The sequence below is a fragment of the Ochotona curzoniae genome, unplaced genomic scaffold (assembly GCF_017591425.1).
Source record: "Ochotona curzoniae isolate NIBS_2020 unplaced genomic scaffold, NIBS_Ocur_1.0 contig_2210, whole genome shotgun sequence".
NCBI classification, from domain to species: domain Eukaryota; kingdom Metazoa; phylum Chordata; class Mammalia; order Lagomorpha; family Ochotonidae; genus Ochotona; species Ochotona curzoniae.
This window is the reverse complement of record NW_024465369.1, coordinates 27,776,741-27,920,919: the sequence shown is the minus strand read 5'-3', so window position 1 is coordinate 27,920,919 and position 144,179 is coordinate 27,776,741. Positions and strand designations below refer to the sequence as shown.

At 36.2% G+C, this 144,179-nt stretch overlaps 1 protein-coding gene across 8 annotated transcripts; it reads right to left on the bottom strand.

Annotated features, from left to right (window-relative positions):
- Positions 1 to 27,327: 27,327 nt before the first annotated feature.
- On the bottom strand, positions 27,328 to 113,676 carry LOC121150878 (sodium channel protein type 2 subunit alpha). 8 transcript variants are annotated; one of them, XM_040972064.1, is made up of 27 exons: positions 113,596 to 113,676; positions 111,645 to 111,962; positions 110,629 to 110,747; positions 99,065 to 99,154; positions 98,312 to 98,440; positions 97,635 to 97,726; positions 96,483 to 96,755; positions 90,527 to 90,590; positions 88,652 to 88,793; positions 88,223 to 88,429; positions 86,680 to 86,967; positions 82,404 to 82,751; positions 78,902 to 79,034; positions 74,498 to 74,736; positions 67,740 to 67,913; positions 64,698 to 65,054; positions 58,612 to 59,091; positions 49,888 to 50,008; positions 47,830 to 47,984; positions 46,186 to 46,359; positions 42,179 to 42,301; positions 40,582 to 40,863; positions 38,401 to 38,454; positions 35,745 to 35,882; positions 35,283 to 35,387; positions 32,685 to 32,955; positions 27,328 to 30,991 (listed from the first exon to the last, which is right to left on the bottom strand). In XM_040972064.1, exons 2-27 carry the CDS (start codon positions 111,909 to 111,911, stop codon positions 29,796 to 29,798), a joined length of 6,021 nt encoding a protein of 2,006 aa, XP_040827998.1. In that variant the 5' UTR covers positions 111,912 to 111,962; positions 113,596 to 113,676; the 3' UTR covers positions 27,328 to 29,795. The 8 variants fall into 8 exon arrangements, with proteins under 8 accessions (XP_040827998.1, XP_040828000.1, XP_040827999.1 ...); XM_040972066.1 differs by lacking the exons at positions 97,635 to 97,726; positions 113,596 to 113,676 and adding an exon at positions 97,822 to 97,913 and having other exon boundaries at positions 111,645 to 111,964; XM_040972065.1 differs by lacking the exon at positions 113,596 to 113,676 and having other exon boundaries at positions 111,645 to 111,964.
- Positions 113,677 to 144,179: the final 30,503 nt, after the last annotated feature.

Here is a 144,179-nt window from a genome sequence, read left to right as displayed (position 1 = left end):
TCTTTATACAAGGAAGGAAAATGTGACTGGGCATGGAAGGGTGAAAAATGGTTTTCCAAATACTAGTGTGGGTCAGAATTAGCAAGACAGCCTGAGGAAATGTACAAATCCGCTCTTCTCTACATTCCTGATCCCATGAGATTTCAGAAAATGTTGAAGCTCTTGGTAGAGCAAGCAGACTGGGAGGGTCATTACCTGCTGTGCTTGAGGGAAGTGTTACTACATTGGAGACTGTAATGGATTCTGACAACTAGCCATAGTGAGCCAAGTTTTACAAATGGGGCCACCGTATTCAACCAGATTGAGCTTGCTTTAAATACTAGTTGTAAATGTGGAAGTTTCCAGATCATTCGTTATTTTGACCTTCTATCTAAAGTCTATTCCCCAGGGTGGGGGTGTTTCCTATTGTTCCTTCAATTACTTACTAAAGCAAAGCACAGAACAGAGAAAATACTACATTTAGGGTTATAGCATTTTCATTTTATTTCTTCCTTTTTTTAAACATAAAAACTGCAAATAGTGCTAGCCAAAGGGAGTGAGTGACACACAGGGTAAAATCTGGGAGAATCCGAAATATGAAGGATCCATTCCCCTCTCCCTGTGGACACAGGACAGTCACCATTGCATCACCTCAACATGGGACAACACACGCACCTGTTCTTTGTGTGCACGACATTATTGCAGTATCACTATATGCCCATGGTTAATTGAGTTGTTGGTTGTGAGTGAGCTGTATCTCCAACCCCTGTGTACTCCTCAGTTGTTGAGGTAGTATTTTGTGCCTTTGTAGTTTTGCCAGCACTCACTATGCGTCATTGCATTAGTGTAAACTCTCAGGGTCCTCCAGGAATACCCAGAGTATTCCTCTCATAAAGGAAATTCCAAGGACTTCAAAACTACTTTCCAAAAACTGGGGCAAACCAGCAGCCAATTCTTTGTTATACCACAGAGACCAAGCACATTGGCACTAAAACAGAGACATAAATATGTGGTTTTGCATGAGTAATCTGTGTGTCTTGACTTCTAGATATTTCAAAATGAAAAACCTAGAAAAACAGCTTGGGGGCATTTTTGAGACACCCTTGAAAATGGCTTATGTACTTTACCCTTTTCCTAAGAATGAATATCTGTAACTATATATATATATCTATATATATAAAACCTGAATTACATTACATTTTTTTTACTTGAATTACATGTATTACAGCATTTCAAAAGATTTTAGAAAAGACAATGGGCTTAGCCCACATTTCTAAAAATCTCATGTTTATAAATTGCTTTCAAAGAAGTTATCTTTACTGTGGACAATACTAGGAGATGCGCCTTGTATCTTTCTCAGGCAGCCCTCTGGTCCACTCAGGATGTTTATTTCTCTGTGTAGAGTGTGAGTGCATTCCCTTGCTTTTAAGAAATACTGTTTCTATTTGTGCACACTGAATTGTTTCCATACTGACTAACACTTTAAGACAAGTAGTGAAAGCTTTTTTATGTTCCTGTACAAGTTAGTGTCTGAATTTCCAGGGCTGATAGTCTGTGTAGCCCCATGCCTGGACCAGAAACTGTTCCTTGTCTTTTTTAGTTAGCTATCCACTTTGTTTTTGACAGGTTTTTCTCTCTGGAATTCCATATTTGTGCTCTTCCTAGGAGTAATTTTCTGTATCTCAATTTATCAATGCTCACACTGACCTCTTAAGCTGCCAATATATTACTTCCCACAATTTCATTCTAGCCAGATGCCTAATTATATATTCTCATTATCAAGTTGATCATGCCAGGAGGAGAAATTACCAGATCTTAAACATTGCATCATTTCCCTGTGGTCTTAGTTTTTCATACACAAGGATTCTTTCATTCTATTACAACTTCCAGCTCCTAGTCACACACAGTGATTTCTGCCCTTTGCTTACTGCATGGATATGACAAGATACACAGTGCAAGATGGACACACTAGTTCAGCTACACTGTTCCCATACCTGTTACTTTGGTTTACTGAGTGATGGTGGTACTGGTTGATTGCATTGGAAAGAAACATAGGTGTTTTGAACTGTGAGATACACTGATCTTGCTCACATGAAATTCTGAACATGGCTGAAGTGTTAGGAGCTAAGCAATTAGTGGAAACAAACACAAGAAATACTGTTCTCATAAAATTTACATTAGGTAACTTGCAACTTGTTTGATTATAAACACTATTAGAAATCTGTAACACATCTCTACTTGAACATATCTATGAAATAATTATTAATCTATTGATATATTTTTATATGGTATCTTTTAGAATATATTTATAAACCTGGGATCCAGGGTTATCACTGGCTATTAAATCTTCTCTTAACTTTTTCATTTTTTCTTGCTTCAAACAACCGTTTTCTTCCTTAACTTTTATTTACTTAAGAGATGGACTGAAAGACAGAGGGTGGCCATTCAGTGATTCACTCACTGAATGCCTCCCAACAGCCAAGGTTGAGCCAGACCAAAGTAGCAAGCCAGGAATTTTATCCAGATCTCCTATGTAGGTGACATGTACCCAACTGCTTGAGCCATTGCGGCTGTCTCTCACAGTCTACATTAGCAAGAAACGAGGATCGGGAATAGAGTTTAGATATGAACCAGCTCATGCCACTGTGGGATGCAAGCATCTTAATGTTTGGCCAAATGTCTACATGTATCCTTTTCTTTTAATAAAACTCTACACTTTTCTGTGAACAGTTGCAGCACATTAGGTAGTAGTAGTATCATTTTTTTAAACAGAACTGTACTGAGGAACATAGGTTATTTTACAGTTAATTACTCTTACAAATAATGTAGCAGCAACATTTTTCTTGCATTTTATTATATTTATATGAACATGCTTATGGTATATGTTTTTAGTAATGGGCTCGATAATAGAAAGGGACATGCTAATTAAAATCTTAAATATTATAAAATTGCCATCCCAAAATGTTTCAGTTTATAAGATTCTGGTTAAAAAAATAACGCAGGTATAGAGGTAGACCTTTTCTGCAGCAGGTAAGATGCCCCTTGGGATGTTTGTGTCCCTACTTGAGTGCCTGGATTGAAGTTGGCTCTGTTTCTGATTCCAGCTTCCTGCTAATGTGTGGAAGGCAGCAGTTATGGGTAACAGCTTGGGTCTCTACCATCAATATGGGAAACCCAGTGATCTCTGGGGCGTGCCACAAACCAGGCCACTACACTCATGGGGAAAAGAAGCAGCTTAAACTGGGGGCATGTCTGATTTAGGCCAAGGCTCCTACTCACATGGGAGAGCTGGGCTGGAATATGTAACATCACCTGTTACCTGCCAGTGAATGCAAAAACTGGGGCTGTGAGGCATGCCCGGCAGCACTAGGCTGCAATATTGCTATTGAGTGTCAGGCAGTGAGTGGGCCACATCAAACTTGTTTGGGAGTAGGCTGTAGTACCCAGAAGCATACATGTGAGTTGAATCTGAAGGTAGGCCACACTGGTCCAGTCCTTAGCACCTATTGGCACGTGCAAGAACCAGGATGGAGTACAGGTCAGGCCAGGTTGGACTACAACATCTTCCAGTTCATCTATGGGTCAGAACTGGAGATGGGCCAGGCTAGGCAAGGCTAGGCTGCAGCACCCTCCAATGAATGATAAGACTGTTGGCGGGTCATGCCAGACTGGGATTGCCACACTGGCTGGTATGTGCAAGACCTGAGGCTAGGAATGAGCCTGGTAGAACTTTGGGGACTCCCCTGTCAGGCTGCTACTTCCACTTGTGAGTGTGAGAGCTGAGACGGGTGACCTGAGCCAGTTAGGGCTTCAGCACCCATTGACTGGCATGTGGGCTGGGTCTAGAGGTGGGTCAGGCTGGGGAAGGCCACCACGCCTGATGGCATTCATGAGAGACAGAATGGTTTTCAAGTAACATCCTCATAACATTCTTACCCATATCAGGGTCTTTAAGAGTCATCAGATGACTGCCCCTCGTCCACAGGGTCTGCTATCATTTGACAGCAAGGAATGGTACCAGTCCTTTCCCTTACTGTGGACACAGGATGAAGAAAAACTGGAAGATTTATTCACTCCCCTTCCTCCACAACTTAATCCTTCCCACTGTAACAGAGGCCCTGTTAACTGTGTAAACAATATTAAAATTAAAATTAAAAACTAAGAACAATTTATACTCTATTTTTCATGTGCATTTGTTCATGATATCCTGCTATGCTTTTAAAATATTTGCATATAATCAAGAAGATAAGTCATTTGCATTGGACTTTGGGGCCTTTGTTAACTTAGAAAGTAATTTTCTGCTAAGATAATATCAACAGGGGCTGGAGTTGTAGCATTGTGGAGAAAGCCTCCTTCTGTAATGACAACATCACATAATGGCACCAGTTTGAGTCCTGGTTGTTCTGCTTCCCAATAAGCTTCCTGCTGAAGATTTGGGAAATGCAGCACAAGGTAGTCCAAGCACTTGGGCCCCTGTAATTCCCATCAGACAGCCAGAAGAACCTCATTGATCATGGCTTCTACCTGGCCCAGCCCTAAATATTGTGTCCATCTGGCCAGTGGACCAAAGGATAGAATAGTTTTCTCTCTCTCTTTGTCTCTCTTCTTCTCTCTCTGTGTCATACTGACTTTCAAATAACTAAATAAAAATCTTTAAAAAATTATACCAACAATATTAACATTGTCTCATATATTTTTGTTTTTATTTTAAAGATTTGAGTGATGGCATACCTTTAATTTATTCTAAGAAAGGAAATTTAGATTGTCTTCTTTCCCAGTATATTGATACAGCTGCCCAACAACACACACTAAATAGTTGGTCTTACCCAACTTGCATGATATATCATGCCTTTCATATCCCAAATCCCTAGTTGGATCTCTTTCTGAATTAGCGCAGGCATAATTGTATTAATATATCTTGCCTGCGCCAGTATAAGCTATGGGACTTCCCACAGCTTTAAAAATGATTCAACATCTTGGACTCATCCTCTCCCAATGGTAATTTGAAAATAAGTATAAAGATTATAAAACTGAAAGCAATATTTGGCCAGTAAATCTACTTCTATGGTTTAATTTAAAACAATTAAAATCGTATATTACCCAAATGTATGTGATTCAAAAATTTTCAGATCTAATACAAATATAGCATAAATTAAAGAATTACAGATAGAATGACCAATCCTTTGCCTAAGAATAAAGAATATGTGACTTTCGGTGCTAAAACCAGGAAAGTCTCATGCAACCACATGGTTGATTATCTCAGCTTCCATGGGCTTTTGAGTTCTTGGTCCTTTGGTTCATTCATGGTTTCTGTGCTTGGAAATCTTTCTTCCCACAAATATCCAGGGCAATGCTAGCTTTCATGGGTGTATACTCAACAACAGCTTATAGCTACTCTCACTAGCATTTCTGTGGTTCCATGTGAATCTTTGTTGTGTGACCGTGGTTTCACTGAATTCACCGTTGATACACATGGATGTCACCCTGAAGCCAAGCACCTGACATCCAAAGTAAAAAGACCAGATTTTCAATCCTGAGAAAGTCCTTCTTTTATATGGAAGTCGCAGGGGCAAACGACTGACAGCTGCCCATCCCGGTTCTTTGATGTACTCGAAACTCCAAGCAACTGAGTCCTCAAGCCTTCCTTCAGTAAGGAACTGTCAGAAGTCTGTTTTATAAACAAATGATTATCTTTTATTTTTTCTTGACTACTCTGTTGATGTCAGTGAATTCTCAAGCATGTACCTTTGGGTTACCACCTCTCATTTTTTTGCATGTTTTTTTTGCTAGAAGAAAGCTAGATACTCTTAGAGCAGAAACAAAACAACTGCTGGTGAAGATTTATATAGATTAGGTTGATTGTTATTAATTTTGCATCCTTTCATATGGATGAAAGAAGAGAATAACAGAAATTTATGAATGTACTTCAGTTATTTATAATAAACTTATATTACCTATATCATTTTAGTATCTCCTGACATTTAAGTGTCTCTTTGTAAATTTAACTTATTACATTTATGTGGATTTCTAAAAGCAGTAATAATCCTTATTTATCTGCCAAACCTTTGATAGATAGACACATCAGTAGATAAATAGACAGGTAGAATTTTCACTTGGATATTACCTTGTTACTGAGAATTTCTCAGGAATTAATTCTATTTCCTTGTGTTAATAAAATAAATAAATATTTAAATTACCCTGCAGTCCTACAGTAAATATAGGTCCCATGTTATGTACAAAATACTGATTTAAAGCATGTCTGCAATTGCTGTCTTTATAGTAGCCTGATTGCTAGGTTGGGCCTGGGCTGGAATCTGAGGATTGAGGTACACTGATACATAACTTTCCCAAAATAATCAGTAGCTCATTGTGGTTAGAATATTTTCATAGATCATGTGTTTTATGTTGAATACCTGCTTTCATTCTGGGAGTCTAAATCTCCATATAATAATATGTGGTAAAAAAAAAAAAAAAGGTAATGTGAAAAAAAAAAAGCATGAGAGTTCTCGCTCCCTTGCCCCTTCTCTACCCTTGAATAAGTAAATTCTTAAAATATAAAAAAAAGGAGAGAAAAAGAAAAAAAAATGATGTGGAATGCTGTGAATTCTTTCAGTGAATCTCCAGAACTGGGGTATACTTGAAATATCACACTTTCCCTAACCAGAGATTTAGCACTACCTATTCCAAGGTTACAGGAATACTTTAGGGGAAACAATATAAATGACAGAACTCTAGATTCATTGAGTTCCTGTGGGCATAATGACTGTAGTGATACAGGTGACACCAGCTAAAATAATTCTCCCATTGCCTTCCTGGAAGGATATCTTTAAACCATCTATCCAGTTACAATAGTTCAGTCACAATTTCAATGTCAAATTTTACTGATTAGAAAAAAATGTTTCCATGTAAGAATTTTTCAAATCATGCATGTTTTTCCCTTACATTATATTTGATATTTTGTGTTATTAATTGTTGAGTGAAACTATTTTCTCAAATTTTCCTACTAAATAAAACTTTAGCAGTTTGTATGTTTACCCAGATGGGGCACTTTTAAGACACTTGTTATGTCAATTTACGCCCTGAAAGACTGACACGATTTGGTTACACTGGGAGCTCCATGGATTGTATTTCTCTCCTTTTCTTTTTATTTCTTCTTTATTTTGGTTTATCTTCATTTCATGCCATCTTGAGTAAACTCCATCCTTATTGGTTGATGTGATGTTCCTGTCTTATATCACCAGAGAAATACATTTGTATGTCTGACATACTTCTATCCAAGATTAAACATTTCAACCTCAAAATCTTCTCAGCTAGGACCACAAAAATAACACATTTATTTATTATTCCGATGGTGTCAATGGAAGTTTTGCTATTATATTTTCTTTCTGTTTACTTCTTTTAAAAAAGAGATTTAGTTATTTGTTTGAAATGCAGAATTATGAAGAGAGAGACATAGATATATAAAAAGATCTTTCAGATGCTCCTTTTCTCTCACATGTCCAGAATGACTAAGGTTGGGCTGGGCTGGGCCAGGCCAAGACCAGGAGCCAGGAGCATCTTCCAAGTCCCCAGTAAAGGTACATGAGCCCAAGAACCTGGGATCTCTTGTGCTGGTGTCTCAGGCACATTAACAGGTTGGGAAATTGAGCAGCTGGACTTAAACAGGCACCCATATGGGATGCTGGCATTGTGTGTGGCAGCTTTATCTGCTATATCCCAATGCTGTTCCATTTTTTAAAACTGATTTAAAGGAAAATTGCAAGCTTTTTATATTAAAAAATAGTTGAGAGGAAATGACCAAAAAAGGAGGGGGTGGAGAGAAAGAGAGAGAACACTCCCATCCACTTTTATAAAGCTTTAGTGTCCCTGGACAGAGTTGAGAGCAAAGCAGAGATCTGGGAACTCAATCCAGGTGTTCCAGTGCAGGTGACAGGAACACAGCCATCTGAGTGGGAAGATGGAGTCAGGAGCCAGCACTGGATGCTGAACCCAGGTACTTTGACACCAGAAGCAGATGTGTCTACCACTGCTTCCCATTCTCCCCTACTTCCAAGAAACCAAACCAGTGGCACCAGAGTGACATTTTAAAAAGATTTATTTATTTTTTATTTGAAAGGCAGATTAACAGAAAGAGGAGGGGAGAGGGAGAAAGAGAAAAAGAGAGAGAGAGAGAGATTCCGTCTGCTGGTTCACTCTTCAAATGGCTTTAATGGCTGGAGCTGGGCCAGTTTGAAGCCAAGAGCTGAAGTGTGTTCCAGCTCTCCCATTTGGGTTCTGGAGCCAAGGATTTGGGCCAACCTCCACTGCTTTCCCAACCCGTAAACAGGGACATGGATCAGAAGTGGAGCAGCCAGGAATTGAATCGATGCCAATATGGGATGCTGGCATTGCAAGTGGAAGCGTAATCTACTACTCCATGGCACAAATCCCTGTAGATAAATGTCTTGATATTCTGTTTTATAAAAGTTATTTCTTTTTTATTTGTCCTCTACCACAGCCAGAGCGGAAGCATCAGAATTTCTCTGGTGACATCTCTCCACTTCACTCCTAGCCTGTAGACTTTTGCCCTCTTATGTAAAACATTCTTTAAAGATGTGCTAACCAAGGAGGCATCAGGAGACTGCTATTCAGAATTGCCAGAGGCCCAAGTGTGTTGCACAAACAGAATGGAACCTGGCAGAGTTCGTATTCAATGATAGGTAAGCCTTTTGAACTAAGCCATTAACAGAGGAAGCTAGGATCTGAAGGATTTCAGATCAACCTCACCACACACCAATTAATAGAGTTTAGAACACTAAAATAGCAAATGAGAGCCATTTGACATATGTGTATGAGATTGCAATCAAACAATAGCAGAGTGTCCCTGGGAACTCTTATAAAATCAACGGAGCTCACGTAATTAGAGTCATTGTCACAATCTTCAGTTACGGTTTTGTAAGCAAGTTTCTTACTATGAGCACGTGTTTGTTCTCACCTTAGTGTGCTTCATGTGATACCAAGAGACAATTAGCGTAAATTAACTCAGGGGCTGGAAGGATTCGTGTGAGATTCCTGGTTCTGCATTTTCAAGAAGTGAACTCTGTGGAGATATGGTCTTCAAATAGTGCCATGCTATATAATTTTTATCATATATTAAAGATTGCTCTTTAAATAGTGTTACCATAGTATAAATGAAAACCCCATGTTTAACCATACCAATTAAGATAATTAGGCAGGAAAAAAGCTCTGGAATAAATTCCCAAACAATCCTTTTATTTTTAGTTTATATTAAAAAAAAAAACTTTCAGATTGGTTACTTGCAACTTTCATTAGAAGCTGAGTCTGGAGCTGTTAAGCTGGATTACAGAGGTCTGGCCCTGGGACAACATTCAAAAAGTTACTAAAATTTTAACAAAGTGAATGCTGAAACACTTCTACTTAAAGTTACCATCCACTTATTTATGCTTATCCACCATTATAGTAAAAGCAATAATATCTGTTTTGGATAAAATTTCTTTTCCAGAGAGGGTTGTATGCTGAAAAATAAAAATTTTAAAAATTCCATCTGAATCAGAAAAAATGAAATGAGGTAATGTAAAAGGAAAAGGGGCCTGGGGAACATTTCCAACCAAGTCCACTTGGGATGAACTAACAGGAGCATAATGCCAAAATTTGCAAATCTTCACTGTTGAGTTTATAGCTGCAATCACAAACAAAAGTTGTGTAGGCTGACCAGACCTATACACATGATACCCACAGTCACTGACATTCAAGAGTCATAAGAGGCTTCTGCAATTAGAGGGGCAGTTTCCTGTCTCCACTTCAGCAGTTTTACCAGTTACCCAATGATTACTCTTTACAATAAGAGCAACTTCTTTTTTTCTGAAAAATATGAACACTAAATTTTAATTATAATTTCTTAATTTCTTTTGAACAAAGTCAGGACATGGTGTTACTCTCAGCCTGTAATTGATTGCTTACCAGAATGTTTTGTCATCATTTTCAGGGAGAGAAAACTAATGTTGATGGTGCTCTGAATAGAACTATTTGTAGTTGGGGCTTATTCTGTGGCCTAGCACACCAATCATCCACCTGCAGTGCTGGCATCATATATGGGTGCAGGTTCATGCCTTGTCTGTTCCACTTCTCACCCAGCTTATGATCTGGGAAAGCACCAGAGGATGGCTCAGTCCCTGGGCTGTTATGAGAAACCTAGAAAGAAGTCCCTGACTCCCAGCTTCAGATGGGCTCAGCTCCACCCATTGCAGCCATATGGGGAGTAAATCAGCAAATAGAAGATTCCCCTTTATATTTGTCTTCTTCCTCTATAAAATCTACCATTCATCTAAATAAGTAAATATTTTATGTGACATTTGTTTTTTATGGTAATTATTATTTTTTGATGATTTTTTAAAAAGCTGTATTTTTATTACAAAGTCAGATATACAGAGAGGAGGAGAGACAGAGAGGAAGACCCTCTGTCCAATGGTTCACTCCCCAAGTAGCCACAACGGCTGGAGTTGAGCCAATTCAAAGCCAGGAGCCAGGAGCTCTTCCAGGTCTCCCATGTGGGTGCAGGGTTCCAAAGCTTTGGTCCATCCTTGACTGCTTTCCCAGGCCACAAGCAGGGAGCTGAGTGGAAAGTAGAGCTGCTGGGATTAGAACCAGCGCCCATATGGGATCCTGGCACATTCAAGGCGAGGACTTTAGCTGCTAGGCCACGGCGCCAGGCCCCAGATCAATTTTCAGTTGACTTCCATAGTGGCCACACCAGTTTACACTGTCATCAACAAGGAAGAGGGGTGGATACCTTTTCCCCCTACATTGATGCCAGTAAGTGTTGTGAATATATTTCCAAAGGCAATTCAATCCCACTGAAGTTAGGTAGAACCTTAATTTGGCTTTATTTGTATTTCCCTAATAGCTAGGAGAACAAGACATTTTAGCGTAAGTCTATTAGCCATTTGAATTTGTTCTTTTGAAAAATGCCTGCTATTTCCTTTGCCCATTTCTTCTTAGGGCTATTTGTTTTGATATTTTCAGTTTTTAAAGCTGTTTATAAATCCTGGATATTAGTCCCCTATCTGTTGTGTAGTGCACAAAGGTTTTTTTTTCCCATTCTGCTGGTTGCTTCTTTGCGTTGTTGATCATTTCCTTTGCTATAGAGAAGCTTAGTTTGATGTACTCCCATCTGACTGCCTGTGCTTTTGGTGACTTTTCTGAGAAGTCTCTCCCAAGCCCTATATCTAGGAGAGTGTTTCACATTTTCCTCTAATATTTTGATGATTTCTGGGTGTAGAACCCAGATGCCTATTGACTAAGATACGGTTAAATAAACTGTGGTACATCTGTTTCACTGGATACCACTTAGCCATTAAAAAGGAATGAAATTCTAAAAAAAAAAAAAAAATCCTACTATTTTGCAACAAAATGGTTCCAACTGGAGACAATCATGTTCAGTGAAATAAGTCAATTCCAAAAGGACAAATATCATGGTTTCTCTGACATAAAGCAAGCTTCATGCAAAGTATAGGATCAACACATACACACACACACACATAGGTAGAGGAACTGTATAATGGAGACTAACATAACGAGAAGTGAAGATGCATTGCAGTATGCATCTCTACTCCAGAATAAAAGGAGAACTCTCAACAAAGCTGTTAACTCTAGCTTGACAATAGGATAGTAGATTTTCTACCATTGCTATACTTACAATGTCAGAATACACTTAAATATCAGAATGTTAAACTTTTGGCTATTTTTGAAGGCCTAACTCTTGTAACAATAAGGGAGAAAACTTGGGGGCGGGGCATGAAGAAGAAGCAAGGGGAGGTGGAGAATCTCTCTACCTACAAAACCCTATCATGAAAAATAAGGCAGCTGTACAGAGGGATATTACTTAAGAGGAAGTCAAACACAAGATTTCTTACATCTCATGTTCACAGAGTGTTTCAGTTTATGTTGCCAGTTTTCTTTCCTAGAAAACAAAAATCCATTCAAAATACCCCACCACTGTAGAAATAGAAGAGCTGCCAGGGCAGGCAAGATCGGCATTTCCCTTTATTGCTGGTGCTGAGGCTTTATTGATGACCACGCTAACCCTATGGCTTTGATCTTGTTTGCCTCTGAGGAAGCATCTTACACCTGCTGTGACTAGACTGCTCCATGAGCATCCTTCTTAGTACACAAACCTGACCACAAAGATCTACTTTCCTGTGGAGAAAAGGCTTAGATTACTAACCTGGACAGTCTTCTCTTAGCCGACTTGTGGAATCCTGGTGGAATTTGTGTGTTTTCCCCATGTATGCATTATGAACTATTTTAAGTGTTGTCAATCGTATAGCTTCTAAAACATTTCTTGTGTTTGCATCCTTGTGTGATCATGTATTTTCTACTTGCTTAGAGAAACATCTATACTAGAGACTCTAGAAATCACATGAGGTTTAGAGGCAGGCAAGTCCAAATGAAAGAGGAACTGGCATGCTGGTACTATCCATCCACCTAGACTACAAGGCAAGTGCTCACGAAGATATTTGCTCAGGGCCCAGCATGGTAGCCTAGTGGCTAAAGTCCTCACCTTGCATGCACCAGAATCCCAAATGGGCACTAGTTATAATCCTGGAAGGCTTGCTTCCCGCTCAGTTCCCTGCTTGTGGCCTGGGAAAGCAGTCAAAGACTGTCCAATGTCTTGGGACTCTGTACTGGTGTGGGAGACCCGGAAGAGGCCCTGGGCACTTGACTTCGGATTGTCTCAGCTATGGCCCTTGTGGCTGCTTTAGGAGTGAATTATTGGACAGAAGATCTTTCTCTCCTCCTCTCTGTATATCTGACTTTCTAATAAAATAAAATCTTTAAAATAATATTTGATGACAGAATTAGTGAATGAACCCTGAAGCAAACCTCTGTTACAGCATCTGTTCAACTCAGCTTCTGATTCTCAAGTGCTTATGAAAGTTAACTTTTTAAATGGACACTTGATAAAGCAACATTCCCCTCCCTCGCAAGCATTCCCTCCACCTGATAGAGTTCAACTGAAGGGGAATATTGGCTGTTAGCACTGTTACAGAGTGAAAACTGTCTGAGGAGTATTTTTGCCTGTTGATAGGACAAAGATATTGAGTTAAGGAATCAGGTAGATTAAAGAGAACTGAGTCAGATTCAAAGATGAGGCATATTTCAGAAAGTAACCTGGGTCATACTGCATAGGTACATATTACTGATCTTTGTGACATTGAGTGAGTTATCCAATCTCATTGTTCCTAGTTTCTATATGTGGATTGTCACAAAATTTTTACTTATTTATATTTATACGATATTAATTCTTTATTGAAAGGCAGAGAAAGAGAGAGAGCGAGGAGAGAGAGATACACAGGAATCCTCCACAATGACCTGGGACCTGGGACCCAAGGGACCACAATGACCTGAACTTAGCAAGGCTGAAACCAAGAGCCTGGAACTCCATCTGAGTCTCCCAGGTGAGTGGCATAGTCCTGAGTCCTTGGGTCATCTTTCACATTTTCAGGGCACTGGATTTATAGGGGAAACATCCAGAACTTAAACCTGTACTCATGGAATGTGCTGGCATGGCAGGCAGTGGCTTAATGATGGTCCCCATTATGTTTTGATGAAAGAGAGAAACGAGACAATTTACATACATTGCTTAGAGTGTCTGATAGGCGAAATTAAGGTCAGCAGTAATAATAATAAATGTAACACAAATATTATTCTATTATCTTTAATAATAGAATTTGATATTTCAGAATATTTTCTTCATTATGGGTCTTACTGGGTGTGGGACATAAATTATTGTGAAAGAAAAATCTCTGAGTGTGGTAGGTGTATTGCTCATAAAGAATTTGTGTGAGATCTTACTTTGGTAACTAGTGATTATTCTGAGGAATGCAATTCCAATTTCTTTCCCTTGGTGATAAAAGTTATTCTGTATTTCTCTTTTCTCCAACCCTTTTCTTACCAGTATACATCATTACCCATCACAAGCCTATTTCTCTCCTCTTTTTTAACTTAGCTTTTAAACTACAAACATACAGAGTCACCAAGATTTCCCTGTATGTATCAAATGAAATGTTTATGGCAGGAGGATCATGTGGTTTGAAAAACCTAGCAGAAGGAGATCAGCGTTGGGAAAGCTAACTCTTGAGGAGTCATGAGGCAAGGGGACATATGGAATGAACTAGAAGGGTTGATGTTTTAAGGAAATGAGATAATAGAAAGGTTATACCATGTGAGATCCAGATTGTTTAGGGGACAGTGTGTTTCCATTATGCTCTGTGTTACTTAATTGGACGAGTTAGCCTCACCTATTCATAGCAGGAAGTCAAACTTCACCACAGGCCCCTGCCTACTCAGCCTTTAAGCTGCCGGGTGAGCACCATCTGTGTACCCAGATGATTATTCAACAGCGACAAGAATTCAGCCTCACATGTGGGCTTATTGCCAGTATGCATCCATGGACGTATATGCTGTCACCTTCACTACTGAGTTTGACATATGAGAGGTGACAAAAGATTCGAAGCATTCCTCAGTGTGAGTTAATATGTGGTCAAAAAAGAAGGTGTAGGATTTTATTGAGCAATAACCTACAGAGTGCTACAGTAACACCAAGAACAAAGTAGTAGCAGGAAGGTCCCCTCCCCTGAGCAGTATAGAAGGTAGAAGAGGTGATTCTTTCATGTTAGGAATTGTTACTTAACAAGAACAGTAAATACTCAATGCATGAATACATAAAACTGTGTGACTTTAATGGTCTGTAGCACTTATGAATTATATGTTTACTCAAGGAGGAAAAAAAAATTAGTGGTGTACCATTAGTGGAGCACCATTAGTGTGCTCTCTAAAGCTGATGAATCTCATCATAGGTTATGCTTAAAAAAATGTGTCTTGGTATGGGGGAAATTTGAGATACTGGTCAAATTAACTCGTAGAATGCTAATATCTCACATTGAACAGTTGAGCTCAAATCCTTTCTCTGGTCCTGCTAATGAGGACCCTAGAAAACAGCTGGTGACGGTGCAAGCTACTGGTCCTTACAATTGACATGGGGACCATAAAGGACCTTGACTCCTGGCATCACTGTGGCATAGTCATGGCCCTTGTAGACATTTGAAGTGTTGGCCAGCAGATGGAACATCCTTCTCTGCACGTTTCTAGCTTTCCTTGTTTTTTTTTCAAATATAAATAAATAAATTCTAAATGTATCTTGAATTAGATTCTGATTTCAGTGGAAAATATAATAAAATATCAAGAAAAAAAAGAATAGTAGGTGTTTAAGGAAATTAAAAATAATACTAGTTGGGGCCAGCATGGTGACTGAGCATGCTGATTCTCCTCCTGAGGTTCTGGCATCTTAGATGACAGCCAGTTCAAGTCCTGGCTGCACCATTTCCCCATCCAGCTCTAATGCAGAAGAGAATGGCTAAAGTCCTTGGGCCTTTGTACCCATGTGGGAAACCTGGCGGAAGTTTCTGGCTCTTATCTTCAGAACAGCTCAGCTCTGGCTCTCTCTCTCTCAAAAAGATTTGTTTATTTTTATTGGAAAGGCACATATATAGAGAGGAGAAACAGAGAGGAAGATCTTCCATCCGATGATTCACTCCCCAAGTGACCACAACGGCCGGTTCTGTGCCGACTCAAAGCCAGGAGCCAGGAATCTCCTCCAGGTCTCCTGCGTGGGTACAGGGTCCCAAATCTTTGGGCCAACCCCCACTGCTTTCTCAGGTCACAAACAGGGAGCTGGATGGGAAGTGAGACTGCCAGGATTAGAACCAGCGCCCATATGGAATCCTGGTGCGTTCAAGGCGAGGACTTCAGTCACTAGGCCACTGGGCCAAGCCCAGAATCACTTTCTCGTGATCTTTCCTTCTCTCTCTGTAAATCTGCCTCTTAATAATAAGAATGATAATAATAATTGGCAATTATATTATTTAGCAAAAGGCATAAAAATAATGTATAAACTTGACTTTTTATGATGCTAGCATTCTGTGACTGAAAAATCAGTAAAAGATTAAAGGGAATATTTACTTATGTTTCATTAAATCTATGAAAATGTTCACTTAATGTTATATGTGTTGGAATGAACAAGTCAATTCATAAATTTGTGATTTGTTAATAAAAAGTTGCTTTTGGATGTTCAGCAGAGGCACTCAGTGCTGGATCTTTGCCCAATCTTCACACTTTGTGCTTCACTTTTCTTATGATCAATTATTTCTGCTGAGAATTATATGCTTACATGTGTTTGCATTTATTCCTAGATGGGGAGTTGTTGTGAGTGGTTCAGATGAATTTATACAGCAACATCAACCAGAAAATAAAGTTATTTGGGGTTAAATTTGCTGCATTCCTAGAGATTGCAACGTGAGGGTGTGGAAGGAAGTCGTGATGTACTCTCCAAAGCTTTAAGTTGGATTTGCTCAAAGCTTAAAGTGTTTGAGTTTGTAAGAGTGAGAAAATAAGTTGACTCATCTGGAATTTTCTCTTGTTTCTTCCTTGGTCACCAACACATTCCAAAAGTGTTAGTACCTTTGTGTGAAAAATAATGTCATCTTTAGAGTAGACCAAGTTAAAAAACAAAATGAAAGATAATTTACTGAATAGCTAGTTCATGGAATGTAATGAAATATTGAAGAACCTGGTCTTGTGAAGAATTCAGGTCTTACCAGCTCTGCTGTTAAACAGTTCCTCTAGCAATCCCAAGACTGTACTTCAGTTCAGATTTGTAATAGACACGACCTGACCAACCCGGTTTGTGTGAAGTATTCTTTCCTCATTCAGCTAACTTTGGCCGGCAGGATAAGGTAACACAAAGGAAGAATGTCTACTGATATCTATTAGATGCGTTGCATGTACACGGGGAGGTGTGTTCTTTCATAGAGTGCTACACATTCAAGCAGCCCCCAAACTCTTTGGAAAATCTCTTGTTACCACCCCTTCTACTTTGCAATGATATTTGGTGAATACGGTCAGCCTTAATTTCCCTCCATATCCAGATTCCACCTGAAAATTCAACCCAGTGCACATGGAAACCACTTGGAAAAATAATGGAACATTTACCAACTGTTTTCTTGTTACTATTTCTATACGAATGCAATATCACAACTATTTGCATTGTATTAAACATGAGAAATAACTTGAAAATATTTTTAAATATATAGGAGGATATGCAAAGGTTTTATAAAAATTCTGTCATTTTATTTATTTTAAAATTTTTATTTTTATTGGAAAGGCAGATATACAGAAATAGGGAGATATAAATAGGAAGATCTTCTGTCCAATGATTTACTCCCCAAATTGCCACAATGGCCAGTGCTGAGCTGATCCGAAGGCAAGAGCCAGAAGCTTCTTCCAGGTCTCCCATGTAGACACAAAGTCCCAAGGCCTTGCGCTGTCCTCAACTGCTTTCCCAGACCACAAGCAGAGAGCTGAATGGGAAGTGAAGAAATTAGGATTAGATCTGCTGCCCATATGGGATCCCGGCATGTGAAAAGTGAGATTTTAGCCACTAGGCCACTGAGCCTGGTCCTCTATGTCATTTTAAAAAAAGAACTTGAAAACGTATCGGTTTTGTTATCAGTGTGGGTACTGGACTCAATTTCTGTGAGTTCTAAGGGATGACTACACGTTCTATACAACTGAAACTGTTGAGTGAATGTGAGAACTGACATAACACCCTGGCATAGTCTATAATTTTTCCTAAGCAACTGACACTAAATGTTTCCAAGAAGCCCAGAAGCATCTGTGCTCAGGAATCATCCCAATGGAGATCAGCTTAAATTCCGTTAATTCCTTGCATAAAGACAAAAATGCAAATTTCCTTCTTGACAATGTATTTTGGACAACTCGTTATGCTATAAGATAATGGAGATTGGCTTTTCGTTAGTGTTTAGGCCCCCTTAATGTCCTGAGCTCTTCATTATCACATGTAGATTCACGCCTTATTCAACTCTCGCACACAATCCTGGCACCTCAGCAGACATGTAAGAAACCAAAGCAATCACTTCCTGATTGATCAGCTTGCCTGTTTCATTTTATTAGCATCTGATTAAATTAGGACTCAATTAAAATGGTTCTTAAGTAAGAATTAGACTTCAGTTTTAGATGATAATTCTCATTGGCACACATCATTCTTTAACACATTTTGCAAGATCCTGCCAATAGCATTTAAAATCTCTCTGCAAATGTACTACTCTGCAAACTTGCTCAAGCACCAGTGTCTTTCTGGGATACGTACTGCCTCGCAGAAGTCTTTCCAAGCGCAACATTATTTCACAATATTGTTGTATCTGTTTTCTCCTGTCACTGTGTTTGAGTATGTGTTTTCCAGCTTGTGGCTGCATGAAACAATAATTTATTGTCACAATTGCAGAATTATGAGGCTGCTTGTTCATTTATGTTTTACTTTAAGGGAAAAAAAAATCCAATGCTTAGGTAAGTGATATTAAAATGAACTGAGTGTGCACTTTTCTAGGTTGGTAAAACTGCATATGCACAAAATTCCTAGGGATTCCTCACATCTTCAATAACAAAGCCAAGTAAAAACAATGGCTAGGTGACTTCTCCATGATGCTCTTCCTAGTGTGCTGGGGGAAAACTAACTTCATTTTTATTTTATTATTTATTACTTATTATTTTTTTAAAAAAAGGTTTATGTATTTGAAAATCAGAATTGCACAGACACACATACACACACACACACACAGAAGGAGAGAGAGAGAGAGAGAAGGGTCTTCTATCCATTGACTTATTTCCCTCTTGGCAGCAAATGACCAGAGCTGGGGGTCAAAGGAGTCAGGAGTCAGGGTCTTCTTTTAGGTCTCCTGCATGGGTGGCAGGGACCCCTAAATTTGGGCCATCTTCAGCTGCCTTTCCAGGCATGTTAACCGGGAGCTAGGTAAGAAGCAGAACAGGGTTAACTCAAAATGACACTCCCATATGGGATGCCAGATTTCTTTAATGGTAATGCGACATGACTTTAAACTCCCTATTGATATGGATACTTGGATATTTTTCTAATTCAGATTTACTCATATCTTTAAAATGTTTTCCATTAGTAATTTCTTTAGTTTATAATTTGTTTAGTTTAATACTCAAGGAAATAATTTTTTTCTAAATACAGCTGGTTCACATCATTTCTTTATGAACAAACATAACGCCTTGTTTTACAATAATGTTTATGAAGTGTACATTTTCTTCTATTGTTTTACATCTAAGATAGAAGTAAAATAAGAAAAAAGAGTTTGTAAGGCTAACCGCCTAGACCCCCTTGCCTATCAGGGAAAAAGCAAAAGAAAAAAGCTAACCATGTTTCTTCATGGAGGTAGCGCCCCCTAGTGGGTACGGTCACAAAATGTTTTCTAATTCTTTTTTCTCATGAATTTTCACTGATCCAGTGCATATAACACTGTGTCACATAATGCAATGCAATTAATAATAAAAAATCTTAACTAACATAACATAATAATAATTTTGAAGTTTGAAATTCAGTGATGCTTGCAATGTCGTACATCCACCAGCTATCCTTAGTTTAAAATTTTGTCAACTCTTTAAAATATAACTGGGGAACAATTACTTCCAATCTGCTTTCCTTCTGGTAACATTTAATCTGCCTTTTTTCTTGGGGTAAAGTCAAGGTCAGTAGCTTCTTCACAGCAAAACAATTAACAATACAACCAAGAGTAGGAGGAAATATTTGAGAAGTCCCATTACTGGAACTATGTTCAAAGAACAGGAAATCAGCATCCAGAGGAGATGGCTGTTCTCCCACTTCTAGAACAGTTCAATTCAAAATGGTCAACACATAGAATCAACCTAGATTTCTACCACTTCAAAATTTGATGAAGAAAATGTGGCAGGAATACACAATAACATAATACTCAATCATAAAAAGTATCAAATCCTGCAGTTGCAAAATATTGATGACCTTAGGTATCAGTATTTAAATATTTATAAATGTTCTAAATAAATTATAAAAATCTAAATAAATATTCTAAATGAAATAACCCAGACCCAGAAAAGCAAATTTCATGCTTTGCATTATTTGTGGAATTTCATATAGAGTATAAACATTGTGTATATGTTGTAGCATTTGATGTATAGTTATAAATGCTGCTTCACAGAATCATACCATGTGCATGATAATATGTCTATTTTCCCCATGTTATGGTCATTGTGGTACATATGTGTAGGTGCACAATGTTTACATTTGAAATCCATGTGACAAAACGTCTAAAACTTGCTGTGTTTTAATGAAAAGAAGTAAAATTACAATGATCGGGCGGATACGGTGTCCTGTATTGCTAGCATCCCATTTGGCTGCTGGTTCCAGTCCCAACTGCTTTGCTTCAAATCCAACTCCTTGCCAGTGGCCTGAGAAGGCAGCAGCAGATAACCCAGGGTTTTAGGTTCCTGTGACCACCAGAAGATCCTGGCTCCCAGAATCAGACTTCACCAGATCTGGAAGATGAACCAGCAGGTGGAAGTGATACCTACCATCTCTCTCTCTCTCTCTCTCTCTCTCTCTCTCTCTCTCTGTAACTCTAAATGTCAAGTAAAGTAAATAATCTTAAAAATGACATATATTGAAAAGGGATCATACAATATATGATTTTTTGTGTGACTTGCTTCTTTCTTTGTGTGATGTTTTTGGGGTTTATTTAACCTGACGTGTTTTTAAAGTTAATTCAGCTTTAATGTATGGATATGCAAAATGTACTTATCTATTCATTTATAAGTAAGAAGTTGGATTGTTTTCACCTTGTAAATAAATTAATTTATGAAAATTGAATTGTTTTGCTTATTTGAGAAGTAGGAAGACACTTGATCACACACACAAATAGCAGTCACTACAATGTATGGCTTCACTCCCCTGATGCCTGCAGCAGCCAGGACAGGTCCAGGTTGAATCCAACAGCCAGGAGACAAAACCACTTCAGCCTTTGCATAGTGCTCATGAACAGGGTGCTAAAAGAGGGAGTGAAGCTGGGGTGCGAACTGCATGCAGAATACAACTTTCCAAGTGGATTTTAACTGCTGTGACAAATACTAGCCTCCTTATTATTATTATTTTTCTTTTTTTTCACAAATTCTGAACATTTATATAGAAGTTTTTAAATGGGTATATTTTCCTGCTTTTCTTGGGTATATATTTAGAAGTGGAGCTTTTGAATTATATGATCATTTTGTGTTTAAATATTTTGGAATTTGTCAAAAATTCTAACCAAGGCATATCAGAATATATGTTTCTACTATATAGACAGAATACTGAATGCCTACTATTATGGGAAAAGAATGGCAACAGTTACAAAGCTCAATCATACTTGCTTCAAGTAATAGGAACATTGTGTAGGAAGCCTTTCTAGATCTGGGCATGGCATGATAACGCCTCTTACCTTCCTAAAAACTATCTCCATTAATACGCTATAAGATTTAGCAAGTCAAAAATGGAGGATACAGTTCTATATATTAAGTCAGTGTTGAACTTAACCCTATGAGGACTTTCTCTTTTAGGAAATTCTTCATAATAAAGACCACGAGGCTTTTTAATTCAAAAACAGGAATTCAGAGGCCAACGGGATCAACAAGGAAAAAAATCACCTTCAAATTTGACCTTTTCAACTTTGTAGGAATAGTCGGTTTTGCACGCTAAGACCTAAAGTTCAGATAACAGATCATAGCATAGATTTCAGAATAAGGACAATGTTTTATATAAGAGATGGTTCCTTACCCCCCAGGACAGGAAAAAGCACTTCCTGTTGCTGGTCTGAATCATCGAAAAGAATGAGCGATGACTGACTCAGTTGCTCTCCCTCACAGGTAAAACTACATTGTGAAGATGGAAGTAAACTTTATTTTTTTTAAAGATTTATTTTATTATTTTTATTGGAAAGGCGGATATACAGAGAGGAGAGACAGAGAGGAAGATCCTCCGTCTATGCCGATCCGAAGCCAGGAGCCTCCTCCGGGTCTCCCACGCGGGTGCAGGGTCCCAAAGCCTTGGGCCGTCCTCGACTGCTTTCCCGGGCCACAGGCAGGGAGCTGGAAGGGAAGCGGGGCTGCCGGGATTAGAACTGACGCCCATATGGGATCCCGAGGGTGCAAAGCGAGGACCTTAACCACTGTGCCATTGCGCCGGGCCCGGAAGTAAACTTTAAAAAAATACATTTCAAAGACTCCTAGAGGGCACAAGACCAGGAGAAATACAAGGAGCAGAGCTCTGGAGGACTTTGGATTAGTCATACAGGTGCAGGGGGAATCCGAGGTGAAGGCTGCAAAGCCACACAGTCTCCTGCCAGCAGGCAGGAGGATCCGGAACTCCTCTGGGGCTCTGGCACAGCGAGAAGCAGGGGATTAGGTGGAAAAATGCCAATGGACAGAGACATCTGGACGCAACACTTAAAGAAAAAGCAATTACAGCAAACACATCTGGGGACTGCAGAGCCTTGATTTTTGTGAAGTCCTTCAGTGGCTACCAATTAACTCCTTTATGTGGCATAGTAAGTGGCAGGCGATCAGGGTTTTATTTGGTCTAATTCCTTGATTCATTGGATTACCCCATTAACTAGTGAAATCTCAAACTCTGATATCTGTTCATTTTTTTATTTGTAAAATCGTCTTGGGCTTAATATTTTTTTGTCGTTTTACCCAGGACAGTGAATGTTAACCTATAATGATAAAATAGAGAAAAATTATCTCCATATTTCATATTTACAAAAAATCCTTCAAACTGGAGAGAGAAAATTTTGGGCAAAGTAAACTTGGGAATTTCAGTAAGAGGAGATCCACACCAAAGCAATTACAAGAAGTAGTGTTTTTTTTTTTTTTTTTGTTTTTTGTTTTTTTTTTGTCAGCAAGAAGAAAAATGACCCACAGCTAAGAAAATACAGGGAAGAATAAAAAATACTTTCAGGTAAATATGAAAGAATATTCCTTTAGCCTGATACCAATAGCTATTACTATGGATAGTCTTTTACATTATAATAAAAGTCAAAGAAAAAAAGGAATATTTCAGAAACTTAAATAGGCATTGACTGTAAAAGAGTGGCAACAAAATGTTTTCCAGAGCTTAAATTACAGGTATAATAAAAACACATGCTAATCATAACATGAATAATGAAGAGGGAGAGAAGGAATAAAAGTATTCACATATTCTAGCAATGTGCATGGAGTGGTAAAGCACAAATTTATTTTGGAATTCAGTAAGTTATGTAAGCACGTGACAATTGCTGGGGCATCCGCAAACAATATGGGAACACAATATAATTCTGAATAATACAATCAAAGAGCAGTCATAAATTTAAATACAAATATGGTATGTGTATGTGTGTGTGAAAGACTTCCAGGCTAGATACAAAACAAAGCTTGTCAATGTTCATTACTGATTATGAGGTTAAAGATGTGCTGTGCGAAACCATCCAAAGCCACAATTAGTTTAATACCATCAGACCAAACAGCTTAAGACTCGAAGTGCTTGAAATGATGAGATCTAGTTCATAAAGATAGCAGGGCTAATCTGCTGTGGAAACATAGCAGTTATAAAGAGTAATAGGCATCAAATGATGACAGAAGAAACAGGGGAAATCAAAGTAATCCACAATCACATTGGAATATGTCCATTTGTCACATTGTAAATTATAGACAAAAATAATCAAAATAAACTGATAAATTTGCTTTGAATAATGAACAAACTTCATCTGGTTAACAGCTGAAAACATCACAAGTATAAGCTGAACAATTAAATTTATTGTCAACGGAACAAGAAACATATGTCACATCTGAGCCATGCTAAGTTATAGAACAATTCCTCCCAAATGTTAAACAACAAAAACACTGTAAAGCAATGACCTGAACAAGAAATTAAATTAGCAACAGAAGCAAATATGTCTAGAAAATTGTTCAACTATCTGGGCATTAAGCAGTGCTGTTCAAAATTTCCAGTGCAATGAGAGACATGAAAAAATTAAAATATATTTTAAGCTTGTGGTAAAAAATAAACAAAAATCTATAGGATGTTGCTAAAACTATGTTTACCAAGAAATTTGAAGCCAAAAGTACTTTTATTTTAAACAAATAATAAAAGCTGAAAATCAAAGTCTCCAATAGTCATTAGAAAACAGTGCTATAGTAAACGCAAAGAAATAGAAGGACGATCATGACAAATATGAAAATGAACAGGTAATAATAAAATAGAAAAAGAATATACAATAAAGAATACCTGAAAATTAAAAGTTGGTTCTTTGAAATATTAGATAAGTAAATACAAAAAAAGAATCAGTAATCAGAAAGGGGATCATTACTTCAGTTTTAAAAGATGACATAAATAAGCTTACATGCGTGAACTTGCAATATCAGCAAGTTACACAAACAAAAAGAAATGAAAATTAGTAGAATCCTCCCCATTGAAGAACATACACAATTTAAAAAGTGTGCAGAGAAACAGCTCAGTCTCAGAAAGTTTTACTAGCTATTTATCCAAATAACTAAAGAAGATATGAGATCCATCATAGCATCTATTGAAAATTTAAAAAGAATTCCAATTTTTTTAAGATTCTTTAAATCATTTGAAACTCATGGTAATAGGGAGAAGGAAGAGCTGAAGGAATTTTTCCATGTGATGGTCCATTCCCCAGATGCTCATACTTGTTAGAGCCGGACCAGGCTCAAAACAGCCTGAAACTCCACCTGGCTCACTCATGGAGGTGACAGGAACTCTGGGGCCTGGGTTGTAATCTACTGCCTTCCCAGGTTACCTGGAAGCTGAATCAGATGTATAGTGGCTGGGACTTGAACAAATCATTCTGACATGTGTTGTGGATATCTTAAGTGATGTTGTAACCCCCTGTGCTAGCATAACCTTGATATTAGAACCCTTACAAGGAGGCATAACCTCCTTGACAAAGATATAGGAGTAGGAAGCAGAGTATTGGAAAACCAGATACAATAGCATTTGAAATTGGTATCTAAACAGTATTTGAATTTGGTGTCTAATTGACAAAATCGGATTATTTAGGCATTAACATTATAGCATCAATGTCTTATTTGTCAGAATACTAGAATACAGAAGGAAAGCAAGATTGAATAAAACACAGACAAAAATTTATATAATTCAATACTTAGCAATAATAAGTGATATTCTTAAAAGTAGAAACTGAAGGAATCCTCTTTAAGATGATAGTGAGTGTCTCTCAAAAAATAAAACGCTCTACCCAAGGGTATACATCACAAATTATTATAAAGCAATTTATTCCATAACTCATATAGGAAACAGAGTAAAGCTAGTATTATCATCATGACTTTTCAATGCCATTTGGATGGCCAGTAAATACAGTAAAAAAAAAAAAAAACCCTGAAATTGATGATAATAAGATTAGAACTGATAGTGACAGAAACCTGAACACTACAAAGAAATTGTTGAGTATGTTAATAAAATTTCAGAATTCCTAGAATAATCAATACATACATGAACATATAGTTTTTGATATCAGAAGTGAAGGGAGAAGAGTGTAGATTTGGTATAACAAGTAAGGTGCTTGAGAAATCCACATCATGTGTTAGAATGCCTGGGTTTGAGTCGTGGCTCTGCTTCCAATTCATTTCCTGTTCACATCCACCCAGAGGTAATAGCTGTTGCTCCAGTGCTTGTGTCCTTGCCTCCCAAATGGGACACTCAGATAGGTTCTTTGCACCTGGCTTGAGTTGGCCCCATGTCAGATTGTTTCAGGAATTTGGGGCAAAAGATCTAGCAAACGGAAGATCTGATAGCTAAGCAACTTTTCTTTTCCTTACTCCTCTCTCTTTTCACTTCCCCCGTCATTGCTGCAGTTAACAAGCAGAGCCATTTCAGAAAATAATTTATGAAGCATATCTTTCCATTTCATATGTCATCTCCTACTTCTATTTTGCCTTTTGTATTTTTGCACCCTCCCTTCTGTCTTCCTTTCTGTTTGTACATTCATTGGCAATATACAGAGTTCAGAAAAAGAATTAATTACGTCAGCTTACCCAAGAATGCAGAAGACTGGAATACTTTCTTGTCTAGTGAGCTAACACCAGCAAACCTATGTGTACTTTTTACAGCTGACCGGTGAAAGCTGTCTCTGAATTTTCGAAGTTAGTATTTTGAGTTTCATACATTGTCATTACACCTAGAAAAGCACAACTTGTCGGAAGATATACACAAATACACACAAACCTTCAATCTATGTTTGTCAGAGAAACTGATATCTTTAGTCAAAATCTCTTGTATGAAAGATGCTCAAGATCCTGGTTTCACTTATAAATTCTGTCAACAGTTGAGAGATGACTTCACTTTAAAAAATTATTTAAGGAGTGATTGCTTCCTGAACTGAAAAAGGCCCACATTGATTGTTATCACACAATAGGGCATGATTCACCTGTCGGGTCTTTCATGAATTCATATTATTTCTTAGACCATCCCCATATTCTTCTGATCTAACTTACACTAAAAGAGGGGATGCGATACTGTGTGTGTGTGTGTGTGTGTGTGTGTGTGTGTGTATGCACGTATGTGTGTAAGATGGAAAAAAATCATCAAACTCTTCTCACAGAATCCCTTTTACACCACAATCCTAACAAGCAAACCCAGGTATGTATTAATCAATGTCAGTTCATCACAACATGGGACAAATACTCTAAAAGCCAACAAAGCTCAAGCCTCATTCATGAATAGTGTAATGAGGCCCTGGAAACGAGTCTATATTCTGTGAAACATCTTTTCCTAATGGGCAAGGATATGCTTATAAGTTGTTTCTCAGCTTTCAGAATGAATGAACAGAACAATGAGGATCCTTACAAACATTGCATGCTTCAGTCTTCCCAGAAATGTAAGTCCAACTGCTCTAGTCCTCACACACACAATAGTGTGTGTGAATGCATATCCATATATGTATTTACCTATAAATATAAATGTGTGTTTAAACTGCTCAGATAACTCTAATGTGTAATTGGAGTTGAAAATCTTCTAAAATGCTAACGATTATGTGGAAAAACCAAGTCTTGTCATTTATGAATTCTGTTTGTGAGTGTTCATTATGAAGAGTTGATGTCTAATCTTTCCTAGAGTTTTTCCAAGGAAATTAAAAAAAAAATGAGATAGAGGCACTATTGTGTACTTGGCAGTAAACTGTGAGGGGCCCACTATAAACCATGAATTCCTATAGAGTAGAACAAATATGATTTGATGAATAGAAAGGAAAGTAGAAGAATATCCTGAATGAAAAATATTAACCCAAAGGAGAAATGGAAAAGTTTATGAAAAATAAAACAATAATAGATACAAAAGAAACCAAGAAACTGACAACAAAACTAGGTAGACAAAAGGAGAAAGGGATACACAACTTAAAATGTTAATCAATTTTTTATTAATTTTAATAACTTTCCACTACTCTGATGCCATTTCTGAGGTTTTGGCCAATATTCAAACTAGATATCCAGTACACTCACCTCAATTGATTTCCATTCCATGAAAACAATTTAAGATGAGTTATTATACTTTATGTGTATTCTTTACATTTACCTTTTTCTGAGATCATTTTTACATGACAGAAATTTAACTTTAAGTGGCATTTCAAAGATAGAAACAAAGACAGAACAATTAAATACTAAAGCAGAAACAAAACCTTTATTCTTTTGGCTTGATTGTAATGTGGTTTTACCGTTCTTTATGGTAATAGCATTTTCCTGCATGCATTTCACCAACACACTACAAGTCAATAGCTTTAGTATAAAGAATCTACATTTAATGCTGCTTGTGAAACACAAAATATTTTGCTGTAACTGGTGAAATAGTCTCACTACTTGGTTCTGTGAGGGGGGAAAAGCTTGAATCCTGTATCATCTAGATACTAGAACTTGCAGAGTTCTAGTGCCATATGGGTTGGTGTGATTAGATTTATTGATGTGAACAAACACTGGAAAAGATTGCTGATTACTGAATAAAAAGACCAAGTAGAAACACAAAATTCAAGCAATGCTAAGACTCAGTTGATCTTTCCCTAAGCCTCTCTCGATAATAAAGGTATCACTATTTGAAAGCAAATACCAGGACTCAGCTTGAGATTTGTTTCACAATGAAATGTGTGCAAATTTACAAGATTCATAAAAAAAGCAGAAACCTCTACTGTGTCTTAGTGCTTACTTCTTATTTTGTGAAGTGCTTTAATTCAAAAGTGCTAAGAACAAAAACTAACAATGGTGACTGTGACATCAACCTGAAGATACTTTTAATTCTCATTTAATGTACAAAAGGCTGAAAAATAAAATAAAATGAACTTTGTACAGTATTTATATTTTCTTAGAAAACTCTAACCATATATTTTCAACAGATTTAAGCAGCTTGCAACGTGTTTGTACAGTCAGGCTTTTCACCGCAGAGGACTCAGTCATGATTGGCAGAATAAAAAGCAAGTAGCTCTTCACGGTTTGCTGCGATCTATTGCTTCACAACATGAAGAATGAGGTCTTGATAGAACAACACACTTCAATCTACCACTGACATATGGCTTCCCATATCAGACTTTGGAACAGTAGAAGGAATAAGATACAGCAGCATTGGCAAGATAAACATGCAGCAGAGACAGCCTCAAACTATAATGGAACCAATTACATCGTATTATCTGTTGAAAGCTTGCAAACTATACTTACGGTGGTACATATTTGATGCAATAAATACTGTGCTTAAGTCATCATTTTTGTTTGCTCAAACATGCACCACTGGGTAAAATTACTATTTACAAAGCAGACTTTCATTTTAAAATTGAGATATGTCAACCTTACCAAGAGCAGAAGATGGCTAAACAATACTGCAGGAAAAAGTAGAATCAACTTTATAAAGTGGTGGTGGGGATGCTTTTTGGTCAATTCAGATTTCATAGAAAGAACTGACAGGATATTTTAATTTTATGCCAAAGGACACTTATAAAAAATGTGTAGTCATGCTGGGACTCAACTCTGAATGACTATGTAATGGTACCTATGTGTGTGTGAGTTTGTGCATGTGTGTACAACATACCTATATACATATATACACGTACATATAATGGAGTATGTAAAAATAAAACAACTCTCAAATGTTTGAGTTCTACGGAACATTTACAGGCACATTAAAATCTTTTGTGGATGAAACATCTCAAAAATATGAATAGCTATTTAAGCACCTCAAAATCTAAAAACATCCTGAAACAAGACATAAACTCTTTCATTGAGTGATGTGATATTTTTTTTCATGTGCGAATGAGAATTATAACATGCCATGATTGAAAATGCACCCAGTTATACAATAAAGATATGGAGGATTCACTCCCTCGACTCCCTCTCCTCAAACATAAACCCGTTTACAAAAATAGTCACATGTAATAGTAAACAACCTGTGGATTTAAAAAAAAAAAGGTGATAAAATCACAGCACACAATTTGTAAAAATATGACAGGGTTGGCAGTTAAAACATAAGCAGTGGTGACAATTACGTATTATCAAGTGTCACGCATTGAATTTACATAAAAATTTAACTTCCCTCCCCTTTGAAATTGGTTCCTATAGTCTGAGTAGCCATTAGGTCTCTGCTCTTCAGCAGTGTCAGCTGGTTGTGAAAACAGAAACCTCCTGTTGACGCTGTTTCTCGAGTTTATTGAGTCTCCATTTGCTGACCAGAGGTCGCTGTCTTGTTATAGGCACTGACCTTAAGTACACATTTATGAAAACACAGTCAGTTTGGCATAGACTTCCTGTGGGAGTCCTGTGGACACAAATAAATCACCAACACAGGCTGTAAACAATTGATCACAAAATGGAATACGCTTTGCTTCTTTTCACTTTTTACTTTCCCTGATATCTTTTCCTTTGTCTTCCTTTTCTGATTTGTCTTTTTCAAATTTTTCCTTTTCTGGTTTTGTCACACTATCGTATGACGGCGGAGAAGTGGTGGATGGTGTCACGTCGGTTTTCTCTGGAGTTGAATTCTCATTTAGTTTGTCAATGAGGATCTCTTCTTTAATAGGTGTCCCATCACCTTCCTTGCTTTTGTCTTTCTTATATATGGATGAAACCTTTTTAACCTTTTGCTTCAAGAGGTAGCGTCTGTAAGCCCTCTGGATAACGATAGCAGACACCTCCTCTTGCTTGCGTTTCAGAGTGGTTGTGATGGGCTCATAAGAGACCTTGGAAGGATTTGAGGCCATGAATCGTTCTTCCATCTGTATTCTAAGGGCGTCCATCTCTCCACTCTCACCTAAAACACGCTTTGTAAAAGCAAACAAAATGTCCAGGCAGTGGATCCGGTCGCCACTGACCATGGGCAGGTCCATGGCAATGAGCTGTACTTTGTTTGGTTTTGCTATGAGAAGAGGAGGGTCGAGGGCAGCGGCAAAATCAGAGAGCTTGGAGAACTCTATAAACTGGGTGGCATCTGGGTCAAACTTCTCCCAAACCTCGTAGAACATCTCAAAGTCATCCTCACTCAGGGGCTCTGCACTTTCCTCGGTAGCAACACTGAAGTTCTCCAGGATGACAGCAATGTACATGTTCACCACCACCAGGAAGGATATGATGATGTAACTGACAAAAAAGAAGATTCCAACAGATGGGTTCCCGCAGTCTCCCTTAACTGAGCTCCCAGGGTGATCTTTCTCAGGGTCACAGTCGGGTGGGCCACTATTGAGGATAGGTGCTAGCAGTCCATCCCAGCCAGCAGAGGTGGTTATCTGGAACAGGCAGATCATGCTATTGCCAAAAGTCTCAAAGTTGAACATGTCATCAATCCCTACTTCTCTCTTAACATAGGCAAAGTTGGACATCCCGAAGATGGCATAGATGAACATGACCAGGAAGAGCAGGAGGCCGATGTTAAACAATGCAGGAAGGGACATCATCAAAGCAAAGAGCAGGGTACGGATCCCCTTTGCTCCTTTGATCAGACGTAGGATTCGGCCAATCCTGGCCAGTCGGATCACTCGGAACAGGGTAGGTGACACAAAATATTTCTCTATCAGCTCAGCGAGAAACATACCTGTGAAAAACCAACAGGCAACAAAAATAGTGTGAATATTATGAAACAAAAATCTGTAAGGGAAAAACTCTCTAGTAGTAAACATCTTTAGTTGACAATTACATATTCAAGCACATATCTATTTATATGTATATAAAATTTGAGAATGTTTGTTTAGTAAAATAAAACTGGCCTGTTTTGGTAACAACATTAACATCTGTGCTAAATAAAGATGGTAATGGTCAGACTTACTTCAAGATAAGCACTTACTGAGAGAGTGTATACTAGCAAAAGAATGACCTAATCATTGAGTGACTCAATCACTCAATGATCAGAGACATCACAAGTGCTTAACAGCCAAGTACAGAAATGGATTACTATTTATAAGATACCAGTCTTGTACTTCCATAAGGATGAGGGATAAATCCTGTGATTTTTGATCAGGAATATAGAAGTTCTTATGCTTCTGAAATAGCTGTAATACAGATTTGTTTGGGAGGGGGGATGTGATATAAAGAGAGAAATAAAGCCTTTGTAGATAGGCACACTTGCAACAAAATCCTGGCCCTTGTTTTGTGCATCACTATATGCTGAAAATGGCAAAATTTTTGTTTTTATTGTTCTAATTAGACCTAACAGTTACTGAGTCCTTTCTTTGTTCTAGGCACAATGCTAAGCGCATTCATGTAAACACACTACAGACATTGAGACTACAGATACACTCCTTGGAAAATGAGGGGCTGGAAGGCTGAGGTAAATTGTCCCAGGTCATAGAGTTGGTATACAGTGAAATATGAATAATCCCTATAGATACACACGAGTCATCTCCTAAGAACTACATCGTGGCATGATTGGAAGGAGCCAATGGAATGGTACACAGGTAAAATGCCCTATAATATGAGCACATGCAGATTGAATACTGGTATATTATTTTCTTCCCCATGTTCACAAGGGTATGTAATTTGAAGTTCACAGCATACTAAAAGAGAAACTTATCTTGGTATAAAATTCTTCATGAAGTTCATGGAAAATAAACATTATGAAAAAATGGAAGCTTTGTTTTAAAATGTCTGCACCAAGATAAAATGTATCTTTTATTTCAATTATTTTGAGGAAGTTTTGCATGTATATTTGGATATTCCCTTTCCTCAAACTGGCAGAATCATGTCTTGATTTGCCCACTGCCATCACCTTATTTCATATCCTTCACATAAACAGTTAGCACATATTGGAGATAATGAATTTGTTTTGGGTTTTTGAATAAGATGTCATCTTCTGAAAATCAGTATTACATTCCATAGAAAACTGTTTGGGCACAAAGATAATACGAAAGTTCTATTGTGTTATTATGTATAGCCCTATACTCTACTCTGTCATTATCCATACCCATATATACTTTGAATTATCAAAGAAATGATATTTATATGGATGGCTTTATGCCACAGGAGTATGCCTGAGCACAAGAGGTTTATGCAAAGTTGAATCGTCTTTTGAAACAAGGCTAAAATAAGAAATGGCAGGTGAAAATGTAAATTTTTTCTAGTACTTCATTTCATGCACAATGTGAGAATAGAGAAATGACTGAAGGATAAGTATTTGAATTTTATTTGGAGTTTCAGGATGAAAGGAAAGATTAGTGAAAACACATCTAAAGTTTTAAAATACAACCTTTTACTCCTAAATTTCTTAATTGAGTAAAAGCACCTCGTCTTACCTACAATGGAGAGAATGACCACAACAAAATCAAAAATATTCCATCCAATTGTGAAATAATAGTAGCGAAGGGAAATTAGCTTTAGCACACATTCTCCAGTGAACAGCACAATAAACACCAGATTAATCCAGTACAGAATATTTGTCATTTCTTGACTCTGGTCGTCTGTTTCCACCATCATGGTGACCATGTTGAGGCAGATGAGAATCATGATGCTGATGTCAAAGATTTGCTTGGTGACAAAATCGAAGACCATGCCTTGGAATTTGTTCTGCAACAAGTAATATATAATAGTGCATTTAGAAACTGGAAATCTGACATTAATCTAGAGCTATAAAAATACAGCTTTTATAAAACTTATCACACTTATTTTATACTCGGGATACAATTTTGTATATCAGAAAATCTAACTCTTTCAAGTGTATTCATATTATTTATGAAGCAAGACTTTATAAATTGACTCCTAACAGCTGTCTATGCTGTCCTTAGTGCCGAGAACATCAACATATTGGGATGGATTGTCAGCACTATAGCAAACCTCTTTAATCAGTGTGTTGGTGGTATATATTAAAACTGATCTTAATGAAGTAATGAACGCTCCTGCAGATTTTTTTCCCCTTTATTTCACTCATCAGTACCACAATATCTTAAACTCATCTGAAATTTCAGCCGAGAAATATTTTCAAAATGGTAATTGAGTTTTGGGAGGCAGCATGTGATGCGTTTCTCTCTGGCTTTCAAATGCATCAGACAGTAGTTTAAGAAAAATTACATTAATGAAAAACTAGTAAAATCCAATTAACTTGTGTGATTGAATGATATTTTATCAAGTTTAACTTCTTGGTTTTAATAATCAGTTATGGTTATTTATGAGGTTAAAATAAGTTTACAAAATAGTTAACATAGCTGTATAAACATTATATGATCTACTCATCTGAAGTGATAAAATTATTACTTAAAAAGTTACAGCTCACAGTTATATTCAAATTTTGTTTTCCTGGATCTTGATACTAATATTGTTCTCAATATTTCATACTGGTGCTATGTTTCTTTTGGCATAGGGAGCTTTCATTATTTCCATTTGAAATTATTTAGCATCAAGCATCATCTGTGCTACGTTCCTCTTGATAAAATTTGGGCCTGACAGCTGGATGTTTATTAGAGGTTTCCAAAAGCTAATATAAAACACATGTTATGAAAAAATTACATTGATTTACATTTTTGCACCAAAGCATACTTTTCTTTCAACTTCACTTTCCATAGAAGTTTGGAATTGTCATTCATGCATCAACTGAATCTGTCCTCACAGTACCCCCTTCAGCTTCGCACACGTGTCTAATTCCAATCTCCTTGTTTCTAACTTCCAGCTATCCCCTATCGTCCACTCTCACTAAAATATACCACCTCTTCTCTATGATTTTATCTGTTTATCACTCTGTTTAAACAACCTTCCCTACTGTTTCTATCTGGTGAATCCTAGCTCAATTTTAAGAAAGCGTTTTGTGCTCTCAGAAAGCTTATTTCTTTTCATCAATCATAAAAAATATGACTATATTACAAATGTTTTGGTTTTTTCATTTTATTATTTTTTTTCCATTCCACTTGCTTGGAAGTTCCTGAAGAGAATGGCAATGTCATTTTCCTCAAAGATGAAGCACCTGAGATTCCTTTGGTTCAAAATGCCTTAAACGAAGGAATTCGGTCTTAATTTTTATGTCATCACAATCAACAAGATTCAGTGCACATGTAGTATATGTTTTCATACACCATTAAAAATTCTTTAGAATACTCTAACTCTGACCGCATCACTCTTATTCTTCATTCACTTTCTATGCAACTTAGTCACATACTTTTTCCTTCTCTCTTCAATTTCTTTCCCTACAGAACTCCCTTCAGTGGACCTCAACCGAATCTCCCAATCTGGAGAACTTTGATCACTTCTTCTAAATATTAACCGTTTCTCTTCAGCCTTCCTGTGTTTGGCTTTGGGTGACAGACCTCAAGGGCCCTGCTGGCAATTTCTTGCATTAGCCCAAACAGAATAAGCAACCACAATATGCAATTGGAAGAACTGTAATCATAAAAAGCATGGTATTATTCCATGTAGGCAGTAGTAGAAGAAAACAGAAGGTTTAGTTATCTATCCAACTAGAAAAAGCATTCATGTGATCCATTGCATTAATAATTCCATGCAGTCTCCAGTGGGAAATAGTTGCATCTGAACTATACCAAGCATGTCAGTCAGTCCTATGCTGAGTATATTCAATATTTCCACATTACATAGGATGTGTATATATTTTTTTATCCATATCATCATAAACTGTTTAACAATGTCAATTTTGTGTGCTACTCTAGGCATTTAAGCCTGAATTTTAAATTTATGCAATGCTTACATTCAGATACAAGATTTATCTATAATAAAATCCATAATGTTATGTATATTTAAAATACACTTATTCAGGCTATTTAGCCTAGCTAGTTACACCATAAAGCTAAAACTTTCTGTTGCAAGTCGACGAAACGCTACTTTCCAGCAATTTTAATTTAAAAACAATGGAAAAGATAGCTTTAACTGGGAGGAAAGGATGGTATCCTTACAGCAGGTCGAGGTATGGGTTTTTGTGGTTTCTTCGAACCAAGTTTTTTCATTGCATTGTAATATTTCTTCTGTTCTTCTGTCATAAAAATGTCCTGACCTCCAAAGTAAAGAAATGAATACAAACTTGTTAAAACCAAGTTCTTTGCTGGGTATATAATCCAACTTACTAATCATGTTTAAAAATTGGCTCCCACAGTGTTGTACAACGTTAACAACATCTATATTTATGGAAATGCATATATCACACACATAAATTATGGTGTATTTGTTATATTTCCAGACTAGAAATACATAAATCCACAACCTAAATTACCAATTAAATGTTGTACCTTCTCAAATATATCAAAGTAATTTCTGAATTTTATATTGTTTTCTTTTGCTGATAAAATTTTGGAACATACAGGATTCAAAGTAACATATGTTCACACTTTAGAACAGCGACAAAGATTTAATATACTTATCTTCTTTTTCTGTTGGTTGAAGTTATCTATGATGACACCAATGAAAAGATTCAAGGTAAAAAATGAACCAAAAATGATGAAGATGACAAAATAAAGATACATATACAGATTGTCTTCATACTTGGGTTGCAATTCTACCTACAAAATATAAAGAATAATAATCATTGATTTTTTTTTCATAAAAGCATCTTGGTGAATTCAATTCTTAAAGCATGCCTCAATCATTATATGAGAAAAAGCTAAGCATTAAACTGATTTGATGATCATTCACATTTTGTAGAGTCACAGGTAGCTATTTGTTAATTTGAGAAAATAAAATATTTCATAGATAAGGGTGATAAAAACTTTCACTCACTAAATGCTTATGAATGCATTTTTGGTTATAAATGAAGATCTCATTGCAGCATACAAATTAATGTTTTTTAATCTTATAGAAGTGTTCAAGTCACACAATTCTATTGTAAAATTTTTAACATGTATTTTATCTGCCTTGTTTCCCTCAACTGCAAAATACATACAATAGAATCTGATCCTCATAGGACCACTGCAAAACTTAAATATATTAATATAGGAAACATGCTTAGAAAAGCGCCTGTATAGTAGTAATTGCTACGTACAAGTGTTTAATGTAAGTGCATAATTCCTGAAAAGGAATAGGGTCACTATTGTACATTTTAGGCAGTTGGAACTGTTTCAGTAACAGTTATTGTTTTATCCAATTCCCCTGTTTAAGAAGAGACAGTATAGTTGGTTTGAATTTTGGCTGTCACTAATTTTAACAGCTTCAGCTCTCACATTGCTTTCACACACTGAGTTAACTAGTCATTGATAACAAATACAAGTTTTGATTCATTATTTTGTAAAATCAATTTAGAAGGTCATTATCAACATAAAGTTCCCTAATAATATAGTAAATAACAGAATACTCTAAAGTTACCTGTTTGGTGAGATTTCAATTTTATTTGTATGTATGTGTGTGAAGTAATATAAAATGTTATTTGAAAATGTTTTACAATTGAACACAATACACATTCAAGAAAACCTATGATAATAAATGCAATATATGAAATGCATTTCTGGAAAGTGAAATCCACAGCCCAGGACATTTTTATAAGTCTAGAAATTTTAAGTTTATTCTTTTCAGACACAAACCGTAGCAACCCTGTGAGAGGTAAATCATTATTCTAGCACATATGGTAATTTTTATTTACTTGATTTTTTTAAAAATGTTTCACACTGTTTTACTATTTCCTTTTATAATTTTACAATTGAAAAATACCATCTTCACCATTTCTAAAATGTTTATTTACTTGAAAGAGTGATGAAGAGATAGGAAGGGAGGGAGAGAAGAGAAGCAAGAGAGAAATAGTGTGGGGGGTATCCCTTATGATTTTCTCTCAGAGATCTCATGCAAATGCCAGGAGCCAAGCATTCACTGGGCCTGGGAAGTAGTGAAGAGAGTGGAGATGAGTCCATTTCTTGTGATCAGAGTTCAAGCACATGTTCTACATTTAAGGTGTGAAGCCTCTTTCTTCAATGATAAAATAAGATTGATATCATCTGTATGATAAAGTTGGTAATTGAGATCAAATAAGCTAATTTAAGAAAGTCCTTAGCATAGTGAGCAATCATAAAAAAGTTATTATGATTCAGAGAGCATCCACAACTGGGATTCATTGACCGCACTAACAGAGGTGTTTAGTTTTTCCTTCTAGTTCAGCTTTTATAAGGTAGAAAAAAATTTAGGAATTCATCATTTGGTAAGTTAGCTGCACGGTTGACACTTTGGCAGCCCATTATCCCATGCTGGACTGTTGGTTCAATTTCTGGTCGCTCTGCTTCCTACCTAGCTTACTACTAAGCTACCTGGGAAAGCAGCAGATGTTGGCTCAATAGCTGGGTTCCTGCCACACATGTAAGAGACCTCACAATTCTCCTGGCATTAACCTTGCCCAGACTTTGCTGTTTTTATTTGAGGAGTAAATTCGTAGATGGAAGAGCTCACTTTTTCTGTGTCCCTCTGTTCTCCCTGACACTTTGCCTTTCAACCAACCAACTGATCAAATATATTGAATTTCTTTAAAAAGAAAGCTAGTTCCTGGTGCCAAAGAAAGAGAATTTTGAACTAACTGCCATGCTCTTGCAAACTAAAATGTGATTTCTCCCTTGTTAAACAGTGAAAACTGCAAAAAAAAAAAAAGTTGCAAAGTACTGATACATATGACATAAATCTGAAAATTTCTGATTTCTATCATATAAACACACTTTCAGAAAGAAATAAAGCTTCTAAATTCCTCTTGGTTGCTATTTTCCCCCAGCCATTAGACATATATTTACTATTATAAGGAAAATAAATTGCTGCAGCAAATGTATAAGGGATGAAAGAAGTTGCCTATTAGGGTTTCTAGTACATAAATCATTGGGATGACCAGGGCTAAAACCCAATACTCTCAATTTGTAAATATAATGAATAATTGTTAAAATATTCAAAGTGAATCAATAAAAACATACTAGTAGGATTGAAAGAAATACTCTATATTCAGTTTGTATATATAGATCAATTTTTACAGTACATATATGTTGGAAACCTCACTAAATTACAGTGCTGTGGAAATGGTTACTTGACTGAGTCAAACTTTCTTCTAAACAATCTTACATTTCGTGAGTCGACAGCGGCATACATGATATCCATCCATCCTTTAAATGTGGCCTGTAAAAAGATCACATCATTTATTTTTTCTAAATTATAATTGTAGAAAATATGTTTAAAATCCTAGTTGATTCAAATTGTTTCAAGTACAGACATATAAAACAGTTTGAAGTTAATATATAAACTTTTGATAATTTTTAAAACAGGCATTGAAAACATCTCAAATTCATATTTTCATATTTGTATGTATAAGTTAACATCTAATTATATCATGTTTTGCCAATTATATCCTATCATGAAAGTGGCATCTGCATTTTTTACTCCCATACGATTATAAGAATGTCACATGAAATTTGATGATAAAATTTCACTTACATCAGAATGAGATAAATCCAAAAAGATGCTGAATTGTATGATTTTAAAGTTTTGCTTCTGTTTATTATTCTAAATGATATTATCAAGAAGCATTAGGTATTTTTATTGAGTATTTTAAGGTAATTTTTAACAACCTCCTAATATGAAAAAAAAACATACTCAACCACAGTTTGGCATTTTAAATATTTATTTACTGATGCATGTGCAGAGGATTTTGAAAGCAAGAGTCTTGCACGTTTTTGCAGTCCCTTAGTGCCCTGGGCTCTGTCTTTTGCCTGTTTATGTCTAGTGTTTGATGAGCTCAGGGAGCAGATGGAGAGGGGACACTGTTCAGCTGATGAATTCATTCATTCTGAATGAATTCTTATGAACATACAGCAGACATAATCTTGATAGGACACATTTCATTTGAAGGAGAGTAGATGTTCAGCCAGCAGGCAGGAATATGGAAACAAGTACAGAATCTGAGCATGGGTGTGAAAGTAGATTTGGTTATAATATTGGTGGTATTTGAGTGGGTGGTGATTTGATATTAGCATACACTATCTGCTCTAAAAAAGGGCAAAGAAATCTCTTTTCCCTTTCTCCAGAGAGAAAAAAATATCCTCCCAAGCTCTTGGGGACAAGCATATCTACTTTGCTCAGAGTTGGGATGGGAGAAAAACAATGGGAACCTAAACAGAAATCTCACAAGTAAGAGAGATGAATGGGGCTATTCAATTCTTAATCTGAGAAACTTCTGTGGAACTGTTTTGTTTTCCATCTGATGAGGAGAAAAAAACAGATTAACAATTACTGAGGGAAGAACTAGGGAAACAACCTTAGAAAGATTTTGCAAATGCTGGGTAAAAAGAATTTAAATCCCATTTACATTTCATATATTTATGCAGTTTATTATAGTTACATATAATCTATCTGCCTTTTAATTTTAGTTCTTTTACATTTCTTTTAAAGTGGCAAATAACAATTATATATGCTGCCCAATATTATATTTTGAAATACACATACATTGCTGAATAGTTAACTCAATCTAAGTAGCATATGCATTACTTCATTTATTTTTTTGTGGTGAGAACATTGAAACTCAACTCTCTTCATGATTTTTGAGTATTTAAAGCATTATTTACTAAAATCATCATGCTATACATTAGATTCCCAGAATTCATTTCTCTCATTAAATTGAAAAGTTGTACTTATTGATGAACTTTCTTCCTATATCCAACTCCCAGGAACCTCTTTTTGCTCTCTGCTTCTTTTTAGATTTCATATGTAAATGAGATCATGTGGTATTGGTCCTTCTGTTCATGACTTATTTCATTTAATGTAATGACCACAGATTCATCCATGTTGTCAATGTAGTTTTCTTTCTCATTAAAGCAGAAGTATTCAGTTGTGTTTGTGTGTGCACATATACACACTACTCATTATCCATTCATTCATTGACACATGTTTATGTTGATTCTGTATTTTGACTTGTGATGATGGTGCTGGATATAAAAATGTTTAGGCATCTGTTTTGGAGACAGTGATTTCATTTTCTTTGGACGTATGCCCAGAAGTGGGAAAGCTGGTCATAGGTCTTCTTATTCTTAACTTTTGAGGAACCTTCCTACAGCTGTCAACAACAACTGTGTTGATCTGCTCTTCAACCAACATGTCTGCAAGGATTCCCTTTTCTCCACATAGCTGTCCACACTCACCTTTCTTCTTTTTTGATAATATTCATTCTAGGTGTCAGGCACTATTTCATTGTGGAGAAGTTAAGACTCCTTTTAATTGCATATAACAAAGATCAATAAAGTGATTACTTACTACTTGGAGCAGGGAAAGATACCCAAGTCCCACATTGTCAAAGTTCACTTTCACGTTTTTCCACCTTGCTGTTTGATTGCTTTCTATGAGGGCTTGACATTCACTGTAGTTGTTGACTACGCTTACATCAAACATCTCTCCTGTGGTGAAGTTAATGCAGTGGTAAAACTTGCCAGCGAAAAGATTCACTCCCATGATACTGAATATTAGCCAAAAGATCAGACAGACCAGTAGGACATTCATTATGGATGGGATGGCTCCTAAAAGAGCATTTACAACCACCTGGCACAGAGGATAAGGAAAAAGATAAAAATTCAATTACAAATCTTCACTATTATCTATTATCACATAGGATAAAAAATAATGAGGGTCAAATGTTAGAAAAATATCTGTTCTTTCAGTTCTTATTGAGTAGAAATTAGGTTCTGGTAGGTCTAAGAATTTTAAAATTATAGTTTGGAGGAGCAGAAGATAATTATTTTATGGTAGAATGCTTTTTTCAAGATGTAAGGGTACACTTGTAATAATGTTTTCCCAAAGTGTAGTTGTGAAAGCAAAAATAAGTGCAAATAGTGACCTGAGATAGAAACATGATTATCATCTTAATATCACAATTTTTAAAATATTTTAAAAAATATTAAAAAATCATGTCAACTATGCAATTTGTTATCCAGAATTTGAGAGAAAAGGAAAAATGCTTGTGTAAAATTCCATATGAAAAATATAAAAATTGTTTTTGTGCTGACAGATATCCCTTGTTTGTTAAACTTACTATTGCAAAAACAACTTATTTCAAACTGATAAAATGAAAAAAACGGCAATTCCTCTCCATGTAATTCTATACACACAAGTACACACACACACTACTCCCACAGAGACACGTACCTCTTTGCATGTCATTCATTTCTGGTTGTGTTTGCAGCAGAAAGAAGTCTAAGTAATCACTTGAAAATATCACAAAGTACCCATTTTCTAACAGTTTCTTTTGCATAGTTAGAACCACTAAGACACAGCATCATTGTTCACTGGAGAGTAAAGGCATGTGGTCTGTGGTCTTAGGTTGTGTGTCCCAGGCGATGACAAATTTCGGCACCCATTCCCCCTGCTTTCATTGTGGCACCTTTCTAAATGAATAATTTGTTTTCCACAGTTGACCTACTTTTTAACCATCTCAGCCTGTGTTTAAAACTGACAGATCATATTTCAGCTAAAAATACATTATTAGAACAGTGAAGAAATGATGAGTAAAGATTCACAACTATCCAAATCCAGTGAGTAGAAATTCCTGTACATATATAAATGGAATGGATATAACTAGTCATAATTTAAATCAGTAGCTTGCAAAAACATGGTATAAATTTCCCATAGGACAAAAATCTAGTCAATTAGAAACAAGCACTGGGATGTCACATTTCATTATTGTCTCTAGTGGTGGTAAGTACTGTGGATATCTGATAAATGTGGTTATTGATTATTTCAGTACATCAGTGTTTATGTAGAGAGCACAACTTATCCATAGACTTGCCATCTGCAAGGTGAAAACTATCAATCCGTTTTCCTTTGTGGCTTTCAGGAATTCTAAAGCATTTTGTCTTACCCTCATTCCTTCAAAGCGGGATAAGGCCCTCAATGGTCTCAGAGCTCTTAGTGTTCTGAGGGATTTGATGGCACCAAGTTCTGAATAACCCAAAGCATTGGCAGTTAAGCTAACCAATGAAACCTAAACAGAAAAAGGAACACAGTCATCTTAAATACAGACAAAGATATCTATTCAATTGAACCTTGCTTTGTGGAATAAATGTCACCCAGAATGTTTATCAAAGATACCAACATCTAGCAGAGTTTTATTTAGTAGGTTTGGGATTTATAACTGAGTACATTTCTACAAGTTCTGAGGAGACGCTAACAATTTAAGCCTGTAAATTGCACTTAACAGAAGAAATTGGGGCTAGACTTTGTGACACAAACTAAGTTGCTGTCTGCAACACTAGCATCCCATACGGGAGCTGGTTCAAGCCCAGCTGTTTCACTTCTGACCCAGCCCTCTGATAATGCAAGATATGCTCCAAGTACTTGGGTTTCTGTCACCCACATAGGATATCTGGAAGGAATTCAGGCTGTTGGCTTCAGCTTCACCCAGCCTAGGAGAGTCCTAGCCCATCTGGAGAGTGAACAACTGGATGGAAGTTCTCTCTGATCCTTCCTCTCTTTTTGTAATTCTGCCTTCCAAATGAATAAATACTGCCATCCAAAAGACCTATACTTTTCAATATTTTTCACATAGAATATGCTTACCTAAGATTTATATATCTTAAAATCAGAGTTACAGATAGAGAGAGAGCTAAGAAAGGAGGTATGGATGTTGTAAGAAGGAGAGAGAGATAATCTGTTGGCAGGGGTGGGTCAGGCTGAAGCCAAGAGCAAGGACCTTCATCAGGGTCTCTCAAACAGAGCCCAAGCATTTGGTCCATTTTTCACTGCTTTTCCCAGGTCATTATCAGGGACAAGGTTTAGAAGTGAATCAGTTGAGACACAAACTTACACCCATTTAGAATGCTGGCATTGCAGATGGTGGCTTTACCCAACACATCCTAACAGTGTCTCCATCAGATAATGTTTTTAAAAAATAAAGCAAAAAGAAGAAAAAAGTACTATGAGCTTCATGTACAAGTCTATAAAATCATATTATTTTGAAGACCTGAAAGGGAAATTAAAGCTTGTTAAATAAGTAAACTGCAAATCACTGGTGCAAATGAAGATACATACATTCGCATAAAACCAGATCTCAAAATAGTACCTGTGTTCTTTTGGCAAATTTCAGTGCAAAGGGCACAAAACAATTTAGTTAATGAAATACAATTAGTGAATTAAAAAGGTGAAACGTTAAGATTTTATTATAATCAGATACTGCAGGAATGATGTTTTGTTGAGTTATTCATGCTGATAACTAATGTAGTTAAGAAAAGCTCTAAAATCCCAAGTTAAAAAAAAAACTCTCATAAGTGGCTCAGAAATGTCTGATTTCTGCTGGAAAAATATATAGAAACTCATTAAACTTATGCAAACTAAAGAATGAATTTTGTAATGTAGTTCTCTTGAATTTCAAAATTAGATCCACAAAAGTAAAAGTTTAGCATTCCTTTTAAGAATATGTTGTTAATAAATATATTTCTTAAGAAACACAGTGAAGTTTTTAAAATGATAACCTGTTTATTTAAACTGATTTTATATTCCAGCCTGAAAGTGCTATATATATAAATTTAGGAAAAAAACCTGGGCTATAAATTTAATCTTCAATAGTCTGTGTGGTTTTCCTAAAACCTAATTTTGTAAGTTGTTAAATTATACAAAATTGTGGAAAAGGTCTGCAATGCGATACAATTACCTTCTCTGAAGACAAAGCGAAAAGAAACAGACGTAAGTAAAAATATTAAAGATAAAAAGTTCAATGTAAAGACATACTCTGAAAAGGGGCAATACTTATCAACTTGCTAAGACAGGTGACAAATCATCCATTGTGTGTGTGTGTGTGTGTGTGTGTGTGTGTGTGTGTGTGTGTGTGTGTGTGAATGTGCGTGTATGTGTAACTGCCTTGTGTAGCTCAGTGTGCAAAGGAGATATAGTTAGTTTTTTTTTTTGGGGGGGGGGGACATGATAGCAATCATGTAATCGGTCTTTTGGTCTCTAAATAACACCATTTCGATTCCATCATTCACTCTTCCAGCAAAGTTGTTTCATTAAGGGAACAAATTTGTTTTGTGGTACCCTGTAGGCAATTCTTCACAGCTTGCTTCCTTGTTACCAAATTGTAAATCCAAAATTTTTTGGATGGCATTATTTTTTTGAGCTGTTCTCCAACTTACCTTTCTTACCTTATCACTTAATTGTAAATCTTTTCCTCCATTTCCGGGCATCCTGTGTGTGTCCGCAGTGACTTCTTTTTTGAACCAGCCCTGAATGTTATGTCAGTGTTCTGATTCTGTGGAGTCTTTTCCCTTACATACTAACATCCTCATTCTTCAAATTCCAGCTCAACTCCACCTTTCTCATGAGACTACTCCTCAAGTGACACCAATGATATTTTGACTACAGGTGTCAAGTTGTCATAGGATACATTTCTGTTTTCACTATTCAACTAAGATTTCACAAAAATTTAAAAAAAACATTTATTCTATTTGTACCTTCTAAAACATAATAGATAAACAATAAGCATTGGAATTAAAGCAGTGTTGATCAGCTTGTTATGCCAAAATCGTTTTCATAAACCAAGAAAAGTAAATATCAAAGTAAATTAGGTAATTTGAGCTCTGTCTGCAGGACAACAAGATATCTCTTAAGAACACCCTCACAAGATACCATGCAATATGCAGCCCCACTTCCAAATCAAAGATGGACTCCCAATGAAACTGTTGGACATATCTAGACAATGGGACACTGGACTGTCTGACATTGCCTGTACCAGCAATGTTGGGGTACACTTAAGTAAGAAACTGATGAAAGTACAACTTGTTATGAAGGACTATGCTTTTGTAGCAATATCGGGAAAATCAGTGAGGATGTGGGTGGGAATTTGAGGGAGTGGAATCCCAGAACCTACCTAATTGTGCCATAAAATTCAAACTTAAAAAAATTATTACATTTAAAAAAGGAATACCTTCACGGCCAAGTAATGTTGACTTATTGTCTTTATCATTATGTAGATATAGTAAATATTAGATACTTCATATGTCTGCCAGCCTATCATAACTATATGCAAAAAGTAGAGAAAGAATGAATACTTGTAGTATATTGCATAATTGCATCACACAAATTAAAGATTTCTGCATTTGTGCCTTTTCCATCATTTTTAATGTCCAGGCATATATGCATGATTTTAAATAGTTCTTGTTTTATTGCTAGAAAAAACTTTCCTACAATTTGATACTCCATCTTTATTTCAATACTACTGAAATTTAATGAAACCTTCAGATAATTGGTTAATAACAAGTCTGTTTCTACCAACAGAAAAATCAAGTAGTGTTGCCTGCTTTTTGGACTTTAAATTTCCTTATAATTGCTATTCCAGCTGTGTGACAACCCCATCTCAACAGGCTTTTATGTTGACAAAGATATCACATCCAAAGATGCCTGAGAATAATTTAAAGTTATTTTGTGATGTATAAGAAAGAAAAAAGTGAAATTTCTAAATTACTGTATGATCTTGAATAACTTGTGATTTAAAATACAACTCTTACATTAAATTAACAAATATGTGGGTATTTCAACCCATTTATGGAAAATATAATTAAATATACATTTACTTCAGTGTCAATTTTTAAGAGTCAATGTACTATTTCTCCATAGCATGCATTGTCTATAAATTTTGTTGAGTCTTAGAATAAGATGATATTTCACTGTTCCTGGCTCTCTGAAGACACATGTATTCAAATTGGCAAAATCTTTTGGGAAGACACATGTATTCAAATTGGCAAAATCTTTTGGGATATCCTCTTCCTGGGAAACAAGAAATCTCATGTGTATTAGAGTGCAGTATGGACCAGGAACCATTGACATGAGTAAACAGCAATGAATGAAAGAGGAAATAGAAAACTGCATGATACTCACATCAACAATAAGGAAGTCTAACCAGCACCAGGCATTGGTAAAATACATTTGAAAACCATACGCAACCCACTTTAAAAGCATCTCTAGGATGAATATATACGTGAACACCTTGTCAGCATATTCTAACATGGTCTTAATGGTTTTTCGCTGTTCAATGTAAATATCTTCAAAGGCCTGTAAGTGAACAAAAAAGCTATTGAATTTATTACCATAAACAGTCTCTCGGCTGTCTTGGCAGAGCAAATGATGCAAGTCTTCTGGTCGGGGCTTCAGGCTGCATGGCTTCATATTTCTCAAGACTGAATTTTACTTAAGTATTATTAACTGATTATTAACTGATTTTTATTAAGCATTATTAACTGATACCTGGGTATTTCAGTCAACCAAAGAATTCTAAAGGTTCATGGATTTTGTTATCAGCATATACCAAAAGATTGTGAAAATTTTGAGAGCTTGTCCACTAATTTTCTCTAATAGAACAAGAGGTAAAAAGTCATCTGAGATTCAATATTCTTTGCTCAACACAAGTACTAGGATGTGCTCCTCTTTGTACTGCAAATATAAAGTAATGAGGTCCCGCAGCTTGAGGGAAATGGAAAGGATTCTCATCTCACACACACACACACACCCCTCCCAAGCTGGGCGTGTGCACGTAGGTTTCCAAACTTCCACTCTCATATAGAGCTTTTGGGAAAGTACAGGAAACACATTGATGTGGACATCTGGATCTTTAGGAGTAAAAACACCACTTAAATTGAACTGAAGCCTCTTACAAGAAAAATGAGCAGGTAAGATTGGTGGCCTCAGTTAAAAACAGTGGAAATAATTCACTTTTAAAGAATAGTGGTATCCAGGTTTAAGACCATAGTTCAATGCAAACAGCTACAGGCTTTTGGGCCCAGCTTACAGCTGAAACGGGAATCTTCCTCAAGAATCAGATACTCCTCAGTCATGTTTGTGTGTCTTGGTGAACTTTCATGGGATACTAAGAACCAAAACCTGTTACAGGAAGCTCACTTATTATCCTGCAGAATTCCCTCTTTAATGGCAAGCGGACCCTCTGGGAATTAAGTGGCATGATGGAAGATTCGTTGTCAAACCAAAAGAGGGCTTACTGTCTTTCACACACAATGCAGTAGTTCTTTTAAAGGGACCAATTCACCACGCTCTCCAATAATTTAAAGGAGAAATTTAAAGAAGTACAGCCACATGTGAAAGTGAGTTGTGCCATTTTTTTTTACCACGTTTTTAAGTATTTTTGGTTGGTTATGGTGAACCAGTGTGAACAAGCCAAAATCTCTTGCAGCATGGAATTTATGTTCAACTGTTTGATATCTAACTGGCAATCCTTCATCATATCTGCATAGCCATTCTTTAAGAATTGTCTCTGGTGACCAAAAGTCAGCGAATTCCTCTTTTACATATTGCAAGAAATCATGCCATTCTCAGCTTGATTCCATCTAAGGAACATGCCAGGCAGTAATAAAAGGTGCTAGTTACCAATCTTCTCATTCTGCGGTGAATGCATCATACATACTGTCTCTCATTTTCATAAGCACTGTATCTCGAAACAGGGTAAAGTTTCTGGCAGGAAAGGGAGGGGTTTCAGGTGGAAGAGGAAGGAGCGTATCTCAGGTCACCTACCAGAGCCCCACTGCTGAGCAGAATCATGAAGACAATGAAGGTTTCAAACCAATTGTGCTCCACTATCTTATAGCAAGTTTTTCTCAGGTTCCACCAGAGTTTCCCTTTGCCTTCTTCTATGCTTATTTGACAGCACTTGAACTTCCGTACACAGTCTACGATATAGAGGAGTAAATAAAGAAAAAAAAGCCACTCAGTATGTGTGTGTATCCACGTATGTTGGTGAGAGAATCGGCTACATTATAAGATTATGACACATTCTGGATCACAGCTTTAAATTACAGCTACCACTTATAGGAATCAAGATTACCTGCTTTTTTTTTTTTTACATTATTTGTTTAATATTTATTTTTGGTAGGTTGAACTAATATAATTATTCTGTTATAATAACAAAAATATGAAGATAGAAAAATAGAGAAAATAAAAATTAACCAAGGCTGATATTTGTATCAGTACAGTATAATTATACTATGATTATTCTTCATGGACCCTACATGTATATTTGAATTCTAATTAGTCCAACTAATAACATTACATAAACATTTTCTGCATTATTACCAATAAATAAATGTATAAAATGTTTCACAATAGAAAAATGGGAAAATAAACCAAAAAATTCCTTAATTCTGTAAACAAGATTACTAAACTCCATTCCACTACTATTGAACATTTAAGTCGCTTCAGTTCCAGGCATCATCAGCCCAATGTAATAGGCAGCCTGCGGAATTCATGGACTGCTAGATAAGATGTTTTTCAGTCAGTATTAACTACTTGCTGTATTTGAAGGACTGTGCTGCACAAATTGCAACACTACAATGTGCAAGGTAAGACTTTTCCCCAAAAGAATGTACATTTTAAGTACAGATGATTTGCAACTTTAGTGATAGAAAAGGAAAAAAAATCACTAAATAAAGTATTGTAAACATGCATTATTCAAGTTTAATTTTTGAACTTTGTAGAAGACTATTTGGTGATGGGTATTGAAGATGTACAAACATCACATCCTGTGGGAAAGCATGTGGCAGTTAAGATGTCACTTTCTGATACAGAACATCAGAGTGTCTGGGTTTAAGTCCTTGTTCCATTCCTGATTACAGCTTCTTGACAAGGAACACCACAGGAGGCAGGAGGTGACAGCTGAAATACTGAATCCTGGATTTCTGGCTTTGGCCTGGACTGTTCCTAATCATTGAAGGTATTTGGATAATGTATTGATGGATGGAACATCTTTCTTTTCTTATGAAATAAAATCAAGATAAATAAAATTTCTTAAATTTTAAAAAAGTAATCACATGTAGAATATGAAGCTGTAAGAAAAATAACACAAGCAAAACCTAGTGGTTGGAAAAATTTATCAGTTGAGCAGAAAGAATTAGAAAAAAAGAGTAAAAATGTTGCCTAAATCCTGTGGTTTCAGATGGCTTGAAACATGACATTTTTATTACAATAGGCAATTGATCCATACCTCAGTACAGTCCTAACTTTCTTTAGATGATCATTTTGAGATTACCCCAATGACATGTTGTCCCACATAAAGCAACCCACAGTAAATTTTGACATTTTATTGTTTATTATCTGTTCAGAAATAACAGAAGACTTTGACCTTGAGCAATAGGAGCTGCTTCTGAAGGGCAGATTAAGTTTACACTTAACATTTCCTATAAAATGACAAAACAGTAAGTAATAAATGATTTTTTTCACTCATAAAATTTTAATTTCCATGTATTAAACATAAACAGTGATTTGAATGATTGGACCTTCTCTCCTGTTAGATATATTCTGGAAGGCTAGAGAACAGCTTGCTAGTTCCATGTCACAAAGTTGAACACGAGCCAAGAAAATAATACCTACTTACAAAAATTATGCCTAACCTTTTTTTTAAAGTCTGTTTAATTTTGATATAGAAAAGCAAACATCAGCAAGTAAATGCAAGTTTTTAGATGGTTAGCTTCAGCTGATTATGGATAGATGGGTCATTGGTACAGACAGAGGCTAGCTTGTGGATAATGCAGATGCATGGGTAAGAGGAACAGTCATGCACATCTGTGTGTTACCTACCTTCTGTAAAGCAGGCTTCAGGTTCAAGGGATTCTTCAGGTTCAGCTTCAGGTTGTTCTCCCTCGGCGGGAGCTCCAATATCCACAGTGCTGCCTTCTGATGAACTAGTTGCATTTAGCTTCTGAAAATCAACCCCACAGGAAAATGCTTAAATATTTTCCATAATGTAAATATAAGAATACATTAGAAGTGCCCCCTGTCTTCGGTATGCATTTTCTTCTTCTGTAATGTAAAAGTGACTTAAACATAAGGCCAGTCTGCTTTGGTAGAGGCGGGGGTCACAAGATTAGATACAGAAACAACACCATTTTGTTTTTTTTACCATATCATGCAAACAAGTGGAATCATTTTTATGTAAACCCATGTATAGAGATTCTAAAATAAAGGACCACAAAATTTTTGTTAGCTTCCAGAAACAGAGGATCTGGTGAGGTCAGATTATGATTCAGTTTGCAAACAGAATAAACAATTTTTTTCCTCTAAAATTGTGACCCAACCAAAGAAAGCTGCACAAGTGCATTTTCATGTCAAATGCAGAAAAGATTTGTTCAAATGCACATAAGAAGCAATAATCTAAATTAATCCACTTTTCATTGACATGAAAATGTTTTCCACCGGTTGTTATTAAATATATGCTAGAATTTTCTAATTCCAGAGAGAGCAGCCCATTGTTAGCTACATAGCAAGAGCTGATAAAACTTCGCATTCTCTTTGGCCAATGCACCCCTGTGCTGTATTGTGCATTAGGAAACTACTTGTTACTCTGGCACTCTTACCTGTCCTGAGAATATGACAGAAATTAGTCTTTCTACCATTTTATTTGTTTTCCTTTAGGTTAAATAAATTATCACCGAAAGAAACACACATTAGAAAGAAATCTCAAATCTTAAAAATCAATGAAGCTTAGCCAGGCCCTTCTTGGGATTAGCACAAATGGAGGTAACAGCCAAGCTTAAATTTGGTTTTTAAAGGACGCAACAATGATGTAGGGCCAGGTGTGAGTGCCGCATGGAATCAGAGTAGTTTGGGCCAGAGCATTCTCGAACCTGTCACAATGTTATTACCATTATTGTATAACATTAAGAAATGGCTGAGCTGACAAGAGGAAGGTTATAACCGCAATGAGGTAAGCACATGGCAAAAATGCACACGGAAGTATGTTAAACTGGAATAAAATGGATGCTGTTGTCAGTACTGGAAATATTCTATTCATTTGTAGGCTAAGGATTATATGAATTTTTTACTTGGAAGATGGTTTGTTTTATGAAAATAATTTTCACTCTATAAAATATTTACATCATTGAGTAGCACCAATAAACTGAAACCATTTATATTAGGTAACATATTTATGAGAATGAAAATGCTTTTGTCCCAGATAATCTAATAATATTATGTTAGAAACATAAACAATAGATATTTCTGCCTTAGTAATATTAATTTGGGGATTAATTTGTAATTTAGTCAATAGTTAACTCAAATACTGTATACAAGTTTCCCGAAGGTAGTTGGCTTTTTCTCTTCCTCAGGGTTTTCATAATCCTAGACAAATAGACAAATCCTAGACAAATAGTCATGTCTTTGTCAATAAATTTGAACATACTTTGCTATAAGATTAAACGTTAGAGTGAGAGATTTATTATAAAATTCAAATTTTTAGAATTTGCTATCGCTTATCTTTGGGAAAACTCTTAGACAATTACATATCTAATTATATATCTAAGTAATTGTCTGAGAAATTATTAAATATCCCTTCATTTCAATCTATCTAATTCATGAGAAGCTGCTACACATTGAGACTGGCCATATTGGTCTTCCCATTTGCAGGATGTTGAAACATAACACAGGTACATAGATGCATTAATGTTTGGTTGCATATGATTGCCTTATAGAGACCAGAGCTTGCACTCTCTTTTCAATAACTAACTACTTCTAATACCTCTATCTAACTTTTGATATAAGTGATATTCTCTGTATTTTAGGGCACCACAAATCCTCAAAGGTTCTGATTGTATAAGGAATCTTCATCTAAATGAGGCTGCAGATTATTCATGAGACTATGAGATAAACATAAGTTTAACTCTGAAAGCAGGGAGACTATTCTGGAATCATTCTAACATATTTAGTCTTTCTGCTTTGCATACAGGTATCCATAGTTTGAGTAGTAAATGGAACCTCTTTAAGGATAATCAGTCTCATCCTTCTTCATCTTGTTTAGGACCTGTGACATATGTAAAAGGTCTTCAAAATGTTCACATACATGAATAATATGGAAAACAGTGGATGGAGCTCAGCTTTTTGCATCAAAATAGACCTAACATTTTAATTTCAACATTTCATGTGTCTACTTTGCAGTATCCTCATACTACTCGAATATTGTTAATCATCTGGTACTTAAGATATAAGAATCTAAGTTGCCCTATCAACACATCAAGTTTCCATTTAGGGAAGGCTATTCAAGTCGAATCATCTATCAGTGATAGATGCATCAGTGAATCAGTAGTGAATCATAAGGAATCAGTGTTGGACTCTCGACCTTCTGCACCTCATATCTGCCACAATTCTCTAGAAGGTTTCTTTGATGATTCACAAGCAATCTCAAGTTTTATTAATATGAAGTTTTGTGGACTAGGCAAATATCACAAGGCATGTAATATTGTTCATTGACAAGTTTTATATTCATGAACTTTAGTATTTACTCAAGCTATTTTCATGATGCTCAGCTATTTTAATGTAATGGTAAATTCATGTTAGAATTATGTATTAACAAAGTTTACTTCAAATAATAATCCTGAGAAGTAGATAATAAGTACTCATTTAGAAAATTTTTCTTAATAACCTCAATTCAATGATTTTCTTTAAAGCACTTGAGAGAAAAATGTCATAACATTATGAAATGTGTCCCTAAAACAACTAAAATGTGTAAAAAGCCCATAAAAAGCACATGAAACAAGTCAAGGATATAAAAACCTTTAACTTCAGATAAGTTCATAGTTACAATCAACATAGTGGCAGGGAAATTCACAAATTAGAGTTTTCAAACGCATGTCATTATATAGCTCTATTAGCAATTCACACACTTACTGAGGAAGCTTCAAAGAAAATCCCAAACTGGGCCTCAATAACTATAAAGTGCTACATAAATAACATTTTGTACATAAATAGGAGAACAAAATGTAAACTGGCTATAAGTGGTTTAATAACCTTTAACTTTCCCTTTGGTAAATTGGAATGTTCAAGTTGTCTTTCCATTACCCGTACTTATTCATCTGGAAACATATACTAAAAATATTAGTTTAACATTTTTGCTGGAAACTTCTTCACATGGTAGATACTCTTTAATATGCTGAATTCCAAGTGGGAGGTAATCCCATTCACATGAAGTAAGCAGGAATGAATCACATGCTACCTAATAGTCTAATAAACTTCAAGATGCAATATTCCATTTTGTATTTTTTTAATACTGCACTTCAGATTTTACTCCATGTCGTGATGAATCAATACTAAACATTAATAGTACTTCCTTCAGGACCCTGGGCACTAGCCTAGCAGCTAAAATCCCCGCCTTAAATGTGCCAGGATCCCATATGGGCACCAGTTCTAATCCTGGCAGCCTCGCTTCCCATCCAGCTCCCTGCTTGTGGCCTGGGAAAGCAGTCAAGGACGGCCCAAAGCCTTGGGACCCTGCACCCATGTGGGAGACCTGGAAGAAGCTCTGGGCTCCTGGCTTTGGATTGGCTCAGCTGTGGCCATCGTGGTCACATTCGTGAGTGAACCATCAGACGCTAGATCTTTCTCTCTGTCTCACCTCCTCTCTGTATATCTGACATTCCGATAAAAAAAATAATAATAAAATAAATCTTTTAAAAAAAAGCACTAAAAAAAATAGCACTTCCTTCAGAAAGTAAACTAGGTATACAAAGGTAAATTATTTTTAAATATTCATAATAAAAAAGGAAAGTCTGATTTCCTATTAAGTTTTTCACAGGAACACTTGTTTCTCATGAATTTAAGACATTTTAAAACAAAACATGATTAGTGGGTCTGTTGGCGTGGCCTAGAGGCTGAAGTCCTCGCCTTGAATACCCCAGGATCCCATATGGGCGCCAGTTCTAATCCCGGCAGCCCCACTTCCCTTCCAGCTCCCTGCTTGTGGCCTGGGAAAGCAGTTGAGGACGGCCCAAAGCTTTGGGACCCTGCACCCATGTGGGGTACCCGAAGGAAGTTCCTGGATCCTGGCTTCGGAATGGCATAGTATCGGCCGTTGCGGCTCACTTGGGGAGTGAATCACTGGATGGAAGATCTTCCTCTCTCTCTCTCCTCCTCTCTATATATCTGACTTTGCAATAAAAAAAATCTTTATTAAAAAACATAATTAGTAAATGACATACAAAATTTAGAACAATATCTTTATTCCAAGCATAAATACTAAGAAATTGGGAATTTAATTTAAATAACTTTAGAAGGTAGATTAACCCAAATCTGCTCTGACAAGTCAGTCATTTTACATGAAAAATCGAGAAAAATTTCCTATAAGTACTACATTTTAATCAAAATAAAACTTTAGATTCAGGCATTCTGGCCCTTCCCGCTCCCCTTATCTTGGAAGTCAGCCTATCCATTTAGAGAGTGGACATTTTGTGACAATTTCTCAAAGAAATTTGAAATTTCAGTAGTTCGAAAGTTCAGAATAATGTGACCACACTGATTCCTCTTCAGTCTGTGTTTTTCCACTCTCCAGACAAATTTCCTGTAGTGGTGGATAGATAACTTACTGATTGTAATTTTGTCTCCTTTATCTTTCTACACACAAACTTGCAAAAATATTATGCTCAGATAAAAATAAAAGTAACTTTTGCTCTTTCCAAGGAACTTGGAAAATAAGCGATTATATTTTGATGAGTTACTTCAAACTAGGAAAAAAAAAAACACATTTTGTTCCTGTTTATACGTGTGCATCTGTAGTTAAGACTGAGCAAATATTGATTTTGAATTCCATTTATTTGAATCTATTCCTCAAAAATATAAAGCATTATGTTTCCTGAAAAAAATAGGACCTCTAACTGAATATTTTTTTCAATAGTATAAAGGAACATTCCAGGAACACCATAAGGATTGCTATTTTCAAAGAAGCGAAAAAAACAATTTGTCTCTCTCTCTATATATAAGTATATATAATTTGATTCACAGTTTTAATGGAAGAAGAGAGGAATTGTTATATAAATTACAACATACTTAATATTCTTTCTTTTTAGAAAGGATTAAATTTTCCCAAACCAACTGAATATTTGTGCATAAAGCTCTGATTTCAATACCAGAATATGCATGGAGCCCTAACTGGAGTCCTTAGCAGGACTGCTGTGAGTCAGAGGATAAGCAGTCTCCTTGTTTGAAATACAGTAATGCAGCAAGAGTTCTCCAGTTTCGTCCCTTACAGGTGTGAAGCGTGTGTGGTTAGACCTACTGAAGCAATATTATTCAGGAGAAAGTTTTTCAGTAGGTCTAGATGAAATTGAGTGTGAAACCCCATCAAGGACAAAGGATAAATTAGATGAAGAAGGTTGACTTGAAGAATGAGCACACCCTTTTCCTCTCCCTCTGTGTGAACAGAAGACAATTATTTTTTTCAGTCTAGGAGTTTTAAGGATAAATATAAGATAAATCTCCAAGGGAATCATATTCTAAATTCAAACTATTTTTGGCCAATTGCTAAATAAAGCAATATCATTTTTTCTCTAAAATGAAGCAGATAAAAATTATACTCACGCAGCTAGCAGCCAAGACAAACACGGCAATTCATTTACATATAGCACATTAAAACATCATTTAGGAATTTTACACATGAATAAGGGATTGCTTTAATCTGTGAATTTTTCTTCAGAAAATGATAGAATGGCATTAACCAGAAAAATTACCAGCAAGTACTTTCATTTGTGCTGTACTAAAAACGTAAAGGTAGGAGCAAGAAAACTTCTCTGAGAAAAATTTTTGTAATATCCCTGTTACTCCTTTGAGCCTTTAGCATTTTTCAAAATTTTGAAACACTACATGGAATTAAATAAATAATAAAGCCATGCACTTTTACTTTTCATTGAATACGACTTCTATTAAAATCTATGTAAGAAAATCAGCCGCTAAATCTTAAAAAGAAAAAAAAAAAAGAAAAGAAAGAAAGAAAGAAACTTAGGGTTGTCAAACTTGCCTGACCATGCTTCCTATGACTCAGCATAAGAGCAGCTGTGCATGTTCTTATTTTACTGCCAATGGATGGGCAAGGAACATAGCTGAGTAACATGCAGGCCAGTCAAAAGTCATTTAGAAATTGATTATATTGATATATGCACAACTTGCTTGGGTAACCTGGATAAAAGTGGTGGCACGAGCCTCTGACTTGTTAAAAAACACCAGAGCTGTATTCTTGATGGCTCCAGCTTGATTTTACCCCTGTGAGAAGTAAGAATGGTAAGCAGTGAAGGTCACCATTATTGCACTATTCAATTTTACTTCGAAAAATAATTATTCAAGCATGGTTTCAATATTAATAAAAACTCTAAAAGTGAAATCAGTCATAATTATGCTAAGTATAGTCAAAATAACATAAAAGAGTTAAAGCATATAGTGTTATGACATGAATCTTAAATGATACACTGTAGATAATATATAGAAAGATACAAAAAAAATCACACAGACATAGGAAAACACCAGCAAACCTGAGTCCACTCAGCTAAAATGCCTCATAAAACAAGAAATGCACTTAAATATTGCAAAATAGAAACTGAATAATTTTCTCTTTAACAGTAAAAATCACATAAAGGAATAGTAATAAGACTCATTTTCTTTCTTGCTTACTAATTCAATATTTTACACTCAACCCATCTAGCAAAATCCCATCCAACCAATCAAAAAATGGTCAAACAAAAATTAACAGAAGGCAAATACTGAAAAACATATTTTTCAAGGGGAGAGTTTTAAATTCTTGGAAAGTTATTTTGATTCTGGTTTATTTTATAGTGTAAAGTCACAAAATAAAACTCTACAAAATTAAAATCTAAAAATTTTCTTGATCAGCCAGTTAACACAATCCTTTCTTTGTTTACAAATTTATATCTAGAAAGTTTGCTATAATGCCATTAAATTAATCATTTTCCAAGTATCAACTTTAACATCAAGGTAGCTAATTGACTCTAGCATTTGATTCTTTATAATTATAATTCTTAGTTTATATAGCACACTAAATATTCTATATGGGAAAAATCTACATTTAGATACAATGCCAAAAGACTAAGAAGACAATACATATTAAAATTCTATTTTCTAAATGCTGACTTTAGCTATTTAAGTATAATAGAGGAAATCAGATCCAATCTTTTCATCATTATATTCTTTTAAAATTTTATTGTCAAGTTTGCCACATTATTATTACACCTTTAAAAAAATGCTAGTTCAGTTAATAAAAATGTGAGTTCAACTAACTTCAGTAATTCTTTTCTCCAAGCTATGGTCTACTATTTCATCACTGAATGTCTTCAATTATGTGTTAAACTAGTATCTCTTATCCTTTCACTTATATTTTAATATTTAGCACCAGTGTTTAAGCAGTTTTAATTTAATGTTAAATATCTATCTATATAACAACTTATAAAGAGCAAGTTTACCCCAAAACAAAGATAGAATGCAGATTATTCTTGAATAATGTTTTGAAGTACATAAAATCATACTGTCTGAAAGATCCAGAGTGCTCTTCTTAAAAATATGCTATCCTTGAAATTATAATTTACCTGAAATTCTCATGAGAACAGATTAAAAATTATGCCAAATTACTTAAGTTTTGTACTACTCTGTACCAAATTGCCACATCATCTGTCTTAATGTAAGAACAGTCATGAAGAGCTTCGTCTTCCTGCCAAGCATTTCCAATGAAAAGGGGCAAACCTTTGCTGTGAACGTCTATCTTTGTTAATGTAAGAATTTGTTACTAAGCATCTTAATTTCATTTTTATAGAGTTAAAAATCCCCACGGTAAGATATTTAATTCACCTCTCTCTGTTGTAACTCAGCACCTACTAATCTACAGGTTAATACAAACAAGACAAACCACAAACATTGTCTAGCTCACATTCTGTAAAACAAAGGATACCTTATGTTACCAGAATATGGCTGTCTATTGACCTGATGAATACAGAATTTTGCATCCTTCAATGTATTGAAGTTTTCTTTTTGTTTAAACAGCATGCTTATTAGGATAAAAATATTTGTAACATGATTTTTTGTCACTACTTCTATTCCTTAAAAAATTGCTTCAGTAAACAGAACACTGCACATAGATATCAAGCCAACACCCCAATCAGATTTCCATAAGTTATTATGCCTGTGCAAGCTAAATAACATAATGCTTTATTAAACATTTCATAAAAGACAAAAATGTACAAGCAAGGCATTTTTGCAAATCTAAAATCATTTTAATGTATTTGGGAAATTTCACATTAGTCTACGCTATTATCAAGGATACCAAGCAATGAATATTTGAAAAAATAAGACACATCTTATATTTGCATATATTTTAATCTGTCATCAATGTACTAATTTACTACTTTGCCACTGAAAAGATGCCAATAGATATTTTCTTAATCTTCTGGAAAGGAAGCATACAACTTAAGAGCATCTAATAATTTTAAAGTAATAGAAGTGTAGAATTGCAAAAATACCTCCTTATTTTAAAATTCCTACCTCTTTGCTTTCTTCCATATCTGATTCACTGCTGAATTCTTCAGTATTCAAGTTTTCAAAGTCAGATTCCCCAACAGCAATTGGTACTGTCACCGTGAGGCTGGGGTTGTTTATAAATGACATGTAATCACTTTCGTCCACGACATACTTCTCCACGCTGCTGCCTATGCCACTGGTAGTGCCATTTCCGTCTTTGAGATAGTTAAGATCCTTGCCTATTTCTATGGTGGTATGGTTGGAAATGCAGCTGTCTTTTTTGTTATTTAGATCTTCAAGAGGTTTAATTTCATCTAGAGCTTTCTGCTTTCTAACAAAAGCTTTCTGAATAAATTCACGTATTTTTCTTTTAACAAAATCAATTCCTTTCTGCATCCTTCCCACAGCAATCTGGAGGTTGTTCATTTCATTATCATCATCAGTGGCAGCAAGGTTGTCAGAGCTGAAGGAACTTAAGAGCAAGGCCAGAAACAGGTTCAGAACCTAAAAGAGAGTACGAACAGGCAATCACAGACTCTGTCATTTGAATCGTTCTAACTGAATCTCCTAAAGCATTCCTACAACTTACTGTATGTTAAGGATTTTTTTTTCTAGTTAATGATGAACAGTCCTCAAAAATGAAAGAATTTAAAAATACCTGATCAATATATCAGATCTTGTCATTGCAAAATCCTGAGGCCATCATTGCATAGAATCGATATTGATCAGGTATTTTTAGTACCATGAATAGGACCACAAATTTTTCTGTAAACTGGGCTTCCACAAATTGGTCTTAGTGATATGAGTGAAAGGTTTGGTGATGAGAAATCATTGTGAGAATTCAGAAGGAGGTAATTTTCTAAAGAGTCAGTCATTCCCAGGGATACAGGATTAAGTCATATATTTTTTCAGGATTTGACAGATAGTATTCATGATTCCCTGGTTATTGAAGCACACAGAATAAAAGAAGGTTACTAACAGGAAAGTTGGGCAAACGCATATAAACAGAACAGAGGTATCAAAGAATCCTGGGGAAAAAATTAAGTAAAATTCCAATAGAAACGATGCTGCATTCTGCTCTATTGATATCTTTCTATTAAGCTACTGACGCTTAACTTTTCCTTTGTGTGAAAGTAGTAGGTTAGGTTAAACAATGGTGATTAAATAAACAAAAGTAAGAAAAGGGCAGAGATCCAGAGCAGTGATTTAGATGATGCTTGAAATGTCTGTATTCTATATCAGAGTTCTTGAATTTAAGTCCTGGCTTTGTTTCAGATTCCAGCTTCCTGCTCAAATTATGCCACCCATGTCAGATTAACACTGGCATCCAGACATCTGTTTTCAGCCTGACCCAGTAACAACTGCTGTGAACAATGGAGGAGTGAATCAGCAATTGAAAAATCTATGTCTGTATCTTTATCTTTCTTTTTTTTTTTTAAGATTTATTTATTACTTTTATCAGAAAGGCAGATATACAGAGAGGAGGACAGACAGAGAGGAAGATCTTCCTTCCGATGGTTCACTCCCCAAGCGGCCGCAACGGCTAGAGCTGAGCCAATCCAAAGCCAGGAGCCTGGAACTTCTTCCAGGTCTCCCACATGGGTGCAGGGTCCCAAGGCTTTGGGCCATCCTTGACTGTTTTCCCAGGCCACAAGCAGGGAGCTGGATGGGCAGTGAGGCTGTCAGGATTAGAACTGGCAGCCATATGGGATCCGGGCACATGCAAGGCGAGGACTTTAGCCACTAAGCTATTGCGCCAGGCCCTGTATATTTACTTTTTAAATAAATAATTGCAAATAAATTAACATTTACAAATGATAAAAATATATAAAATTCAACAAGGACTGCAAATACTTTTGAAAGATTTTAGTGACCCATCCAAGAATCCCTATGTGATAGCACCTGATTATACTAAGTCATCATTTACTTCTGCAAGTTTTTTTTTTCCAGGATAAAATTATTTTATTTTGATTTACCTTTGTGTAGATGAAAGAGATAAAAGAAGGAAAATAAAATTAAATATTACATTTCATTTTTATATATAATGAAATAAATTTTTGCTCTTGAGTACTTCCTTGATTTATTTCCCTAAAATGTATTCATGTTAATTAAAGTTTGTTAATTAATCCTTATTTATTAAGTGAATTTTTCCTGTTATCTGTCAGTCAGAACTCCTAGTATGAGATCTAGTCACTATTGCTTTAATGTACTGGGCAAGTCACTCTACTTATAAAGTAATTTATTCTTCTGTTTATTTGGCTTGTTCCCCTTTCTCATCCTGTCTTTGCTAATTCCTTCACTCTCATCTCTATCACATTGTATTAGATTCTTTTTGCTGATAGAGTGGAAGCTTTTTAGGTCAGAAACATGCTTTAAAGAGTCATATCCTAAAGCAATATTGATAATTAAAGAAAGAATGAAAGTAGCTCTTTGTGAGCATCTGGTTTATGCTAACATTTTACAAGATTCAGATGACTTAAAACTTACAGCAGTTTCACAAAGCAGGACTTATTATTTATAGGTAAGAAGACTGGAGATTCTGTAAGGCTTTACTTGTTTAAGATCACACTTAATCACTAGGAAAGGTGGGCCAGCATTGTGGTGCAGCAAGTACAGCCCAACCTGAGACCATTTGGTCTCAGCTGTTCTTTCTCCCCAGCTTCCTGCTAATGGCCTGCAAAAAGTAGAAAAAGATGGCCAAGTGCTTGGGTCTCTCCCAGCCATGTGAGAGACCTGGATGAAGTTCCTGGCTCTGGGCTTTGGCCTGACCCAGCTACAGCTATTGCAGATACCTTGGAAGTGAACCAACGAATGGAAGATCTCTGTCTCTCCCTCATTTGCTGTAACTTCTTCAAATAAATAGAATATAAAAAATTAGAGAAGCTGTGTCATTTTGATAATACGATTTTGTGATGTTTGTTCTTGTTATGGTTACAGGATGAATAAGGAAACAGTCTTTCATTTCCACCTTGTTTGATGATTGTTTTCTGTTAGTATTGTCAGTGTCATTACGGTTATTTTTCATTTTTACTGCTCATATAATATATCATGAATTGATAACTTACTACTTACTCCACTGTTCTCCCCTTGTCAGGAAAAAATATTCAATGAAAATGACCTTTTTATGCCATCAATACACATGTGTGATTTTTTTAAGAGATAAGAGTTACAGCACAATAAGCTAAGCTGTTGCTTGCAACACCCACATCTCATTTGAGTGGTGGTTTGAGTCCTGGTCCCTCAGCTCTCTATTTCGTTTTTTCTGGTGGCACTTTGGAAGACAGTAGAGGATGGCATAGTGCTTGGGTTCCTGTTAGTCTTGTGGAAGACCAGGATGAAATTCTTGGCTCCAGACTTCAGCCTTTCTCAGATTTTGCTCTTGTATACATTTGAATGTGAGTCAGTAGACATAAGATGGATCTCTCAATCTCTCTCTCCAACCCCTCTTCTCCACTTCATTTTTTAAATGAGTAAATAGATAAAACTTTTCTTAAAATAACTGTTAGAAACTAATTTCTATCAGGGTATTTATTATATATATATATTTCTTTCTTTTTTTTGAAAAATGAGGAACATATTTCAAGGTTAATGGGCAGGCTAAAAATCAAGTTTCTAATACTCATTAATCATATGATTCTAGATAAATAGCACAACTAATATGAGCCTCTGTCTCTTTGTTTGTAAAACAAACATGGTAATTTTACCAGAGACAGCTGACATGTCTGGTTTAGGGAATCAGTGAAAGAATCTGCATGGTTCCCAGCACAGTTCTCAGACCATGATGAACCTAGTGGTTTTCATTATCCTTCATTCCATCCAACCTATCTTGTGCTCCACCATCTCCCTATTCACATTATTTTTCTAGATACCTCTGTGTGTGTAGACTAAGCTAATCTTCACTTAGGCTTCTTTTGACACTACAGGGTATCTGTATAACCTCTTGCCCAGGCGCTGGTGGTATCCATGGCAAATTAAGAACACAGAGTTCAGGAGGAGGTGTTTGGCCTCGCAGTTGAGATGTTGGTTAGGATGCTGACTTGTTTTCTACGCGAGAGACCAGGGGATCAATACCTGCTTTGGCTTCTGAACAACTTCCTCCTAATCCATCCCTTGGTGATAGTGGTGACAGCTGAACTAATTAATTGGGTTCTTGCCACATATGTGGAGACCTGGATTGAGCCTCTGGGTGATGCAGTCAGCCAGGCCCAGGACTGGCCACTGCAGACATTTGGGGGAGTAATTAAGTGAATAAGACTCTTTCTCTCTCTCATTCTCTGATATACATACCTGATAGCTTTGAAAGTTTCTTTTAATTTGAATTTTATATACTGTAGTATATCAGAGAGATGTGCTTTACTTCAGCAAACTAACAGACAATATGGGGTAGGTTGGTGTTTTTCCTCTTTAAATATCTGCACATTGGGGCCCGGCGCGATGGCACAGTGATTAAGGTCCTTGCCTTGCACGCCCCCAGGATCTCATATGGGCGCCAGTTCTAATCCCGGCAGCCCCGCTTTCCTTCCAGCTCCCTGCCTGTGGCCCAGGAAAGCAGTCGAGGACGGCCCAAAGCTTTGAGACCCTGCACCTGCGCGGGAGACCCGGAAGAGGCTCCTGGCTTCGGATGGGCATAGTATCGGCCATTGCGCTCACTTGGGGAGTGAATCATCGGATGGAAGATCTTCCTCTCTGTCTCTCCTCTCTGTATATCCGCCTTTCCAATAAAAAAATAATAAAAATAAGTCTTTAAAAAAAATATCTGCACATTGTCCTGCTCCCTAAATTTTATCAAAATATCTGTTTCTAATTATCAATTCCTGATCAAAATCCATTTGCAAGTTTGAATTGCCTTAGTTATGCTTTGACTTAATTATGCATGGCCAGCCTTTTCACAAATTAGTCCCTTCAAAGTCCAGCCCCAAACTTCATGTTTTGCTTTTCTCCCAGAACTGCCTCTTGCTGTCTGCTCGCTCACTGGGGGTGAAGGATATTTTTCTCTGCCTTCTCTTCTTCAAATATGTCCCCAACAAGTGTAAGCTGTGAAATCAAACCCAGAATATACGCTTATGATTGTCTGTTTCTGTTCTATGCAATTCTTGTCTTCTGAAAACAAGAATTCTAAAGTTTTATTGTAGGTTGTAGTTTAAAAACATATAAAAGAACAGCCATGAACATGGTGTAACTGGTATCACTTTTATACAATATATCTACGTATTTTTAATGTATATCAAGTAGTGGGATTGCTGGATTATATGGCAATTCTATTTCTAGAGATTTTTAAAATTATTAACTTGAAAGGCAAAGGGGAGAGAGATTTCCAGTTCTCGGATTCAGTTCCCAGACATGCTGATCACAACACCTGGGGTGAGGTTTGTTCCAAGCCAGAAGCCAAAACTTTCATCTGTGCCTCCTTTGTCAGTGCCAAGAATCCAAGTAATTGGAACATCATCCATTGTCTTCTCAGGTATGTTGGTAAGGAACTGGATTGGAACAATTTTATCTGGGACTTGAATCAATATGGGAAAAGCACTTTCAAAGCTGTGATTCAACTCACTATGCCATTTTACTTGCCACTAATTTTAGGTTTTAAAGGAATCTCTACACTGTTTTCTGTAGTGGCCGTATTAATTTAGATGGCAGCATTATTCACGATAGGAAAAGATGTGAAATCAAGCACATTGTGTTACTGACCCAACAAAACAATTTGTAGACACCAATACTCCATGTGCTTTTAACAAGCTTTTTAACTCAAATATACAAGAAAAACAATTTTCAAATATTTTCAAGTGATACTATTGTTAGTTTTACGAAGGAGTCACTATTCTTATTATACATCTCAACGTTAGTGTAAGAACTAAATGTAATCTAGAAGTTCTATTTTCCATAGAATAACAAAGAGCATGATCGAAAAGTACAAATTGGATTCTGAAGGTATCTTGTGTTTGTCTTAATCATCTAAACCATTTCTGCCTCTGTCAATATGAATTGTGAAGAATTAGAAATAGACTGGAAAGAAAACTATAAACAACATATAACACCTTCAGTTAAACATCCTTTGTCATGGTTACATTATCTATCATTGAAAAACGAAGAAAATATTTTTTACTACATACCACTAGGTTTCCGATCACCATGACCATCATGAAGACAGTAAGGCACATGGTTTGACCAGCGACCTCCATACAGTCCCACATGGTCTCTATCCACTCTCCACACAGCACACGGAACACGATCAGGAAGGAGTGAAAGAAGTCATGCATGTGCCAGCGGGGAAGTTCACAATCACTGGAGATCTTGCAGACACATTCTTTGTAGCTCTTACCAAAGAGCTGCATGCCGACCACGGCAAAAATGAAGACAATGATGGCCAACACCAAGGTGAGATTTCCCAGAGCCCCCACGGAATTGCCAATGATCTTAATCAGCATATTTAGTGTGGGCCAGGACTTTGCCAACTTGAAAACTCTGAGCTGAAAACAGAAACAAGATGACTATTAATGTCTTGCATTTCTGAAGAATCTACTCTTTTATAGGGAAAATTTGTAGTATTAATAATCTCAGGGGTAGACTAAGAAGAGGTTGTTTATATGCCAAACTACTAGCAAATGCAGCAGTTACCTGAACCTCATAGAGTATTTAAATCCATAAACAGCTTTACTATAAATGTAATAAATTATAGTATACAAGTTTTTAAATGCCAAAGTTTCTAGAATCCTGCAGATACATTTGCCTTATCTTTTTTTTCTTCAAAGGACTGGGGAATTTGAGATTACTTGTGGTTAATTAGCACCTATTCTATTACACAAAAGTTGAGGTATTCATTTATTTATTATTTAAACATTTTATTTATGAGGCTGGCATTGTTACATAGCCAGTAAAACCTGCAATTCCAGCATCCAAAATGAAAACTGACTACGTTCCTGGCTGCTCTATTTCCTATTCAACTCCCTGCTATAGGCCTGGGAAAAGCAGTAGCAGATAGCCCAGGTGTTTGAACCCCCACCACCCACATGGGAGACCCAGATGAATCTCCTGGCTGCTGGCTTCAGCCTGTGGCCAACTGTGCAGTTAGTCAATAGACGATTTCTCACTCTGTCTATCTCTCTGTCTCTGAAATTCTGAGTTTCAAAATAAATAAATCTGCAATAAGTAAGTTAAATTTTTATTTATTTATTTAAAATACAGGGTGACTCTTGAACACAGATCACTTCTTAAATGTGTTTAATAACGTGGCTTGGGGTTGATTAAGGCCATAAACCGGAGTTCAATCCAGTCCTCTCACATGAGAGGAAGCAATTCCATTACTTGTACGATCAACCCTCCCAGGGTCTGCATTAGAATTTCTCATATTCAATTTCAAAATATTTTTTTTCCTGTGTAGTTGAAATTCATGCTAAATGCCACACGTGCAAATAATATCAACACTTAAATTATGTGAGTGTAAGAAGAAAAACAAACTTCTCTAAGTCTTCTAATTACTGTAACTATATCTTTTAATTTGCTGTAATGCTAGACTATTTTTAAAAGATCTATTATGTTTGCAGAAGAAACACTTCAACTTCAGTAAAAAGTTGCACATTTTCAATATTTATGTGACTTAATTAATATACTCATTATGCTGTGTAAATGGCCTTCTGCCACCGTGTTTGATACATTGGCTGTAATATTATAAAGGCCTCCCAAGTGCCATTGGTATTTAAACAGCAGCAGCACTTTATTTCTGATGTTTCAGTAAATGTCAAGCCGAGAGTAGCACATTGTTTAATGGCCTCTAAGTGACCCAAAGCAGCAAATATAAGATTCAATGTGTTTCATTTATTCCCAGGGAAAAATTTATGCAAAGAACCCTCAAACACTATGTAAAAACTAAATACATGCTTCCTTTTTCCCCAAACATACTTCACATAACCACGAACATTTGCTAAACATTTTAAAAAATGGTTGCCAATGCATTTCGTATAATCATTTTTCATTTTTGTTGCAGTTCATGCATCCTTATAGTTTTACATTAGATATATGCTATCCTTGAAGTAAAAAGATCATAATTACTTAAAATTCATCTTTCAACTTTCAAAGTTGTAGGAGAAATTTTAAATTTCACAAAAAATCTGGTGAGTTCTCAACATTAAGATAAATCACATAGTAATTTGTGTTTGGTAATCATAATCAGCCTCTTCTTTAAAAATTGCAAAAAGTTATAGCCAATTTATGATACAATGAAATGTACCAAATTGCAGTGGACATATGCCAAATGAAATTTTGTACCTTAGCTTTGAAACACCTCAAAATTTACAAAACACAAAGATTAATGAAATATATTTACTTAAAAAGTGACAAAATACATTATTGGTAACTATTCACAGAGCAGGTTTGGTGACTTTTCAGTTTGATTGAAGGAGCAGATGTATGTGGAGTTCTGTTTGTTTATCCTCCCCTCAACTGAAATCTTTTCCTGAGCCCCTACCAGAAAGAGGGAGCCCATATTGGCTCCTGATGAAGCCTTGGGCATAATGTCACAAAGCAAACATAACTGACTGGCAGCTGTGGTATCCTTAGTTGTGAATTGTCTGTGACTTCCTGTTACTTCCTTTCCATTGTACCTATCAATTAATAAGGAGAAAATTATTCACTGCTCATTTGACTAAATTTAACATGTTTATTAAAGTTACAGTGTAGAAGAGCATTTAGTCCTAGCACTTAAGCCACTGTCTAGGATACCTGTGTTCTACATCAGTGTTCCTGGGTTTGAACCAAGGCCTAGCCCAAAATTCCAGTTTCCTACAAAAGTGCACCCTTGCAGCAGCAGATGGCTCAAGTGTCTGGGTCTCTGGAACCCATATGGGAGATTTGGATTGAACTTGTGATCCCTGGCTTTTACACCCCAAATTAAAGCTGCAGGCATTCTGACAATGAACAAGTAGAGAATGTCTCTCACACACATTCCTTTCTCTCTTTCTTCCTCCCTAACTCCCATCCTTTCTCTGTCTCTCTGACTCTCCAAAGAAGAAGAAGAAGAAAAAGACTATCAGGTGCAACAACAGATTTGCTTAAAAATGAATTCAAATAAAATTGTAATTGTGTGAAATTTTGTTATAAAATATGAAGACTAAATAAATAACTCGTGACAATACATCAGACATTTCCAGTTACTTTACCAGACGAAATGATCGAAGAACGGACAACCCTTCCACATTGGCTAAACCGAGTTCCATTAAACTAAGGCTCACAATAAAACCATCAAAAATATTCCAGCCTTCTTGAAAGTAATAATATGGGTCCATGGCAATGATCTTGAGAAACATTTCTGCAGTGAAGATCCCAGTGAAGACCTAAACAAGAAATGTATTTTATTGGATGAGTGAATAACATTGAAATGTAAATTACTACTGAGTAACTTAATATATTCCCAGAAAGCCAAAATGAAATATTGCTTTTAAAGACTGGTGTGTGATCAATGAATTGGTGTTCTCAAGTTCTTTGTATTCAAGTAAGTATTTAATATTTGATCATGTTAATCAATTAACAAAGAACACATGAATCAACGCAATAAAATTTAACAGCTATATTCTCATATGAAACAGGCATCTGACTTTTTGTGTGAGACTGCCTGGGGCTGTTTGTGATATCCCTAGCCCTCCAAACACTTACGAAATGAACAGTTAGCAATTTAGACTTCAGTCATCGAGCACAGTGGATTGGTCCCCTCTGGTGACTGTGCAGAGGGTCACTAGGATGCTCATGGAGCCTGAAATTCACATTGTTACCACTAGCCTTACCAATGATAAGATTGTTTTAAGTTTTTTTATTTTTCCAGCCAAAGGGAGGCAGCTTTTTCCATCACAACAAACTTTTCCAAACTCTCTGTGTCATCCTAGCCTCAACTTTTTTTTTTTTTCCTACTGCACTCTGCTTCAACACTCTTGCCTTTCACAGGTAATGGAACTCAGCCAGTCTGGGATATTTCCTTTTATTCACTGACCTTGTATAGCTCTTTCTATATCTAGATTTTCCCTCCTTGTTAAAATGAAAGAAGTGCTCCTGTTTTGAGCTAATCTCTCTCCAATTGTGTTATGCATCTCCCTCGGACTTCACAAGAAATACATCATTTCATTTGATCTGTAGTTTCAACCTGTTCCTCCTACTGGTTGTTAGACGGAAGCATTGGATCCGCAATCCTTTCTCCACCTTAAAAATGCCAGTTACTGTCATCACAGAAACTCTTCTTATTTTCCACACCCACATCCCTTTCTCTTTGCCACAATCCTTGCACCAAAACTCTGTAGGCAACTGTACTTTTCTATTTTCACTAGTTCCATTTTCTACAACTTCACAGTATTAGTCAATATAAACCACTTTAACTAACTTCACCAACATGGCTAACCCTCAGTCGATGTAATAGAAATTTGTGATAGTTATCTTACTTTTTCACATTGTTTTCTATTCCTTGTTCCAAGAAATATTTTCTGTCTTTCCCTTCTGTGATCCATTCAGCCTTGTTGGTTCCCAATTCCTCTAACAAATATTCCAATTTCTTTGAAACTCTGTCTAGGATCTTTGCACTCTAATGTTTTGTTTATGGCAAGTTAAGATTTTTATAACCCTTTGGCCTTTCGAGGTCTTTTTTTCAAGGATACCTCCTGAATTCCAGAATTACCTACTTACATGGTGATGCAGTGCTTCATTCAGATGGTTATTTCATGGGTTGCTAAAGCGCAACAAGTACAAAACTTACCTTCCCACTTTCTCTTTCATACTCGTAAGCTCAGAAAAATGACATTTCTCTACCTAGATGTCTGAGTTAGAAATCAGAGAAGCTTAGGGGCATCTTAAACACTTGACATTGAGGTTCATCCATGCGCACAGTATTCATTGTTTTTGTTGTTGAATAACTATAAATATCTTTCATATCTTTTCTAAGAAATCTTTGCCTGGTCAAAGGTGTTTCACTTTATCTTTTAATGGTTAATTTCACCGCTTGTAGAATAATGGACTAAATTTCTCTCTCTCTCTTCCTGTCTTGCCCTCTGAAACCAGGCCACTTTGTTCTGAGCTGAATTGTTTCAATGTGTGTAGGTTCCAGGCCACAAGTAGGGTAGCTACAAGGGAAGTGGATCAGCTGGGACATGAACCTGTGTCCATTTAGAATCCAGGTGCTTGCAAGGGCAGGATTAGTCAGTTGAGTTATTGTGCTGGATCTTCCCTGTATTGTTTGTGTTTGGTTTTGGTATAAAGGTAATTACTAGTAAAATGGATTAGGAAGTATCTCCTTCTCTTCCATTTTTTTGGAACATTTTGTTAGGAACTTCATTAAACATTTGGCAAATTTACCAGGGAAATTGTGTGGGCTTGTCTTTTCAGTTTGTATGTGTTGCGTGTTCAGTTTTTTCATAATCATTAATTCTGCACTTACTGTTTATTTCACGTCTATTCAGGTTTTCCATTTTTACTTTAGTAAATTTCATAGCTTGTCACGTCTAAGGAATTTCTTTTCTTTTTTTTTTTTTTTTTTTTTTTTTTTTATCTTAGGAAGTTTATTTCAGCGGGGCAGGAATAGGGGAAAGGGGGAGGAGGGGGAGAGCAAGGAAGAAGAGAGAGAACCGAGTGGGGCAGGAACAAGGGAAGGGGAGGGAAGGGAGGTAAGAAGGAGGAGAGAGAGGAAGAGCAGGGGAGAGGAACCAAGAAGAGAGAGCAAGAGCCAGGAATTTCTTTTCTTTCACCTAATTTGTTGGCATACATTTGTTTTTAGTATGGTTTATGTTCCATTTTTACTTATATTAATACTATGGTGATAGACCCTATTCATTCTTTTTTTTTTTTTTTTATTGTTGCTTACACTGTATTATGTAGTACAGTTTTATAGGCGCTGGGGATTCCCCCCACCCCTCCCCATACCCCTCCCCCCATGGTGGATTCCTCCACCTTGCTGCATAACCATAGTTCAAGTTCAGTTGAGATTCATTGCTTGCAAACACATGCCTAGCATAAAGTTCAGCGTCTTATTGTCCAGATAAGTTCAGTGGCCTCCTGGGGAGACCTTCTATGGTCTGAAGATAGGTCTAACAGAGTAAAGATCCGGTCGGTTAAAAGCCCCAACAAGGCCTCAGTATCAATATACAACATTATGGAATTAATTGACATAGTATTGGGTAAACAATATGTTAAAAATAATGCAAGTTCCATTCTTCGAAACATCTGGGTTGAGACAGCATCAATGACACGTTCAAAAAATAACAAACAACCAAACAATAAATTACAGGTTAAATCAAGGCAAACATGTGGTATCTAATCTTTTGGGATTCGCTCATTTCCCTTAGCATTATAGTTTCCAGTTGTGCCCATTTAGCCACAAAGAACTGCATTTTGTTTTTTTTTAATAGCTGAGTAGTATTCCATGGAGTAGATGAACCAAAGCTTTCTTATCCAATCTTCTATTAATGGGCATTTCGGTTGCTTCCATGTTTTTGCAATTACTGATTGTGCTGCAATGAACATAGGGATGCATGTTGGTTTGTCGTAAAACAGGTGTTTTGGATATATTCCTAGGAGTGCTACATCCAGAAACCTTCAAACTCTTGCAAGAAAATGTAGGAAATACACTGCAAGACCTAGGAGTAGGTTCCGACTTTCTAAGAAGGACACCAAAAGCAATAGCAGTTGAGAACAGAATAAACAAATGGGACCTCATCAAACTAAGAAGCTTCTGTACAGCAAGGGAAACAATCAACAAAGTAAAAAAGCAACCCACAGAGTGGGAGAAGATCTTTGCACACGATATAGGCGATAGGGGGCTAATTTCCAGGATATACAAAGAACTTCAAAACAACCAAAAAACCAAAACGAACAAGCCACTCAAGAAATGGGCAAGGGAAATGGGCAAACATTTCACAAAGGAACAAGTCCAAATGGCAAACAAACATATGAAAAAATGTTCCAGCTCCCTAGCAATAAGGGAAATCCAAATTAAAACATCGATGAGGTACCACCTAACACCAGTAAGATTGGCCCACATAAACAAGAACACCAACGACGCTTGCTGGCGAGGATGCGGGGAAAAGGGAACCCTACTCCACTGCTGGTGGAGCTGCAAATTGGTACAGCCTTTATGGAAATCAGTCTGGAGAACACTCAAACAACTCGGAATCTGCATGCCATATGACCCAGCAATAGGACCCTATTCATTCTTAATTTTAGTAACTCAAGTCTTCTCCCCTCCCGCCTTTGGCAGTATAGATTTCAATTCTGTAAAAAATTTTAAAGGACAGACTCTTGGTAATGTTCACTTATCTACAACTTTCTAGTCTTAATTCTTTCTTTCCTTCATAAATTTGAGTTTTGATTGCCCTTTTTTCCTGCTGATTTAAAGGGAAGATTGCATTACTTTTTGACAACAGACATATGCAGTTTTAATTTTTTCTCTAAACACTGTCCTCATAGATTTGATGTACCTTCATTTTTCCTGTATCATAAAATAAGTTATAATGTTTCTTATGACTTCTTAATTATTAAATTTCTTTGGTGGACAGTTGTTTAGATTCCACCTATCCTATATTTGTTATTGGTTCTAATTTAATTTAAGTTTTAACGTTAATCTTTTTAAGCTTATTGAGTTTTTAAAAATGACATAACATACAGCTTATCCTGGGAAACATTCTATATGTATTTTAAAAATAATGCACATGCTTCAACTATCTCTTTGGGTGCTCAATTATTTGTTTCAAATACAAATCTTACCTTTCTTGACACAAAATACAAATATCACATTCTCTAAAAAGTGTTTCTATCTTTCCAATATCAAGCCTGCTTTCTTCTGGTGATGGCATTCTATTTTTTTAAAGGAATTAATTTATTCAATCTCCAGGGATAAAACATGATCCTCATGTGAGTGATTATAACTCTAGAGTAGCTGCTGGTTTCTAAACCTCATTATTTTGGGGACAGATACAGTGGCATAGCAAGCTAATCCTCCACTTGAATTATGGGTGTCTGAAATGGGCATCAATTTGATTCCCAGCTGCTCCATTTCCAATTCATCTTTCTGCTTATGGCCTGTGAAATCAACAGAGGATAGCTCAAGTCCTTGGGCCCCTGCTCCCACGTGGGAGAGTCAGAAGAAGCTTCTGGCTCCTGGCTCCTGGCTCCTGGCTCCTGGCTTCGGATTGGCTCAATTCCAGCCATTGCAGACATTTGAGGAGTGCACTAGCAGATAGATCTCTCTTTTTCTCACTCTCTCTCTGTAAATCTGTCTTTCAAATAAAAATAAATAAGCTTAAACAAAAGATATTTCATTGTCTTTAACTGGGTTAACATTTTCAATTCCTGAAACTTAGTAAAAACTGCTAAATTAGGAGCACGATATTTCTGTTGAGCGATCCATGTTGATAGGATGATGCCAAGAATGGAAGACTACCCAGGAAGAAAGCAGGGAAACATTGAAAAACCTGGGGCAAGGAGCCAACACTCAATGACATTGGCTGAACCTCGAATCTTGCCAGGCTGAAACCTGAAGCCAGTTCCAAATGGAGTTTAGTTATCAGAAGTAATAAAGTCCCTTTACTTTTGCTTACACTCATCTGATTCATCTCCTAAGATGAATAAAAGCTTTCATGTTTCAAGTACCTCACAGTTATAGGGAAGTATAGTAAAATTATATATTTATAATGTTGAGGGAATGCCTAAACAGATGAAAATTTGGGCAAGATAACTTTTTGTGCTTTCCTTTTTAAACATTCTATGATTTGTAACTGCAGCATAAGGTAAGTAGTCTCTGAAAGAGCTATCAGAATCTCATCTAGATTTCTGAACTTTCTCATGGTCACAGTTTCCCCATTTACAAAATATAGGCAATCATACCAGCTGCCTTAGATACAACTTTATGGAACCCTCTGGGTATATGTCATATAGGCCATTTGGTCTAGTATCTGATACAAAATAAGTGATCAATAAATGCTAATTGTATAAATTGATTTAGTCATAAAATATTGAAAATAGAATTTTAAAATGTGGCTTTTAATTTATACCTCTAAGTGATAATGTTATACTTTAGAATATATTATTTATAATTTGCATGCAACCTGTTTGTTTATTTATCAAGTTGGGAGGTGCATGTTCATTTAGGCATTTGGTATTGATAGTGATATTTTTGTTGCATAATTTAACATATGGTTTCTCTGTATTTCCATTTGTTTATTTTTAAAATAAATTCATTTTAATTTTTACTTGGTAGAGTTACATTGATGGGTAGAAGTGGAGAGAGCTTCCATTTGCTAGTTCATGCCCCAAATGACAGCAGTGATGGGAAACCAGGCCATAACCAGGGAGCTGGATCAAAATGGAGAAACCAGGATTAGAACCAGTGCCCATTAGGGAGGCTGCAACTGTTGTCAGAGGATTGGTATGATAAGCTATTACACTAGCCCCTCTTATTTTATTTATATCACAGTAACATTTATCTAGTGAATGTTAGGACTTATCTTAAATGAGAATATAAGCAAAATTTATTATTTATAAATCCCTAATGTGGTAGAAATTATTTACATTGAAATAATATTTATTCATATAGGATTTCCTACCCAGAAATTTATCTAAAGATATTTTAAAATATTTCAAAATTATCTGGACTATCATATTTTTATGTCTGATGAATGCAGGACTCTCCTAAACAATCTGTTCTAAATACTTGAGAAATATGTCATATACAAATATCTTCCATAATTTATAATAATCTTTCAGATGAGTAATTTAAATTCAATTATAAGCAAAATTTTAAATAATGTTCATTATTTCCAATCCATGTTTCATAGCAGTTTTATATTAAAAAATGATGATAAACTTTTGATGTACAGTTGAATATATTAACATTTAATTTCAATTAGTTCATATTTAATTTCATGAAATTCACTAAAGTTAGCCTTACCAGATTTCCAACAGACAATACACTGCTGAACTGCTCTGTCATTGGATAGTGCTCCATGGCCATGAAGAGAGTATTTAAGACAATGCAGATGGTGATGGCCAGGTCAACAAAAGGGTCCATCACGACCAAGTTGACAAGATGCTTCACTTTTAGCCATGGTTTGCAGCAGTCCCAAATCAAGCACATGTTAGCAAACTTATACCAACAAGGTGGACATTTCTGTCTTGATTCTTCAAGTTCTGGAAAAAAAGAAGTTGGGATCTTCAGTAAAACCATTTGCTTTCTATAAGTAGTCATTGGCTTAAAATTAATTTGCAAAAAATTGTCAAGTTATGCTTTAATCTGATAATGATGCAGGGAAAAGTATCTCTGCTTTGGTCTATGTCATTGAGCAAGTGAGTACAGAATGTCTAGTCAACTTCACAAATATATCTGGGTCATACTTAGTTTCTAAGAATCTGCCAAATTATACTATCTGATAATTCTTCAGGGTCACAAGAAATTAACAGGTAGATATTAAATTTAGTGTACTTATTCATCCATGATTCAATGAAACAAGAGCATATATCAAAGTTTTTTTTTTTACAGGAAGTATGCCAGAAGCCTTAATCACTGATGCTGAATCCGTTTCTTAGATTAAATAGGGACTTTGTGGGGAAAAGAGAGGGGAAAATGTTTTAATGAGATAATTTTGTTAGTGTCATGGGTCTCAGTTATAAAGTCTTCCAATGAAGCCCCTTTAGACATAAGCTTGTTTGTTAGATTCAATTTGGTCCTTTCCCTGTATTTAACTGGAGGACACAAAAGAAGAGTAAATTGCCAATCTGAAAAGGAATGGTCCTCAATATGAGCATAAACACATTTCACAAAGTAGAATGCATGTACTATACATGTAAAATCCAATGGGATTTCAGTAGTAATATATAAAATAACAAATGCTCATGGTATGCATTGAAAATTCATGCATTGAATTTTATGTACTAAAATCTGTATTATATCAAGCCCATGATAAATACTTCTGTGTTAAAATATAGTCATTTCAAGAACGGTAACTAAATAAATAGGATTTAAAAAGAGAAATGAAAGAATCTTTAATGTGACGGCCAAAATTTGGTTCACATGACGAATGATTTTGGCGAATTGGGTATTGGAAAAGTGTCTGCCACTTTCCTTTGGCAACACAGTCGCCACTCATTGGGAAAAGAATGAAGAGTTGGTTGTTTCTGATAATAACATGGCTGTAAAGCCTGTCAGCTGCCTGCTAAACATGAGACCACCACTTTTTAGCAATGAAATGGAGAGTTTCTTCCTTTTTCATCCATGAAATAATTCCTCTTTATTGTTACTGTTGTAACAACTGGAATATTTCTCCATACCCACGATCATGATGAATTTAAAATTTGTGAGGACTATATCTGCATATGAAATTGACAATCACAAGTGTAGGTTACAATTGTTTGTTTTGCTAGTAAAAATATAACACAAGGTAATGCCATCTAGTTTAGTAATTCCCTAAAATAAATTAGTTTGCTATTTATTTTGCAACAGAATTACATTGGAAGTAGATTCTTCGGTTGTTTCTCTGGTATTGAAATTCTTGAAGCTTGGTATTTATTTACATTTTTTAAGCAACAAAATACTTGAGTTGTAAATTAGAGAAAAATACACATGTGATTTTTATACAGTATTTTGTATTTTATGACTCCACATAACTGCACAGTGATTCTCATGCTAAAAAGGAGATATGATTATTCATAGGATAAACCAAAAAGAACTCACAAAGTCTTACTTTGTATCCTGTCAGATAATTATTTGAATGCTAGCTGTTACTTAGTATATAAATAGAAACAAAAAATAATTGCACAGGAAACAAATCAGAGAAGTTCAAAAGAGAAAATTCAGCAGGTAGTGATCATCTTGAAACTGGGAAAAATCAAAGTTAAGTTCTAAAATAAAACCATACAATCATTTATTCTAAAAAAAAAAAAGCAAATCTTGTTCTTTGAAACAAAACAAAGCTCTGGGAACTACAGCCACTCCTCCATTAGTCCAAGTGGGCTTCTACACTAACTCATTTGCAGCTTAGTTCATGCCTTTTGCTGACTCACCCTGACCCTTTGGGTGATTCACTCCCAATATCATTCTCAAGGATATGGCCAAGAGATATTTCTGTATGGTTCTGAATTTTAAAAACAAAATCAAACCATTCAATTCTACTATTTTCTGCTATTTATTGCAACTTTTTGAAGTTTGAGGCTATTTGACTATCCCGGACAATGAAGACTTGGCTGTAGTTCAAAAGAAGGAAAACAAAAACTGCCAGCCGGATCAGCAAGCCTGGTTCATCAGAAGAGAATCTGAACTAAAACCATCATTAGACTTAGAAGAAACAATTCCCAAATAAACACATTATATCAAATAAGAAACCTTTCCACCGCTAGCAGAAATAACAGCAACAAAAAGGGGAACTGAATTAATGTTCTGGTGTGGTGTGTATGTGCTGAATACAGTTCATAACCAACCTTCACCAATACCACATTCTGAGTGTTTGAGCACAGTTACACGAAGAAAAGTCTGTTGGTTGTCTAAATCATAAGTTAAAGCAGCATGAAAACTCAGGCATTATCCCTCACAATAATACAAAGAACTTTGCAGACAAGTAAACAAAACACTTCCAGTCTGCTGTTTCCTATGCCTATTTATTCCTAGAAAAGATCAATTCCATGAGATGTGATTCCATGGAGGAATGTGTTGGCGCATTCATTTTAAACTTTGTGTCTTAATTAGTGGATAAGTCTGGTCTGTTGGCTATATGATGTGTTTTAAGTAACTTCTTATGTTAGCTCAAATTTAATGCTATTGGAAGTGCAAAGTATGACTGTTGATTTAGACTTACCCTGTCTCCTTCTCTACTTCCTGCTTTAAGAAGCAGACATGCTGCTGACATCGGTAGCAGAACCACTGGCAGCTTCCTCTCAGTGGTTTTGCTATGGCAAGGTGCAGAAGACCAGAGAATCTTCAAAACATTTACCTAGAGGGACAGGGAGGAGCAAGCTACTGGCAGCTGGGGGGGAGAGGGAGTGCAAGCTAACGCAGGCAAGGTTGGGGAAGAACGTACTCGAGTTTAATATTTTCTTGAATTCAGTGAAAAGATTTCTGATATTCTGCTAGATTATGAATATCGGGTCTTATAGTGCGGACTTGTTTGGGATGTGCATAGTAGTCTACACTGTGAGGTTTTTATAGCTGTGACTTTTCAGTTTTGGTACTGGTGTGAATATCATGGGATCTTTGCATTCAGATTGGAAAACAACTATTTGAAGTATCTACTCTGTGTCAAGAGTAACTGTAACCAACATTCTTTCTCTTGGCCTCATTGGTTTTTCTCATTCTCCTTTGACATAAACACAACAAACACATCTGTGGGAGGAGATGCAAGGGGGAGTTGTAAAAAAGGAAAGGGACGGAATACATTTGACATAAATGTAGGAAGGCAAACTAGAGAGGGAAGGGAAGAAGAGGGATAGGCAGAGCGTGGAACACATTTTACATGAAGCATGTCCAAGTAGTTGAAGTTGATCGTTGTTGCTTGAATTCACTTACAGTATGGAAAGGAAAAAACATGTGAATTAACAAAAATAACAATAATGGAGTAACAAATAATGACAATATTTATTGCCTTCTGTACACAAGATATGTAAGAGCTTTATATATGATATCTTATTGATCCTTACATCATCCTCACAGCTAAGCAACATTATCAACACTTCCATAATGAGGAAACTAAAAATCAGAGTCATAAAATAAGACATCTCATGTGGCAGAGTCAGGAACTTAACAAAGATCAAATCATTTCCAAAGTCTCTATTTTGGTATTATTCAATACACACTTCTAAATAGTAAACTACTCAGATAAAATCTGCAACTAAACAAAAAGTTGAAATACTGTACTATTCTAATCAGAAACAAACTATAGGATGGAAAAATTTTGAACACTTTACTTCATCAAGCTTAGTGTCAAATACTAATTTACAAATTTCATTGATTTTTTGATTAAATAAAGGAACTGTATAGCATATTTACCAGGCAGTTAACAGAATTCAAAATGGTTAGCACAGTCTTCATGACCTATACTAAACATGATAATGTTTTTATTGGCATGCACACAGGTTTCAAGAGTTTAGAACTTCAACTATTAAAGCAATATTCCAAATATACCTTGAACTTGCAGGAGCTTTCTGGAAGCTAAAAGTAAAACCCACACAAGACAGCTGAGTCTATGCTATTACACAGTAGATATCTAGTTATATGTGCTGTTAGGAAGCCTCCTCTTGGAACTTATGGGACATTTGTTTTCATCATGAACAGAGCTCAAATAGTTATGATATAAGGCTTTTGACATACCTTCCATGGTGTTGGTTAAAATACTCGCTATACTCATTGCTCTTTGCCTTGAATTGGGATCTTCCAACAAATCCATGGAAACATGATAAGAACTGGACCGTCGCTTTCTTATTTCTGTTTCAGTAGTTGTGCCCTAAAAATAAAATTTCAGGTTAAATAATCATTATTCTTGAGGACAGAAAAATGCAAAGCAATTCCCATTATGGGTGTTATTTGACTGAATGATGTCCTGTCTTCTCATATATAAACAGATGATTATATATGGCAAGAATAATCATTCCTGGACAGTATTTTTTAACAGATTCTCAGCTTTTGAAGATGGCTGGGTTTTCCAAAAAACTTCCTGTTCATGTGTCCTGGTGTTAGGATGGAGAGATCTTGTCTACTAACGCAGTATCTTTCAGCATTTCAGCACATCCTACCTACAATGTCTGACCAAAGCATTGTCCTTTGATTGATCTCTATTTCAGTCATTAAATCATTACAGACCTATTCATCTGGTTCAATACATAAAAAGCAACTAAATTTTTCTTTAGTAATTTTTTTCCCTGAAAAGTAAATTTCAGTGGTAAAGTGCTTGTTGATTAAAGATAGATCGTATTTCTCAACACCCCTCATAATGGAACTAAATTTAAGAACCCGACTATAACTTAGACTTACATTTGTAAAATAACTCCATCTACAAATGACCTATTCTTGACTTTGAAACTCCATGTAAGAAGAGAACGGCAAATTGGGGAACAGTTGGCTTGAGAGAAATTGAATTTTGGCAATGATACAATTATTTATTTCCTTCCCATATAAAGATGAATTTGCTAGGATTTTAATAAGAGCAGAAATGTATTCAAGAGATCTAATGATGGTGGATCTTTTGAATAAATTCTTGCATTCAATATTGTAAGCAAGAAGAATAAACTCAAATATTTTAAATTCAGTTCTTGTTGTTTACGACCAATGAGAAATCATCCTCAGTTTTCTGTGGACTTCCTCTATTTCTAATAAGCAAAATGAACGCTATTCTTCTATTTGGACCTTCTTGTGATGTGAGTCATTAGCATGAACTTAATCTTTACTAACTACAATACTCTATTACATATATATTCAAAACCAAAATTTTTCCACTAAGTTGATTCATTGTCACCAATTGTGATAAATATCCCTACAGGTCTCTTTAACTGTAATTATAAAGGAGAAGAGAGGTAAAATTGAGAAAAGAAAGCTTGAAAGCTTTCTGAAAATAACACTCCTTATATCAAAAAGGTGTCTTTTAGAACTCAAAGTGTTTTGGCTTGTGAGAGAGAGAGGCAATTTTGTTCCATTCTGTTTTTAATAGGGTCAGGTTATAGTCCACACAGTCTCTCCTGTTCTATACAGAACTGTGAGGACACTTCTGGAGCAGTTCAATTTCTAATGATAGTTTTCAAATCCATTTATGGTATTACTAAGGAAATTCTTAAGTTATATTGCCTCAGTTGAGTTTATGTGCAGAGTATAGTAAATGGCATGTTTTGGAATGTGTCATTTGTCTGTAGCTATTTAGTTTTCATTCTCATTTTCTGTTTGCAGTCCTCCAAAGCAGCCTCATTTTGTCCGTACCTACAGCTCATTCTGGACAGCAATGTAGTGTCCTGCCTCAAGAGGGATCACACCAAGTTTGGCATCAAATCTGCCCCAACTTTTTCTTCAGAGATATGTCCCATCCTCTCTTTTAGGACAAAAGACTTATGATGATTACTGGTAGTGTCTGATAGACTGGCATTCTTTTTGTGTTGATGCAAAGAAGTGACGGATTTTTTGTTTGTTTGTTTGCTTAATAATATATGTGAGAATTAATCTGGATTTTTTTTTATTATGACTAAGAGCCATGTGGGTGTACATGTGAAGGACAGAGATCCCCAGATATTGCTCTCAATCTGAGTAGGCTTGAGTGGCCCAGGGATCTCCATATTCTAGGAGCATTCCAGGAGATTGTTGTGTATATAAACAAGTACTGGTTGCAATGAAACTGTGTTTCCTTACTCATCTCTTGTTTTCCATTATTAAAAAAAGTTTAAAAAACAATGGGAGAATGAAAGAACCTCAACTGAATTTGAACTATGGTAATGCAACAAGGTGGAGAAATCCACCACGGGGAGAGGGTTCAGGGAGGGGTGGGGGGAATCCTGGTGCCTTTAACACTGTGTCACATAATGTAATACAATTAATAAAAAAACATGGGAGACTATATTTCAATAAGTAAGTAAGTACAGAATGAAGGTTCAACGTCCTGCAGACCTCGTGTCCAGCAGATCTTAGCTGCACCAGCAATTGACCTCAGTTTACTCCTCTGTAAAATCTGATAGTATCGGTAACTACCATTAAGGGTTGTTGTCTGGATTAAATTGATTAACACAGGTAAAATGTTATGGGTAGTGTCTGTTTCCTAGTAAGCTAATGATACCATTACAAAAAAATTGGTTTTTCCTCTTCGTTTTTCCTGATTTTTTCCACTCTGACTTTCTACTTTTCTCATGGCTTGATCTGATTCCAAGAAACTTGGACACTTCTCTCTGAGGAAGAGGAGGGGAAAGGCCATACAGAGGAAAACATTAAGGGCAGGGCTATTCTTTTAATTCAAAATAAGCAGCTTTTCTGTTTAGGGACTGAAAGCTAATTTTGTATCACTTCAATGTGGCTTAAAAGCTTGTCCAACTAAACCAAAGAAGCTATGTTAAACAATTCACATGAGGGCAATTTAAATCTCATTCATAGAATTGTAAAGAATGGTCAATTAATACTGTTGGACTATTTTTATAACATCAAAGGAAATTTTATTTAACACCAATATTAAAGACATCTGGTTTTATGATGGCAATGTCAGTAAAATGTCCCCCTAATGGTCTAGTATTTACGTGAAATTCTTTTTAATCTGTTTGGTTTTGGACTTTATTAGTTTATAGAAGAATCTACGATAGCAATGTAAAATTGAAATCTACTTAAAAATAACACTTGACTGCACTAGATTCATTTTGAGTGACTTCTTTATTACACAAATTTGCAATGGATATAGGGTTACGAGTGGGATTATTTGAGTGGATGCCAAATATGTTATAGCACTCTGACCTGCAAAGAGAAAGAACGTTGCATTATAGGCTTCAGATGTGTACTAGCAATATTACTTCAAGTAGAAGGATCGAACTTTTTAAAAGAAACATTGACATCACACTTCTTCAGAGGAATATTTATATAATTTATGATCCTTGATTTTTTGTATTCATCGCAATTAATTAAACTTTTAATACATTATTATTTTGTTTCTCGATAAATTTCAAGTGGTAGTAATAGTAACAATTTTTAAAAATACTCTTTGGATTATATTGAGACCCAAACAACATTCTAATGAATTTATGCAAGTTCTAGAACCTTTAAACAAAAGACTCAGCAATATACTTAGATGTAGAAACTCCTGCCTGAGTGAGTCTATAAGCTCACTTCCATTTAGCCGCAGTTTCACTAGCCTTACCTCTGGCAGGAGCTGTCCTGTGGGAGATGTGAGCGCAGAAGGTCCCCCAACCAGGGATACCACTCCATTGCAATCCACAGCACTATGCATCTTCCCATTCATGGGCAGAATGGGGAGCACCCTGGAGGTGCGGCTAGCCTGGCTCACATTGCTGTGACGTCGTTCTCCATGCCTGTGTGGCACAAACAGAGAGTCTCTTCGGCTGTCATTGTCCTCAAAAGTACTGTGCTCATCATCAGCAAAGTCATTTTCAGAGCCAATATCCTTTGTTCTCCCTCTGAAGCTGAAAAGGCTTGCCCTACTGTTGCGTCTTGGAGAGAAAAGGGAGCCACGGATGCTCAATAACGACTATGAAGAAATAAAAAGAAAACAATGGAAAAAGTCAGGGTTTGTATCCTGAAAAGTATAACATGACTCATTGTTTCATAGTTGGACACTTATCTAACTCATTGGAAAGGTATGATGTGGTGACTGCTGGTTGCATACTGGCACTCTATACCAGATTCATCTCCTTTTTTTTTTTTCTTTCTGTTGGTCCTTTTGTTCATTGTGCAAGAGCTGTCTCATTTTCTCAACTTAACTCATGCTGTAGCATAGTCAGAAGTTCCTTCTAACAATGCTCTGTCCAATTACTAACACTCAGAACTAAAATTTTTGCTAACCTTCTTTTGGATGTTAGTTTCACATAGTGATGCAAAGCAAAACAACCAAACACACATATAACTTTAGATCTTTCTGGGCCCAGAATGAATCCTAAAGTCCCTTGATGGCCACATCCTGATGTAAATCTCACCATAGTAGAATGTCAGTTTAATTATACTGCAGGAAGATGCCTCTCCCATTCCGTTTCCGTATTATAGGAGTCTTTAAGAATACATTAAACAAATCAAGATGATGGAAGTACATAATCTGTTTCCTGCTTTTTACTTCTCCGTCTCAAGTAATCTGAAGAATAACATATTAAGAAACACCTAGCTTTCCCTAAAACTTTTGTGCAAATCTTCTAATATTTTGTAAATTTTGATCTTATCTGTCCCATTATTTATTTATGAGAGAACCAGAGACAGGGAGATGGGGAACAGTGCCATTTGCTGTTTCACTCCTCCAAACACCTGCAATGTCATTTGAGGCAGACTGGTGCAAGGCTGGAAGTGGGAACTCAATCCACTTCCACTTCATGTGGGTGGCAGGAAACTAACAACTTGACCAATCACTGCCTTGCCCCCCTTGTCTGCACTACCAGAAATCTGGAGCTATGATCCAGGCCAGGGAGTTGATCTCCAGTGCAATGATATAGAACACAAATCTGTTCTCCGTTGCTTTAGTGCTAGGCTTAGCTGTTGATCTGCTAGCCCACTTTTGTGATTCATTATATTGAAAATTAATGTCTGCTTATCCAATATACATTTTCTTCTGTTGACAGGCCTCTGAGTGTCCTTAAGCAATTGTCCTCAGCTCAATTCATGCATCTAGCAGTGGGAGAACATCCTACTTCCCAGAATATTTCAAACACTCAGCCATACAGACTGGCTTAAAATTGGGCATAAAATGTGGCTTTTTCACTAAGAGCCATTCCTTTTTAAAATGACTGTCCAGAACTATGCTTTCAGTTATAAAATTACTAGAGCTGCTCCAAAGAGTTTGCCATGATTAGAGAAACCTGGACGGAGGTACTGGGAAAACGTGGCTATAATGAGCCTTAGTGAGATCCTGGATCCAGTTATACTTTAAGTCTCTTGAAGATATTGTTTACATGAACAAATTATAATTTAGAAGAAAAAATCTACTCTGCATATTTTTTTCACTTGAAGGCATAAATAGTTTTCAATCACTCTTCCCAATATATCATGAGAGATATGGGGCCTCCATCAATATACCCAGATTAAATACTTCTTACTGATTTTGTCTTTTCCAGTATTACTTCCAGTGCTTGCAGGTTGGAGATAGTGCAATTTTCTTTCTCTCTCCTCTGTCTCATCTCTCTCTTCCTCTTCCATCTCTCTATCTCTCCTTTTGTGTTCTCTTCATCTTCCTAGTCACTTGTCTCACTATTTTTTTTCAGGTACAAAGCAAGAAATGCTTCAATATTGCTATGCAGAAGCTCCATAAGAAATAATCAATGATTTGCTCTAAACACGGCATGTCTTATAAGTTTGTGATCACTCACAATGCCCAGCTAGCTAGGAAATAGAGGTAGGAAGATACTACTTCAGGAACAGTGCTATCTCTCTGGACAAAATTTAAAGAACAGCAGAGCATGATTTTCCAGGTTTCCTCATTTTTCCTGAACTACTTTAATCCAAATTGAAATAAAGAAAATTTGAAGGAATTGTTGGTACTTACCGATATTACGCTTCAAGTCTATGCAAAAATTTAGGCACATTCGGGTAAAAGCATAGACAAACTTAGGCCAAAATAGAGGAAAAAATAAACAATGTTTTCTCCCTGACTTTTTCCTTTTTTTTTTTTCCTCTACTAAAATAAATGCTGTCTTTGATTTGATTTTTAGGATACTCACATTGATTATTTAATGTTTATACTAATCAAACTCTAAAAGTTGTGACAATAAAATAAAATTTAATGAGTAAAAGTTGATATTTAGTGAAGGACAAATTGTGTTTTAAAATTGGAATTGAATGCCAATAAATCTCATTTTCATAATCTTATTTGTTTTCAGAAGGAATGAGACTGATTTGTTTACAACATGTAAAGGTGCATGGATTTGCCATACAAAAGGCATGAAGACAAAGCATAATCCATATGTCAAATACATATCTTTTAAATGAAATTGCATTATATATTTTCCCACTAGTTTATTTTAAAGATTTATTTATGTTTATTGAACAATAGATCTACAGAGAGAAAGAGGGACAGAGAGAAAGATTTTCCACCCAGTGGTTCACTCTCCAAGTGGCCACATAAGCCAGAGCTGAGCCAATCTGAAACCAGGAGCCAGGAGCTTCTTCCAAGTCTCCCAAGGCTTTGGGCCATCCTTGGCTGCTTTCCCAGGCAATAAGCAGAGAACTGGATGAAAGTGAAGCAGCTGGGACAGGAATCAGTGCCCATATATAATCCTGGCACATGCAAGGCAAAGACTTTCAGCCACTAGGTCACTGTGCAGGATCCTCCATTAATTTTTAGAGATATTCTTTCCTGGTAGACTGAAAGCATAGAAAACTCAATTTTTTATATAAAATATTATTTAAATAACATCTCAACCCTTAATAATAATTATATGGCATTATTTAACTCATTGAAGCAAAGACACAGTGGATATATACCATACAGTATCACGACTAACAATGATTATTATAACATGGAAAGAATCATGAAGTATATAACAGGCACTCAACAAGAAATATTCCCCTTTGTAGCTGAAATCTGAGAATATAATTAAATTAGTACCTATTTTGGCTTGTAACGAGAGACTTAAATTTGTATAAATAGCAATACAATGTGCAAGTATTGATGGTAACATTGCTAAAGATGTCTTTGTTGCAGTTGCTATTTTACTTAATGAACATGTATTCACTTTTTAAATTGCCTTAGGAAGTACTGTGAGTTCCTAGCTATTCTCTTAGAAATTTCAGTGACAATTAAGAATCTTAAATTTTAAAGTTTCCAAGGCTGTATGAATTGTACAAGTCAAGGCAGCTGGTGACCAACCTCTGTAGTACATAAATCAGGATATGCTTTGGTTGCAAGCCCTATGTATAACCTGAGACACAAATAATCAAGGATGGTTAAACACCATCTTTCATTTAATGTCATGAGTCTTTTGCAGTGCCTGTCTCCTCAAGAATTTGGTGACAGTTGGAAAAATTTTCCTTCGGCTCCCTTTGAAATAAAAGGACAGGTGTACTTTGCGTATTAAGATTGTGTAAAGTGGGAACAGCCATACACATGTCCTGGGCGCATCCCGAATCCACCTCTGTGCTCAGACCATCCAGAAAATCCATAATACACTGGGCCCAGGTACAGTAGCTATTAAGAAATGGGAGCCATCTACTGGCAATTCTCCTGTGAAATATTGCCTGAGGATGCTCAAGCCATTAACAAAATTCCAAAAGAGCATCCCTTCCCCAGCCAGCGAGGTCTAAAAATTCCTTTCTGGAATTCCAACAAATGGTAAAACTCACAAATTGTTAGAAGTGACACCTGAATCTGGAGCGCCATTACCATTAAGTGAGCAGTGTGCCATGCAGAGGACAGTGTCTCTCCATCAAATTTGTCCATGCTATCAACAGCTACTCGTCTTAGACATTAGTGTTGTTACCTGGTGTGGAGAAGAAAACCTCTTTTCATATGTCAGCCTACTTCCTTCTAAGGAAAAGCGGAAACCCTTTCTTCTTATGCTGTCCTCAGATTCAGATTTTCTGACTACTTCTGCCTTCTCTTCTTCTCCGGACTGTTCTTTCTGCTTCTTTTTCTTCCTTCTGTTTTTCAACTCCTTCTCGCTCTTGGAGCTCAACTTCGATGCCACCGAAGAACTCTCGGAGAAAACGCCAACCCCGCCCGCACCACTGAAATCCCTGGATTCAGCGGAGGCCGCTGCAGCTGCTGCCTGGAGGGCACAGAGTAAGTGGTTATGGCATATATCTTTCTAGAAATCTGTGATATTGCTACTTTAGCTATAATAAACTACTTAAGTGGGAGAACAATAGATAGAGAAGAGAGAGAAAGCTCCTGGCTGCTGGTCCTCCCCAAATGCCTGCAACACCCTGAATCCAATCACTTCTGTCATCCTATTGCCTCCCAAGACACGCAGAAGATGTTGTCTGTGGTGAAAACTCATCAACAGCTAAACCCACATTGTGTTTTTTAATGATGAACGATCTGTCTGTGGCATTGACTATCATTTTAAGAAAGAAGAATTTTAAGAATTAGAGGCTTTCAATTTTGAGCTTATCAGCAGCTACCTTCCAGCACTTCTTTTTGGCAGTTAATATTAGTGCCAGCCTGCATTATTTGATTTAATTCAGTACAGTGTCTTGTTTTAAAGAACTTTTCTCTCCTTGAGACTATTGCTAAGAAATGTAGGTCAAGAGCATATTGTGTATTGTACATTGGGAAATTATAGATCGTAACGCACAAATTTATGTACATTAAGGCAATTTTAAAAACTATAGTGTCCAAGTTTATTGTTACTGCCTTAGGACACTGTGTTGTTCTGGAAATTATTATGCATTTGAGTACATACAGTGACAAAAGGAAATAACCCTCCATATTCAAAAGAAGCTTGAAATATCCACTGGATTATTTAAAGCAATTAACTCAAGCAAACAAATTAGTGAAATCATCACCATGTTTCAAAGACTCTTCAAGCCCAAATTAGCAGATTTGTAGCATGCAAGGTAGATATGTGAGGGTTTGTATTGATTGGCCCCTTGAGCAATCCACACATTTGCATTTGTGCACATCATCTAGAGGAGCACATCTGCTGACAAGGTCTTTGGCTTTCCAGACTTAGGAAGTTATCTGTTCAGCTGTGATTTTCTGACCCTTTCATCCTTGGCAGCACTGCTGTCATGAAAAAGCAACTGCAATCACTCTCTTTGTTCCTTGGAAATTAGGGTATGTTGATGAAGGTCATGTAGGATGCCTACTTTGTGAGCATGAGTGCGTGAGGGTGTTGATACCGCAAGGCAAATAAGTCAAACAGAATCTCCATGTTTTGATGTCAACAGTGTTGGTGATAGTCACCAAATAAATAGGCCTCAACACTAACACACAGACAAATTTCTAACGTGACTGCAGTCACTGATCGCAGCAATTAGGTTGGAGCACTGAGAAAGTGAGAGTAAAGAGCTTACCCATACCTGAGCTTCTTCTTGCTGCTTTTTCAACTGCTCAAGCATCTGCTGAAACTCAGCTTCTTTCTGTTCAGCCTCTTCCAGGGTGGCCTGATTCTGTTCCTCATAGGCCATGGCCACCACAGCCAGGATCAGATTGATTAGGTAGAATGAGCCCAAGAAAATGACCAGCACAAAAAATATCATGTATGTTTTTCCAGCAGCACGTAACGTCTGTAAAAATGGAGTTGATATTTTAACAAATATAAAGGATGTTACAAACTCAAACTCAAACTCAAAAATGTTCTATAGCAGTTCTGCTGATGTTAATACTTCTTGCTTGCTAGAAGGATTTTAAAAATATTTTCTCTTATTAATAAGGATTTAAATAATATTCTATAGTCATTATCTTGTTCTCAGTACTTAATTCACCCAGAATTATTTTCTTTTTCTCACCAGTTGATAAAGGTTTTCCCAAAAGTCTTGAGTCATGAGGCGAAATAAGGACAAGAAAGCCCAACTAAAGGTGTCAAAGCTTGTGTAGCCGTAGTTGGGATTCCTACCAGCCTTCACACAGATGTAACCTTCTGGGCACTGGCTGTAGTTAGGTTAGAGAGAAAAGAGAAAATCAGTAACAGCATTTCAGTTGGGTAGCTTCTCCGTTCTAGATACCCATCTTAACACCCTTCCATTTTACAAACTTCATGGAAACTTCTTTCTCTCACTCTAACTAACCATTGACCCAGCATTATGGAGACTACCCCACATAAGAATAGTATCTATTGAGTTTTTTTAAACTCTTCTATGCTTTTAATTTCCGTATTATGTCTATCATGTTTTCATGTAAGAGCAGTAATTTATTCTCTAATACCTTCTGGATATTGTGAACATGACCCCATACGTAAATCCACAGAAACAAGGTTTGTTTTCACTGAGTATTTCTTGAAGCAGAAGTTTGTGTGAGTGTGGGGTAGGAGAGATGGCAAAGATTGGATGGAGCACAATAAGAAGAGAAAATGGCTTTGTTTAGTAAGGATTTTATTGTTTAACCTTAAAAGTCAACCAGACCTGGGTCCGGCGGCGTGGCCTAGTGGCTAAAGTCCTCGCCTTGAATGTGCCGGGATCTCATATGGGCGCTGGTTCTAATCTTGGCAGCTTCACTTCCCATCCAGCTCCCTGCTTGTGGCCTGGGAAAGCAGTCGAGGACGGCCCAAAGCCTTGGGACCTTGCACCCGTGGGGGATACCCGGAAGAAGTTCCTGGATCCTGGCTTTGGATCGACATAGCATCGGCCATTGCGCTCACTTGGGGAGTGAATCATCAGTTGGAAGATCTTCCTCTCTGTCTCTCCTCCTCTGTGTATATCTGACTTTCCAATAAAAAAAATAAATCTTTAAAAAAAAATCAACCAGGCTAGATCTAAGTGGACCAGATCTCATGAACGAGTTTCATAATCTTGCTAATCTTCATGTATATCATATGAGAGGGCTAATACTAGAGACATCTCTCAAATTCTCAAGCAGTGAATAGGGTCATATATATGAAGTATTTCATGCTATGATGGTAAGAAGTTAAAATTGGTTTGTTTTACCTCTCCTTAGCATATGGAGATAAAGGTAACTTTAGATTTTTGTGTCTACTTCAAAAATCTTTCCAAATAGCTAACAGAGCATTTCTTTTAATTTCTCTAGGATTTAGTTCCATGTACCATGCTTCTTAATGATAAATGTTTGAACAATGTCAATCATAACAAGTACAAACTTCTACTGAGTGCTGTGATTGTTCTACATTCATTGATCCACTGAATCCTCACAGCAATCCAATATAATTGCTATTTGTCACTAGAAGAAATTAAGGAAGTACATGATGTAATCATATGTGAATCTGTGTGGACTCTGAATTATTCTCTCAATCATTTTGCTGAAATGTACCTGATATGTGGTTACCATCATTCTGAGATCAACATCGTATTCAGTGATCTATTTTCAGCCATGGGGATCACATTAACAAATGCTAAATATAACACTTACAAAAATATGTGTATATGAATCTATCAACTTAAGTTTCTTTTGTATAGGTACCAATTTTCTCTATTTTCCACTGAACTAATTTGGAAGATTAGACGTGACCTAGTATGGAAAAACAATTGCTGCATAAGAGTGTGTGAAGGAGGTGAGAATCCACACTTATCTGGCTATTCTGAGTCAGCGTGACCAGGAATTTATGCAGGGTTTGAATGAGAAGTGAGCGGGGGAGAATGGGGTGGGAGGTGGCAGATTATTGAAGCTGATGGAGCAACATATAATGAAACACATTAGGAAGCACAACTTACCCTGCATCTGAGCTGTTGCCACAAAGCAGAGCATCATTTTGCCCTTCCAAAAAGTAAAAGTGACCTATTTGAAGATCAAAGTTAGAATCATTAAAACAAATCTTGAAGACATTTTATAGATAATTCCATGCTTTTGGAAAATATTTAAAGATAAAAGATTAAATGCAGAGTATTATAGAGGAGGCCCACATTGTGGCATAACGGGTGAAACTGTTACCTGCAAACCCTGTATTCTACATGAACGCCAATTCTAGACTCAGCTGCTACACTGCCAATTCAGCTCCAGGCTAATGCCACCAGGAGTGCAGAGCAGAGCGACCCAAGAGCTTGGCCACCTGCACACACATGGGAGATCCAGAGAAACTCCAGGTTGAAACTTCTGATTTCAACCTGAACCAGCCTGGCTATTGCATTTATGTTTAGAGTTAACTGTCAGAAGAAAGATCTCTCTCTTACTTTCTCTCTCTCTCTCTCTCATTCACTTTCTCACCCTGTAACTCTGCCTTTCAACTAAATAAATTATTGTTTTTAAATAATATAAAGGTGACTGTTTTTATTATATCCATCATGGGGCATCTTCTAAATATAAAAACAGAAAAAAACAAGACATCCCATTTGGTAATTTAAACCAATATTTTAAAATGATAATGTATTTATTTGAGATGCAGATGGTGGAGGTGTTAGGGAAGTGAGAGTGAGAGAGCAAGCATATGAGAGTAAGGTCCCATCTGATACTTCATTTTTCAAAAGTATGTAATGGCCCAAACCAGAGCTGGAAACAGTCAAAATATCCCACAGAAGTGGCAAAGTCCCCAGGTCTTGAGAATCACCAGTTGCCTCCCCAGCTGCGCACAGCAGAAAGCTATAATCGGGAGTTGAGCTAGGACTCAAACCAGCAACTGTGATATGAGAAACTTGTGTCCCAAAACATGTCATAAATGATAGGCCAAACCTCTGCTCCAAAATTGGGCTTAGGTATACAAAAGTTGTTATCACTTATGCATTAAAACAATTAATAAGATGGAAAAAGCTTAAAGATATTTCTATCACAACAGACACTACATCGTTAACATATTTGCTAAATTAAAGAATCCACACACATTCTAAAGGGTAAAATGCCAACAGATTCTTTTTTCACATTTAAAAAAATCTTACTTCTTTTTATTATTATCATTTTATAATTCAGTTCCATAGGCCCTGGGATTTCCCTTATCCCCTCCCCAGTTCCCTACCCCCTCACTGAATTTCCCTATATCATTACTATAGTTTTGTTCTTCATACACAGTCATATGTACATCATTGTGGGCATGGACAGTGGCAGAGTCCAACATCCTATTGTCAAGATATATTAAACAGTTTCATTGGAAGACCATCTTTGGTCTGGAAGTAGAAATACATACGGCATTGTATCCTCACATTTGGATATGACAGTCTCCATTACACAGTCTCTATACATCCCTTTAAATGAAAAGCCACAATATAAAAGCAACAACAGGAAGGAATATAGCAATTTACAATGCCATAGATTTAATAGCATGTTACTAGATATGATACTCTCCATTACACAGCTACAATATATCCCCTTAAATGAAAAGCAGCAAACAATATCAAAAACAGGAAGAAAAAAAAAGAAATTAATGTCATGAAGTTAAGTAACTTGCTACTGAATGACTGATGTGTCACTGGAGAAATGAAAAAGAAAATCGAGAATGTTCTTGAAGAAAATGATGCTTCTGTATGATCTGTCAGTGAAGAATTTACTGAGGAAGTGTTTGAAGAGCTGAAACTAAAAAACAACAACAACAAAAAAATAAATCCACGAACTAGTTTCCTCTGATCTTTGTTGGTGAGACATGTCTCCTGTAGGCAACAAAAAGATGGGTTTTGCTTTTCTTAATCCATTCTACTAATGTATGACATTTTATTGATGAGCTTAAGCCATTTACATTCAGGGTTAATATGAAAGGTGGTAATTTGGTCCTGTCATTTTAGCTATGGGTAGTTCATTGGTTTAGTCTTCTGTTGCTCTTTACTGGGAAGTTCTTCATATTTGCCTTTGCTTTTGGTGGGCACTATTCCTTTTCTCTGTCAAGAGAAAATCTTGAAGTATCATTTGTAGGGCAAGTTTGGAAGAGGCATATTCTTTCAACTTTCCTTACTGTGGAAGGATTTTATTTCGTTTTCAAAGACAAAGAAAGGTTTGTTGCGTAGCTTATCCTGGACCAACAATTTTTTTTTTCTTTTAGAATCTAGAATATGTCATTCTAATCTCTTCTGGCCTGTAGAGTTTCCTGTGAGAGGTCTCCTGTGAGTTTGATTGGCATTCCTTTGTATGTCAGTTGATTTTTTTTCATGTGCATACTTAAGGATCTTTTCCTTACGTTTGATTGAAGAGAGCTTGAATATCATGTGTCATAGGGAAGATCACTTTTAGCCAAGCATGATAGGAGTTCTGTGACCCTCCTGGCTGTTGCTTTTCAATTCTTTCTTCAAATTAGAGAAAATTTCCCTTATTATTTCATTGAATACAGCTTTACTCCCAGTTTCTCTTTCTGCCTCTTCTGGGACTCCCATCACTCTTATATTTGGTCTTTTAATAGTATCCTTCAATTCTTGAATTTTTTTTTTGGCCTGATTCAGCTCTGCTTCCAGATTTTTGTTTGTTTCTTCCTGGTGACAGAAAATATCTTCTAATTTTGAGATTCTTTCTTCTGCCTTCTTCATTCTGTTTTGGAGACTCTCCACTGTACTTTCAATTTGCTCCACTGTACTCTTCCTTTCTGATATATCAGCTTTCCTTTGATTCATTTCCTGTGTGATGTTTTCCTTCATATTCTTGAATGCCTGCTTTCCGTGCTTCTTGTTGTTGATAAGAAATTTTATAACAAGTGTTTTAAAATCTGTATCCCCATTTTCTCAATGTCTTTCTCAGCGAACTCTGAGGTTTGCAAAGGGTTTTGCTCCTAGGCAGTGAGTCTTACATTAAATTCACTGTGGCTTGGTCTCTTTTTTTGCTCTTGGTCATTGCTCTTGGTTATCAGTTTCTTCACTTTGGGGCAGGTTTCTAAGCTGTCACTCACAGGTCTACAATTCAATTTTACTTATTGCAGTTGTTACACAGCTCTTTGTTTGCAGTCACTTGTTTCACTCCCTCTCGTGATTTCCAGGTCTGGGTTCTTATGTTAGATTTCCACCATGGGCTCTGTAGCTCCTGGCTCACCACTGTCCACTGCCTGTGATAATTGCTGCAGCTGCACCATTGTCTATACAACCTCTTTCCCACTTCTGGTTGGAGCAGGTCCCAGGATTAGGGAGACACCAGGTGTCATATATATAGCTGGGTTGCTGGTGGTAGTGATCTTGCTGGAACCTATTGGCTGTTAGGTCTGAGGGCCACACGTAAGTATTTTAACCCGTACGATACCATAGTCAGTATTATTTTCCCATTGGACCAGTGCAAATCACTGAGCTCAGTGAGTTCTCGCTGAGGTCAGTGTATGCAAAGCTCACTTTTTTCCTGCAGTCTTAAATTTTTCCCACATGTAAGAAATGGTGCCTGATCTGCCACTACTAGAGTTTTTGGTCTGCTGGCCATCAAGTCTGAGGGCTACCAGGACCTATCTTTGGTGGAACCTGTAAGATTCCACATTGTTGCAGTTTGCTGAGCCAGAAATGAGTTCAGTCCCATTCCAGTGCATGCGTAGTACTGTCTATAGCCTTTGCCTTCTTAAACAAACTGGCACCCAATATGGCTCTAGAAGGCCAACTGGGTTGTAAAATCCACCCTCCTCCCACACTGCCCATCTGGGACCTGCTGCTGCTGGGATCTGCGGCTCTGTCTCTGCTCCTGGTCACATGAAATAGACCAGCAAGATGAGCAGTTCTTTGTTTGGTTTCACCTCTGGAGCTCCCAGTAAACGTTCCCTCCCACCTTGTTGCTGATGGAGTTCTGGCTGCTGGTAGAGTTCAGATTGCCTTTAGCTGAATGCTGCTGGAGTATCAGTCACTGCAGCACCACACCATTGTGTCTGTCAGCCTCCACGTGCCCCTCTGTTGTCCTGCCCTCTCCTGTTTCCTTGGAATGTGCCCTCTCTGCTTCAAGCTGGCTAATATTTTTCTGTCTGTTTAAACATGTCCTTACTCCATTCTGCCACTCAACAGATATTTTATATAATATCATAGCAAATACACAATTTATTAATAATACTAATAAACATTCTACATATTCTATTATACAAAAAGTTAAGGACTAAATGACAAAAGCAGGTGCATTTTTCATTCTATCAAAACATTTTAAAATTGATAGTGTGTATCAGTAATATAATCTATATGAGTACTCAATTCAGTACTAAGGTCACTACTCTAGGGAATGTATGGAAGTATGACCGCTCAGAAGTGCAGTACCACTACCACTACCATAAATAGTGTGTAGCAGGGTGATCACCCAGTAGCACAATCTGATAACTTTAAAGTACTCTTAATTTTGTCATATGTTTTAGCACCTCAAAATGCTATTAGTAAAAATTCATCTGAAAGAAATGCCTGCAAATAGGAAAAAAAGTATAAAGATTACCTTTGTATCATTATTACAACATTAATCAGTGGGAAATCCATTTTGAACAGAACAATCCCATTTATCCATTTAGCCAATGAATGTTTTTCTCTCAAGTACAAATCATTATAAAGCTCACTAAACAGTAGTAGTGAGACTACTACTAAACAATATAGTGAGAAGTTATGTAATTTCATATGGCTCTAAATATCATGCAGATCATGAAAAATATCTTGGAATAAATGTGCTAGCAGGGTATTTTTAATAAGAGATCAATGAATATTAATTAGCTAACAATGCATGGAGAGGGAAACTTCCAAATGACAGGAAGGCTGGCTTCAATGATAAGAAAGTTTATTTGTAAGTACATGCCTAAAATAAAATCAAATGTCACTTATAAACCATTATAATGGACTGACACCAAAAGGATAAATTGGAATATCAGTGAGTCAATGGATAAATCAGGGTTGCTTAACTTTCTGGTAATTTCACAATTTCTGGTTTTGTCTTGGTGAATGGTATCTATGTTTCCATTTACATAATATGTATTCAATGAATGTGTTGATTCAACCAAATGAGATACTATGCTCCATCACTACATCTATTAAAGACACCTTTCAGCACAATATACTGAACAGTTCAAAGTGCTGACTTAAATATTTACAATTTTATTTTATTTTAATTATTTTTAAAGAGTAAATGTAGAAAAAAAGTAAATGTAATTTGTATAGATGTACTTTTTTCCTTCCAACCCCTTCCTTCTGCTATTATCTCCTTTTTTTTTAATTTTTAAAATAACATTTTAGATTTGCATTACTTTGAAAGGATTAATATTTCATTCAGAAAAGTTTATCAAGTAAAAAGCACATATTTTTGTTCATATAGCATAAATGGAATTGCTTTCAACCCTGGTTTAGGAAATGATGTTATATAATTTCCTATAGTGATGTATGTTAAACTGTCAAATGACATAAAATTGATAAGGAGTAAAAACGTCACTTGGTATTTCTTAAACATGTAGTAAGCTATTTTAAATTAGTAAAATTTTAAATTAGTAGTCATAAAATTCACCTCAAAGTTGAGATACACTTCATTATATACAGTTCTCTTTTTCCCATCCCAAATCAAAAGAGGATTCCCAATGAAACTGTTAACTATATCTTAACAATAGGATGCTGGATTTTGTACCATTACCTATACCTACAATGTCAGGATATATCTTAATAGTAGAATGATAGACTTGTGACTGCTGCTGAGGGATTATACTTTTGTGATAATATGGGTCAAAAGAGTTGCGGGGGGTGGAATGAGTTGCATGGAAAGAGAAATCCCTGTGCCTATGGAATCATATAATGAAAATTTTAAAAAATTAAAACAATTATTAGATAAGAGAATATATCTTACTTTTATCCTCAATATACTCATCCCAGTTAAACATATTCATTGTCCTGTTGAAAATGGTGCCATTTCCATCCAGAGAGTTATTAAAGAGAGAAGTGATGTTTACTTCAAAGGAAGAGTTATCTGGGGGCCACTGCAAACACTTGTTCCTCAGGTTGCCCATGAACAGCTGCAGCCCTATTAGAGCAAACACGCTCAGACAGAACACGGTCAGGATCATGACGTCAGAGAGCTTCTTCACCGACTGGATCAAGGCCCCCACTATGGTCTTCAGGCCTATAGAGAAAATCAGAGGGAGAAATTAAATATGGTATCCAAATGATCCTTTACTGATAAAAATATCATGAGCTTGTCCTGGAAAATAAAAATGTCATGCAGAATGACAATCATATTAGTTATGTATTTGTGATTGAATATTTTCATGAAAAGCCTGCTAGCTGGTGAAAATGAATGAAAGCAAAACCTGTATGCTCGTTAGAAAACTGAATGGAAATGAATCAAAAGCATATTTCTAAACACTCCTTAGAGCAAAAGAAATGATTTTGTTATTCATGCTTAAATATCAACCTTGTGTAAATATTTTGCTTTTATTTGCAGATGTCTTACTCCCTAACCCCTTATTGGTTTTAGACAAGTCTGTATGAATGGAGTAGAAAGAACTCGTGAAGCCACTGAATTACGAATTTATGTATTTGTGGGTGTCGTATTCTTGGAGATGGGTTAGCAAAAGGAAGACATCTGAAAATCGAGCCTCATGCAGCACTCATGCTATCCCTTGCTCTTTCATTTATTTGCAATTAAAGATTACCAATTTTAGGCCTGAATGTTTAAATTTGCATCTGTCTGGATGTCTTAATAATTTAGCTTCTATGCAGAAAGCTTGATGTTACAGGATGCAAACCATGTAGCCTGTTACTGCCAATGCCTCATGCAAAAGTTGTTAAACTCAAAGGCTGATTTAGAACAGTTGTAAAGAAAGCAACCAGTAAAAAGCAAAGAATCAAATCTGTTCCGAATATGATGCAGTGATTCTTGCCTTCTGTGTGCACTTTATCAGCATTATGCGACAAGCAACAAGGCAGGCCTCTGCACAAAAGCTGTGGCCGCAGCACCAATGCAGCTAAAGTCAGCCTCGGTGTTTAACCTAGCTCTCACCTGGAATGACTGAAATTGTTTTCAATGCTCGGAGAACTCTGAATGTTCTCAACGCTGAGACATTGCCCAGGTCCACAAACTCTGTCACATATCTGTAATAGGGGATTCACACACAAACACAATGACAGAACACAAGAAACAGTTGGAGATATAAGGAGCCTACCACCTTATACCAGTGTCTTCTTACCTGGGATTACAGAAATAGTTTTCAAAGCTCTCAAGACTCTGAAAGTTCGAAGAGCTGAAACATTGCCTAGGTTTACAAATTCTGTTACATACCTGTAGAATTAAATCAGAGTTATTCAGAATTTAGCGAAATCTAAGTCTATGTTGGTCTTTCATGAAGACCTTTTCTACTCAATGAGTATTGCCATCAAGTTTCCCATTTAAGAGGAAAAAATGGCAGTTTCATCAGTCATGATCTTGGATATGTGGGCAATCCTATTTTAAGAGCTTACAGTGTTTAAGGGAACCAAAGCCATGTCATTTACCACAAGAGTTCCTAATTTCTCCAAACTGAATATTGATTGAAATAAAAATATCCTAAATTTGCATGACAACTAAGAATAATGCTTGATCTGGCATATGAATCCACCAAGGAGAACTATGGTTCAGGATCCCACTAGTGATTCACTCTTCCAGGTGAATGTATTAAGAATATGTATTAAGATACTCACGCAAAAGTAATGACTGTGAAATCCAGCCAATTCCATGGATCCCGTAGAAATGTGAAATCTTCTAAACAAAAGCCCCTTGCAAGTATTTTAATAAGTGATTCAAAAGTATAAATTCCTGTAAAGGTGTACCTGAGAGAAAATATCCAAGCTCACATTAAATAGTAATTTATATGTACATGTCTTAAAGGTGTCTTAATAAACAAACAAAAAAATAGAGGCTCCCACAAGGAACATTAAAATGAAAGACATTCTCAGTATGAATAAAGGAACTTTGAGCTTTCCCTATGAATTAATTTAATAAATTTAAATAATATAATTCCCTATGAATATCTGAAATATACTGGCATTCAATCTATTTTAAGCAACTAATATTAATGTAAAAATGAATGAAGCATTTGTATTTCATAAAGCAGGTACCATTACGGTCAATGAAATGGGTACTACTAAAATAAGAGACTGTAGTAATCATGAGAAAAGGAACATTAAAATTAGGCATAATTTTAATCAGAAGATACTAGTAAGCACTGTGAGAAACTCGCAAGGAAGAGGGTTACAAAAACTGATAGTCAAATGGTGCTGTCAGTGGAGTATGCCACCGCAGGCGTTAGCATAGAGGAAATTAGTGCTTTAAATACATTTGAATTAGCATCTGCTTGCATGATTTGCTAAGAAAAAAAAGTGACGTTAAAGGTACAAATTTGAAACAGAAGAGGATGTTGATGTTATAAGATGATTTTTAAAAATTTTACTTACTCCACATTCTTTGTCCAGTCTGGAGGGTTACTCATGGTCATAAACACACAGTTGGTCAAAATAGTGCACATAATGAGCACATTGAATAAAGTGAAAGGATATTGTTAAGGAAAATACAAGTCAATGGAAACATCTTATTTTCACACATTCTCATGCCTTCACCTGAAACCATTATGTTTAAAACAATTTGTGTTTATCCTTGTTTTATGCTACTATTCTATCATTCAGTTTCTTCCTGTATATACTTCAAGAACTGTGTATCTAAATCATATCTCAAGTCAAATTATGAGGTTATTTAGAGGTTTTATACATATTTGCAGTAATTAAAAAGACTGAATGCAAAGAAATGAGTTCATTGGTTGATTGTGCTCACTCCAGTAGCGCATATACTAGAAATTGGTTAACAGTTCATCAATATATATTTTCTTAGTAATGCACTCAACAACTGGAATTTCAGTACACAAATGCTAGCAAAAATTCACCAAGAGGATTTGGGTAATTAATGTATTATGACTTGATTATAAGAGTAATGTTGGTGGGAGGTCTTATAATAAACTCCTCTCTAATTGCAGTATATAATATCTTGTAATTGCCCATAAAATTCTGGTGTGAGACAAGATGACTAGTGTTAGCACTGGCAAGTCTTGGGTTTATGACTGAGTCAAATTACTTATTAAGTTTCCTGGGTTTTATTGACCTAATCATTAAAGCAAAAAAAAAAAATCATGTGCAAAATTGCCATGGAGTTCAAATTAATAAAAAGTGGGTGAGTCTCCTATAAATGAACATGTGAATATGAATGCTGCAGGAAAGTGTTTAAAAATTTGTTTTTCTTGCTTCTTGAACCATAGAGACCACTATAACAATGCCTGATTTGTTTCATCCCCTCACTCTTTTCCATTGTAAATGTAGCCATAACCTTTTACTTTCCTTTGTACTGAAAAAAATAACAAAACTAAAAGTATTCTGAAGTATTCAGTACTCTAAGAATTTAAATGATTTTTCTTCACATTTAGCAAAATACACAATAATGGTTCATGGCAATTATGTCAAACTCCTTTCTCAATGTGACAATTAACAAATTGCAGATGGAATGTATGATATTTATTTTTCATTGTCTATTTTTGTTGTATCATCACATTACTTATATATAATAAAAAGTAACCCAGATTTTAACTGCAGTACAACAGGACAATGAACAGCCTACATTTTGTTCATCTAGAAAGGAAGCTTCTAGGCACAGACAACTGACATTATTCAAAACAGCTTTGATTTTTCTGTTTCTTTTTAGTTGCAATGTGGTAAAGCCCATGCTTAACTCTCAGCTTACATGAGAAACAATCACAAGCAAATGATGTGGATTGGCCACCTGAGGGCACTAGAATCAGAGAAAACAAAAACACCATTTCAGGGAAGAAACAAATTATTTCTCTTTATTGCTAAAAACAAAGATAAGATCAAATTAAAGATATCTGATTATCAGTTGGTACCATTGTAATGCATGCTCATCAGTGCTAATGGTCATCCACAAGTTTTGTATTTTCCCACGTGGCTTTGTCTTCCACTTTATGCAAATAGAATTTCAAATATTTTGTCCTTTCCTTCAACACACAGTCCTTTTCTTTCAAGCAATCCATTTCAAGCTGATGACCTTATTTCTCCCACACAATGAGGAGAGGAAACATCAGAGTATTCCCACTTACAATCTCTAAACCGACCACATCTGGACTTAATCATTTATCCTATTATAGTGGGGGAGTTTCCAATCTCTGGATCCTTTCCTGTCAACTGAAATTTGCTTAAATCTCTCCTATTTAGAGGAAAAAAGAAAAAAAATTACCTCCTGTAAACTACATCCTCCTTTCATGCTTAGGACCCTATCTCACCCTTTGATTTCACACTCAAAGTGATTTCACTCCCTTTGATTTCACACTCAGTAATTTCTCTGTTTTTGCCTGTGTATAACATTCTCATCTGTCATCTTTATCGACAGAAGACAAACATTTCCATATTTTGGTCTAGAAACAAAAAATACTAATGCTGAGTTCTTGATTCACTATGTTTCCCAGCAGCATTTGGCAAAGTTTATTCTTACTTTTTCTTGAATTTTATTTTCTATGTTTTTAGAAACTAATCCCATAGTTGTTTCAAGTTTCATAGGCAAAAAGTTTTCTACATTTCTTGAAATACTTTGGTCCCATTTTTTAAAGGAAAGAAACAGGATCTCTTTGCTATCATCTTTCTTGCTATACTCAGTTTAGTAGACTCCATCAACAAACATAGCTCCCGGCACTAATGACATACCCACTGGTCTCCAATGCTTCTCTTCAGGTTAGATTTCTCTTCTGTATTCCACACCACCAGCTGGCCATAAAATATCTCTATTCACAAATCTCATCAGCAGGACAGTCACTTAAAAGATTTTGCATTCTGAAACTTACGAATTACTTCATCTCATCCCTCTTCCAATACTACTCCTCTGACATCTCTGTATCTTTTTGAATATTCATTGATTTGGCTGGGAACATAAGATGACATCTGTACTTTTTCTCTCTCCCTAAGTCTGCACATTCACTGAACCATCAGTTACTATCATTCCGGATTCAGCCTATTTTGTTTTATCCTGACATCATTTTACCGTCCAAATGTTTTTCAAGATTAGCATTAAGACAAGTAGTCACGATCTTAATCATTGCAATCTTTTCAATACTGGTCTTTCTGAACCCATGTTTGACTTGTTTCAATTCATTGCTCATTCTGCATCAAAATAATCTTTGTAACTGTAGTTTGAATCATTTCTCTAGCTTTCTATTACTCTTGGGTAATGATGAAAATGTCTTCACAGAGTCAAGATTTTAGCAGGACTGACTCCTGTCCATTTCCCTAATTTCATGAACTTTTCATATATTCTTTCTCAAACAAACATCTTGAAAATTCTACCTCTTTTCCACAGAAAACTCATCACTTCACTGTAGCCAACTCACCATTTTTCTGTAGTACTGAGATTGACCAATTTTGATTCTACCAGTATGTGTTTCTATAACACCTTGCATGATTGCTCCAATGAAAAATATTAATGTTGGTTTTTCTACTAGATTCTTGAGGACAGGGACTGTTTTACGTTACTGACTACTATACATTTGCCATTTCACCCAGTGTCAGTAGACTATTGTTAAATTTTGCAACTTATTTATAACTAAAATGGTTAACATTTTTCCTTTGATGATGAATTGGGCGATGTAATGGAAAAGCACAGAATACCACATGAAATTTGTCATTACATAGATTGTATATGTAAGTTTCCACATGTTTTTGGAAAGATGGGACACAGAGTGGCTACACTGTGTAAATTAATAGCTTCACAAGTTTGTGTCACATAATTCATTTATTTTCGGTTTTAAGACCATTCAAAATATTATTCTTGGGGAGAACATCTGGCCTAGTAGCTAAGATACTAGTTACCATGCTCTCAGCTCACATCAGAGGACCTTGATTTGTCTTGTGGTTCTGCCTCATGCAGATCTTGAGAAGCACCACTGATAGTTCACCTGTTTGAACTACTGGAGAAAACTGAGTGCATTGAGTCCTCAGCTCCCAACTTCCACAGCCCCACCTGTTGATTCGTGGGGGCCATTGTGGAGTGAACCAGTGGATAGAAACTTTCTCTCTTTCCCTTGTTGCTCCCAAACACACAAATGAATTTTCAAAACTCTACCCTTTACAATAGCAGAATGTGATGACATGCAGAAGTTTCAAAAGTTCATGGAAATGTATATTATCTTCTAATTGAATTTTCTATAAAGTTTTGAAGCACTCATATATGAAAACAAATATATATTTCAATATTAATCATCAATTGATATGATAATTTCCAGCAGCTCACAGACAATAAAATATCATGTTCAAAAAGTAAGTTATTTTCCAAATTGTATAACTGTCTTCTTTACAAAACAGTATATATTTAAGATCATGACAGATGCTTAGAAAGAAATACAATTATTTTGTCTTGAAATAACAGGAGATAATCTGTGTTGGTTTTTATGCTTGATATTTAATAGTTATTTCTAGATAGAAAGTTGTGAAATCTATCAACTTTATTATTCATTGCTAATTTATTTCATCAACTGTATCCTCTTCAGATTATTGCATTTTGGTGTATAACTAAAACAGTAGAATATCAAATAATTTCATTTCAGGTTTTGAGGTATATAAAAATACAATGTAGTTAAGAATTTATACTGATGATATAACAAACACTGAAAAAAGTATAGAAAGCCAATATTAAGGTAGATCTTTAAAAATGACTTTAATAGCCATGCTAGTTCATTATTATTATTTTTAGTGTATCTATTGATTTGAGAGAATGATTCTCATCCCTTAGTTCACTCTCAAATGCTTGCAACAGCTGGGTCAGGTCAAAGTCGAAAACTCAAGACTCATACCTCATGTGGGTGGGAGGGATCTAACTACTAGAGCCATAACCTGCTGCTTCCTAGAGAATGTGGTTGACTGGAAGGTACAGTCAGGACTCAAACGCAGCCTCTTTGATACGCAATGCAGGTATCACAACAGGCATTCTTAAGCTCTGGGCCAAATATCTGCCACAATGGCAAATATCTTGGAACTAATAGTGAAATGCATGTCGTACATTATTTTCTACATTTATATGCCAAGGCATCTGGGCTCAGTGCTTAGCCTAGTGGCTGAAGTCCTCTCCTTGCACGTGCCCGTATGGGAGGCTAGTTACTGTCCTGGCAGTGCCAATTCCCACCCAACTCCATGCTTGTGGCCTGGGAAAGCACTCAATATGGCCCAAAGCCTTGAGTCTCTGTACCCACATGGGAGACCTGGAGGAAGCTCCTGGCTTTGGATCAGCTCAGCCCCAGCCATTGTGGCCTCTTGGGGTGTGAATCAGCAGATGGAAGATCTTGCTCTCTGTCTCTTCTCCTCTCTGTATATCTGCCTTTCCAATGAAAATAAATAAATCTTTAAAAAGAGGCTTGGAAATGCACAGACTGATACACTGTTAATGACACTAATGCATTCTGTTTGAGAATTTAAAATATATATATATATTTTTTTGTTTTGGAGTGGAAAATGCAAAGCTGAGAACTAGAAGGCATGGTATGAAGTTTTCAACTCTACCACTTACAGAAAACATAGCTGTAGAGAGTGTTAAATATCTCTGGACCTCAATTAACTGATTTGAAAAATGAGATGGTTGGGACAGCTCACATTGTGCCTTGTTTACATATAGAACCAAATTCTGATGCTACCTCTAAAAACTTAATTTTTTACTGAATCATGATGTGATCTACTAAGTGATCTTAGCAGAATTCCTTGTGCAATTCCATAAGCAAAGTGAGAAATTTCTTTTTGATGATTTTGCAGCAGTTGCTGCTAGAAATTTGCAGATAGTACCCATAGCTATCATAGTTACCAAGAGCTAGTTACAGATTCCGATACATTTTATTGACATTGATGTATAAAGTATGATTATAAATTTATAAATAAAGAAAATGGGTTCAAAACATGTGAAAAACCTTGGTTAACAGTCTTGTTTCCTTGACCAGAATTGTGGTGTACAGTAAAGTCATAGCTTGCAACACCAGTTTCCCATATGGGTCTCTGTTTGAATCTCTGTTGTTCCATTTTTACCCAACTCTCTACCAGTGAACACATGAAGCACTGGAAGATGGCTAAAGTGCTTCAGCCCTTGTCACACACATGTGGGACAATGTGGGAGACCTGGCAGAAGGTCCTGCTCTTGGCTTCAGACAGGGCTGGCCATTTTAACTTGTGGCAAATGAACCAGAAGATGCTTTCTCTCTCTCTCTCTCCCCCCACCTCTCTCCTCTCTCTTTTCTCTGTCCCTGTCTATAACCCTTGCTGTGCAACTGTTTAAAATAAATAAACAGCTCTTTACAGCGAGTCATGTGCCTAATAAGTAAATTTGAGAGGTGGGATTTGAATCTAGATATGATGCCAATAGCTAGCTTGTCATTTTGCTGTTTTGTAAATGTTGGAAAGCTTAGTGTTACTGTGTGATTTGGAGCACCATGTCATGACTTTACAAACTATTGATATGCTCATAATTTACAGAGTTATATTGATGTACAGCACAATTCCTTTCAGTATCCAGATTGGCATATTAACTTCAGATCTCACTGTCTACACCTCAGCCATATCAATTATAACACACTCAAAGCCAAGCTCTTGATTTTATCCACCAAATCAGTCCACTCTGAGTCATCTCAAGCTCAGCCAACAACAATTTTGGTTTTTTCTTTCTTGACACACCTAGAGTTTCATTATATATAATGAATATATAATGCATTTCTGCCTCATTTCTAAGTGGTCAGAAAATCCTTTTAGCTCTGCTGTGAAATAAATCTACAGCTCTTAGCCTGTCATTGACATTATTGTTCCTACTGTGGTGCAAGCCACCATAACCACCTGCCATCCTGAGCACAGTAGACCTCCAGGCTTTTTCCTTGCACCCAGTCTTTCTTTCCTTGCTGTTTACTCTCCATAAGGGGAGAATAATTTCAGAGTGATTGATGAAAACATATGGCAGGTCATGATACTCTTCTATGGGGAACTCTCCCATCATCTCCCCTCTTCCTGTTTAGAATGAATTTGATGTCCTCACCATGGCCCATCACATCAGTCCCTGCCCTCTCTGCTTTCACGGTTCTGGTTCCATAAGCTCATTTTCCTTCCTCACAGCTGTCCATGGTCCTTTCCCTCACTTCCTGAACATCTGCTATAATGACTTTTTTCATATGTACTCCCTCATATACACCCTATATATATTTTAAAAATCAAATATATACAATTACATTGATTTATAAGAGTGATTTCAGGGACCAGCACCATAGTGTAGTAGGCTAAGCTTCCACCTGTGGTGCTGGCATCCCCTCTGGGTGCAGATTCATGTCCTAGCTGCTGTACTTCCAATCCAGCTCCCTGCTTGTGACCTAGGAAGTGGTGGATGGCAGCCCCAAGTCCTTGGGCTCTTGCACCCACATTGGGAACTCAGAAGAAGCTGCTGGATCCTGATTTCAGATAGGCATAGCTCTGGTTTTCTCAGCCATTGGGAAGTGAACCAACAGATGGACAGATGGAGGTTCTCTCTCTCTCTCTCTTTCCTGTAATCCTGCCTTTCAAAAAACAAAATGAAATGAATCTTTTAAAAAAATACTGATTTCAAAATGAAAAGTATTGAGGGTGTCACATTGTGGCATAGTGAGTAAAGCTTCTATCTGCAGAGCTAGTATTCCATGTGGGTACAGGTTAATGTCTTGACTGCTCTACTTCTGATTAGGAACTCTGCTAATTGTGTGAGAAAGCAGCAGAGGACAATTCAAATGCTTTGGCCCCTGCACCCACACAGGAAACCAGGAAGAAGCTCCTTGGGTGGCACAGGGGAGGGGTCAATTCCTGACTTCTGGCTTCAGCCTGGTCTAGTCTGGGGCTGCACTTGTCTAGGCAGGTCAGATGCTTTTTAAGATTTCAAAATATGGGCCTGGTGCAATAAAATAGTGGTTAAAGTCATCGCCTTGCACGCGCAGGATCCCATATAGGCACTGGTTCTAATCCCAGCAGCCCTGCTTCCCATCCAGCTCCCTGCTTGTGGCCTGGGAAAGCAGTTGAGGACGGCCCAAAACTTTGGGACCCCGCACCCGCGTTGGAGACCCAGAAGAGGCTCCTGGCTCCTGGCTTTGGATCGGCTCAGCTCTAGCTGTTGCGGCCGCCCTCTCTCTTTCCTCCTCTCTGTATATCTGGCTTTCCAATAAAAATAAATAAATCTTTAAAAAAAAGATTTCAAAATATGCCCTGGTAAAAATACAATAAGCATAAATACAGTTTCTCACTCTGCCAAAATCAAGAAACAATGCTAATTTGATATGTCACAGTGACTAATAATGATAACAGCTCTTTTAGAAAAAATCAGCTTTTTTGCTGCAAATAGAGCTATTAGTCCAGATTTAAAATACAAATTTCTTTATTGTGAATGGCCTTTAATTGGTTATAAGCTAACAATACAATATAATTATACAAAAAACTCCCAATTGTACCTAATTGCATTACAATTGCCTTCAAAGATTTTTTAATTTATAGCAAGGGCACTACCCTTAAAGTCAAAGCACCAGAATTTGAGCCTAGGGTTTGCACTGTGAAGAAGAGGGAATAAACCCATTGTAAAAAGCTAGTCATGGGCTATAGTATTATGTGCACTTAAGTTCACCAGGATCTCTGACAAGTTGTGCCAGTATCATCAAGACACTGAAGGGTTTGGTGGGCAGTATTGTGGCAAAGTGAGTTAAACCACCACTCATAAGGATGATACCTTATACCAAAGTATCAATTACAGTACCTACTTCATGCCAATGTGCCTGAGAAGACAACAGAAGATGCCCCAAATATTTGGGACACAACTATCCATATAGAAGATGAGATGGATGACCTGGCTCCTGGACTCTTAGATTTGGCTTGGCATATACTTGGTTGGGAAGTGGACCAATACATGGAATTATGGAATCTCTCTGTGTCATTCAAATAAATATATATTTTAAACAAAGGAATTTTCTATCTTATCTGTTCACCCAACTGCTTTTTCTTCCATCTCTTCTCCAAATTAAGACATCTGAAGTATGTTGTTTTTGTTAAGGCAATGAGGGATTTGAAAAAAAATCTTATATTCTATTGTGGAACATATGAATGGCTTTGAGCAATCTATAAGTTTCTAGCTGAGGTAGCAGTTCAGCTTGACACACCTTAATCCATTTACTTGATTGACTTTGCATTTCAACTTGAATTTCCATAGGCTTCAAAACAACTCTGCTGCTTTGATATTGAGTTCTTTCTTCTGGGAACCTCATAGAAATTTCAAATGCAAGCTTTACCCTTGCTTTCAGAGAGCACCTGTTTTTAACTGTGCTCTGCATCCCCCAGATGGACTGGCTAGAACTTCTCAACCTGCCCTGGCCCTCAATCACCAGAGACATCTTTTCCAGGGTGTCTTAAAGCTAGGTTCATATTATCCTAAGATTTTATTGAGTAGAAATGATAATTTCTCTGAGTTTTTTTTAAGAAATCTAATATCTTATACAAACGTTTTAAGAGAAAAGCTGCCTTTTTCTTGGTATTGGACTTTCGGAATTCCATCTCATCATTAAGATGCAAGACAAAACAGTTTTCTGATCAATTTGAACTTTCGATTCCAACCCCTCCCCTTTTTTTCAACTGAATCCCTAACCTCTGATTTATTAGTCACTTATTTATTTTACATACCCTGTTTCAGTGTCTATTATGAACTAAGTTTTGGGCTAAGTTTGAACTACACAGAATTTCAGAGACAAATTATGTTTACATGAGGAACATAAAGTTTTTAAAACTTACAATGACAACTTATGGAAAGATTTTTTTCAGTGTAAAGAATATAAACACTTGAAACATAATAGTAGATCATCATTTATATCTATATAAATATGGATTAAACATAAATAATATAAATCTTAACTTCTGTCAATCAAAGGCTAGTTCTTTGTAACTGGGTTAACTTACTTGAAAAACAGACATAAAAAAATATTATTGCTTAAGGTTAGATAGGGCCTGGATCAATAGCTTAATGGCTAAATCCTTGCCTTGCAAGTGCTGGCATCCCATGTGGGACCAGTTCATGTCCTGGTTGCTCCATTTCCTACTTGGCTCCTGTTTGTGGCCTGGGAAAGCAGCAGAAAATGGCCCAAAGCCTTGGGACCCTGCACCTTTGTGAGAGACCCAGAAGAAGCTCTTGGCTTCAGATCAGCTCAGCTCTGGACATTACAGCTACTTGGGAAGTGAACCATCAGATGGACCATATTTCTGTCTCTTCTCTCTATGAATCTTAGCTGCCTTACCAATAAAAATGATATTTTTAAAAAAGAGATAATGCAAGATTGACTACTAAATATTAAAAGTCTAAAACATAAATATTAAATGTGAATATATTGATATTCATATAAAATGTCATAGGAACAAGGTACTAGAAGTTAAAAACAGGACTTACAGAATATCATGCTGCTAAATGCATCATTTGCCACCTTCCATGGCGAGATGGGAGGTAAACTCTACAGTCCTGACCCTTAGAATTAAAACATGTCCTTCATACCAGGTTTACTCAATTTCCAGAATTCTCTACATTATTTAATACAAAATGTTTTCTGGTCAGGCTAATGGCAGTATACTTCTCTACTGCCAGGATTAATCATGGGTTGATCATATCATGGAACCTCAGAGGTGGCTTTCTAAAGAAACTTTAAAAGTTGTCCTGGGGCCAGTGTGGCATTGCAGCATGGTAATCCCCGGCCTGCAGCACTGGCATTTCCTATGGGTGCTGGTTCAATGTCCCAGCTGATCCCCTTCTGATCCAGATTATGGTCTGGGAAGATAGTGGAGGATAGACCAAGTCCTTGGGCTCCTGAACCCACACGGGAGAACCAGAGAAAAATCCTGGCTCCTGAGTTTGGATGGACACAGCTGTAACCATCACAACCAGAGGATGAGGATCCCTATTTCTCCTTCTCTTGTTTTTATTTGTAAATCTTTCAAATTAAATGAAACAAATCTTTTGAAAATATTTTTTAAAAAGTTGCTCTGCCTGAGGCTTTGCTGAATGTGGGTTTACCCTGACTTCTGGTTCCTGATGCTCAACTCTTTAATCCAAAACTTCTGATTCCTTCCTGTTATTGCCCCTGTCCAGTACTGGCTGTCTTTGGCTTTCTCCAGAGCTGCCTGTTAGGCAAGATACTGTCCCTGGCCCAAAATAAAATCTTTCATTTCCCAAATATTCTTTTCAACTCTCAAGACAAATCAAATTGCTTTCAACAAGGTATCACCGATCTCATTTCTAGAAAGTAGATATCTTAAAAAAAATGGCAGTAAAGGCTAAAATAAAAATGTACATCAAGAGGTAAATGGTAAGCCTTTGGAGACAAATAATTTATAGCAAGCAATATATAGGACTGGTATAAAAGAAAATAAACAACAAATGAGAAATTAAAGTAGGAAATCAATAGGAATACTGTGTGGAAAATAATTTGGAGAAGATTTGAAATTCTGATGTCTGAACAGACACAATTGGAAACATTGACTAACCCAATGCTTTCAAATTCTAAAACTAAAGACAAGAAATTAAAACAAATAAGACCAAGATGACACGAAATTGGAAAATTTAAATTAGATATGAACTTTGCAAATGTAGAAAGAGATAGCACATGCCATTTATTGTATTATAGAGCGCCATAAAATTAGAAGAAGTGATGGATGCAACGAGGAGTTCATAAAAGACTAGAGAAAAGAAGAAAGTAGAAGTAGAGAGTCAATGGGACGAAAACAACTTGGAAGATGAGGGAAAGTGACTTGCTTACCCGTGATATCATTTTATAATACGCTAACTGTAAACAAGAAGGAAAGAGACAAGCATGTAGCATTGCCAACTACATGTATTTTGAAAACTCAAAAGCTCAAAATGTTAAACAAAGAAGAAAATCTTACGAGTGACATCAGCAAAAGGATATGAATGTACCAAAATCTTTATAGCTAATTTTCTAATAGGGTTGAAGGGAGTTAGAATGTACAGGGCAGAGGTGGCACTGAACCGAGAGATTGCTTTCCCTTTATTCAATACTATAAATGTCTGAAAAAGAAAGCACACACATAAGGCAGAATTTAGGGCGCCCATTAAAGACACGTTAAGAGAAAGGCTGAGATCACTATGTAAAAATACTGCCCTATGAAATAATATAGTAATGTACTAATTATCAACATATGACAACATGATAGTTTCACTTTTTTTCTGAGTATTATAAACTTTCCTAAATTTGATAAGTACCATGAGGATCTCCAAAAAAGTTGCCAAAAGATTTCTTGGCATCTTTATCTATTTTTAACCTCAGTAATTTAAAATTGCATCTGTGATTCACATAAAGAACAAAAATGAAGCTTTGATTATTTCTTTGATTAAATACTTTTCTCCAGAGAACTTCAGCTATTCAGGTGTTTTTTGTTCAAACTCTCTTTTGGCCCCAAAAAGTTACCTGTTGCAATTATTTCTGTGGAGATCCAATCAAGGAAGAAAGTCTATGTGGCAAGTATAAAAAATCAGATTTTTAAAAAATGATTGATACCTATACATTGTCAGAGGAATTCAGAACCTCTTGGAAATATAAAGATATATCCAAATCTTGCTGCCCCAAATTCTAAGAAAATAGTCAATTAGCATTTTATTTAGGAAAATAATTAATATTTAAAAAGGTAAATAAGCTTTTGTCCTTCCTCAGTTTCTCTGCTAAAGAATGGTCCTTCAGTTCTCTGCCTGTCCATAGAACATATATTCCAATAAGTGTTTCCAAAAGACTTACAGAACAATTAGTCTTTTAGAACAAAAGGTTTGACATAGGGTCAGACCCATCTAGCATATTAGTCATATTGGAGGCAGAGGGGAGGAGGCACAACATTCTTTCCCATCATTCCTGAGACTCATCCAGAACTTTTTAGTGTACAAAAGAAGAAAGGCGACTTGACTAAAACTCACTTTCTTATTAAGATAGTAGGGGTCCAGGTCCTCCAGAGGCTCTGACACCATCTCTGGAGGAATGTCTCCATAAATAAATGGAAGAGACTTTCCTGCTTCCAAGTCACTATTTGGCTTTGGGCCATTTTCATCATCCTCATCCTTGCGCTCCTGCTTGGGTCTCTTGGCTTTCTCTTCTGCAATGCGTTGTTCAATAGCAGCGAGGGATTCCCTGGTAAAGAAGCGGAAGCTGTCAGGTCCTGGCGGTACCAGCACTGATTGTGCCATCTTTTCATCCTGCTTCTTTAATCACTGTTTAGCTCCTTGCATAAGAAAGTGCTACAGAAACAGGGGGAAAAAAGGCAATGAACATTAGGATTCAAATAGTAGCTCTATAACACTGAACAATGAGATAGCAAATACAAACTAACAGAGTTGTAATAATTCACACAGACAGCTGTACATAGCATTCGGGGAATCTCATGCATGCAAGCACTCTGTTGCTTGCCTGGAGATCCACCTGAAACAGTCAGTAGGTGTCTATGAGGTAATCTAAATTTCCACTCCCCAAGTACTCTAAGTAACTGGGCTTTTGAAAGCAAGCATTTAATTCAGAGCGTTCCGGAACAGAGGTAACTTGTTTGTGCTCGCAGTTTCAGTACTGATTTTTGTTTGCTGTTTGACTTGTGTGAATATTTTGGCAGCCATCTTTTCAGCATTCCTTCTAAAAAATTACCAGACATCCAAAACAAGACATGAACGATGACACGAAATTGTAGGACTGCCGCTTTGCGGGCATTTACAAGTATTTGCATTCCCCCACACTTTCTCTTTGGCATACTCCATCACATTTAAGAGTTTATTCAAAGTCAAATCCTCTAGTAGGGAGGTCTGGAAATCCTGAAATGCCAGGCTCTGGAACCCTAGGAAGATGCTGCTGGAACGCAAGAGAATGGGAAAGCGCAGGAGCTGCCTGCTTGTGTTTGGAACTGCTCGGAACTCGGCTCCTGCCAAACTGGGCAGGAAGTCACCCACGTCAGAGGTCTGTAGCTTGGACCCCCTGGTTTAGCAACCTGCTGCTAGCTGGTGGAACTGCTTCTTAAATTAACAGATTTTCAATAACTTAGAAAATGCTATAAAAGTAGCTCATTTTCTCAGATACTGCCCATGTTACAAAACCTGCAAAGCCGTCTGTATGATCATTTTAGAATTTGGATTAAAAAATATCTCAAGTCCAAGACAGCTTATCTTTGAAACACACTCTTGTTATATGGGTCATTGTGATAACATAAATGGTGTTTCACTAGTATTAGAATCATATTTACCAGATAAAAGTGGATAACATCAGTCATTCCAAATGGTATTTCTATACGTGGAATGGAGTTTCTCTCTATCACTTGAAACAGCACAAATCAGAGCTTGACTATCAAATGCCGTCTGTACAAGAACCCTTAATCAACATTTTTCTTCATTTAAAATCATCAATATATTTTAACCCCTACCACACAGAATGAGAGTTGTCACTTAAAAATATGAAATGCATTTTCAAAGAGCAAAGTGTATTAATAACCAGTCATATATGCGATATATACTAGAAAAAGAGAGAAGCCTAAAATAACATAAGCTACAGTACAGTTTCCATTTAAACAATTCTTTGAAGTAGACCAGGACCCTTCAGCTAGGATGCTGCCCTCCCAGCATCACAGCATTTCTAAAGACATCTCTCTCGCTCATCACTCCTCCTCAGGGACCCTCATGCCCAGCGATAGGCACAGGCGTGAAGACAGTCCTTGAAAGTCTCGGGGCAGGAAACTGCCATGCCTGGATGCTCTGATAGAAAGAGGAGACATGCTAAAACATGCAGCTGGCAGCTTCAAAATGAAAGTGGTCCCCCTGCAGAATTCCCCAAGGATTCTACTGTAAAGGTACAGAATCACAGAGAAAAAGCATAATAAGAATATTAAAACATTACCCCTGCAGAATCTTTTACACTCAGAGTTTGGGGTTGATAAGCTGGCACCAAGAAGACTGCAGCTAAAATTCCATCATGCTTTAATTTTTTTTTTTTTTTAATTCTCCTTCAAAGACCACACCTAACTTCCTGTAAAAGGATTCTGGTAACTGAAGTAAGAACAGGCATTTCCTGTGCAGGGACTACAAAGTGGCGTTTTTATAACCACCACTAGAGGGCTGGGGAGCTGTGAAGAGAAACACATTCCTCAGTGTACAGAGACAACAGGCATAAAGCATCCCAGGGGTGTCAGGGATGGAGCTCTGATCTTGTGCAGGCTTTATTTTTATTATTTTTTTAAAACGTTAAGACTTTACTGGTTTTAGTCATGAATTCTGTAAATCAATAATGGCTTCTCTTCATGATTTTATTTGCAAATAGAGGATTTCAATCCGTGTAATGAAACTGAAAAGCATTGAAAATGAAACTGCATCTAAAATAATAATTATATCGAAGACATTCTTTTAAAAAAACAGTGAGATTTAGTATTTACTTTAACCCAGTGTCTGAAATTTAATAGAGTCCTTGGCTAACTCCACAGAGATGCCTTTTGCCATGGGGGTGAGGGGAGTTAACACAGTGATACACCAATATTATTATTATTTTTTTGTTCAAGTCACTGAAATCAAGAAAAAGAGTAGTAGTAATCCAAGGGGATCGTATGTGCCAGTCTTTCATCCAATAGCATACTTAAAATTGAAGTATATGTTAAGTGTCAATCACTGAACTACAGTACCTGCATAACTATAGCTTTACATTCTCTACCCCCTCATGCTCCCCCACCACAACTTTAAAGGTAAACACGTTTGAGATCCTTATCTGAAAGCTAAATAAAGAACACACACTGATATCAGAAAAAGCAGCCTCATATCAGACAAACTCAAATATGAAAAAAAAAAAAACGTGATATTTACTCAGTGTTAAAAAAAATGTTAATGTACCTAAGGCCAAAGAGGAGATTAAATAAGAAGCAAGCATGACCCCAATTACACTCAGAGACAGGTCTGCCTATTAAATAAACATGTTTTGCACATTTTCTGATTTTACCATCTTTATCAGGAAACATAGTCGTTGAAAACAATCAAGGGGAAGATACAGTTTAAAAATATTTTGTTCATTCTCGTAGGAAACTTTGACTGTAAGGAAAAAAACAATGTACATATTCATTGCGGGAAAGGAAAAAAGGGACTGAAGAAGGGAATTGGGTTCATGGTTTATTTCCAAGAGTTAGTTTTAGGCAACGTGGTTGCTGGAACTCAACTCATGCTGAACCAGCTGATTCTGAGTTCCACAATGACACCTTTTCTAGAGTTCTTTCTCTTACTGCAGTATGCTTTAATCCAAATCTTTGAAACTCAGATTCAATAGGAACAATTTCCAGAGAAAACTCATTGGATCTCATTGGCCCCACTAGGATGTGTCCATCCTGAAGCAATCACTATAGTTAGGATGATGCTGTCCTAATTTGGTCTTAATGAAGTCCTAGGACCCATGCTTGCAATAAGGAATAATATCACTTAAAATTTATGATCATGGTGATAGCATGAAAATATTCCTCAAAAGTAGAGTTGAGGTACCAGCACTGGAAAAAGGGGGAGATTAATTTGCACTTTAGTCACATATCAGTCACATGTACAACACCTCAGTATTTGGAGAGTGATTCTATGTATGTATGTATCTTTCTATCTATAGATATAATCTATCTATGTATCGAACATATATACACATATATCTTACATATATATGTATATCTAATATATATATATACCTATATATCTAATCTTCCATGTTAGGCAATGTAGAGAACAGAAAAGATATTTGCAAGATTCATTTCCCAAAGTGAGTTGAGAAACCTAATTAAACACAAATATTTCGCAAATCTCGCAATATTCTTTATAAAAGTGTTGGTATTGCTGTAAATGATTCCTATATTTTAAAGTATACTTCATTCTACTTTAACAGAAATGCACTTAATTTTTTTTTCATCAAGATTGCTGGAAAATAGCATTGAATTTAGACATTACCCTTTAAGCCTAATTTTCCCTGGAAATATAAGTTGACCATATAAAATAAGATGTGCACACATCTTTATAGGTGCATCTTTGTTTTATGTAGGTAGACTGGCAACACTTCTTGCCTCCTTTTTAAATCTTCAAATAGCTCATCAGCAAGAAGAGCAACTCTAACCTGATATTAATGGGCAACTTATTCTAAGACTACAGAATGCCACTTCAGCATCATAATCACTAAATAAGGAAATAATTTCTCTGGACTTTGATTCTTCCAAGACGGTGAAACACCTCTCTTTGTTTTATATGCCTGAACATGTCCAGTTCAGCTTTCCTTACTCTTTCAATTTTCATCAAAATTACTTTATGTTTCTATCTTGGGCCTACCCTCTTCCAGCTTCTAAGCTCTGCAGAGAGAGGTTAGATCTGAATGTCTGAGCAACATACCAATGTCAGAACAATAAGACAGAGCCAGGAGCATATAGTCTTTGAACTGAAAAAATAATGTTTAAAAAAGTTACATTCTAAAGTGTCCTACATACACAGTTTATGTGTGCCTATCTGTGTGTGTGTGTGTGTGTGTGTGTGTGAGAGAGAGAGAGAGAGAGAGAGAGAGAGAGAGAGAGAAGGAGAAAGAGAAAGAAAGAGAGAAAGAGGGAAAGAGACCTAGAGACAAAACTATGACAGTGTAAGAACTTATTGGTTTGAGTCAATGTCAACATGAACTAAATTATGATATCCTATTAAATTCTTGACTTAGTTTTTTGATTTTCTTGTTGCAATATGTGCAGAGAAAATGGTGTGATAGTTATTTTCCAAATGTGACATGATCAGGGATTATAGATGTTGAGTAAACACGCCATTGAGCTGGAGTTTGAACTCACACGTGTCTGATTCAGATCCCAAGCACATTTCATTGTTTCTCTTTTTCTTCCTAAGTTAGAAATGTATCATTCAGACATAAGTTGAAAAGGATAATGATGGAAAGTACATCTGCTTTTAAAAAAACATCCTTGGATTCCTATGTATATCCAAGATATTTGTAGAGTTCCACAGGCCCATTGTTGCACAAACTGGTGACTCATTGGTAGTAACTATGTTTCCCCTTGTAGTTTTGCTGCTGTAGAACTAGCTTGGTTTCTGCAGAACAACAGAAAATGCTTTCTTAGTACATTCACATGCACCATAATGAGCACATTGGCCCAAAGCACATCTTCAAGAAACTAAGATATTAACAAGAATGAGGAGTCTTGAATATGTAGTCCTTTGCTGTTGTGCCACTTCAACGTATCTTTTCTTTTGTTTTTTCCTTTTCTTTAGTTTTATTGGGTATTTATTTATTTATTTGGTAAATTTCATTTAAAAGGTGAGGAAATCACAGGAATGTGTTGGCCATATTCAAGGATAAGTGGGCAGGGAGGGGAAAGGTGAAAGAGAGATGTTTCTAGTTCCTTCTTGTGTCTGCAGGAGAGCACTGCACCCCCCAGCCCCCACATCCCCTGCACTTTCATTGCCTGGCTTCTTAGGAACCTAAAAAGGGGAGTGGTCACATGATATAATTCCCAACTGCTTGGTGAACAGCAGAACATCTTTAAGAGAAATGATATGATTGGCGGGTAGACAGTATTACAAATGGCAGGAGAGATAGGGCTTCCAATTCATAACTCCAAGATAGGTACCTGCCTCTCCCATTTCATTTATCCCTCAGAGATTTCTGACCCTCATTCTTTTTTTAGAAGTAAAATATTTATTTTTCTAAGTTTTATATTTTCAAATTTTTTCTTTTTTGTTCAACAATTATCAAGAGACTATAATCTAGATTACCTCTAGATTTAGATTTACTGATATCTTCTCAGATATCACCATCACTACCACCTAATTGAACTCATATTACCCAAAACAACCTCTTCCAACCTCATTTATTATTTTTTCTTGGCATTTACCAACATACATATGAATACCAAAATTATGGTTTTATGATTTGGCAGCTGACAGACTTATTGATTATGGAACTTTGATTTTCTAATAAAATCAATAAGATTCAACTTTTATTGTTAAAAATTTCAAAGAGAAAAACTTAAATCTCTTATCCATGAGTAAGATTAATTCTACCACAACATTTTAGTGCCAGACTGTATTTTGTTTTATCTAGCTCAACCATTCAACTAATACTTGTTTTCTAACCCCGCTTTCTACCAGCTTCTTGTATGAAATTATTGCTCCCGAGGTTGTTGGTTGTCCATGTCATGACTTCACAGCTGTAATCTGTCTCATCTTCTTCCAAACTATCTAATTTGGGGATATTTCCGTCTTAAACCTTTACTGTTGTGAGAATTCTGCAAATATTTTTTAGACCACGTTAAATTTTTCCTTATTCCCTCTTTCTAATGTCAATTATATTCAAATTTTCATTATGATATACCAGTGTTTCAAGTTGCCTTTTCATCATCAAATGCTCCCCAATTTTTAAAGTTTCTTAATATCACCTTTAAAGTGTGGTGTTTAGAATTAAAGCAATAAACAAATTCAACGTAAGTTGGGAAAGTACATTATCATGGTCCCCCCACCCAAATAAAATATGACTGAGAATATAGAAGTGAAAGCATATTACTGATCCTTATTCTTAACAGCTACTGAAGGATGTAGCTTCATCTCATCTTTGAAGCTATTTCCTAATGATTAGCGGCATAGGTGTTGCATATCTTGTATTTGAAAATTTCTTCCTATCTGATCTAATGGGTTAATCTCAGGAGCAGCAGAAATTCAAGTCAGTGCCAATGGCAGTGGTGCCTGCAACATCATTGCCACTCTAAGAAGTCATTGGCCTTTTTGGCTTCTTTTGAAATAGTAAGCGAGGTCCTTGATCGGTTCACAGTAGCAGGCTGATTCATCATCTCGGTCGAAGTAGGGATGGTCCTCTCTACTTGACAGGTTCAACATGCCCTGAGTGTTCCATGCCAGGACACACTCTTGTGACTCGGCTCCCTGAGATCAGAGATCCTGTCACATCTGAAGTCAATTGGACACAAAGCCCACATCTCTTGGTAACATCAAGGCAATCAGTACCTCCCCAACCCACCAAGAGCACAGGCCTCAGGACCTAACTTAGCCTTTTTGACTTTGCCTTATTTTCCACTATTTCAGATTTATCGCTTGATTCATCCTGCTTCTTAATTTTGAGTATCATTCAATGTTTTCCTCTTCATAATATATACTTTTTAATGACATTCATTTCTTGATTACATGCCCAGCCTTCTGAATGCCTCACTTACCCCTGTATGATGAGGCCCTTAATATAAACCACTAGCTACGTTTAGTCAAAATCCTACCACATATTCCAACAATCCTGATATATTCTCTTCTTGCCTGTTCTTCTAGGACTTTGACTGAATATTGCTTCTACAGGAAACAATGAAGAGATTCTTTATAAGAAAAATGTAAAAACAGATTTATAATATGATCCTGCAATCCCACTACTAGGTATACACCAAAAAATAAAATTATTCTATCAAGGAAACATCTGCACCCCCTATTTCTAGCAGGACTGTTTTCAAAAAAATTTCATTGTTTTTTTTTAAATTTACTTCCTCTTCTTCTTCTTCTTATTATTATTATTATCTTATGATACAGTTCCATAGGCCCTGGGATTTCCCTTATCCCCTCCCCAGTTTCCTACCCACCCCCCCCTCACTGAATTTCCCTATATCATTACTACAGTTTTGTTCTTCATACACAGTCATATGTACATCATTGTGGGCATGGACAGTGGCAGAGTCCAACATCCTATTGTCAAGATATATTAAACAGTTTCATTGGAAGACCATCTTTGGTCTGGAAGTAGAAATACATACGGCATTGTATCCTCACATCTGGATATGACAGTCTCCATTACACAGTTTCTATACATCCCCTTAAATGAAAAGCCACAATATAAAAGCAACAACAGGAAGGAAAATAGCGATTTACAATGCCATAGATTTAATAGCATGCTACTAGATATGATATTCTCCATTACATAGCTACAATATATCCCCTTAAATGAAAAGCAACAAAATCAACAACAGTAAGAAAAAAAGAAATTAATGTCATGAAGTTAAATAACTTGCTACTGAATGATTGATGAGTCACTGAAGAAATGAAAAAGAAAATCAAGAATGTTCTTGAAGAAAATGATGCTTCTGTATGATCTGTCAGTGAAGAATTTACTGAGGAAGTGTTTGAAGAGCTGAAACTAAAAAACAAAAAATTAAATCCACGAACTAGTTTCCTCTGATCTTTGTTGGTGAGACGTGTCTCCTGTAGGCAACAAAGAGATGGGCTTTGCTTTTGAGATTCTTTCTTCTGCCTTCTTCATTCTGTTTTGGAGACTCTCCACTGTACTTTCAATTTGCTCCACTGTACTCTTCCTTTCTGATATATCAGCTTTCCTTTGACTCATTTCCTGTGTGACGTATTCCTTCATATTCTTGAATGCCTGCTTTACGTGCTTCTTGTTGTTGATAAGAAGTTTTATAACAAGTGTTTTAAAATCTGTGTCCCCCATTTTCTCGATGTCTTCCTCAGCGAACTCTGAGTTTCACAAAGGCTTGCTCCTTGGCAGGAGGGTCTTCAGTAATATTCTTTGCGCCTTTGTGTCTTTTTTTGCTTTTGGATGTTGTCCTTATGGTTATCAGTTTCTTCACCTTGGGACAGATTTCTAAGCTGTGTCACTCACAGGTCTACAAATTCAATTTTACTTATTGTAATTGGTCCCTGACTCTGTTTGCAGTCACTTGTTCCACCCCCTCTCGTGAGTTCCAGGTCTGGGTTCTTATGTTAGATTTCCTCATGGGCTCTGTAGCTCCAACTCCTGGTTCACCACTCTCCATCTCCTGTGAAATCGTGCTGCAGCTGCACCATTGTGTGTACAACCTTTCTCCCACCAAGTCCCACAACATTCTTTATATTTCAATTAATTACACTTACACAATCCAAATTCAAATGTAAACAGCTAAAATGATAAAAATTATATCTATGGAGCATTAACCCATGCTATGTTTGGCTCTTCTGAGTCCTAAAACCAATCCTTACTAATGATCTCTGAACTAGAATCCCAACTTTGTTTTTAGTTTCCTAGTTTGTTTTTAATGCAGTAGCCACTTCAAAATACAGGAGAATTAAATCACTATTCTGCTCAAAACTGCAATGTTTTCCAGTACTCAGAACAGTCTAAATACATGCAATGGCACCTGTGGCCCTGTTAAATATGCCAATCCTGCTCACTTCCTTTTGTCATTTTTTGTTTCTCCTGAACTTTCTCATGTGATCATCTCTTTTGAAGTACTTCAAGCATAATCCTCATTCATGATTCTCCACTTGTTCTTCTCTCAAAGAAAAAACAAAAAGCTTTCCCATAAGACACATGCTTGACTCATTCTAAAGAGCCTCCTGGCCTTTTCCCAAATGTAACCATCTCAACACAATATATAAAATTGCAAACCCAGCACCTGAATGTACTTTTCTTTATAACTCTATAGTTTCAATTGTCCACAACATGACATGTAACTTAATTATTTCTACTATGTATTTTCCAATTCTGTTTTCTGAAAGGTAAATTACCTTTACTTCATTTAGGTAGTTCACCAGAAATAGACATAGAAAAGAATTAATAAGAAAAAGATTAATATACAAATATATAAAAAATCCAATAGCAAAATTTAGACTAATTTAAGAGTGGGAAAAATATATGAAAGCCATTTCTTTGAAAGGAGAATTTCAGGAAAAATTTCTTCAAAAGGAGAAATTCAAATGATCAACATATTTATGTAAATTTATATCATTAATCACCAGAAAAAAATTAAAAACCAGACTACAGTGTGATGCTGCTTTATCTCAGAGTAGCTATAATCAAAAAGAGAAATATGAAAACCGTGGGTAAGGATGTAGAGAAAAATGTTGAAAATGTAAATTTGCACATCTTCTATGAAAAAACAGCACTGAAATTCCCTAAGAAGCTAAAAATAAAGCTACCATATGAACCAGCTACCCTACCCTGTTCTGCTTATATATTTAAATCATTGTATAAAAGCAATATAGGCACTACCATGTTTATTTTCACATCATCCGAATTAACTAAAACATGGAATTAACCTATGTGTCCACGGTTAAATGAATAAAGAAAATGCATATAAACACAACAAAATAGTAGTCAGCCACAAAAGTAATGTTATTATTAGCAACAAGGTGGAGGGAACTGGGCCACATTAAATGAAGTCAGTCAGACAATGAAAAACAAATACTGCATGTCCCTCTCTCACAGGGGAAGCTAAAATAAAGTTAATTTGAACAAAGACCAATGATTAGCACAGACTGGGTAGGGAAGAGATATGAGAGACTCAAACTGAATTAGAGGAAAGAGGTACGTTTGGGGGTTCTACAGCACAGTGGGTGCAACTACAGCTTGCAAAAACTTAGGAAGTAGTTTATGAGTCACTGAAAGAGAGGAATTCAAAGATAAAGAGACGGTACAAAGATGAAAGTGTTAACTGCCTTGATCTAACCACTACACGTTGTAAATATCTTGAAATAGCACATTGCATTCCAGGAATAAATAGGTTTGGTGTATATGAATAAAAAATATTTTTAAAGTTCAAGGGGATTGAAATACTTAGTGTGATTTGTCCATAATGCATTGTATGCATATAGTGAAGCACCATACTATACCCCATGAAAATGTGTACGAAAACACAGACAACATGGAATATTAAAGGAATCAGCAATCAGTGATTTTAAAATTATTCAGTTTGTCTCTTCCATCTTCTTCATTGACAATATCAGATTCAAAACTTCACTATTGTTTAATTGAGATACTACAACATTAGCCCCATGTATATGTATAAAATTGATAGCACATTGTTTTAAAAACACAGTTCTACTTACAATAATCTTAATAAATGCAAGATTTTCTACCAACATCCAAATACCTTCATATTGTTTGTCACTCTTACTTTTCAAAATCTAGTTATGTAAAAAACTTTTATATGTCTCCCTTTATTTCATCTCCCTTGTCTAACTCATCAGCATAGTTAATTCAATAATCCTGAATTTATTAAGTAGCTGTCTTGGCATCCCCATTGATTATACCTTCTTTTCATTCCTACATGATTTCTATGTTGTTTTGCAAACTAATCAGTTACATTTCTGGAATTTTTCATTGTTTTACATATATAGTTACATAAATGACTGTATACATTAACAGATCCTATATGTTGCGAAGTGACCACACCTTTTTAAAGGCTTGACCCTTAACCAACAATCAGAGTATGTGCCTGTGGGGGCTTGTGACAGAGGGACACTGTCCCTCCACTTTCTCTGTTCACAAGTACACCATTATGAATTTAGCAATTTGCTTCTTCCCCTATAGTTTCTTTCATCAGCCCAGGAAGCTCAACATTCACTTATTTTTAATTCCTTCCTAAAGTTATAATTTCTACAGATCTAACTGCTTTGGAAAACTTTCTTTGAAGAATACCTTTTTATCTGCTTAAATTCTAATTTACTTAAAAAGTGAAATATCAGTTCAGTATAAACCTCTTAATGCTTTCCTCTCTTTACATTTTTACTTATTTTAATTGTCCAAACTCCTTGGAGATCAAATTTAACAAACATGTCACAAGGCATTTATTACTTGTCTACATTCCTCTAACAGCACCCATAAGGGTAATTTGTACCAAACCATAGAAATTCCTTTCCTTACAAAGAGACTGTTAATTTTCATTTTCAGGACTCCTCCTATCAATCCCTATCAATTTCTTCTGCTTCAGTTTTCTAAACTTGAACCATGATTTCTGTATTTCTTTGTGCCGGCTATTGCTTCTGTTGGTTTCACCATCAGAAATCCACTACTTGCCAAATCAACCTGAAGAAACAATACCTGCCTTAACCTCATATCCAGAAGACAATGCAGTTAAGATGTCCTATAGGCAGATAATAGGAATGTATAATTTAAACATATGTCCAAGTTCAGACAACATATACACTGCTATGCTTTCCTTAGACATCAATTGATTTGTTATTTGAAAAGAACCATGAAGTCAGAATTACATTAATTACTGTAACTTATTGGCTGAGGTCCTTATCTGGCATGCATTGGGATCCCATATGGGCACCGGTTTGTGTCCTAGCTGTTCCATTTCCCTTCCAGCTCCCTGTCTGTGGCCTGGGAAAGCAGTTTGGGATGGCACGAGGCCTTGGGACTCTGCACCCGCGTGGGAGACCCTGAGGAGGTTCGTGGCTCCTGGCTTCAGATTAGCTCAGATCTGTTGGGGCACTTGGGGGAGTAAACTAGAGGGTGGAAAATCTTTTATCTCTCCTTTCTGGAAATCCGACTTTCCAATAAAATAAATAAATCTTAAAAAAAAAAAGTCCTGGGTTGGAGATAATATCTATAGAGTGGTCAGAACAGCTCATCTTCCCAGTGGGTAATTATGCTTGGCTGTGGGTCCTTGAAAGCAAAGAGTCAGGTGGACTTTACTGAGGTCTTTCAGGTTCCCAGTGCTTACTGCTTTATGTGGAACCGTTATAAATATGGGATACGGAACTAATAGAGATAACCAGTTTGTATTCCTATAACATCATCAAAAAGTCTCAAGGGGCAGATGTTGTGGGTACAGTGGGAAAAGTTACCACCTGTGATGCCAGTATCCCACATACAGATGCTAGTTTTATTCCTAGATGCTCCACTTCCAATCCAACTCTCTACAGATTGTTTAGGAAATAGCAGTAGAAGAGGGACCAACTGGTTGAATCTCTGCTACACACATGGGAGGTGGGGCTGAAGCTCAGGCTTCTGACTTCAACCTGGCCCAGCCCTAGCCTTGGAGGCAACCTAGGGAGTGATCCAGCAAACAGTCTTTCTTTCTTTCTTTCTTTCTTTCTTTCTTTCTTTCTTTCTTTCTTTCTTTCTTTCTTTCTTTCTTTCTTTCTCTCTCTCTCTCTCTCTCTCTCTTTCTTTCTTTCTTTCTCTCTCTCTCTTTCTTTCAAGTAAATAAAGAAATCTTTTATAAGAGTGTCACAAGTATGGTGGGAGTTTAAGACTCAGGTTAAGGCTCAGGTTAAGACACTAGTTAAGGAAGGCCATACCCCATATGGTAGTGATTGGGTTTGAATTCTAGCTCTGATTTCAATTCCAGCTTCTTGCTAACGTGCAGTAGAAAACAACTTTCCGGGAGACCCAGAAGAAGCTCCAGGCTCTCAGCTTCAGATCAGCTCGGTCTAGCCATTGCAGCCAATTGGAGTGTGAACCAGCAATACAAGATCTCTCTCCGACTTTCCTTCTCCATCTCTAAAATATGTTTTTCAAATAAAAATAAATCAACCCTTAAAAGTGAGTGCATAAATGAATAAATAAATAAATTTGAAAGTATCAAAGAAGGAGACAAGAAGAAAGAATCTTGCCAATAAAACATATTCACTTTTAAATCATAGTTAATTACAGTTCACTGAACTGTAAGAAAAACAATCAAGGGTATGATCTGGAAACCTTCTGGACCTATTTCATCATCTTAAATAAATCCATTTGTCTTTTTTTGGCTTATGTTGCAAATACACTTTCAGCAAATATGTTAAAATATGGGTGCAGACACAGTTTTAAAATTTAAATGAGTTGATTCAGAGGTCTAGGCATTTAACAGTGTTGTGGCTCTAAATAACTTTGTAATTCCCTCCTTTGGAGCTGGTTTTGTTTTTTAGGGAGCTCGTTTACAGATCTGTTATTTTAATCAAGTATTTTTGGATTACAGTTTCTACTTGCACCTTATTTATATAGCAGCATTTATTTTTGTACAGCTCTCCCTTACTTACCACTATTTGATTGGGGCATACTTCCAAAACAAAGGTAGCAACTTTGGAACTAAATATGACTAGTTTGCATCTTTACTTCATTATGTTCTATTTGTGAATTTTGTGAGCAAAGATTGCCATGAGGATTATAAAAGACACAGCAAGAAAATGTCCAATAGACATAGTAGGCTACTTTTTTAAACAAATGTAAGTGCCTGCTAGGAGTCAGGATCAATCCCAACACTTGAGACAGTATAAAGAACCAATGAGATAAAACCAGGTAAGTGCTTGCTGTCCTTATAGTCCATTATATCTGAATGAGTGAATGGATGAAGCTAAGGTACAAATAAGTCAAATACACAATTTGATAGGCACTATTATTACTATGGAAAAAATGACAAAAGGAAAAAAGAAAAATTAGAGTGATTACAAAGCAGGATGATCAATGAGAGTTACGTTGTAGAAATGATATTTAAGTAAAATGATTGAAGGAAGTTGAGAAAGCTTGTCAAGTCACGAACCCACCCAAGGGTCTGGTTTCCAAGAAGAATGAAAGAGTTGAGAGTTCTGGAAAAGCATTCACATTTGGAAAGGTAAATAGCATTGAACAAATGCAATGACAGCACAAGGCACATCAATAGGAAGAAGAAAGTAGAACAGGTAGCAGGAACAGTGAATATAACAGCAGATGCTGCCAACTTCAGTTAGGCCTGCCATCTGGTGTCTCAGCAGGCTCATCAGTGACACCTGTGACATAAATGTCAAGATCATAGCCCAAGCTAGACCCTGAGAAGCAGCAATCGCACCTGAAATGAAATACACAACACACACACACACACACACATTCCCCGAGCAAGTTCATTGCCTAGCAATGGCCCTAGTCCAAGCACAGAAGGAGATCATAAAGGCAGGATAGCTATGCCTAGGCTACCCGGAAAAACCCCAAACTAGCTGCATGTAGGGTGGACCCAAGAACAGCTTTACGGATATGGAGAGCACAGCAGCCAAATTTAGCAGCCAGAATCAGAGAAGCGAACAAGGCAAAATGTTGCCTACTGCTAATGCCTTACAAACTATTTTAAATCATAAAAGATAAGGGAAATTCTTTTTGACCATGATACAGTTTTTAAAATAGGCAGTAGCAACAAAATAATGTATCTGCGAAACAGGTGTCACTACAAACCTGTTTTACTATGTTCATGTGCACTCTATTCATTCTATGTTCATGCAAATCTACTCATTTATAAAAGTAACCAGACTAATATATATAACTTTTGGGGTATATCTCAAAAGTTTCTGAGTCAGTGAAAAAAAACTCTCAAAATGTCACATATACTATAAAATTCAAATTTCAATTATATCTACATATATTATAAGTAACAAGAATAATATACAAATGTACCACAAATTGATAGCTGTCAGGGGTAAAAGATGGTGGAAAACAGGTTGATAAACACAGTCGCTGAGATGAATCAACAGAAATATTCTTGTGGTTATAAAATAGAATAATACAACCTTATCCATGAAGGAAATTCTCCAAGAATGCCAGTATGCTTAATGAGAGGAGAATATTAAGTGCTAAATGTGCTGTCCCAATATCCGTGTGCTAAATTTTGCTTCCCATATGCTCTGTAGAGTTGCCATAAAATGCCAGAATTTATCTGACTTTGCATGATGTCTGTCCAAGTGTCTCTTTGCACCACCACACTTTTGAAGGATGGTGATTTCCTGAACACAAAGCTTATCTGAAAATTAACCTGATGAAACAGAAGACAATTTAGGTGAGAAATAAGATGTTTTTGAACTGTAAAGTACTATTACTCAACTAACTCATTTTCTTCTTTAATGTTGTTAAAGAGCAAGTTTTGCTTGTAGAACAAGTGATGAAGGGACTAAATAAAAGCATCTCTTGCGTTCTAGATTTAAGTTATCCCTATAGGTCTTCATGCATCTGATACTTGAACATGGCTAAATTTTAAACATCTTTATCCATGTATACAGATAAGGAAGCCCGTACATGTCAGATTCCTTTTTCACCCCACCATATTACTGCACACATTTCATCTGAAGATAAATACAGGGGGAAAAAGCAGCCTGGAAAATCAAAACTGGGAGAAAGCTCAGGAATTCCTCCAATAAAATGGTCATTTACTTTTCACGTATGTATTACTAAGTTGATTGTCATCCATGACGTTTTTCTTTTTTATTATCATTCCCAACCAAACAAAATATGGTGAAATGATTAAAAGCAAAGACTGATCTGTAAAAGCAAAGCCTCATTATGTAGAAATCATGAAAGGGCAAGAAATGACTCACACAGTTTTGAAAAGTCCAAATCATGATCACAAATAGTGAACTGTGTTATTTTCCTTTGGTTGAGAAGAAGAGGAAGAGAGAGAGTGAGAGCTAAAACTGGAGGGGGAGAGAGAGATCATTTAGTCAGGGTTCTTATATTCATTAAGTATTAACATAAAATCAGACACAGATGGTTTGGTCTCATATCTCATAACAGAGATTTCACAACTTCCCTGGTTGCCTGTTCAACTCTTTAATCACCATATAATATATTCTTGACTTATGATCTGTCAATATTAACACAATCCAGACTCTTCACTAACACTGTATTGAATAGAAGTGGAAGCATCGCACACACCATTATCTAGGATTAATCAGGATCAAACTGCCAAAATATGTTCATCTCAAGAATTAACCAGATTCAATGACTTCTTTATAATTGTGGTAGAAGGAAAACATTGACTGATAGGAGAATGGTTGCTAAAAGTCAGCCAGCAGGCTGCTTTTCTGCTCATCCTCCACATCATTTTTTTTTTAAGGAATAAAATACCAGTGTGATCAATGAATTCCTGATTCAACAAAACATTTAAAAGATTGAGCCAACATGTATTTAAGCATGTCTTATTCCAACTATTATTCAATATGAAATATTTTCTAATTTTCCCCATGAGTTCTTGTTTGCTTCATGGATTAATAATTTATCTGCGGGTTGCTTAAGCTCATAAAAGGGTGGGGGTGCAGTTTCTAGATGTCTTATTAGTTGCTGACTTAATTCCATTGTGGTCAATATCATTTGAAGTTAATTGAGACTTATTTTATGGCTTAACACAGTGCATGTTCCATGAGTGCCTGAAGATGGTATTCTCAGCGTGGCACCGTGGAATCACACCCCAAGCCAAATATTGTCATTGTGGGAATTTGGGGGTTTAACTAACAGAAAGGAGCTCTTCAGCTCTTTTTCTTCCATAATCTCTCTGTCTTTCAAATAAATAGCAAATTTGTACATGATCAGTACAAGTACAGTTAGAATATTTTCAGTTTCAGTTTCAGTACATGGATAGGGAAGGTCAGCAGTACTTCTATGCAAAACAAAATTATGAACCACTTACACTCATGTAAGAGCAAAATGAACAAAATCACTAAAAATGGTGTTAGGAGATGACATAAAAAAGGAAACATTTAATTTCATTTGTGTGAAGTTGTTGAGCAGATGAAACAAAGTTATGATAATGTAAATCTGAACAGTGGTTGACTCTGGAGGCACTGGAAAATGTTACACATTGTAATTTACATGAAAATTCAAATTAATATACACTTACATGTTACAAATTGCTAAGATTTCAACAGTCATGGGAAGCAAGTGACAGATGCAGGACAGTAATTCATGGAACCTGACTTGGGGAAAGATTAATTATTCCGTATCATTTACTGTTTATAAGAAATACCAGGTGTTGGGCCCAGCACAATAGCATAGTGGTTAAGGTCCTCACCTTGAAAGCACCAGGATCCCATGTGGGCTCTAGTTCTAATCCCCGTGGCCCCGCTTCCGATCCCGTTCCCTGCCTGTGGCCTGGGAAAACCATCAAGGTCGGTCCAAAGCCTTGGGACCCTGCACCTGCATGGGAGACCCAGAAGAACTCCAGGCTCCTGGCTTTGGTTTGGCTCAGCTCCAGCCATTGCAGCTGCTTGGGGAGTGAACCATCAAACAGCAGATCTTCCTCTCTGTCTCTCCTCTCTGTATATCTGCCTTTCCAATAAAAATAGATAAATCTTAAACAGAGGGAGAGAGAGATACCAGGTGTTGAGGGATGAGGAAATTACAAAGGCTTTTTTGTTGATGCAATGTTTGCTTACCCTGCAATTTCCAGACAGGCTTAGGGAAAGAAGATAGTCAATCTGGAAGAGGAAATCATGACCCCAGGCCAAGCCGGAAAAGGACATGGTTTTGCCCAGACAGAGGAAACAAAGCAAAGCAAGACAGGTATGAGAATTAGGTGGACATCAACGGAAGTATCTGCCTCAAAGACATTACTGACCTTGTTAGGGAATGAGGACAACACTGAGATCTTCACTGTTTATGTTTGTCCCACAGAGTATAACTTTAGAAAATTGTCAAGTTCAATTTCAGTAACTAAGGAGCTAAAACCTATCATTCATTACATTCTAGAATTGGTAGTGATTGCCAGAAGCATGAAAACAGGGTAGCGAAATGAATAAGAGTAAGCACCTGCTGATAGACATATTTAATGATATGAAAACAGTAGCTTTTAGGAGCCAGAAATCTAGCTTTGTAGTCAAAAGGAAAAAGCAAAAGAAGACAAACAATTCAGTGCTTAGTTCATAAAATGAGGAGATTCAGTGCCTCACGTTGTGTTGCTTTGATCTTTTTGCCCTTTCTGTTTCTGTCTCCCTTATTGAGTTCATCCATGTGAGCACTCAACAGGTTTGAATAGGCTATCTGAAACATACTTTTTTGGAGCTTGCCACCAGGCCAAGCTTCTTTTTTTCCATCAGTAGCTCTCAGCAGATACTTTCTGTTAAATAGCTCAAAGTCTTTTACAGAATGGTTCACTGCAATGGATTTTATTCAACTGTCATCTTTCTTGAAGGTGATGTCCACAAATGTAAATTCTGCAAGAGCCAGGTCAGCTCCATCAGGAACTGCTTGCTCTCCAGGGCAACACCAACCCAGTGCTGCCTGCCCCATAAACCCCAGCATACCACAGACAGAAGCCCAGACATTGATTTAATGCACATAATACTTCAAAGAATATAGGACTGTAGATACCTGTTCGATATATTGATTTAATGTTCTTGGTACCTAAAAAAGGAATGCTGGTTTTGGGGAATTTTAATTAAACATCTTTGAGAACACTTCAGAGTTTTCCAGAATGATTGTACTAATTTACATTCCCATCAACAATGCACAGGGTTCCTTTTTCATATCTTCTCCAGCACTTGTTATCATTTGTCTTTTTTTTTTTTGGTATGGTCATCTGAACACATATGAGATTATAGATCAATATGATTTCAAATTCCTTGATGACTAGGGATGTTGAATTTTTTTCATTCACTTATTGGTCTTTGTATATCTTATTTTTCAAACATCCACTCATAAACTTAGCTCATTTTTAGATTTGGTTATTTGTTGTGTTGTTATTTGGATTTTTAAAATTACTTGTGTACTTTGGACAACAGCCACTTAATCATGAATATGGTTTGAAAATATTTTGTCCCATTTGTAGTTAATATACCCATATCCCATATCAGAATGTCTGTGTTTGATACCTGGTTCCAGGTCCTGGGTCTAGTTTCCTGCCTGTGCAAACCCTTAGTCACAACAGCAGTGCCTTAAGTAGCTGGGTCCCTGTAACATTCATGGAAAATCTGAATTTCATGCGTGGCTCCCAATCCCAGCACTTGGTGAGAACTTGGGAAGAGAACCAGTATGTCAGCACTCTATCGTCTTTCTACCTTCCCCTGGGTCTCTCTGCTTCTCAGTAATAAAACCAGGGCCTGCATTGTGACATAGCCGATGGGGACCACTGCCTGCAAAACTGCCATCCCATGTGGGCACTGGTTCATGTGCCAGCTGCTCCACTTCTGATCCAGCTCCTGGCAAACAGCCTAGGAAAAGCAGCTCAAGAAGGCCTAAATGAAATGCTTGGAAATCTGCCATTGTTGTGGGAAACCTGGGCAAGCACCTGGTTCCTGACCCAGGCATGGAGGTCACAGTAATCTAGGGAGTGAAATAGTAAATGAAAGATCTCTTTGTTCTCGCTATCTGTAACTCTGATTTTCAAATAAATGAGCAAATAAATATTGAAACTAGTAATAATCAAACAAAACGAAATGAAGAAAATTTTAATCAGAAAGTCATTTAAGCTAAAAGATGATTAAAAATAATTGCTTTTAATAAGAAAATTTAAAAATGTACTAATTGGAGTTAGTTAATGCTTCCCTTATATTGTATTTTTATTCATAAGATATCTGAAAGTTTTAAGCATTTTCCTTTGGATAAAAGAATCACTGGATCACAGGCATCTAACCTGTCACTCTTCTGTTAGATTCAAATGAAAAGAATATTACATAATTGGAATAGAGTTGGGGATGGAACATATCTATCACTGCTGGAAACTTGGTAAGGAAGATCTGCACATGCCATAGGCACACTTTTTCAGATGTAGGTAAGCCAATGAAAACGGAAGGAAATGCAAATATATGGAATTTAGAATGAAACATAATGAGGAAATAGACCAGAAAAGAAATAATCAACATTTTATAGTATAAATAAATCTTTATACTATAAAATGTTTCATTAGTGATGCTGACAAATTATCTTACAAAAGCAAAATGAAACAAGGTAATAGATGCATTACAAACAACTACCAAAAATAAAGGGAGGAAAAAAAGGAAAAATAACCCCTATTTTTTTTTTCTATAACCCAAGAAGCAAATCGGAAAAAAACAATGAGGATTAAAATAGAAATCATGAAAAAGCTATCAGAAAATATCAACTATCTGTAACATTTACAATAATAAATTGAGGATGGGTTGATTCATGTTAATGAAAGTACCAAATTAGATCATAATGCAAAAGTTGAGCAGATGCTGTTTATCTGAAAGAAGCATGGAACAAATTACCAAAATTAAAAATAAAAAGTGGGCCAAAATATACCAGACAAATACAAACAAAAATTATAGACAAGACATATTTTAGATAAAATAAATGGATAATTAAGGTAATGATGTAGATAAATTTTCCAATAAAGATATACTAGTCATAAAGCTAATAGTAATGCATTGTTATGGCAGTTATTAATTCAACCTGTTTGAATATATTTTTGCTGATATTTGATAGATCAAGTTGCAAAAATAAAGCTAATACACACATTAATGAAATAGCTATCACTGTTATTGTAGCAAGTTATTATTCTAACAAGTATATACCCTAGAGAGAATACATTTTTCCCATAATGTGTTAAATTCAATTACATAGCAACAAGGAAGCAAAACATCAACTAAAACACAAGCACACACATACATAAGGCAGCAAGGAGATAAAACAAACAAGTGAAGATGCAAATTATAGAAGGTGGTGAGTTAGGGGGTGAATTGATGAATCTCTCCCATGTTCATTTACCACATTACACTAAATTTATGGAACTTGCTAAAATTCTAACAACTGACTAGAAACTGGGGGTAAAAACTCTTTTCAAAGAGTTTATTCTTAATTTAAAAAGTAATCAGAGTCATAATACTGATGTTTCCTACTATTATAGAAATTTAGGAACCAATAAATCAACTAAGTTATATAAAGGATAATTAGGAGTCATATTTGAGGTGACTATTTGAAATAAACAATAAAATAGAAAAATCTGTATCAAGTTTCACATTAAAGAGGAAAGACAAGTATATATTTAGAAAATGAGGAAAATGTCAATAACAAAAAAGCAAAGATGAAATTTCCTATGTAAAACTTTGTTCAAATCTTTGACATTTTCTGTGAAATCCTCATGTCTATAAAAATACAATTCTCAAAAATGATGACTGAAATAGAAAAAACATCGCTAAGAAAATTAATTAAAACAATATATGTAAGTACTTCAAAACAGCAATAAAATATTTAGATGAGTTGATATGTGCTATGAAATAAACACTGAAATTATGTAGAAACAATTTTACATTTTGCAAATCTAGTTCTTCCAAGTATCAAAAAGTTAGATGTAAAAATTTTAAATAAAACTTGCAACAACTCAGCAAAATTATATACCAAGTAATACAACTAAGTAAGATAAAAAATAGTAATGCCAAAATGATATCATACACAAATGTATTAATGACATAAATTATATCCATGACCCCAAAGAGAATATGGAGGATATTCAGATGTTAATGTAATGAATACCACATATCTCTATGAATTATTAAATAATGTTTGTGAAAGAGAAATAATAGGAACTGTCCTATACAATGAGGTCTGTATCAAAGCAAATTCATATCATGTAACAAAACACACTGATTTGTGTGTTAAATACTTATATCAAAGATAGGAGAAAGCTCTATTTTTACACTGGAAGCATTTTCCAAAAAAATAAGGGGGTATTCAGAATTAATTTTTCATTTGTGGGCCAGGCTGTCTCTTGTTACAATTATCTCACTCTGTCTTTAACTCTTGAAAACCACTAATGGGAAATAAAAAATGAATTTTTATTTCTATCACTGCATTACAATATAACCCTATTTCTAGACACTGAACTCAAAATTTAGCATAATTTTACATGCAATAACAATTTCTTATTTTCTTCTTATTTTAAGCAAAGAAGACTATTATAGTCTTTTGAGCCCTGATATGGGCTATATGTGCCTGTTGACAAGGTATCAGACAAATTAAACTGTATACCACATGCCTCATTATGAAAAAAATTTAAAACTTAATGTAAAAAGGGCTATTTGCTACCAGATTTATAAGCACAAAGAAAATTTTGAATATAAGGTTTTTATGGCTTCCTCCCACATTATAGCTACCTGGATTCAATACTTAGGTTTGACTGTTGTGGATAGTTCATATATTAGCCATCATATGTGGGCATGCATTCTCTCTGCCTCTCAAATTAAATTATATTTAACTTAGTTAAATATATTTAACTTAATTTTAAAAACATGATATATTTTGAGGGAGATAAATAATAGGTGAAATGAATTAATTAGTATTTTGGGGATCTTTATCTTCAACTTTATTTATTTTAAAGATTTATTTATTTTATTTGAAAGAAAGAGTGATAGAGAAAGGAAGGGACAGAGAAAAAGAGTTCTGTCATTTGGTTCATTCTTCAAATACCTGCATGAGCTCCACTAAAGGCAGGTTGGGACCAGCAGTGAGGCACTCCATCAGAAACTAGATACGAACTTGTGACTACCATCATTATCTATAGGTCATTTTAATCGACATTATTGAGTGGGATCGGATAAAAAAGAATTGAAGGAACCAGAGGTATTTCTAAGTAATGAAATTTGGAAAGAATAAAATAATTGTGAACTGACTGTGAAAAGATAAGAGTAAAGATCATGTGCTGTGCTGGAATCCAAAGGAAAGAAGTATATCGCTAAAGAAGCAAAAAGGGACTGTATCTACTAATTCCATATTGCCAGGCAAGACGAAAACTGTATGAATCATGGAATTTGATGTTGTGGTAGTGACCAGTTCCTATGCTTGCATGTTACTAAAAACAGGAAGTAATTCTAGTCAATTGATTTAAAAAGTATTTAAAGATCTTAAACTTGCTGAAACTGATTTATTGTTCTGTCCTGTAATGTATGTTCTTATATGTGTATAGGCTCTATGTCTAAGTGCTAAAATATTAACAGCTTTGTTTTAATTTATGCATAGACAGATTTAAATAAGATTGCTAAATTAGCACAAAAACCTTTTTGGTTCATGTTACTCTAAATAGCTTGTTTTAAAAATACTTTAAGTCACGGATGCATTTGTACACAGGTTTGCTAATCAAACAAGTTGTTCATGTCATATTCTCATTGTTCTCTTTAGCGTACAATTTAGTTTCTACAGTTCAGTAAAAATTATAAATATTTTGGTTTCTTAAGTAATTTAAGTATAATTTAAGATGGTAATTGTAAACATGCACTTTTGTCTCAAGTATATAGCAGACATCAGACCTTTGGGTAAATTTTTTCTGGAGTTATTTCACAATTTTCACTTGATACTGTTCCTGAGAGTAAGCAGTTTGGTAGCACAGTCTCATTCCTTCATTTCTCCTGTACTCCAAGACTCTGAAGGATTCTCAGAATGTACAGTTTGATCTCCAGACCTTATAAAAGTTATGGCTAACTTTTTTCTGTAATAACACCTGCCCTCATATAAAAGAGCAAGGAGCCTAATTACTTCCTCATGGGCATCGACTTCTCTCACAATAAAAATGGTCAGAATGTGCCTTTGACTACCAATTTCTCACTCAGTCCATTAAAGGTTTAGAGCTAAAACTGAACCTCCCCTTGCCTGGCATCCTATAGGCTCTTCTGTGGTCCACTGTTTAGAGACCCAGAGGGGAAAGAGTGAGGTAGGAGGCAGGAGACCCATTAATGTGACTCTATACAATGCTCTGATCTCAAAAAGACCTGCAAGGACAGTCCACCCGCAAATAGTACCTTCTTGCAACGTTGGAAGCCAGGAAATTGTGCAGACAGAAGTCAGATTTCAAGAACTCTGTTAGCTCTACCAAGAGCCAGGACACTGGAAACAGAACTACCTAGAGGCCAAAGGACTTTTGGGTCTGAACCACTGTAGGTCACAAGCTATGAAACCCTTCACTCTGCCCAGCTCCCAAAGCAACCATAGCTGTGTACGGATGGGATGGCTTAAAGTCAGCAACATCGCAAGTTAAACTGTCTATTCTGTACTAGTCTCCTATTCATACCAGCTCTCCTCTTAGTCTTGCCAAGTAATGGGAATCAATGGAATGTCTCTCTTAAAGAGTTTCACACCTTCATTATGATACCTCTTTTAGTACTCCACGTGAAGAGATAGTTAGGCCTAGGCCTCACATGCACCTGGTCAAACCTTAACATTCACCCAATTACCAAAACCCTCCTGCCAACTTGCATTCAGCCTCTCAATGGGAAAACTTTTGGATTTGGGTAGCAGTAAAACTTTTTTGGGTCCTCTAATGACTCTGTCCTTTGGGACCTTGTGTATTTAATCTGCTTACTAGTTATTTCTCCTCCAGACTTGAAACTGAAGAATTCTACGTACCCATGCATATAAAACCACAGAACCATTTTCTGCTAGCTTGGCTTGGCAGTCCTCTGAGCTCACCTTCTGCTGGAACCCTGGCTTGACCACAAACCCTACTTTGCTCCTACTCAGCTGAAAGTTGTGGAGCCTAGAACAAGAAGCTGGGTAGATTAATTCCATCCCACAGCTTCTTTCTACACACGTACACTATACAAACAGAGCACCTTTTCTGTACCACAAAGATGCATATCTTTTTATTTCTTTTCAAACACAATTTGCTTTTTTTTTTTTTTTTACCTTGTTGAATGTTTCCTTTGCTGTGCAGAAGTTTCTTAGTTTGATGTAGTCCCATTTGTTTATTTAGGTCTTGACTACCTTTGCTTTTGATGATTTTTCTAGGAAGTTGTTGCCTGTGACTATATCTTGTAGAGAGTTTCCTACATTTTCTTCTAAAAGTTTGATGGCTTTGGGTGTAGGTTAAATCCTTTATCCATTTAGATTGTGTATGGTGAAACTTGGGGATCTTGTATTTTTGGTTCTGCAGGCTGCTATCCAATTGTCCCAACAGCATTTACTGAAGAGATCCTCTTTCTTCCCTGGGTTGTTTTTTGTTCTTTTGTCAAAGATTAGGTGGTTGTACATGTATGAGCTCCCTTCTGATGTTTCTATTCTGCTCCACTGATATTCCTCTCTGCTTGTGTACCAGTACTAGGCTGTCTTGATTACTACCACCCTGCAATATGTCCGAAGGTCTGGGTTTGTTATCCCTCCAAACACAATGTCAGTATCATAGTGAATGGGGAAAGATTGGAAGCTTTCCCACTAAGATCTGGAAGTAGACAAGGATGTCCATTATCACCACTTCTATTTTACAGAGTGCTGGAAGTACTCATAAGTGCTATTAGACAAGAAAAAGAAACTAAGGGAATTCAAATTGGAAAAGAGGAAGTCAATCTATCTCTGTTTGTAGACAATGCGATTCTATATAAAGGAGAACGAAAAGAATCAATAAAGAGACTGAGAACTTATATGAGAGTTTGGTAAAGTAGCAGGGTACAAAACAAATGAATAGAAATCAACAGCCCTAGCGTATGTAAACAACTCCAATGCTGAAAAAGAACTAATCATTATGATACCCTTCAAAATTACAGAAGATACTGAAATACCTAGGAATAAACCTAACTAAAGATGTGGAACGTCTCTTTGAAAAAATTACAAAACATTGAAAAAATAAATTTAAAAAGACTTTCAAAATTAGAGAAATACACCATTTTTCTGGTATATCATCAAAATATCCATATTACTGAGAGCAATATACATATTCAATGCAATTCCAATCAAAATAGCAAGAATATTCTTTGCAGAGCGGGAAAAAAAAATCATACAAAAGTTCATCTGGAAACACAGAAGACACAAATAGCCACAGCCAATCTGCCTTACAAGGCTTCACTAATTAATCTTTATCCAACTCTTCCTAGGCCAATACTAGCATCTGCCCACTAACGTTCCAGCCTAACCTTCCCCCATGACACCCCATTCAGCTCAGAGCTACCAGAGACAAACTGCACCCACAAGCACTGTAAAGCAAAAGGTTGGCGTGTTAGGTTGGGCAGAGCATCATTCTGATCTGAGGCAGAGTGAGAGTCCATGAAGCACTGTCCTGGCTTTATCTCCTCAGGAATACCCTGCAGGACCCACTCAGGCCTTGCCTCAGCTCACCACGATGCATACTCTGCTATGGCTACCCTGCACTACAGATCATCTTCACCTGCACAAGCTTAGGAGCTGCTGCTTTATCCCATCCCCCATGCCCAAGATGTGTAACAGCCCAGTGCTGTGTATGCCGGTGGCCGTTTCCCTCTCGTGGTCACCCCACCTTGTGGAAGTAGTCCCAGCCATCTCCTACCAGGGTATAGTGTTAGACTCTCTCCCCTGACTGATAAAACTCTTTGGGGCTGGAATGGAGGGGAAGATAGAAATCTGGAAAAAAAAATAAAAGCACAGTCAAATAAACCATCTTACTTAGGATGAAGATGAATAAATTACATATAAGTAATATGGTTTTATAATAAAAATACTTTGATATACGTTATAACATTTAAACATCAAAGAAAAAATAGTATCTTTTTGGGAGAACATTTTATTTTTAATTTTAATCTTTAAAAGTAGTACATGACTACTACTAAAAATGCAAACTGAGAAGCAGATGTTTGGCTTTGTGGTTCAGAGCAGCTGAAATGCCCAGCTCCCACTGCAGGATGCCTGCTTTTCAGCCTCAGCTCCAGACCCTTACTTGTAACTTCCTACTTTTGCATACCCTGAAAGGCAGCCCTAATACTTCATATACTGGGATCCTCAACATTTAATAAAAGACCCAGATAGATTTCCTAACCACTAACTGCCCATCCTGGCTGTTGTAGCCCTTTCGCGAATGGAGGAATTAACTGAGAATGGGAAACTCCTGACTCTCTCTCTTTCTCTCTCTCTCTCTTCTCTTTATCGCTATTACCAAATAAACACCATAACTTTTAAAATTCACAAAATGCAGGGGTTAAGCCACCACCTGCTGCACCAGCAACTCACATAGGCACAAATTCAAATACCAACAAACTGTTCCTCTTCCAAACCAGATCTTTGCTAGTACACCTGGGAAAGCAGCAGAAGATGGCTCAAGTACTTGGGACCCTGAAATGAAGTTTCTAGCTCCTGGCTTTGGCCTGGCCCAGACCTGGGCATCGAGGCCATCTGGGGAGTACACCAGTAGATGCATGAAAGGTATCATTCCTTTGCTGTCTCTGTACCCTACTTTTCAAATAACTGAATTAAATCTTTTATAAAAATGCAAACTAAGTAGAGGAAAATAAAGGGAAATAAAAATTCCATACATGTCCTCAAAAGCTGATTGTTGGGGCCCGGTGCGGTGGTGCAGTGGCTAAGGTCCTCGCCTTGCACGCCTGGCATCCCATATGGGCACTGGTTCTAATCCCGGCAGCCCCGCTTCCCTTCCAGCTCCCTGCCTGTCACGGGAAAGCAGTTGAGGATGGCCCAAGGCTTTGGGACCCTGCACCCACGTGGGAGACCCGGAAGAGGCTCCTGGCTTCGGATCGGCATAGTATCGGCTGTTGCGCTCACTTGGGGAGTGAATCATCGGACGGAAGATCTTCCTCTCTGTCTCTCCTCTCTGTATATCTGCCTTTCCAATAAAAATAAAATAAATCTTTATGAAAAAAAAACGCTGATTGTTGGTAAGTCTTTGCAAATTATTAATCCAAAAGTAATATAAACATTTGCCTATATGTATGTACATATTTATGTAACATTATGAAATCTACATAAGAATTTGTAAATAACAGAGGTTTTTTGCCTGTTCTTTCTTTTTTTCACAGATAATATAGATATTATAGATAATAGTGATATTATGATATATATGATAATACTGATATTATGATATTATTTATTTTACTTCATAATATTTCTTTATTTTTTAAGTATATAAATAACTAACACTACTAAAGATTACATAATATTAATATTAATATTATTGATTTGCTACATTCGATTAAACCTATCTTTATTTATGGATATATAGGTTATACTAGCTTTCTACTCATTACACACAAGGTGATGATGAATTGATGAATACAGATGTTATGAGTATGTTTTTGAATAAATTTCCGAAGTAGAAATGTTGGATCAAATGATCAAGATCTTGGGGTTGTATTTGGTGTAGGAGTCAAGATGTCCAGCTCCAGCTTGAATCGAGCTTCCTGTCAGTGCAAAACCTGGCAAGTAGCAATGTTGGTTCGATAATTGGATTACTGACAATAAATTGAAAGATTGTGTTCTTGGCTTTCCTATTAGCCTCTGGCCAGGAGCGATGGCATTTGGAGAATGAAGAAAGGATGGAGGTGATCTCTCTCTCTAGATCTTTCTTTTTTTCCTTTGACCCTCCCTCCTTCTATCTCTCTCTTCAGTCTATGCATCTAAAAAAATAAATAAAAGCAAATTTCAACAGGTAAGCATTTTTTTAAATCTTGATATTATTTTGCAGAAAGTATATTTCCATATTTTTCTAAAACTTAGTTTTCTCAAAATTTGTAATATTGATTAACATATTGAAATGACTATGAAGCACTAATACTTTGATAAAGAATGACATATTACATGATTTTATATATTTTGATATATGTTTATTTATTTATTTATTTATTATCATTTTGTCCCCCACCCCAAGTTCCCCTATATCATTACTAAAATATAGTTCTTCATACACAGTCATATGTCCATCATTGCAAGCATGGACGATGGCAGACAGTCCAGCATCCTATTGTCAAGATATAGTAAACTGTTTCATTCGGAGTCCATCTTTGTCTGGAAATAGAGATGCATTATATCCTCACATCTGGATATGGCAGTCTCCATTACACAGTTACTATATGATATATTTTAATATTATAAATTTTCACATCTAAGTGAAACTAAATGAATTAGTCATTGATAGGAAATAACAACATCCCCATTAAAAGGCTCAAGACTTGATATTGAAAGTCAAAATATAATGATAGCATCTTTGAGACTGTTCAGGTTATATTATATTTAAAATGATTTTTGCACCCCTAACTTAATTTTCAATACTGATCTTATGAAACACAATTGATTAACATAGAACCTAAATAAGCTACAAATTTCAAAACAAAACCTCCAAAATGATGAATATTTATGTGACTATTTGAAAAACAGTGTTTCCTAACTATTCTATTGTGAAGAAATCAGGGAAGTTTGAATGTACACATATAAGTATATACACATATAATTACACAATTTATAATATGTGTAATATGTGAATATATATCACATGTGTACGTTTAAAACATTGTAAGGTACTACAGATTGGAAAACCATTGCCACAAGCAGTATAGAGGATTTATGTTTTTCAAATTCTGATTTTTTGGTGGGAAGGGGAGCTAGACAAAGAAGGAAAGAGAAAACAGAAAACTCATTCTGTTTCACATTTCCACTCTGGAGTCTTTTCATGATGGTACAGGGCTGAAGCTGAAGCCCAGGACTGGAGAAACATTCCAGGGCTCCCACACTGGTGATGGGAATTCAACATCGAGCCATCATCCCTATTTCCAAATGTTTGCTTTACCAGGCATCTAGAGTTAGAAGCCAAAGCCTGGGGTTGAATACAGAGGCTCTGATATAGGATAAGGACATCTTATTTAACATTTTAAGTACTATACTGAATGCCAGCCCCTGGAGAGCTAACTTTAAAACTTATTTATTTAAGATATAAAATCCTTTAAGAAGTCAACAAATATGTCACAATATAGAAAATTGGACAATGATGATAGAAATTCTCATGAAAAACAGAAAATTGTTTTCATTTTCAGTTACCAAAAAGATTCTCTTTTAAACTACTAAACCAATAATAATAATAATAATAATAATAATAATAATAATAATAAATGCTCAAGCCCAGTAATAACAAACTTAAGAAGATGAAAATTTGTGTACAATTGGATAGAAAACATAAATGACTACATTTTAGTGGAAAGCAAGTACACAATAAAAATCTTGCTTCAACATCTGAAAATATAAAATTTATTAAAGAACACAATGAATTGTATAAAGCTTAGCTAATATATACATTATTGAAATATTTGTTACAGTGTGAATGCTGAAAACAATTCAAAACCTCTGGTCAGAACTTTGGGTAAATGCATTTTGAATTGTCATAATAATAATAATAATATAAACAAAAATCATTATACAGAATTGTGATGAAAGGAAGATATTAGATTTAAAAACCAAAGCAGTGCAGCATGAACACCTATAAGAATGTATCAATTAGCTAACAAATATATTTACAGTAGAAAATGTAGTAATAAATTAGTCTTGTGTGCCCTTGTGCCTGTGGCCTAAATGGAACGTGATAACATTACTTTCCTGGCAAGGAATAATTCAAATTGTTCCATTTAATGTTAGAAAAAAATAGACACATGGTGCACTGAAAACATCCTGTAAAGCTGAAATTGTGCTTTTAATGACGCAGCCAAGATAAAGCTTGAGCGACCAACCTTGAGCCTTCTCATTGCTTGGAACTATTTACCAAAGGATTTTGTCTAACTCTTATCTCACTGTCACTTGGGAATCCAAGAAATAAAGTTAGCAGCTTTTATGCTTAATTCCCATTACTTAGAATTATTTTTACAATGTCTATTCACAGGATTCTATGACCTAAGTATGAATTTCTCCATTACTCCTGCTACCAGTTATTCTAAACTAGATTTCTCTCTTCTGTATTCCTAAACTGTTTCATGATCTCGTACCTAATTCTCATTCATGTTTCTCTATAATCCAGTCTCTACAAAATACCACTTAAAGTACATATCAGAATACCTCAGTCTTAAACCCTGCTGATGGCTTCCAGTTGTACTTTGAAGACAAATGGAACTTTTAAAAATGATCTAAGAACTCCAACAAGATTTGTTTTCTCTCTTTAGGACTTCTGTGTGCCCAAGTTTGTCTTTGAAACAAAGCAACTACTGCGTTGATTTTACTCTCTGAAAGTACTTTACTCATTTATTTGTTTTTGTAATTTAGTGTTTTTTTTAAACAGGAGTGCAAATTTGATGATAGCAGAAATATTGTAGAGTCTCAATTGTACATAAGACAATTAGAACTGTGCTTTTCAAGCGGTATGAAGCTGAGGATATACCAATATAAAAAATCATGTCAACAAAATACAATAATCACTGAACTATTTCTCAGATTTGAAGCCATATTCATATTTAATACAAAATAGTTTTCCCAACTTCAGTTTTATTCAATAGTGCTTAAAAAAAAAAATAGGGACCAGCAAGGGTTAAGACACACTGGGATGTGGGAGTGCCAGTATTTGAGCGCTGACTCTGTTTCCAATTGCAGCTTCCTGCTGAAGTGCACCCCAGAAGACATCAGGTAATGGTTCAGTACTCTTATTATGCCGACCGTGTGGGAGATCCAGACTGATTTACAAGGATCTGAAGAACAAATCAACAGACTAAAGCTCTCTCTCTTTTCCTGTCTCTTTCGTTTGTCTTCCCTTCTCTCTCTTTCTCCCACCTAATATTTACATTGATGTGGTATGCCAAGGCTCTAAAGAATCAAAGGAGAGTACATATTTGTCAAAAACTGGAGCAATTAGAGTAGCAAATTACATTTATATTGACTTTAACCCAAATTTTAAAATAAATAGTTATAACTGCATATGTCTATAAGTATTTGAATAAATAAATTAATAGTAATATCCTGCATAGAAAAATTTATATTAATTTATACAGGTACTGTTACAAAGGCTATATATTATCAATATGATCTACCACTCTTGAGATTGGCTTTGATTGCTTGGCTAAAAATGTAATCATCCTTTTGCTGAGCTATAAAATGATTCTCTCTCTCTTTTTTTTAATATTATACTCTTTAGAAAGATTTCACCACATACAGCTCAGAACTAAAGGGTGAGGAGTTATTTTCCTCAATTTGTGGATAGAAAAATACATAAAGAAGAGTTGTGATTTTAAAATACACAAATATGTTCTTGGAATCATTCTTCAGAATATTAAAAGGCAATAAAAATACAAGCATTTACCATTATGGGAAGTTCTAAGTGATTCATGATACCGTCT

Excerpts from the sequence above, each read along its gene's own strand:
- LOC121150878 (XM_040972064.1), bottom strand. The coding sequence starts at position 111,911 with ATGGCACAATCAGTGCTGGTACCGCCAGGACCTGACAGCTTCCGCTTC. Across the intron at positions 46,360-47,829 it reads TGCTCAGCAGTGGGGCTCTG|GCCTTTGAAGATATTTACAT; the intron begins GTAGGTGACCTG and ends GTTCACTTACAG. Across the intron at positions 42,302-46,185 it reads TAGACTTCCTTATTGTTGAT|GTTTCATTGGTTAGCTTAAC; the intron begins GTGAGTATCATG and ends TTTTCTGTTTAG.